Genomic DNA, 144,179 nt, shown 5'->3' with positions numbered 1-144,179 from the left:
TTTTATATAAGTCTTTCGTACCTCATCAATTTGATTTGGTGGGTATTGTCAAATGTAGGGACGCTTTTCTCGGATCACGTTCTAATGAATTTTTAAATTCATTATATGTAACTCTAAGAATTTTAGAGATTTGTTTTTCATTTGTCTTGAATTCTTGGTTCTCATTAAATTTCTTAAGTTTAGTTAAGTTTAGTTAACATAGATGCATTGTTTCTCATCTTTATCACAAATGAATTTTTAAATTCATTATATGTAACTCTAGGAATTTTAGAGTTTTCATTTGTCTTGAATTCTTGGTTCTCATTAAATTTCTTAAGTTTAGTTAACATAGATGCATTGTTTCTCATCTTTATCACAAACTTTTCTCTTTTAAAAAAAAAATCAATTCTTTTACTATTTATCGTAATCTTTCTAATATAAATTTATTATCTCTCACTTATTTAGAAAAAGATAAAATTTATATTCACAAATCACAATTATCACATTTACATTGCAAAACATAACAAAACTCATATCACTTTTCTTAAGTAAGCAACACTGTATAAATTTAAAACTTAAAAAATTTATCATCAGTAGCGGAAAACACAACATTTCTAAATTTCATAATTAAGGGTTATACTAATTTGGGAAAAATTATAATTAGAATTCATACCAATTTCATAGAATCCCTAAAATCATAATTATGATTTATACTAATTTGGGAGAAATATCTTAAGAAGAATCATAAATCTAACCTACATAAATCATAATAAGATACTAACCTTGATATGTGAGAGATCATGTGAGAATGTATATTTAAATCTCAATCTATGTGTTCTCAAATCGCTGTTTCCAATCTATTTCTTTATATTTCTTTTTTCTCACATACTTTCATGATATCTTACATGGTGGAATATGATCTTATAATCATAAAAAAAAAACTCTAATATCTTTTATAAATTAATGTATCCATTAAATTTTTTATTTTATCTTTGTTTTATTTTTTATTATTATTTTCCATAATATAAACTTAATATAAATAATATTAAAATATAATTTTAAAAAATATATAAATATATAAAAAAATAAATTCTATTGCTCCCCTGTCACTTACAAGTTCCGCCCCTGGTTAATGTGTCTTAATAGGCCTTTTAAGTCATCATTTCGGGTTTAAGTCTATTTTACAACAGACTTAGATTCAACATACTTAAATTTTAACTCTTCACCAATTTGCATTGGTTATGATGACTTGTCAAATATATAGCTACACTCTTTGGGCAACTTTGGAGATTAGAACCCCTGCGATCAGAGAAGAAAGCAACGTGGCGAAGAGAGATAGAGTGGTTTCTTTCTGTTAGTGATCATATAGCTGAATTCACACCTAATTGGCAGACATTTCCGGTGGAAGCAAGCTTGAGGTACAACTATACAAATAGCTTTATTTTGTGCACCCATGCAGTTGTTTGGTGTACTTTTTAACTATGAAGATGTACTTATTATCCCAAAGAACCTTATCATAACTCTTATTTGTCTTTTAAGGTCAAGAGACGCAGATAAATGTTGTGCACTGGTAACTTATCATGTGCCTCTTGCTAAATTGTTTTAAAATTGTCATGAATGCTGATAGTATTTTACAAGTTTTTTTTGACTCCCTTTCTATAGTATTATGACCATAACATGAGCACTAAGATGTACACATTTCTTCTTCTTCCCATTTCTAAATTTCTTTTTTCTTCTTGAAGATTCAAGAGGAGCGTGAACAAGACACACCAGAAGCACCCCTCTCACCACTTCCATCCTCTCGTATGCCCATTCCTCTGTGTCGTGCAACAAGTGCAGACCACACATCCACTCCAGTTAACCACAATGCCTCAAACACAAACAATTTTCACAAGTTCATTCTTTTGTTAATGTTTTCACCACTGAAGTAGAACAAGTTGATTTCAAGCTTAGCCTAGCCCACATGTCGCCGTCACGAGCCAACGACAATGCTCTGCACGACTGCACCGAGCAGATCTCAGACCTTGGATTAGCTCCAGCAAAGCCCACACGAGCTGTAACATCTACGCTTCGAGTCCCAACACCGTCGTTGCCAACTACACTGATTTGTATCAGTGAATTTGTGGAAATATTTATTAAAACTTTTGGTTAGGTTTTATGGATTTTTCATGTCATTTTGAAATTTGTAATGGCACTCGTTCTTTTACGTTGTTCTGTCATTTTGGTCGGGTGTTTATGCATTTTTGAAGTGTAATGTTGTTGGTATTTTAGTTTCTATATTTTTAGTATATTTTTATGAATAATGATACAATGCCTCACTTATTTGATCCAATTTTTAGTCGCCTACGTGGCATGCCTTATTTTCATGTTTTTTAATATGAGAAGAGCAGTGGTGCGTGAGAGAAGCGAGAGTGAATGTTGAGGTTTGAAGGTCACGCGCAGCAGAGGAAAAGTAAGAAAAAAGAAGTGAACGTTGCGGTTTAGGGAAAAGCGAGAGTGCGGTTTTGGGAAAGAATAACAGAGGTGGATCGTTGTCGCAGCTTCGTCGACAATTGGAAGCCCTAATTTTAGTGTTCTTCTTCTCCAAATCAAAGGGCAATTTGGTATGTTTTACTACCCCGATTGTAATCCCTTATTTTTGTGATGTTTTTCCCTAAATGAAACCCCATTTTCGTATGTTCTTGTTCGACGATTGAAATGTCATTTTGATGTGTTGTTGTTCCCCAAATCGATGCTATGTGAATCGTAAATGTTGTTGTGGATTGTTAATTCGAAATGTGAACTGTTTTGTGTAACCAAAAATGCGAACTATTTCGGCAGTTAGGGTCGGGTGGGTACAAAATGCAAATTGCAGTTGTGTTGTTGGATGTTCGAAAGTGAGTTTGTTGGTTTCGACATTTAGGATTGAGTGGGTACAAAAAGCAAACTGGATTTGTGTTCTTGGATATCTGTGACATTTAATTTGTTGATTTTTGTCTATGTTGTGTGTAATTTGATTGATTTGTGCCGAATTTGTTAAATTAAATTTGGTTAATGCGTTTTATAATTGCAGGTCAGTTGACAGGAGTGGCATTAGTGAAGATTCTGAAGGTAGTGAAGGTTGTGAGGTTGGAGATTGTAGTGATATAAGTCAGGTATTTTATTTTTTGTTGCTTTGTAACTTAATTTATATTTCAGTAGAATAAGTTTAACCTATGGTTTTTAATATGAATATTTGCAGATTAATTTAAGACATTCTTGTAGAACACAATATATTGGTTTGTTGAACAAGAAGTTAAGTGTGGAGCAAAAACAATGTATTCAACAAACACCATTTTGGTGGTTTGTTTTGTTGCATGAAAGAGTTAAGATTAGTCGAAACCTTCTTTGTGAGTTAAGTAATGTGTGGGTGGAGAGTAGAGGAGGTTTCATGATTAACTCCAAATTTGTAGCGTTTAAGTTATTAGACGTATGTGTAGGCTTGGGGTTGAGGGTTTATGGAGATAGAATTGATTTACAGGAGGTTGACGTTGATAGTGTTTGTAGGAAGAAATTTTCTGAAAAAAAGGTAACAATTAGTATGGTATATAATTATTTCTTGACTGAGTGTGAGTGTCTTGATGTAGAAGATTATTGTCGGTTGTACATTCTTTTAGGCCTTTCTGAGTTTCTTTTGCCTAATAGAAATGGAACAGTCTTTGTTTCACTTTTTAGAATTGTAGATGATTTGACTAGTCTTGTTAAATATAACTAGGGTGGTGTGGTTTATTCGTACTTGGTTGGTAGTTTGTGTTCTGCGTCAATTGTTTTAAAGAAGCAATTACATCAAAAACAATTTCATGTTGTCGGATGCGTATATTTATTGCAGCTAAGTTAGTTTGTTTTTCTTGAATTTTGTGTTTTGTAGCATTTTGTTTATTGTTATGAATGAGTAACTTTGTTTGAAATGAATTGTATTATTGTATGATGTAGCTATGGGCTTTTGATCACTTTCTGTTTGTGAAGAGAAAGAGTGCAGTTATTGAATCCTTTCCAAGGTTGTTGCGTTAGATTGATTACAAAGTTGGAGATGTGTCAATAAGAAGTAGTTTGAAAAATAATGTGGTACTTTGCTATTATTTTTTCGTGCATTGTTTGTGGTTTAAGTTGTTTTAGCAATTTATTAATGTTGTTTGTTTGAAATTAAATTTCAGATTGTGCATGATCTTTGTCTTTCTAAGGAAGAAATAAGTGAGTTAGTTGTGAAAGAAGCTTTATCAAAAGGTGATGGCGAGTGTGACAAAAGTAAGAGGAAAGAGTGTGTCTCTGGTGGAACCAAAAAAAAGGAGCAGCTTATGGGTGTAATTGAGCAACAAGAACATGATATTCGTGAACTTGGTGGAGCGATTGTTAAGTTGAAATCAACTTTGGCTGAGAGGAAAAATAGAAGTAAAGATCAATTTGTTTCTCCTATTAATTTGAATGAAGTGCATGTTCCAAGTGAGGCTGCAGAAGACAAAGATGTAACCAACAACGATATGTACGTGCGTATGAGGAATGATCCACGGATATGGTTCAAAAGCCGTGTAATCCAAACTCTGTTCGCAGTTTATAGTCGAAAGAAGAAAAGGATACCAAAATAGTTGTTGGAGTTGCAGCAATATATATCTATTCTGTTTTGTTTGATGGAAATGAAATATCATTTTCATTTGTTTAATTATAAGAACTTAGAGTTGTAATTCAAACGTATGAAACATGTAGTTGTGAACAATTTTTGTTGTTGTGTTTTTGTTCTGTTATGGTGCAATTAATAAATAATGACTTTTCTAAAGTCTTTTTGGTGATTTGTACTGAATTTATTTAGCAAATAAAATCTGGTAAGTCTATGGTACAGAAACCATATCTCAGAAAAACAATTATTGAATTTTAAGAATTCATGTGTTGTGGGAGTGATTGATAGACAGTTATGGTATTATGAAAAGGCTTTAATTCCTTTAAACTTAAATATCATACCTTATTTAACTAATTTCTAATTGTTTTCTTTAACAGTAAGAATTTTCAAGTAGACTGTCACAAGTCAGATTTGAGCAAGGGTCATGTCTTGATGCATCAGAGCATAATGATGATGCTGATCAAGAAGACGTAATTATGACATGGTGTTGGATTGACATTGTGGGTGGAAAAAATAAAGGAAGACTTTATGGGACTGGAGAACTTGGCGAAATTTACATTGTTGGAAGAGGTATCCACATACAACAACCATCTTCTTCTAGCACAATTGAAGAGGTCGTGAATCGACTCACGCAACAACTAGAGGAGCATGATTAAGCTTATCAAAATTTGAGTCGGGATTTTCAAAACCTTCAAAATCTATTCATGGCCTATCTGCCTCCTGATATCCACACTCATCTTCAACAACAACAATTCGGCCCAATACCACCCTATTAGTAACCCACTCCAATCTAGCCCACTCTAGTCTAGCCCACTATAGTCCAGCCATAGTCCCAACAACAAGAAGATCCTATGGAAGAAGAAAATCATTTGGATGATTACGTGGATTATTAGAACTTCATTCTATATTGACTTAGTTACATATTATGTTTGGTTACTGTTGACATGAGAAGCCAAGGTGGTTTGCTTCTTGAAGATTTGATGAAGATTGAATGAAGCTCTTTTGAACTATCTTGAAACCATTACCATTGAAATGAAGCCTACATTGATGAAGGAAAGGAGATTTGATGATATTCATGGTGATCAAGGCTGAAACGTGTGCTCTCCATGTAGTTACATCATTAAGAAAGTGTACTTGTAGTTTGTAATTCATGTTGTAAATCTTATAGCATTAGTTAGATGTAGTTTGGTCTTTATTGTGTTTTTAATCTGTTGAATGGTTTTTCAACAGGTTAAAATGACTTGTAATATGTTGAATGGCTTTTTAACAGGTTAAAAGGTTGGCTACAGTAGTCTTAAACTGCAACAAATTCAATCAGTTGATTTAGTTTTTAATCGACTGATGTCACTTAAGTCAAGTGAAATCAACCGATTGATTTAAAAATCAACCTGTTGAATTTCATAACAATTTGATTATAAAAGCTGTGATTTTCGAAAGAGAGGTATGTTGATCATTTTAGAGCATAATTTTGTTCTGGAAACTTGTGGAAACTCTCTCCTTCGTGATCATACTTGTTGCAGCTGTTGAAGATTGATCTTGGATCAATTCTTGGAGCTTTTGGCTTGGTTTGAAGCTTGGAGAAAGTGGTTTGTGGTAGGCTAGGTTGTGGTACCACTGAGGTTTGATCTTTCTCAAGCTTTGTGTGTGTGCCTTGTGGTTTTCTAGGTCTGCAAGAGGGTTCTTGTTGTGCTGGAGTGATTCTTGTGTGATTTAAGAGTCTTTTGTGCTGTTTTTGCATATTTTGGAAGTGTAAGGGTCGATACTTTGTAAAACTTTTGAAATAGTGCAAAGTTAAGCTAAGGTTGCCTTGACAAACTGGATGTAGCTTAGGTTTGAGTGAACCAGTATAAAAATCTCGTGGTGTCCTCTCTTCTCTAACCTTTCTCTCTTGCATTTTTATTTTAAAGTTTCAAGAACTTATGCTTTAATCATCTTTTTCATGTTCTTGCATGTTTCCATGGCATCTGCAGTAGTGAGCATGTTTGTATAATCATTTGGAATTGGTCTTGATCATTCTTGAGCATTGTTTCTAGCTTAAAATTCAAATTCGCATTTCTGCATTTTTCCTAGTATTTCAGTTGATTGTTTTTCTGTTTCAATCGATTGATTATACCAGAACAGAATCTGTTTAGTAAAATCAATCTGTTAACTCTGTTTTTGATCGATTGAAAGTGTACAATTCAGTACTGTTTGCATCCTAACTTTATGATCTATTTGATTCAATTAAAGGTGGTTTTTAGCTTGCAAAGATAGCCTAAATTTTTAACTAGCCAATTCAACCCCCCTTCTTCGCTTTTCAACCATTTCAAAACTAACAGTTACATTAGTTAAAGAACATACTGTATATTGTGATTAATAGATGTTTAGATTGATTTTTCATTTATATGCAGACATTTTAGAATATTGATGTTTGTGTGGTGTGTCCAAACATATAATATTGTAAGATATTTGTTTGGATTACATGGCTAGGATTATATATGAGATTGGCATGTCTGATTGTATTTGTGAGATTGCAACTTTAACAATTACTATTTTTTGAGAAGCTAAAATTGCAGAATGTACCACAAAATGTCATTGACAATACCAATAAATTTATCCGTCGCCAAATCCGTCGAAAAATTCAACACTTGACGCATGACATTACCAACAGTTTATGTCAGTCGATAGTTACCGACGACTATATTTGTCGTTAATTCCAACGAGCATAATTCATCGATAATTTTTGACAGACATATCCTTCTGTAATTTCTGACGGATACAGTCGTAAGTTGTTACCAACGGACATAATCCATTAGTAATTATTACCTACACCACATTTACCGACGAATGTCGGCCCATCGACAATCCATTGGAAAAACACGTTTACCGATGGATATTTCTTGGTTATGACGGATTTCGATCGTCGATAATACCTATTTTTTTTTGTAGTGTTAAAAGGGAAAAAATTTTAAAGCACAACTTTTATTAAGAACCAAATTCAGTCTCTCTCTTAAGTTTTGTCTAAACACAAATCATTCCGTTGCGCGATTCTAACAAATTCATTTGTGGTTAATATATGTACAAAGTATATTTACATGGTTAGTCTATTATCCATTTTTATTTTTCTACTATTAATTTGGAGAAAGTCTAACTAAAGGACAAGAAGACAAAATAAGATTTTTCTTAACATTTTTCATTTCAAGTCTTTAGCGTTCCATTATTCATTATGTAGAAATTATTATCTCCTCAACCATGACAGTTGGAACATTATTGTTCATTAGCTTTTGGTACCTTATTAAACATCAACACTTAATATCTTTGTTGATAAAAAAAAAGTTGGTCATCTAATTATTAATTGTTACTAAGCCTTTACGTGTGTGACGAGCGAATCACTTATGACTGAATCTGAAGTTGGTATTAAATGAATGCTTTTATGGTGACATTGAATAATATTTTTTGCAATTGTTACAACATTTTGTGAACAATTTATAATTGTTTTGTCCGGTAATAAACACAAATTTTCTAATTCCTTTATATTTGAAAAATTGTCAAAATTAATCACCATACCTGTGTAGGAGTTTTTCCTAATAATTTGTTTCTTTTAATTGATATTGTTTAGTGTATTTTAATATGCATTTCGTAGTAAGACAAGTTCTTTTACTTTTACTCATTTTTGTGTCTTACCCACTTCTCACAATCTTCATGTACACGTTCTTTTTTTTTATTTGTGTAAGTTATTCAAATGGTTATTTTCAATTTCAGTGAATCATAATTTTTAGGTTTAATTACTCATATGGTACTCACTATAGTAGGAGTGTGTCAATTTGGTACCTCCGGTTACAAAAGTGTCAATTGCGTCCTGACTTTTAAAAACTGTCTCAATTAGGTTCCTTTCAGAAAAAATAATTAACGCTGTTAATAACATACCATGTGTTACTCTTTGGTTTTTTTAATTTTTTTAATTCTTTTTTTGCAAAAAAATTGTTGCCACGTGTCAAGTCCCTGTTGTGACACGTGGCAATGTCAGTGCCACATGGTAGGAGAATGCCACATGTGTCAAATGTCATTGTACTGATTTCAATTTAGTCTCCACCACTTTTGTGTTTTTGATTCAATTTTGTCCAATTTTTTTTAATAATTGAAGTATATTTTTAATTCATTTTTTTATAAAATTAAAACTAATTAAGTATAAATATTTTTATAAAATTAAGTAATGATATTTACATTGAAATTTAGTGGTAAAAAAATGTTATACTAATACAACAATATAGTCACCCACTTTTTTTCTTTAAATAGAGCAATATTATCTCTCTCCAATTCAAGTCCAAATCTATTTTGTATAAATGTTATACTAATATTTTTTTTATTAAAAATTACTTTTTAACATATTACATTATTGTATATTATTAACCCATATTTTGTCAATGTATTCTTTGACCACTAAATTTTAATATAAATATCAATACTTAACTTTCTAAAAATATTTATACTTAATTAGTTTTAATCTTATAAAAAAGGGATTATAAAAATATATTTCAATTATTAAAAAAGTTGGGACAAAATGGAATCAAATACACTAAAGTGGGGTCTAAATTGAAACAATGAGATATATATGTGGACTAAATTGAAATCAAGACAATGACATTTGACACACGTGGCATTGTCCTACCACATGGCACTGACATTGCCACATATCACAACAGGGACATGACATATGGCAACAGAAAATTTTTGCAAAAAAAAAAAAATTAAATATAGAAAAAAACCAAAGAGTGACACGTGGCAAGTCGTTAACGGCGTTAATTATTTCTGTCAAAAGGGGACTTAATGGAAGCACTTTTCAAGAGTAGGGACACAATTGACACTTTTTTAACAACGATACCAAATTGGCACACCCCTACATTTGATTTTTTTTTTCTATCACGTAGAATAAATTTGTAACGATTTTTTCTGTAAATATTTTTATTTTCTAATTCATTTTCATAAGTATAATTTTTCTACTGCAATTGTACGAAGACCTTTCAAGTACTATGATATATGTGGATTCAAATTATTATTAGTTTTTTTTTCTATGTGTCATTTCATGTAAGGAGTGTATTGTATTTTTTATGTATTATGATTTTGAAAAATGAAGTAAATGAACATTTGAAATATTTTTAAACTTAAATATTTATAAAAGAATCTCTTAACTTTATCAACTTTATTTCATTAACATTTTCAAAATTAATGGATGTTTTGGTTGTTATGAACTTTATTTTACGTGTAATTGTGTAATATTTTATATAATTCTTTCAATTTTATTCCATGATTGTTTGGTATTCTGATTTTATACAACTAACATTTATTTATGTAATGTCTCATTTAATTAATAAACCAAATTAAAAGGAAACGTCACGTAGAATAATATGTTAAGCAGTCCTGGAGTACAATCGCAACTCCGTACAGTAACCAAGGCACACCACGATGCCAAAATAAAACATAGAGGAATAACGACAAAGTTTTCAAAAAAAGAAGCCCAAAAGCCAGATAACACATGGGCCATTGCCCTAAAAGAAAAGCCCAATCAGCACAAGAAGTCCAGCCCAGGAAGACTATGTAGCGGATTCATCTCTCCCCTGTTGACCACGATTTCCTCTCGCATCTGCTCCCATCAATAAATTGATGATCATCGCAAAAGTAGAAGAACAACATACAAGCAATCAAACAAGCAAAGAGTAAGCTAGAGCCAAAAAGATTGTCATCATGCAATCAGGTATACTTTCACAGTCCAATATACATATAACACCCAAGCATGTTATGACTTTCAAATCAATACACTAAGACTCGACTCGACTCATCCAGATACATATAACCTGGTTGGATTCAGCAGATACTTGCACTTGTGGTGGATACCTCTGCTCACCCCCGAGCTGCTCACCCCCGAGCTATGTGTTACAAGTGTTACAATGAATCAATTCCCTCACCCACAAGGTTAACCCTTAATGAGTTTCAGGCCTCCTGTTACTCTCATCACAGGAGTCAGTCCACTCTAAGTGAGACTAACTGACTCCTTAGAGTATCAGGATGCAATCCTTAACTTGAATCCTTACCAAGTTATATAGATGGGGCACCACCATGGACACCCACTAACAAGGGCCATGGAATTACGTCCCGATCACTGAAGCACGACCCTGAAATCTCACCTAGAGATTCCAAGGAATTACGCACTGACATAGACCAATTATACTCAATCAATCAAGAAAGATTTATCATGCACATAACTTTCATGCCGACCTTTATAACCAAATCCTCATTCATATTTGATGTTGAATCCATTCCAACTCATCATTCTCAATCCATGAATATAGAATTTCACCTCATACCAATACCATGCCATTTGGATACCAACCATTTTATTGAAATCACATGCCAAGATTTATCCAAGCTCATCATTCACAACTCATACACCCTCTTACTCATGCATATTGACTCATCTCATGCTTTAACATAGCAATCCAACTTAACATCACATTATGCAAACAATTTAGGGATTTTAGAAATAAAACTACAACTTGTGTAAAGCTCAGAAAATTTTTGTATTTATATTCAAATTAAATATGATTGAATCAAGAACCAAATGAAACAAGAACCAACTTAATTGAATAACCATAAAGAAAGTTGTAAACCAAACAAGCAACAAGGTCAATGTTGTCAACAACTAAACTACAGTGATCTTGCGATAAAAATTGCTCTCACTACAGAGCTCCGATTAAATATCCCATCGGTCAAAGTCAAGAATTTTGTGTTAAGAATCAGCTGTTAAAATTTTAGCTCGATCCAACGGTTAACGCAGTAGGAATCTTTATTTTACGAAAAGTGTGCAATGTAGAAAAAAAGTAGCGCCACATCAATCAAACATACTCACACACCATACATTTTTATTCGACCAACAGCCTCATTCAAGCAGCACAACCATACAAACAGACCAAAAATCGGCAAAATAACTTTAAATACATAAACCCTAGCTTCCCTTACCTGGAAATAAGCTAGCAAGGACTTCGACACCCAATAGTCGAGCACGACAGCTCACGAAACAGATTTATGAACAGAATAAGATAGCGGAACAAATTTTAAAATGAGTTTACTACGAAACCCTAACTGAAAAATACGAAAATATGCCTAGAGAGGAGAAGTATGAGCTGGAGAATAACTTACATGGAGCAAGAAATAAGGTTGAGCTACTTGACCAAGATTGGGGCTAAACTCTAGCAGAGCCTCTTAGGGAAAAGGAGAGTGTGAGAGTATTGTGTCTGCAAGAATGACAGAAGTGAGAGGGGTTTGGCTGTCTTAGGGGCCTTGGACACTCTATGGGTCAGCCTTTAGGCCTATTAGATTAGGGCCATCCCTTTAAAAATTAGGGCAGAAAAAGAGGGTTTTACAATTTATGTATATATATTTTACATATTAAATATTTGATAATATTTTTTTTGTGGTTTTTCTATAAAAACTAATTTATTAATATTAAAACAGTAAAAAAGTAGAAACAAACACGGGTAAAAATATATTCGATGGGATGGGCGTGAAAATGAAACAAAAGATTCATACAATTGAGTATAAAAATAACTATGAATATAAATTTTTAATTCGAGGTAGGATAATAAAACTTGTGACGCACAATCCCTTATTATATCCAATTTTATGTTCTTGTTTTCACCTTTAATTTATTTTGAGATCTCTGATCAAGACAAATCCTATAGATGGTGCTTGGTACCCATAAATTCAAAATAAAAGAAAAAAAAATTTGCTTTTAGCGAATAATATAATACCTTTATAAAAGTTTAAATGAATGTAAAAAAGTTAATTCAATGGCTTTAGAGGAAGGGATAAAACTAAAACAAGTTCTATGGCTACAAATATGAGCAGGGCAAAGAAAAAGAAACCGAAAACATAAGCTTTGGATATATTGTTTATTTAGTGTTGGGTAACTAATTACATCCAAAGCACATCGTAGACACATCTCTCACAAGGAGAAAGTGTACGGTTTTTCATGGATAGTGCTTCATTTAGATGCATCAGATTCATATGGCCTAAGAACAAACTCGAATGAATCCCGATCGATGGCCAAAAGCCTGTTCCCTGCATCATCACTTACAAGCCCAACATTACTGCAGGAGCTGCCATCAATTGAACAGAACGAAAACTTATAGCTATTGGCTGAGGAAGCTCTGTGAATAGTGAAGAAACCTGAGACTGGGTACCCAAGTTTAACCACGGTTCCTTCAGGCTGACCCGCAACAGCGATCCACTTATTATTCTCAAAAGAGCCTTCGAGCCTAATGGTGACTCTGCCTTCAGGAAGATAAAGGATTCGGATCATGGATTCAATAATCCATGGCTGCCCTGGATCGGTCTCGAAGGGAGATTGAACAACAGAGAGGGTAAGTTTCGTTTCCAGTTATGGCTCGTTCAATTCCACCGCCGATTCCAAAAATGCTTGGCGTTATAAAGAACTTGCCACCATTTTGAACGATGTTACCATTGACGTCCGTGACAGGTTGAGCAGTGGTTGAAGGAGGGTAGAAGGTTAGGGCAGAGAGAAGGAAGAGAGCAAAGAGCGTTGCACTCCTCATTTCTTTGGCTGGCTATGAAACAGATTAAGTTTTTCTCTACTTTGTTCAGTTCAGTTGCGTGAATATGCGATGATGGGAGAATACATTTATAGAGCTACGTCCTGGTGATAAGGTTGACTCTTTTTATTGATATTAATAAATAAAATATCCTTAAAATATTAAACGTGTGAAAAAGATGAAATAAAGGAGAATAGTAGTTAGATTTAAATATATGTTTCGATTTTCTATAAAAGAAGTTTCTTAAAATTTTGGTTTGTTAAAAACACATATTTTCTCCTTTTATATCTATAAAATTTTAATCATACTCTTCACTTTTTATAAAATGACCAAGTGTTGACTTTATTATTATTTAAAAATAATTTTTTAATTTCATCTTAAAAGGTAAATTATATATTTTAAATGTCTAAAGTTCCTTTTAAAATAAATAAATAACATTTATTTCAAACTTTTATGAAGATTCTATTGGATTAAACCATATAAATTTTGTCTCTAAATATACTTTTAATAAGTTTTTTTTATCAATTACAATTCATTTATTTATAATAAGGATATTAGTCTATTTTATTGTCATTTTTTGTGGTGACAAGATCTTGACAAAATTTATGGCTGAAGGTTTCTTTGGTACTCGGTTATCAACTGCAAAAACATTGTCATGGGTTGTATGCATTCTTATCGAGGAATTTATGTTTATCGTAACTTATCTATAAATTTTCCATGTTACCTCCAAAATGGTATGGGTAAGTTAGTGACAATTCATCCGTGGTTAATATGTACAAAGTGGCTTAGTATATTTACATGGTTAGTCTATTATCATGTTTCTTTTTTTACTATTAATCTAGAGAAAGTCTGATTAATGCACCAAAATACAAATTAAGAATTTGTCTCAACATTTTTCATTCCAAGTTTATAGCGTTCCATTATTCATTTTGTAGAAATTATTATCTCCTCAACCATAACTGTTGGAACATTATTGTTCGTTAGCTTTTGGTACCTCCTTATTAAACATTCACACTTAATAATGTCTTTGTTGATAAAGTTGGTCATCCAATAATTAATTGTTACTAAGCATTTACGTGTGCAACGAGCGAATCAAAGAACACATATGATTGAATATGAAGTTGTTATTAAATGAATATTTTTATGGTAAAAATTGAATAATTTTTTTGTGCACACTACAAAAAATGGTGTAAATTACGACAATTATTTTTGTAAAATGTGGCAGTTTTAACCGCCACAATTTACGTCTGTGACAGTTTTGAAAACTATCGTAATTTATATCGTCACAAAGTATAATATGGCGGTTTCAAGCGAACCGCCGCAACAACCGCCACTTTTACATTGTATAAAGTGGCAGTTTCCTGAAGTAAATTGTGGCAGTTAAAACCGCCGTAAGTTTTTAAATAAAATTAAATATGTTGAAAATAATAACTTTTAAAAACGTCACAATTCACATTATATTACGATATTTATAACCATTACTATTATCACTTCTAATTTGAATATTTTATTGTTTATTATTATTCATGTATATTTATAATTTTATAATTCAATAAAATTTAATTTTACTATTGAAAATTTAAAATTTATGAAAGAATATACTACAAAAAATTAACAAACATAATATTTTATTAAATAAAAAATTTACAGTAGAGTACCATGTTAGAGTATAAAAAAAATCATTACAAATTTATAATGGAATTCTATAACTTAAGTTTTTATCATAATCATAAAATGTTTTTATACTAAAGCTCAAATATAGTTGATGTTCACTTGGTCTAGTATGACCAAGAAAGTCTATCTATCAATCCCTTTTGCTAAAGAATGTACATGACTCTTGGCTTGATCATATGATTTGTCGGTATTGTCTCCATCATCAATTGAACTAGTATTTGAACCAGTCCACAATCCTTTTATGTTCAAAATCTCCAAGATTAGAGTATAGGTGTTTGCCTTTTAGCTCCTTGCGTAGTTGAACCTATTTTGCCTTTTGCACAAATAATCTGCATGAAATCAGAATAAGTGAGCCAGTGTGTACTTAAAGTCTAACCCTTCAACTTCACCCTCAAAAAAGTTAAAACTTTTACACCTCTTATATTCAATTTCAAGTTTTAATTTAATCTTTTTAGTTATACAATTTTTTATTTCATTCTTGCACTTAAACTTCGTTCATTTTAAATATATTAACTATTTCTCTGTATTGGGATCCAAAGTTCAGACGGAAAATTTCTAATTAAATGAAATATTATATTATAATCTTTTCTAAATTTAGGTTGATGATTGAAGGAAAAGACAGGGACACTTTAATAGTAAAAATCAATTTTATGTATAATTAGGATAAAATTTTTCTACGTAGATCTATCATGTATAACAATGGATTTAGTAACTGAAAATTTAAATGTGAATTTTCACCAAAAAATGACAAACCCACTCAACATATGTTACATAAGGCCTGACATATTTAATTAAATTGTACTGAACTTTAGATTATCTGTACTAAATGAAACTAAAATAATTGAACCATATGTAATAAAATCTGAACTGAACTATTATACAGTTTAGTTTTAAAAAATTGAACCCCTAAAAATTAAGTTCAGTTAACTGTTTAGAAATTGCTATCTAATAATAGAAACGCTGCCCAATTCACAATTGACCATTGTCTCGCTGTCCACCATGTTCTTTGTTCTCTGCTATTGCTCTGTGTTCCATTGACGACATAAGATTCAATTCACTTTGCTATCTAATAATTAAATTTTGAATTTTTCTCAAACAACAGGTCATTCAGGGGAGCTCATTGCTAAACATGTTGAGGCTTGTTTGAATAACTGGGAGTTGAAGCGCGTCCTTAGTGTCATGGTGGATAATGCTACAACAAATGATGATATTTTTCTAGTTGATATTTTTAAATTGATTTTAAGTTTTCAAAAATGATGAAATATATTTTTTTTGTAGATATAACTTATCAAGAAGAAGTGGGCCCTTCAAGTGCAATTAATTTAGATGATTGAAGATATTTTAAGATATATGAATATTTTGATGTTGTTTATGGGAGAACCTATGTATTAAGATATATTAATATTTTGATTTTGGTGTATTGAAGTATGATGCATATTTCAAGTATTATTTCCTAAGCACTTTCAAATTATAAACTTTAGATTATTATTGCTTAGTACAATCATATTTAATTAGTGCAATTCAATTCAAAATAGTGTAATTCAGTTCAAAAATAGTGTAATTCAGTTCAAAATCAATGCAATTTGGTTGAAAAATAGTACAATTCAGTTCAAAAATAGTGAAGTTTATTCAAAATCAGTGTAATTCGGTTCAAAAATAGTTCAAAAACAATGTAGTTAAGTTAAAAATTAGTGCAGTTCAGTTCAAAAATAGTGCAATTCAGTTCTGACGTAGTACAGTTCATAAAACAGTTCAGTTCATATTATAGTGCAGTGCAGTTCAGTCCAATTTATTTTTAAGAAAAATAGTTCAGTTCGTCTGAACTGTTTTTCAGTTCAGTGCAGTTCATGCGAACTGTTTTTTAGTTCAGTGCAGTTTTTGGTAGTGCAGTGCAATTTGGTTTATTTTGTCCAGCCCTAGTTATTTGCTTAAACATGTAACCTAAACAGAGAGAAAAAAAATAATATAATTCAAAATTGTGAGAAAGTAGGTAACTAAAATTAAAATGACATACACTTTAAACATAAAAAAGTGTTAGTTTGTAATTTCATTCCAATTTTTAAGAACCAAGAATATTCCATTTTTAACGCTTCTTACTTTAAGTGGAATTTTGTTTCGATTTCAATAGAAATCAACAAATTATAAGAATTGTCACCACAAAGGTGAAAACTAATGTTATAAAACCTAATAATAGTTTTAACAAAGTAGAATCTTTTGAAAAGGAAAATCCACATGCAGTAATTCAAATTCAAATTCTACTATTGGTTTAACATATACAGTAATTCAACATGCTCTGTAATCAATTAAAGTTCACAATATGAATAAATAAACATCAAATAATTTATGCATTGATAACATAACGAGCTTTTACATTATCATGCTGTAAAAGAATTTCATAAGATAAGTTTATGGTCTTGCATAAGCAAATTACTCATAAGACATCTCTACCACCATTTCTAAGAGATTGACAAAGTGAAAACATTTACACTTTCCATACAAAAAAAAAATTAAATATTTTAACTTATAATGAAAGGGGACAAGACAAAAACCAACCTCATTTGGTACCATTAGGTGAAAGATATGGAACATGGCAATAAACTCTAGGACATGCTGTGAAGATATCAGATTCATCATTCAAAAAAGAGAAGTTTCCTGGCTTTACAATGTGCCTTCCAAAGTAAGATGAGTGTTTCCATGATATTTATGAACAAAGTTAGACCATGTCAAAGCAAGTAGAGACCAAAACAATCACGAAACTTAACGAATACAAATGGATAAAAAAATTCAGATTGTTTTAATTAGAAAAGAAAGACCCATTTTCATGAACATTACATCATAGATCAATCAATCACCTAGAAAAAGAAAAACCAAAATGATTGATGATCTTAACCCGCCCTAAGGTTCAACTCTCTCGAAGTTAGTAACTTGACAAACAAATCCAACCACGAAAACTAGTTCATCATACCATATGCCATCTGAATAAGAGGACGTTATCGTGCTCAAAATTTTTCACATATAGAACAAATTACAAATCAACTTACATGGTGAGTTTATTAACTTTTTCACTACTTATAGTCATAAATTTCCCATCTGTTAGAAAGTGCCAAATTAAAGACATGATATAGACAAAAATAATTCAAAACAAATTTAAGGTCTAAATAGTTGAAGAGGAAAGAATGACCAATGTGAAAAATTGAGAATAGTATTGTACCTCCCTCTCCACCATATCAAGTTTTAAGCATCCTTCCTAGTCACACCACAGTCCATTAATACAGCAGCAATAACAACATATGTTAGAACCCAATACCAACATCCTGAAAATCCACACACGTTCCAAAATTTCTGACCTAATTTATAAGTCATTTTTCCTAATTTATAACAAAATGTAGAAAAAAACCCTTACAAGCGAAATGAAGAAAGGTTGAAACACCCAAACCTTTTCTCGACCGATATGTGTTCAGTGCAAATGCCCTACAATGCCAGACCGAGACCAAGATAGTCCAAAGGGTAACCTATTAAGACTCAAAACACTCAAAGAAAATTATGTTAAACTTTCTCTAGCCAAATCAAAATGCTTGATAAAACCCTAAATCAATTTTTTTTCTTAAACTTACTAATCACTAGACAAATGGGTGCAAAAAGTGAAGCGAGAGGGAAGTGACCGAATATTCGAGCTTGAAAGGTTCGAGAACTTGAAACGTCGAGGCACTTTAAACATTAGGACGCTTGAAATGTCGGGGAAGAGAAGTCAAAATGTTGGGAGGAGAAGTCGAAATGTTGAAATAAATGAGAAGCGATAGATAAGATTGGGAAGGAGAAATCAAGATAAAGGATCGTGAAAGTGAAATGCAAAGTTGAGAATAAGGGAAAGAAATCCGAAAAAAAACTGAGAGGGAAAATTTTCAAACTTAAGAGGGAATTTGAACCCGAGAAAATTTTAGTATTTAGATTTATTAAAATATGTCGGTTAAAACCGTTGTATTTTACATGTAAAATATGACAGTTCAAAAAGTGGCGGTTAAAATCGCCATATTTTACATGTAAATTGTGGCAGTTCAAAAATCGTCGTATTATATTGTAAAATGTGACGATTTTTAACAACCGTCATAATAAAATCGTCACAATTTACATGATTTTTTGTAGTGGCAACTGTTACAATTTTTTTGTGGATAATTTTTAGTTTTTTTTTTCATGTAATAAACACAAATATCTAATTATTACTTTTTTTCGGAAAATTCTCAAAATGAATCATCATACTTTTGTAGGATTTTTTCTTGATAATTTGTTTGTTTTGATTGATTTTGTTTAGTGTATTTTAATATAAATTTGATAATGATAGTTCAACCCGACAATTCTTACCCCTTTTTAACCCGCTTAAGTGTCAGGTTAACGTGACATTTTCCTTTTGTTCTTTTAATAATTTTAAGTTGTGTGATGTGGCTCGTGAAGTTGCGTGTTAGGGTGGAGAAAATGATAGGTGCATGTGTGTGGGAAAAATAGAGAAGGCGAGCGAAGTGGTTCCACCACTAAGCGGTTCACTTTAGATTTTGTTCTTAGATAGTGGGTTTTCGGAAGTAGTTTCGTTGCCCCAACAGAAGCAGCGGAGACATTGTTTTTTCGGACTTCTGTTCACCTTTTTCGGCAACCTAAGGGAAAAAGGTTTCCTTTTAGAACTCCAATGTTGGTTTCCATTGTTTTGTCTTCGGTTAGTGTTAACCAATGGTGAAATGTTTCTTTTTTTTCAGAACTTGAAGTGTCTCCATTGAATTGAGAGCGAGCGAAGAGGTTCCCAGCCCTGAAGCGGATGACGTTTGAAACCTGTGTAGCCAAGTTGTTTGCACGAAAAGTTGTGGGTTCATCTTTTGTCGTCTCCGAAGCAATCGTCGTTACGGTGGGCATCGTGGTGTGGCATATAGTTTCGCATTGGTTGTTTAAAGGAGAGCAAAGCGAGTGAAACCCTTTCTGCCTGTGCATTTTTTTGTTGTTGTAGTAGTTTGACCGAGACGTTGGAAGAAGACATAAACGTTCGACATTCATTTTTCGTGGTTTGTTGTCAGTGACTATAGACTAAAATTGTGTTAATTGGAAAATCACAATTACTGCAACCAATAAGTGCCTTTTTCTAGCTTAAATAAATGGCTTTTTTGTTACCATCTTTTGAACACTGGAAACCAGGATTGCTGTTGTCGTTAACATTTTTTGTTTTATATTTGGGCTTTTAAGCTTCTTGGATTGGGTGCAACTAATAGGGAGGTAGTCTTTCCAAGAAGTGCTTGAGCACTATGATCTTTATAGGGCAGCATAATGGTTGTTTTTTAAGAGGTTTATTGTTGTCAATATAATATGATAGTCATGGTCACTTTAGAAATAGTTGTTATTGATGAATTGGTTTAATTGTTGATATTATTTTGTATACAATTATTGTATATGTCCATACAAATGTTCTTCTCTTATGATAAGAAAAGGCACTTGTTGGTTGCGGTAATTGTCATTTCTGAATCAACACAATTTCAGTCTTGCAATTTTCAAACATTGTCAAAGGTTGATTCTATTGAAGTAAATCATTACTTCAACTGATGGAAAGTACAAAATGATATAAAAAATAAACAAAGTCTCAATAAACAATCCTGGTTTCCAATGTTCAAAAAATGGTAACGAAAAAAACCATTTATTTAAGTTGGAAAAGGCACTTATTGGTTGCAGTAATTGTGATTTTCCAATTAACACAATTTCAGTCTACGGTCACCGACAACGAACCACATGAAACGAATGTTGAACGTTTACGTCTTCTTCCAACGTCCCAGTCAGACTATTACAAAAAAAAAAAACAATGCACAGGTAGAAAGGATTTTGCTCGTTTTTTTCTCCTTTCATAAACCAAACCGTGGAACCATGTGCCACACCACGATGCCCACCGCGACAACGATTGCTTCGAAGATGATAGAAAACAAACCCACAGCTTTTCGTGCGAACAACTTGGCTACACAGGTTTCAAACGTCAATCGTTTTAGGGTTGGGAACCTCTTTGCTTGCTCTCACTTCAATGGCGGCACTTCAAGTTCTGAAAAAAAGAAACACTCGTTGCTTAACACTGACCAAAGACAAAACAGAGGCACAACAATGGAAATCAACATTGGGGTTCTAAAAGGAAACCTTTTTCTCTCAGGTGGCCGAAGAAGGTGAACAAGAGTCCGAAAAAACAATGTATCTGTTACTTCCGTTAGGGCAACGACACTGCTTCCGACAACCCACTATCTAAGAACAAAATCTAAAGTGAACCACTTGAGTGGTGGACCCGCTTCGCTCACCTTCTCTATTTTTCTCATGCACACACGCCTATCATTTTCTCCACCCCAACACGCAACTTCACGGGCCACATCACACAACTTAAAATTATTAAAATAACGAAACGGAAATGCCACGTTAAGCTAACACTTAAGTAGGTTTAAAAGGGGTAAGAATTGCCGGGTTGAACTATCATTATCCATATAAATTTTATCGTAAGACTATTTGTTTTAGTTTTACTCATTTTTGTGTCTTTTTCTAACTTAATTTTATTTTTAGTTACATATCTGATATCATGTTTCTTTTTTCGATCTAACTTTATTACTTTAGTTTTCTACTTTTTCTTCAAAATTGTGTTTAAGTTTTGTTTTGTAATTTTGTTCCTTTTGTAGTTCTTGTAATTCCTTTTATTAATTGCTTTTATTTCACTTAAAAAACATAAACACTTTTGAGTGGAAACACGTAGAAAAATAATGGAAAGTTGATTTGAGGTTTCTTGAAGAAGAAGGGAAGTTTGCTCAGGTTTCAAAATATGCTCATGATCGATCATCAAACCTTTGCTTCTTAGAAGATTCCTGGATATTTATAATATTGTTCAAGTTTTAAGCTTTAGGTTGGCTTGGTTAGGCTAGGTAAAGGATTGGCCAAGGAAGCTCGAAAGGGTTCCTGGTAGGTTTAAAAGAATTCTTGAAGAAGTTATTGGAAGAAGTAGACAAGACTAAGCAGAGAAGCTTTATCATGTGTGTGTTTGGACGGACGAGGGATTTCAAAAATTTAAGACATTGAAATATTTAGTATTTGAATTATTTACAATTGAATTTTCTTCATTTATTAAATAATTTGTTTGGATGGAGTAATTGAAATATCTTAGATTTCAATTTTCTTGTTTAGATAAAGTAATTTTAATTTCTATTTTAAGACAAATTCAACTTTATCCTTGAGCCTGAGTTGAGTTAGTTCGACCTTCGAATCGATATTACTCGTCTTGACTTTGAGTTCAGATCGACTCACAAAGATTCAACCTGGGTCGTGTAAGACCCGTAAAATTTAATTAATTAAATAAATAAATAATTAATAAATGCGAGTAGTGGGAGCCTTTATGACATTTATTTCTAACTTCTATGATGTGGAAAAGTACTAGCTCAAGTGGTTGAAAGTACTTTATTGTGTGAAAGGACTTGGGTTCAAGTCTTATGTATGCCTATTGTGTTAGTTAATTTATTATTATTTTTAACAATAAGTTCGACCATGTTAAGTGATAATATAATCATAGAATTATATTAATCATCACGAAATATGAATTGGTTAAATGGCTATGCATTGATTTGACATTGGCATGGTATGAGTTTGAACCTTGGTGAACCTAAACTAAACAATCTTTTTGCCAAAATTCCTTTGGCACGAAGGTGAAAGGGCAAGGAAAAACCCTAGTTGAATGGCAGCCTCCACCAAATTTGCGTTTTGGTAATTAACCTAGCATTAAGGCACCCTTAAAAGGCCAATTTTAGGTTAGAAGAAAGGTTTGCAAGGTTGACATTGTTACATAGTGAGAGGAGAGCGAATTTGAGAGTGTGTTGAGAGAAGTAAGAGTCTGTTTGGAGCTGGATTGCGGGAGCACTAAGGGAAGCCATTTTTTGTCCAAGAAGAACCATCTCACATTCAAACTAAGTAAAGGAAACCAGGTTAGGGGAGTTATACTCGTTAAATTGTATGCCAAGATTTATTGCATGATGAATAATCCTGTTTATGCATGAAAACGTTGTTCTTGCATTAATTTTCTAGGTTTCTAGAATTTTCAAGAAATCGCCTGGCGGGAGATGAATGTTCGCCAGGCGACTCATCCTTACCAAGGTAATTCTGGGTTCCTTGAGAGGAACTGCTTGACGGTAGAGTCTCGGCCGCCATGCGCTGAAATGCTGAAACCCATTTCTGGGTTTTTCTTGATGAACTGGCTGGCAGTGACGAACACCCGCCAAGTGACGCGAGTCTGTTTGATGCATTTTTTGATGTTCTATGGGTTCTGGGCTATCCTAGATCAGTGGAAAGGGTGTTAAAATCATTAATCAAGCAAATGGTAGTAATTAATTGTGAAATTGTGAGGTAATTGGAGAGGATTGATGATTTTGGGTATGTTCTCGAATTAGGGTTTGAATAATTGAGGAATCTTGGTTTTTTGGAATCAACTACAGTAAATTGGATTGGCTGTGAATGGTTTTGTGATAATTTAATATTAGAGCATATCTAATTGTAGTAAGTTTGAGTGAATTGGTCAAAGTGGGGTTAAAGAAGATGTTAAGGTTCGTACGTGCAGGGAGGAATTTTGGTTTTCCAGAATTTGGTTGCACCGCTTGGCCACAGGCTATGGGCCGTCAGACACCATCACAGACCATGGAGAATTGGGTGGCTATTGAGTGTAGTGAGGAATTGGGCTCCGTTCTAGTCTCGATGGATAACAATGAGAGGGATTTTGAGTGATATTTTGAATGGATAATGATAATACCCAAGGCAGGAAGTAAAGTAGTTGGCTAAAACCTAGAGTTGGATGAGTTCAGGGTTAAAGACAATGGGGAAGGCATAGATCAGGTAGGGAATGAGGACTCATAATAAATGTTGTCTAAGCTGATGTGATATTGGTCATTCTAAGACTATGCTACATAAATGTAGTATAGTGCAAATTAAGGGTTTGGTCAAGCTATGTGAAGGAGAATTAGAAATAGGACTTACTCTTTGGTTTAGTTCAACCCAACGAGGGAAGTGTTGGTAGACCTTAGGAACTATGAATGGGAAATCTAGAGACAATGTTAGTACGTGGAAAATGAGTTGATTGTTGCATAGCAAGAATGAGTAAGGTTAACAAAAAGGAAGCCTACTTTAGTAATTTGGGGTGTTGCAATTAAATGGAAGTAGGAGTTGTGATCAGGGGTTAATCATGTGAGGGGTGATACAAATGAGTTGTGATAACTTAACACGTGAGCTTGGACATTTGGAATGAGGAATAGAAATAGTTCTGAATGATTTTAAACCAGTATAGTGTAGGTACTGATACGACGCCTGGCGAAGGTGTTAAAGCGTAAGGCGATAGTGACCTATACAGAGGGGAACTAGACATGTGGTGCCTAGTGGTAGGAATCGTCCCACTAGGTGACCCCTGCAAGGTTAGAGGCATCTAAGGCGCAAGGCGCCTGACGGTACGTGTCCCCCGACAAGCGCTTTGGAGGCCTGTTGCGCCTGGCGCGATGTGAGTAGCGCCAAGCGATTTTGATGCAGCATAATTGGTTTTTGCTGGTATTGTTTGCGTGATCTACAAGTCTTTTAGGATTCCTTAAAGGTCGGCTTGCTGGTGTTCCTTGAGTTGAGCTCAGAACGTATCCCTTGAGTTGAGCTCGAGATAGGGGTAAAGCAAGTGACATTCCTCGAGTTGAGCTCAGAATAGCATCCCTCAAGTTGAGCTCGGGATGACGGATGAACAGGAGGAACCCTTGAGTTGAGCTTAGGTTGGCGAGTGTTGTCGGTGTGAGTGTGCCAGTTGTGGCCTGTACGGATTGGTCTAGATAGATTGCCCTCCTCAGTAGTTAGCTGACGAGTTTGGTAGTCTTGGGACATTACGAACTATGTTCGTATTTGGGAACTCCACCTGGCGTTACGGTGTATGATCCATAACAATGGTTTCCCGCACATGTTCTATTAGTTGTGGCCGATAGGTAGGGCAACAAGACACCTTGGGGTACTCACTAGAAGACGTAGTACATGACTGACATGGTTGTGGCCATGTGGTGTGGAATCAAGGGAAGGGATTCCATTGGTGTGTTTGTGTGGTATATATAAAGGTGTTTATATTTATATGTTTATTCTGTTAGCTCACCCTATCTGCTTGTGTTTAGCGATGATCGTATATGCAGTATACATGAGTAGATGGTGTTGTAGATGGATCTGGTGAGGCGTAGAGTCGGAGCGGGGCTAGCCTTGGGGCGATATTCTCAGAGTTTTTACATTGTCTTTATGATTTCAAATAAGTTGTAATTATCAATATTACTGGACTTGTATTTAGGAATTATATTTAGGAATTTTGGAATTATTATTGAAGTAAATAAAGTTTTGAAATTCCCGCGTTTTTGGGAAATGGATTTACAATTAATGAGATTTTAATTTCGTATTTTATTTTATTATTTAAATCTGTAATATCATGTCAGGATGTTACAGGCCGACTCAGCTCGACCTTTGGTCTGAGCCAACTCAACTCGACCCTCGAGCTAGGCAAACTCAACTCAATCTTCAGTCTTAGCCGGCTCGGCTCCAGCTTCGGCCCAGGTCGACTCGACTAGCCCATCAGCCCGACTTGCCAACTTGGGTCGACTTGATTCGACCTTCGACCCAAGCTGACTCATTTCGACCTTTGGCTCGAGCCGACTCGACTTGACTTTGGCCCAGACGGACTCAACTTGACTTCGGTTTGGCTCGGCTCGACTTCGAAATGGGCCATCTCGACTCGACTTTAACCTCGACCAACTTACCTCAACTTTGGCTCGGACCGACTTGGGTCAACCTTCAACACAAACCGCTCGGCTCAACCTTTGGCATAGGCTGACTTGGTTGTACCTTCAGTCCAAGTCACTTCAACTCGACCATTAGCTCGTGTGAACTTGGTTTGACCTTTGTTCCGAACTGACATGACTCAACCTTCAGCCCAAGTTGACTCGATTTAACCTTCCTCACGTGTCGACTCAACTCAACCTTTGTTAGTGGAGTGAAAATGACTGAAATTTCAATTTTCTTCTTTTTTTGTGTGAATTTCAAATTCTACTATTTTAGTTATTTGAAATACCTTCTTGAAATTCTTCAATTTTAATTTCCTTTTAATTTCCTCATCCAAAGAATTCATTTTACTTTAAAGAATTTCAAACCAAATAAATGAATTATTCCATTAAATTGCCTCATCCAAAAATGAGTTTGTATTATTAGGTTCCATATTAAAGTTCACCAATGGTTACCCTTTTTTAGTGTAATAGATGAAGTAATATTGTTTTGGCATCAGAGCATGATGCATATAATGTCGTCACCTGTGCACGGAGAAATCAACAACAACATTTTACATCGGTTAGAGCATAACTGATGTAAAAAGAAATGCAATGATAGTTTTATAAGTACCAAATTACATATTACATCGGCTATCAATAAAGCCAATGTAATATGGATATTCTACGTTGGTTACGTGGGCCAACAAATGTAATAGGAGTGTGAGCAAAAAAAAAAGTTATTTTTTGAGACATTTTATATTGGTTAAGTGGCCAAAGATGTAATATTATTGTGGTAAAAAAAATATTATTGGATACTACATCGATTGAGTTGTGGAACTGATGTAATATCCCCAAACTAGCACTAATGTGTGCCCCTCACTCTTATTTTCTAGCAACTCAGTTTTGTTTTGTGTGTTTCATCTTCTCCATCCCGCCACTCCATTATCCATCCATGAGCATGTATCATCTTCTCTGTCACTACTTCGTTCAGTCACCACTAGACTCGTTTCATCTTCTCTACTTGTGCCCTTATTGAGCCATTTGGTCATCTGGTGTTATTCTCCTTGGATTTCATTTTATCTTTGCGCCTTAGCCCCTCCTTGCCTCTACCTCTTTGGACACCTCTGTGCCTTGCCTCTGTGTGCCTCAGTTTCACAGCACACCTTGCCTCCACCACATCTCTCCTCCGCACATCTCTGTATCATGTTTTTGCAACATTGGTCACAAAACTCAATGTTGTCCTAACTCGAGTCAATCGTAGTTTTCGCTGTTAGTTTTTCAGAAGCATATTTGATGGTGATAGGGTAACACCCTTTCTTTTTAATACGAGATATCCATGCCTAAACCAAGTTGTTGTATTATGTAGTAACGAATCGAAGCTAGATGAATGCAAGTCGAATCAATGGTGTGTATGAGAATGATGTTGAAGAGTTTATGCAACTTGTTAAACGAAATAAGGAAGGTGTCAATGGATGCTATTATTGTCTTTGTGTAATCTTTTTGAACGAGAGATGGCTAGAAATTTCGTTGATATGAGAACATCTACTTTGTGATGGTTCTTAAAGAGTTATACAATGTAGACTTGACATGGTGAAGTTGTTGACATTTCAACTGTATCTCATTGTGAATACTCTAACATACATTATGAGGATCACATGGAGGACAAGATTTGTTATGATAGAGAACATAATTTTCAACAAGCATATTTTTATTATTCATTGAAAGATAATTCAAAGAAACTTTTGTATCCCGACTGTTCAAGTTTTACATGTTTGTGAGGAATACCAAGGTTAATTAATATTAAAGTACGAAATGGGTGGACGATAAAAGTTTTAATGAATTACTAGAGTTGTTGCTTGAAATGATTCCAAAAATTAATACATTGTTGACTCGTCACTATAAGGCAAAGAAGATATTGTATCCAATGAGTATGGAATATAAGAAAATACATGCATGATCAAATTATTGCATATTATACGAAAAAGAGTTTGAGCCATTGCAAAGTTGTCCACAATGTGTTGTATCACGATACAAAGTGAAGGATGATGGTTGTGAAAAAGATAACATGAAAATGGTCCTCCTACAAAAGTTTTATGATATCTTCGGATCATACTTAAATATTTATTTGCTAATGTCGATGCTAAGAACCTAACTTGGCTTGCAAATGGAAGACAATATGATGGATGAGTTATTTCTTTTATAGAATTAATGTAAAGTAATGAGATTATTTTAAAGAAATGTTCTAATATGATTATTGATTGTCAAATTATTGTTTATTAAGTCACAATGTTTAAAAAACATATCTTGATAATTATATTAAGAAGAAATAATATTTTTAAATCAAACAATCATTTTATATGCATATATAAAAACATTCTACGTGACTCATGATTAATTTGAAACATGATTGCAAGTAGCAGTTATTATAATTTTGATGAGATATTTCAAAATAAGTTACACAAAGTTTCTTTTAATCTAAACGTTGGAGAGAAGAATGGAAAACAAAAGATTCCAAAGCAAGCTCTTTCTAATTCAAGAAAGGAAGAAAAAAAAGTAAGGGTCTCAGCAAAATCAATTCAAAATCTTGAATAAAGAAATTATAAGTCATTCCTTATAAAAAAATAATCATAAATTGTTGTAACCAAAATCACGAGATGACCGATCGAAAAAAAAAAAAAAAATTGGATTCGCTATTGTAGTATATTCTTGAAAAGTATGAAAAAATCATAGAGATAAGTGTGGCATGTGAAAATTGGATTTTGGGTTCAAGAATTAATCATTGTGTAGAAAATGTGTTAACATCCTACAACATCTATTTAAATACGATATATTTAATTAAATATACAAAAATTATGTGATTTAGTTTTTAAATGTTTATATTCAACAAAAAAATAAAATATTGTACAAATAAAATAAAAATATTGTTGACATTTTACGTCTGAAGAGGATTAACCTGACTATTTTCATTCTTAATAAAAAATCAAAATTTACATATAAATGAAAAACTATTTAGGAATGATTTTAAATTTTTATTTTACTTTTTAGTGAACCGATAAACACTTAAAATGACAAATAAATAATTAATTTACTGTACCTTTGGAGTTAAAAGGAGAGCTGCGAGTAGCCCATCCTAATTCCATAAGACTTGGTTGGGCCAACCTATGTGTACCGGTTGTAATGTCATAGGAAAATCCTTCTCTATTTAATTGGATAACCAAATGTGTTAAATACATACTAAAGCGCGTAACCAACACGAATTCAATTGCCGCAAGAATAATAAGACTCAAAACTTTAATATGATTTAAAGAATATGGACCCCACATCTGCAAAAAAGAGTATGGACTAGCTGTTTGTTTTCCCTTCGGAAAGAGCAAAAGAAAATGGCATATCTTAATTAAGTCTTAATTAAGAGGGAATAGGCATAGGTTGCATGCATGCAAGACGTATAAAGCATGGGCCCACACGGGGCACTACGTGCCTATGCAGGGCTATATCTTTTACGCTTTTTAGCTGCTTCTATTTCCATTTGTAGACTAGTATGAGACGCCTCCTATACACGGATTTATTTTACTTTTTAATGGTAAACATCAAAATGAAAATCTAAAATTTGAATATTAATTATTTATATTAAATTATAAAATTGACTAAAAAATTATTAGTAACGTGTAGTAAAATATTTGTAATAAAATTGTCTAAATAATTAATTATTAAAATAATATGATTAAAATTTAGAATTAAACTTACTTATGCAAAAAGACTTGAGCCGGTGAGATATAAAGACTTAAATATATATCACAAAAAAAAAATTGAATAATAATTAATTTTAGTGACCAAAAATATGTTTAGAGAACAATTTTTTAATTACAAACCAAACTAATTTAGAGACCAATTTCTCTAATAGTCAAAACTCTGGTAATTAACATTAGTGACTAATTTAGAAACTAATTCATAATAAAAATTATTTTAGTTACTAATATAGAGACCAATGATAATATTTTTGAAAGTATTTTAACTACCAATAATTTTTAGTTTATAAATTAGTATCCAAATTGGACACTATATGACTAATTAACTTTTGTCACTAAAATTGATCATTGTTTAAGGACTTTCTTGTAGTGTTATTATGATAGGTGTAGGTGGACCTGCCATAAGAATTTGACCGGTGGCATATTCATAATAAAGGTTTAAACCTATTATGATTGGTGTAGATGGACCTATCATCATAATTTGATCGATGACATTTTTTTAATAATGGTTACACTTATTCTATTTTTTTATCAGCAAATAAATATATTTATTAATGATAAAGCACTTTGGTTGCTTTAACCCTTTTACACAGAAAAAACTTAGTTCATCAACTACAAATTTAGAATATAGCTTTATCTGTCAAGATCATGCTGATCTTCCTGTACATTTTCACAAAGCTTTGTATATGAACAAAGGTAGAGTGAATACATGAGGGTATTCTTTTTCTCATTCATGTTCTATTCAACCCTTAAGCACAATATATCAACGTGTCACAAGCTACATACAATCCTCTTGCATATTGAACATGCATGTAAAGAAAGTGGTTTTGAGGAATTCCCAGATAAAACTGTCTCTACAACTACTCTACAAAGAACTTAACAAAGCATAGTATAAAGTGATTATTCCATAGATAGTAAGCTGAAGACCACACTTGCAAGGAAAAAAGAAAAAACTCTAAACCATAAAGTCTAGATTATAAGTTAGAAACCCTCTACAAGTAGCCTATTATTGCCCCTAGCACAGTAATGCAAAAAAATATAATGGGTTTTTAAGTTATGGACCTTAAACAAAGTATGGGATATAGGCAACAATCAGAAAATGAAAAATATACATTTTTAATTTTATTTTTTAGCTATACCTATACCCACACTTGGGCCAAATTAACAATCTCTTCTAGGTCTAGTACATTATTCCTAAAGACAATATTGTTGACATAAGTAGCCTGGATGATTTGCTACTTGAAGATTTGATGAAGCTTTGATGAAGGTACTTGAAGCCATTGCCTTGGAACCATGCTACATTGATGAAGATATGGAGATTTGATGTTACTTGTGTTGATCAAGCCTTGTATGCATGTCCTCTATCTAGATCAATCATGGAGAAAACAAGCTTGAAGATTGTAATTAATGTTGTAGACCATTTTGCATAAATTAGATGTATAAGGTCTTAGGTGTCTTTTAATCTGTTCAAATGTTTTTCAACAAGTTAAATGGTGTCTTTTAATCTGTTGAATGGATTTTTAACAAATTAAAAGGTTAGTTGCAGTAGTCTTAACTGAGACTTATTCAATTAGTTGATTTATTCTGTAATCGACTGATTTCACTTAAGTTAAGTGAAATCAACCAATTGATTTAAAAATCAACCTGTCTTTTAATCTGTTGAATGGATTTTTAACAAATTAAAAGGTTAGTTGCAGTAGTCTTAACTGAGACTTATTCAATTAGTTGATTTATTCTGTAATCAACTGATTTCACTTAAGTTAAGTGAAATCAACCAATTGATTTAAAAATCAACTTGTTGAATTTCGTAACAGTTTGACTATTAAAGTTGTATTTTTTGAAAGAGAGTTAGCAAGACCATCTTTTAGCGCGAAATCATTCTGGAAGCTGGGGAATTCTCTCTCTTTTGTGATCATATAGATTGCAGCTGGTGAAGATTGATCTTGGATCATTCTTGGAGCATTTTGCTTGGTGTTTGAAGCTTGGGGAATGTGGTTGTGGTAGGCAGGGTTGTGCTACCATTGAGGTTTGATCTTTCTCAAGCTTTTTGGTTGTGCCTGGTGGTTTTCCAAGTCTGCAAGAGGTTGTGTGACAAGAGTCTTTGTGTGTGTTTTTGCATATTTTGAAAGTGTAAGGGTGTAAACTTTGTAAATCTATTGAAATAGTACTTAGGTTTGAGTGAACTAGTATAATAATCTTGTGCATTGCTATTTTCTCTAACCTTTCTCTCTTGTTTTACACTTTGAAGTTTAAAGAATCTTTAGTTGAACCATTTTTTGACATTCTTGTGTGATCTAGCATTATCTGTAGCATTGTTCATGTTGGTATAACTCATTTGAATCTATCTTGGCTGATCTTTCATACTGTTCTTGCTTTAAATCACAAATTCGCATTTATGCATTTTTCTTAGTATTTTAGTTGACTATTTTTGTGATTCAATCAATTGATTATATCAGTACTTCATCTGTTTAGTGAAATCAATCGGCTAACTCCATTTTTTATCGATTAAAAGTGTTCAGTCTAGGAGTGTTTGCATCCATACTTGATGATTGAATTGATTCAATTAAAAATTGTTTTATGCTGTGTTTGGATAAAGTATTTTAATGAAGTAATTCATTTTTTTGAATAACTTAGATTTCTTTGTAATGAAATGCTTTATTTGGATAGAGAAATTAAAAAGCATTTAAAATGCATGCATTTTTTTGAAATATTTCGATAATCTATATTAGAAGAAATTCAAATATCCTAAAAAGAGGTGGAATTTAAAATTCGTGTCACTCAACCTCATACTCTAGGCTCAACCCCAAAAGGACCAAGCAAGCCCGACAACCATGAGGGGTTGGGATGTAAACAATCCAAACGGACCAGACTAACCTAACAACACAAGTGGGTCAGGAAGGCACGACGACCAAGATGGGTCGGGCAAGCTCGACGACCCAGACGAACTAGGGTGACCCGATGACACATACAGGTCAGGCGAGTCGATAACCCAAACAGGTTGGTCAATCCTGACAACCCATAGTGCCCTGACAAGCCCAACGACCAAGATGTGTCAGGTTGGCCCAACAAACCAAATAGACTAGGTTGGCTTGACAACCAAGACAAGCCTAACGGGCCGGGTGGGCTCAAAGACAAAGATAGGCTGAATCGACTTGAAGACCAAGATGAGTCAATGAGTCTAATGGCCTAAATAAGACAAGCGAGCCCAACGGTCCCGTCATGAGCCCAGCAGGCCAGACAACCTAGAGGTGTCGGACGGGTCTAACAACCAAACATGTGGGGTAGGCCTGATGACCCGACAAGCCTAACTGACCCAATGACATGATGGGCCCGACTAGTCCAACGACCCAGGCAATACCAACCGACACGACGACCTTGACGGGTCAGGCCGACCCAACGACACAGACTTACCAAGTGTGCCTGATGACATAAACGGGCTCGACAACCCAGATGGGTTGAGCATGCACGATAACCTAGTGGGCGAAGTCGAGCCAACGACCTAGACGAGTTGGGTTGGGTTGGGTTGGGTCGATGAACTTGACAAGCATGATCGACGCGTAGGGGTCGTCAGGCTGATCAGGCCTGTCTAGATCGTCGTTCGACCCATCCTAACTTGTATAGGTTTCCTAGTCAACCTGGCCAGGTTGGGTCGTCAGGTCAGCCGACCTATTTGGATCGTCCGGTCTGTTTCCAAATTTATCATGAACTCAAAACTTAGTTAAGTCTAAAATAGATATTGTTAAAATTAAGTTTTATCTCACAAGAAATTCAATTATTTTATCCAAACAAGAAATTGAAATGTAAGGTATGGTAATTTCTTTAGCCAAACAAGTTATTTAGAAAATGAAGGGAATTTAATTTCAATCAATTCAAATACAATGCATTTCAATTTCTTAGCATTGTTGAAATGCTTCATCCAAACACAAAGTTAGGCTTTTAAAAGTAACCCTATTATTTAACTAGCCAATTCAACCCCTCCCCATTCTTGACATTTCAACCATTTCAAAACTTTCAAATAGTGTTCCTATGATTTCATAGAGTCCATAGCATATTACCTTTGTGGTTTAACTCTAATTGATGAAAACGCTCAAAATGTGTTTGAATTTGGTTATGGCTTACCATAAAGTTCCCAATCCATTTGTTGAACATATTTCATATTTTAGTAGCCACTTTATAGGTAAACAGAAGATGACCCTCTAAGCTTTAAGTTAACCATTGTCAACACTCCATTTAGAATAACTCGCCACACAAAATTCATTTTGCAAAAAGGATAACCTTTATCTCAAAAGGTCCTTAAATAATTGTTTTTTATTTATAGGGCATGCGCCTTGCAACTTTTATATGTTTACTTAACAATGTATATCATATCTTCCCTATTATTCCACATCCAAATATAGCTTCTTCCTCTAACAAAAGCTTTGCTATCAATTTCTTCCAAGAAAGTTTCAATTGAGGTCTCTCCCATTCAAACCAATGCCTTCTCTAAGACAAATTTCATTACCATCTATCATTGTCCCACTTCGTGCATTCACTTATTATTTGGTCTTTGTTATATGTGTTCGCATATAACTTATGGTAAGCCTCCTTAAGTGATCTATACCTTGTCCATTTGTCTTCCCAAAACAAAATTCTACTTCCCGAACCTACTTTCCACATCACATTCTCTTCAAACCACTTTTTGTCCTCACTAGATCCACAATTTCTTAAATCTTTCCACCATTTAGATTATCTTGGGACAGTCTTTCTATCATCCAAACTTCTCCAAGATACACATATAAACTCCAAAGCATCCTTCCATAGCCCCTTTTCATCAATACCTAATCTTCACTTCCATTTAGCCAACAGTGCTTTGTTGAATATATAATTTTATATTTTTGATACCTAAACCACCCTCCCCTTTGGTTTACATAATGTTGTCCACTTCACCCATGCTATTTTCCTTCCTTCTACACCCCAACCATACAAGAATTTTCTATGTATTCTCATTATGTCCTCGATAACTAAGACCAATATTTCGAATAAAGACATATAATACAATGGTACAAATGTCAAAACTAATTTAAGTAAGCACACTTTCCCTACAAAAGAGAAGAACCTTCCTTTCTACCAAGTTAATGTTTTCTTTATTTGATTCACTATAGGCTCCCAAAATTGCTTCCATCTAGCCACAACAACTCTATCCAATAACCCCTACCTCAATGAAAGCAAATGGATTTCTGCCAATTATACTAAGTAGAACAAGCTTAAGTCTATTAGATAATATTTTAGCTATTATTTTATATAAGCAACCCACTAAGGTAATAGGTCTATATTCATGCAAGCAAATAGGATTATTTGTTTAGGCTATTAAGGATATGAAAGAAGGATTGCACCTTTTTGGTATGAAGTTATTCAACTGAAATTTAGTTATAACTTCTCAACATCCCTTTTTACAATTTTTGAATGCTTTTTAATGAATCCAAGATTAAATCCATCTAGTTTAAGGCTCCTAGTGCCATCACACTATCGTACAATTTCTCGAATTTCATCCTCTATAATCATCCAAATTAGCTTTCCATTATCCTTCTCAATTATAGTATGAAACTCCATTTTCCCAACCTAATTTGTAGTGATGTTGAGTTTGTAAGCCTTTCTTTAAAGTAATCCTTTATAATAGTGATGTTAAACTTATAATGACTGGTGTGGGTGGACCTATCATAATAAGTGGAGCACAATGTTAGTTATTATGTCAATTTAGAATACCTAACATAATATGTTTGAATCCTTTATTCCTCTAAGTCATTTCACTTTTCCTCTTCGCATTCCACTCAATCTTCCTCTCTGAAGCAATTATCATCTCTTCTTCCACTTAATCTTCCTCTTTGAACCACTTTGCATTTTCACATCTTCATTCAAGCAATTCACTCCATTGTATCGTTTTCCATTTTTTGTTGTCTTCCATTATGGCTTCACAAACCCTAAAATGTATGACGTCATTGATGTCCTTCTTCCTTTTCTTCTTCCAAAATTCGGAGGGGTTTCCCCCTCTTATGCAAGCTTCAACAAGTGCCACTCCTTGTTGTTGTGTTCAATCAGGGTTATCATCATCACCACTAGTGTCCTCTTTTTCTTCTTCTGCACAAGGGGTTTTGTTCTTCCTCTTCTTCGACGTCTCTCAACCTCTACTAGAACTAACTGCCGCTGCGGAACCTCGTGATGATGAAGGGTGAAATGAATAGGTGATGAATGACGGAAAATGAGGTCAAGGTGAATGTGTATGGGTGGAATGGAGATTGTTTTTAAGAATTGTACCGTCCTGGTCGTTCGAGGCCCGACCTGATTCCTAAATATGGATAAGACGTCCCAAAGCTGACATAAAGTCTATGGGCCCAAGAATTGGGCCTAAGTTTCTCTATTACTAGTTGATACTTTTTATATAGGAGAGATATTTTAGTGAGCCGATTATTATTATTTTTGTAACCACTTTGCCTATAAATTAAAGGTTAAATCCTCATGGTAGGGGAAACTATTTTATATTTATTATATTGGGAGTTTATGTAGTTAAATGATGGTACACAGGAACTGTTTGAACATATAATTTTTTTTATGTAAATATTATTTGTTTTATCTTGTAGATGTATAATTTATTAAAGTTGTTATTTGTTTATAAATTATAGTTTGTAATTATATTAGAATATATTTGAAAGCTCTTTTTGGGAATGACTATCAATAGTAATTGTGAAATTACTTTTAGCAACGAGGAATTGAAATTAACCTATATCTAAGTTTATTTTGTTAATCGTAGTACATAAAATTTTTGTTTGAATAAAAAATTTGAAGTACAAAAGAAGTTTAGATATTGGCAGCATCATGAAGTTTAAGGTAAGATTTCAGTGCCCACAATGTCTTTAAGGTTGTGTAATTGTTCTGAAAGGGGTACAATATAGGTAATTATTATGTTTATTGAAAAGAATTTGATATGTTTAATATTATTGCTATTTTTCCCTTTTGATTTTGGTCATATATGGACAATAGTGAAAATAATCAATGTACTGAATTACAATTATTATTTACTAAAATTAAAATCAAAGGTAAAATTAATAATTAACATCCCATTTAATAGAGTAAATTTACTAAAATAAAATATCACATGTTTAATACTTGTAGTAGATAACCATATCCTAGGAGTTCCTATTACAGTTATCTAAGGTATAAACACAAAATTGGTATATTGTCACAATCTAAAACATTAGCCAAAAAAAAAAGGCAAAAAAATGAACCTTACAAGAGTTTTTCAAAAAATACAACTTAACAATGAAAGAAAAACTAAAACTAAACAACTGCACTATCATCACCATCGCCAAGAAAGCCAACACCTAAGTTCTCATATGCTCACACCAAATATTGGTGATCATTGAGGGTAAGCTAATATAAGAACAAATGTTCTATTAATCATAAATCAAATCATTTTAGGGAGCTAAGCATTGAGGTAGAACTACTTGGATGTTTTGGCACTTGTGATGGATAACCTCCATCCACAAGGTTAATTCTATACAGGTTCCTAGAACCACAAATGATTCTTCCAACTAGGGCCTCCTACTACTCTCAACTCCTAATTCATTCTCCTCTATATGAGTTTGAATGATTAGTAGAGTGTCAGGATAAACTTCCAAATTCTGAGTCCATGCATCAATGCGCACCAAAGTACACAAAGTTTTACTTCGGCCAATTCAACCTAAATTTGGCCAAATTGGATTAATTTTACGCTGGCCAAAATTTAGCCAAATTTGGTCGAGTCAGTTCGATCGAAATTTGACCAAATTTAAATATTTTAAATTCAAAATTATATTTGTTAAATTTAATTTCAAAATTTATATATTAAAATAAATATCATTAAAATGAAATTTTATCTCATAAGACAAATTCAATTATTTTATCCAAACAAGAAATTGAAATGTAAGGTATTTCAATTACTCTATCCATACAGGTTATTTAGAAAATGGAAAATGGAGGGAATTCAATAGCAAGATTTTCAAATGCAATGCATTTCAATTACTTAGAATTGTTGAAATGCTTCATCCAAACACAAGGTAAAGGACTTTCCCATGAAAATCCATTCATCATTCCCAATTCACAATTTAATACATCATGTATTACACAATAACTTAACAACACATATATGCAAATTGGTTGGCGGTCTTTTAAAAAATAAACCACAACTTATAAAAAGCTCCAAAAATTATGTTGTAACATTCAAATGAAAGATAATTTAATCAAGAACTCAATGCAAAAAGAATCAATGCAATTGGGTACCTATAGAAAAAGTTATGCATTAAACAAACGACAAAAGTCAAAGTTGTCAACAACCTAATCTATGGGAACCTTACAATAAAAAATGCTCTCACTATACACTTTCAAAAAAAGATCAAACCAATCAAAACAAAGCATCATGTGTCTAGGATCTACTATAAAAATTTCAGCTCGATCCAACGGTTAATGACGCGAGAATTCAAAATTTTTCACCATGACATAGAGTTAGAAAGCCCAGCTCGGCCAGTGATATATTGGGCTCGCCTAAATAGTCTGCATAACACAGAAATTTGAATTCTGATACCATTATGGTGGAGCTCCAAAGGTGCATGAAGAGCTCCATGGGCAGCGGAATTGGATGAAGGAATGGAGGCAAGTTGGAAGGCACTTGCAAGCAATGGAAGATGAAAGAGGTGATAGGATTTCCTAATCTATGCTAGCCTAAGGAAGGTGGCTAGAGGTAGAGAGAGGAAATCTCTAGAAAATGGTGACTCTCAAAGGCAATAGAGGGAGGAGTGCTCTCAACTCAAGTTGCATCTATTGCATAAAATTTCAAGAGTGTCTACAAATGAGTGAAATTTTGGCTTTTATATGAAGCCATTTACACATGAGAAAGGAGAGCCATTGGATGGAGTGGGCCTTGATCTTGGCCCTTAGATCAAGCTAGGAGAAGGAGACAAGATCATGCCCCTTGGATCTTGGCTTGAAGAACAAGAAGGATTCTTAGCCTTTAGATGTGATGACCAACCTTAGTCAAACTATGAAGCAAAGGAGCCTCCTTGTCTTGAAAATCTTGGCCATGTATGAAGAGAATTGGGCCGAGCCCAATTTGAACCCATCCTATGTTCCTTTCATGTCTTATGTATTATTGGAAAGCAAAGCCCAAACAATGGCCCAATTTAAATCTACACTACTAGATTTACATGCACTTCTTCAAGTCTTTGTGATCTCTTTGGCCCATGTGAAGAATGTGAGAAGCCCATTGATTTTGTGATCATCTATGGAAGGCCCTTTTGAATCTTTTTCATCATTGATCTTGTAATTGGGCCTTTTAATGGGCTTGGGCTTGGGCTTGGGCTTGAAGGTGCAATTGGGCTTGGTGGGGTCACATCACGTTACAACCTCAATTTCCATTAAATTTATCTTAAATCAATTGCATTCAACAAAAACCCTAAAATTTTCTAGACTGTACATACCTAAACATGAAATTGGGAATGTTTGATCTCAGACCCACAAAGAACAACATCAACAAATCAATTTAAGTTACCAAACACAACATCAACCCGCAACTAGGCATTAAACCAAAATCATTATGCAAAAAGGAAAGTTTAGCTTCCCTCACCTTCGAAGGTAGACTCAAACTCTAAGAACCCCCAACGCAAATTCAAAATCACGAAAGTTCAACCTCGACCCCAAACAACAAACTAATGGGCAGGAATCAAAGGTCTTATTGCGAGGAATGACCCTACGGTGTCAGTTGTATAAACGAACAAATAAAGAGTGAGGAATGAAGGTTCAAAGATGGAGATGGAGGGGATGGAGTTGAGAGAAAGGAAGGGTTTATGCTTCTCTTTTTGAAAACAAAAGGCTAGAAAATTTGGGGTTATTTAGGAAAAAGAAAAAAATATTACAAGGTTTTATAGTTGTTAATCATAAGATCTGTACCACACCTAGCCAAACTAGACCAAACAAGTAAACAATATGCATATCAAGGCAGCCAAGTATCCAGCCTAGTCCGGCTTAGCCTAACCTACACCAACGTAAGCCATCAAGACAAATAGCCGGCCTAGACCGACCACTCCAGCATATCCGCTAAGTTTAGAACCTAGGCCGACCATTCTAACGAACTCAACATAATGGAGACGTCCACTTCCAATAAACCTTAAGGGCCTGGGTTTGGGCCCTGGCCCACTCGCAAGCCCCACCTAGAGCCCAAGTCAAGGCCCAACCCATGAAATGGTCAAACGTCATTAATGCTCTATAAATACGCGTGGACCCCATCATTTAAAGGTACGCATTCATTAATCACTGATTTGACTTTAGGAGAACTTTGACTTACTTGAGCTTCGAAGACTCTTCTGCAGGTAACCCCTCCTGGGTCCAAGTTAACATGTATCAACCGAGAAGAGGCTAACTGAGGAGATAGCGGACTACATGGTAAGGTGATGCTTGTGCCTAACCTATCTTATTTGTTCTCTACAGGAACAATTGGCGCCCACCGTGGGGCACAAGATGAACACCTTTAGTACCCGTTTTTTCTCTAAAGATGGTTTCTACCCGCAACAGAGCTGGAGCGAACAAGCAAGCGGATGCTGGTCCCTCTGGACCTCCCAGCATCACCCCTGACTTGGCTGCCATCCTAGATGGCCAAGCAAAGATGCAACAAGAACTCGCAGACCTGAAGAAGCGCAGTGCTGAAGAAATGGAGGCGCTGAGACAAGAGAACTCTCGCCTCAGGCGAAGGATTGAGACGGATCCCAATCTGAAGGGAAAAGCCAAAGAAACTTTTGAAGCTGCGAAGTCTCCGACCTTCCAGCCCACAGAGGAAGAAAGTGAGTACAACCCCACCCCTCACACCTTCACCACCACTCAACAGACACCCGTTACCTACCACCCACATCCCCTACAACATACCCACCGCCCTCCATACCACACATATCCCACCCTGCAACCCACAATATCTTCCCACAACCCACATTCCTCCTCATAACATCACCTCCACCTTTCCTGCTCTGATCAACCACCCACCCCCACCTCACATGCCCCCCCTCACCAGCCCAGACGCCGCCACCCATTCACTGATTTCATCGCCAACACCCCTCTCCCGGCCTAGTGGGAACCATTCAACCTGGATCGCTATACCGGTGAAACCGACCCTGACGAACAGCTGAAAGTCTACATCACCCATGTCGCCCTGTACACAGCCCAAGACGCAGTCTTTTGCAAAGCTTTCCCCACCACCCTTAAAGGCCCTGCCCTAGAATGGTTCACCACTCTCCCGCCCTACTCAATCGATAGTTTTGACATTCTCTCTCACATGTTTTCCACCCATTTCGCTGGAAGCCGCCCACATCAAACCACCATCATATCCCTACTGGGTGTCAGACAGGAACCCAATGAACCACTCAGAGCGTTCATCGATCGCTTTAGTAAAGCCGCCCTTCGTACACCGCACCTCAACCAGGAGATGATTCTCCAATGTATGACTCTTGCCCTACAACCCGACCCCTTCGCCAACAACGTCTACCTCCACCCACCTGCCTCCATGCACGAACTCAAACTACGTGCAGCCGACTACGTCCGCATGGAGGAAATGCAAACCCTTCACACCAAATTCTGCAACGACTACGCCGCCAACACCTCCAACCCCACCCCACAACCTCACCCACGCCCTGATTCCCGCCCACGTGAACCCCGCCAACCTCGCTTCACCAGATACGCCCCCCTCACAGTAGCCCGCTCTCGCATTCTAGACGAAGCCTTCCAAGCTGATCTCCTCCCCCCACCACGCAAGACAACCACACCTCCCAACGCCGACATGACCAAATATTGCCGGTACCATCGCAACCATGGTCACACTACGGAAGAATGCAACGCACTCCAGGATAAAATAGAAGAACTAGTCTGTGCTGGCCACTTTCGCCGCTTCATCCGTAGGGATGACCATTCCTCCTCCTCTCGATCCCGCCACCCCCCGCGACCTGACCACAGACGCCAACCAAACGACGCCCATCACAATAGCCACCCACCCAACCCAACAATCAACAGCCAAAGCCCGCCCGCACCGACATCACCCCTGCTGACCCCCCTTACGAGGCACCATTAACACCGTCTCTGGTGGCTTCGCAAGTGGAGGCTCCACCTCGTCTGCCAGAAAGAGACACCTCCGCCATATACAATCCATCAACCATATCACCCATTTCCACCACAGACGCCGTATGCCCCCCATCGTATTCACAAATGACGACTTCCACGGCCTCGACCACCAACAGGATGACCCCATGGTCATCACCGTTGAAATCGAAAATTATACTATTAAGAAAGTCCTTGTGGATCAAGGCAGCTCAGTTGACATCCTCTACTGGGCCACCTACCAAAAATTACAACTTCCTGACACCGCCATGCTCCCATATGGTGAGCCCATATACGACTTTTCCGGCGAACAAGTATCCACACGGGGCTACATAGACCTCCACACCATCTTTCGGGAAGGAACCCAAACCAAAACCATCCCAATCCGCTTCCTTATAGTCGATGCGCCAACATCTTACAACATACTCCTGGGCCATCCTTCCCTCAATACACTTGGCGCAGTTGTCTCTACCTCTCACTTGGCCATGAAGTTCCCTGCCCCATTCGACGACATCCTGACCATACACTACGACCAACGCTTGGAACGCGAGTGCTACATGGCAAGCTTACGGCCACAACTCCCAATCCAATAAACCAACCATATCGAACGACCCCCTGGTTCCCGCATAGCCCTATCCGGCGAGGACCTTGACCCCAGAAAAGGCCGGGATGTCCGCCTCGAACCAGTCGAGGACACCACTCCTCTAGAGCTCCTCAATGGCCACTCCATTAACTTAGGCACCGATTTAAATTCTGATGAGCGTGCCACAATCACACCCATCCTCATCAACAACACAGATCTTTTCGCCTGGTCGGCTGCCGACCTCCCTGGAGTAGACCCCCAGGTGGCATCCCACAAGCTGTCTATATATAAAGAAGCCCGCTACGTATCCCAGAAAAAGCGCAAGCTTGGAGAAGAATGCCGACAAGCGGCCAAGGTGGAGGCCGACAAGTTACTGAGCGCATGATTTATAGAAGAAGCTCAATAAACCACTTGGCTTTCTAACGTTGTCTTGGTAAAGAAAGCCAATGGCAAATGGGGGATGTGCGTAGACTACACAGACTTGAATAAGGCTTGCCCTCGCGACGCCTACCCCTTACCCAACATCGATCGACTCGTAGACGGCGCGGCAGGAAACAAGGTACTTAGCTTTTTAGATGCATATTCAGGTTATAACCAAATCCCCATGGCCACAGCAGATATGCACAAGACCGCCTTCATCACAGACGATGCCAACTACTTCTATAGGGTCATGCCCTTTGGCCTCAAAAACGTCGGGGCAACTTACCAGCGACTAATGGACAAAGTCTTTAGCCATCTAACAGGGCACTGTGTCGAAGTCTACGTCGATGACATGGTTGTTAAGTCCCCAAGCCATCATCAACACACTGAAGACCTGGCGGCAGTGTTCTTCGCGCTGCGCCAATATAACCTCCGCCTAAATCCCGACAAATGCGTATTTGGCGTCGATCGGGGTAAATTCCTTGGTTTCATGCTAACCCAACGCAGCATAGAGGCTAACTCTGAAAAATGCAAGGCTATCATCGGAATGCGCAGCCCTACTATCGTCAAAGAAGTCCAACGCCTCATCGGCTGCCTCACAGCCTTATCTCACTTCCTACCCAAACTAGCTGAACAAACTCAACCCATAATCCAGCTCCTAAAGAAATCCGCCCGGTTCACGTGGACTGATGATTGTGAACAGATCTTCCAAAAACTCAAAACAACCCTAACCTCACCCCCTATCCTCCACAAACCAAACACCAGCCAATCCCTGCTGGTATATATCACGGCCACCGACTATACCGTCAGCGCAACGCTCGTTCAAGAAGTAGAAGGCACACAACATCCTGTGTATTTTGTCAGCAGAACACTTCAAGATCCTGAAACCAGGTATCAGATGGTAGAAAAACTAGCCCTATCCTTGGTCCACGCAGCACGCCGCCTCCGCCCATATTTCTAAAACCACACCATAACCGTTAAGACCGACTACCCAATCCAAAAAATATTACAAAAGCCAGATCTAGCCGGACGCATGTCATCATAGGTCGTGGAACTGTTAGAATTCAACATCCGCTATGAACCCCATGGCCCCATCATAGCCAGTGTCTCTTAGACTTCGTCAACGACCTACAACAAACAACCGTTGAGGACCAATGGACGCTTCATGTAGATGGCTCCTCAAACCCAAGGGGTTCCGGCGCTGGTATCGTCTTAGAAGGCCCCAACGACATCCTCATCGAGAAATCCCTTCACTTTGCTTTCAAAACATCAAATAACCAAGCCGAGTACGAAGCCATCCTCGCCGACCTTTCCCTAGGCCGTGAAGTTGGCATCAAGAAGTTAACAAGCAAAACCGACTCCAAACTCACCGTAGGTCATCTAAATGATGAATTCCAAATCAAAGACCCCATCCTCCTACAGTATTACCATCTGGTCCGTTCGATTATTCAATCCGCTTTCGAACAAGTCCGTGTCGAACAGATCCCGAGAACCGACAACGTCAGGGCCGACATCCTTTCCAAATTGACCAGTACCAAACTCAGAAACCGTAATCGATCCCTACTACAGCAAACACTCTCCACACCTTCCATCACACACACTTGCCAAACATTAACCCACACCCCAGCAAGCAACGTCACCCCCTCCCAAACCCAAAACTGGACCACCCCCTACATTCAATACCTCAAAACCGGCAACCCCCCCCCCCTCGATGCAGACAAAACTTGGCTGGCTAAAGCCGCCAGGTACACTATGGTAGGTGATGACCTCTATAAACGCGGATACGGCCAACCCCTACTTAAATGTGTCACGGCAGAGCAAGCCCAATATATCATCAAAGAATTACACGAAGGAATTTGTGGTTATCATTCAGGCGCACGCACCATGGCTACAACAGTTCTCAGAGCCGGATACTTCTGACCCACTATAGAAGCAGACTGCCAGGATCATGTCAGGAAGTGCAAGCCATGCCAGAAGCACGGCAACCTTATTCATCAGAAACAGGAACAACTACACCACATACTGTCCCCATGGCCATTCGCTAAGTGGGGAATGGACATCCTCGGCCCCTTCTCACCCGGTAAGGGGCAAGTAAAATTCCTAATCGTAGCCGTTGATTATTTTACCAAATGGACCGAGGCCAAGCCGCTAACCACCATCACGGCCCAGCAAGTTCAGCAGTTCGTGTGGAAGGACATTATATGCTGATATGGTGTACCACATACCATTATAACAGACAATGGCCGACAATTTATTGACAAGGAGTTAGCCAAATTCTACACCGGCCTAGGCATCAAACATATCACAAGCTCTGTAGAACATCCACAAACCAATGGGCAAGCAAAGGCAGCAAACAAAGTTATTCTCGTAGAGCTGCGCAAGAGGTTGGATATCGCTAAAGGCCGATGGCCTGAAGAGTTAATAGAAGTACTATGGGCTTACAGATGCACCCCTCAATCATCAACAAACGAATCCCCATTCAGCTTAGTTTACGGCGCAGACGCCATGATACCAGTAGAAATTGACGAACCATCCTTGCGCCGAGAACTATACCGCCCAACCCACAACCACCAAAACATGGCCTTACATCTCGACCTCCTACCCGAACTCAGAGAAAAAGCCCAAATACGCAATCTAGCTGCCAAACAACGAGCTGCTAGGAAATATAATGCAAATCTACACCCACGATCATTTGTCGTCGGGGACCTAGTATGGAGAATGGCCAGCAGTGCTAGAAAGAAGGATGGCAAGTTCTCCGCCAATTGGGACGGCCCGTACCGCATACGAGAAGATGCAGGAGGAGGAGCTTATCGCCTAGAGCAGTTATATGGGGAAGAGATTCCCAACACATGGAATGTATCCCACCTCAAGTTCTACTTCAGCTAAATGTATATTGTAAACGAACCAATACTTGTAACCCCGGGTGTACTCTTTTTCCTCACTTGGTCTTTTTTCCCTAAGGAGGGTTTTGGCCAAGGAGGTTTTAACGAGGCACCCCTATTCAATAAATAAAAAGAAGGGTTCCCCACTTTATGACTCTATGTTTTTACTCATGGTCAATTCGTTTAAGTTCCCCACCCTTACCCCAAGTAAGCGGCCTGGGTCGAACACCCTTTACTTTTGGTTAATTCGTTTAAGTTCCCCACCCTTACCCCAAGTAAGCGGCCTGGGTCGAACACCCTTAAAACATACAATCGCTTATGCCGTACATAACATACACCACAAATCATCAAAATTTGATATACACAATAACATACAGAAACTAATCGCATTAAGCATGAACGCAAATAAATGTACCAACGCAACGAACATATTGTACCAGATAATACAGACATAGGCTCAATAATACTTTTACAAATTTAAAAAATCAATGTCCTACTCTGCTAAATCATGGGCCACCTCTGCAGCCTCATCCGCTTTCCTCTCCTCCTCTACCGCCTTCTCCTCCACCTCCTCAGCATCCCCCTCATCCTCCTTCACCAACTTTCCATCAACTATGTCCTTATCTACATCGAACCTTGAATCCGAGACGTCTACATCTGGATGGAAGAAGGCCGCCTGCCGCAACCCCTTCTCAAAACCATTGATATGCTCTTGGATGACGCTGTTCTTCAGATCATCAAGTTGCCCAACAGCCCCATCATACTTATCCTTCAAGTCCTCATAGTCTTCCTCCAACTCCCCTATACGCTTATTCAGTTTATCCTCAGAATCCAAGCAACGCACCTTCCATGTTGCCAGCCTTTTCCTCTCCACTTCCCAGCCTTCTTTCTCCTTTTCTAAGGCCGCCTTCTCCTCCTCCAGCTTATCCACCTTACCCTGCAACTCCCCAACCTCCTTTACTTCCCTTCTGTAAAGAGACCCTACACGCCAACTCAGGACTAAGGCCTTGCTCCCAAACTCTACCATGGTTCTCACAATATGATCCACGTTCATATTATTGATAGAGTTAACAACGGTATCCGGGAGGTCGATCGAGATATCCTTCCTAACGGATATCTCTGGCAACTCGATAAACCCGGCTTCAGGCCCCTTCTCCCCACTAGCCGACCCCGCCCCGCTAGCCGTTCCAAGAAGAGCTGCCCTTATCTTCTTCACATCTTTGCCCTTCCCGGGTCGAGGCGGAAGCTCAGCCTTCCTTTTCGTCCCGCCATGTACATGCACCTCCACCACCGATTCCTGCAGGTTGGGAACATCAGCTTTCCCAGCCGCCTTGGCCTTAGCGGCCATTTCTTTCCTCAATGATTGAAAGAGCGCCAGATTCTTCTTGCCAGATTGCGCCATATGCCCTGCAATAACATATCACAACTCGGATCAAAACAACTTAGCATTATTAACATAGCTTAAGTAATAAATAGATACCTTCAATATCTATTATCGGATGCACCGAATTATAAACCCTAACTAGGTCCTTAGTGGGCAACTTATCCACAAACTTCAACAACATCCCCACCACCTCCTTATCACCAGCCGACAACTCCTCCACTCCCATGTCTTTATATCGAGAAGGATTGTTGGTCCAGCTAAAGGGAAACTTGGTACTCCCATCCGCATTCAAAAAATGAGATTTACCGCCTTCCTTGACGACGACTTTGAAGTACCTGTCCTTGAAATGCTTGAAAGACTGGGAGAAGGCATCCAGTCTGCTGATGCTAGGGCGACTTATCAAGGATAGCCAAGTAACTGGCCGCCGAGGTCTAGTATCGTAGAAATACAAAAAAGCGTAAGGAGTGGGCTCCAAGTATAAAGACTAGCACAGGATGCGGAAAGCCTGCAAATAAGCCCAACTGTTCGGATGCAGCTGTGTGGGTGCCATATTCAACGCCCGCAACACGCCCGTGGTAAAATCGTCTAGCGGCAATCGTACATGAAGTTGAGAGAAGTGGCACATGTACATGTAGAAGAACTTTTTGGTAGCCCCTTCCTGCCCGTGGCATACCCGGTCGATAGCGCTGACCTTCTCCAAAGAAACAATACCCCTACTGACACCCTTGGAGATAACAGGTGCGCAATTCAACCAGGAGTTCAGTAAGCGGGACCACCTGAACAGAGACGACTGATCATGAACATCACCAGCCACCCACCCGTAGGCGACTTTCGCCGGCCAGTTGCTCTCCTCTAACTCTTCGGGGGGATCCTCCCGAACCTCCCTTACAACCTCCACTGGCATCCCACTGGTACCAGCCATAGAACTCGTACCCTCATCACCAAGCAACCTATCTTTACTCCTCTCAGACTCAGTACTCTCGCTACTACTAAACGTAGACATGCTATCACTACTAGATATACCTGGTTTTGTTTTTTTACGAGAAGATGTCGGTCGAAAGTGGGAACTAGTCAGACAGTATTACGAGCACAAGATCTCTAGATTCAGAATTCTCGCAAATGAAACAAGTAACCTCCCATCTGTTTTCAAATCCATATTTATGGTCCACGATCTCAAACGACGAAAATCGTCCCGCCAAAATGATACCCCAGACCAATCGACACCATCATTACGAAGGATATGACACTTCAAAACGACGGCGCCAAAACTTTTTCGATTTGACCAACTGGCACCCCTTCACCTACCTTCTGACAGTTACAAATTCTTAGCCTTAACACTGTTCACCACACTTAAAGGTTGGGGGACTGGTGTATCACACCTAGCCGATTTCACTAGCACATTAAAACATATCACCCTTGGTCGACAACTCATATCGGACAAGGCTGGGGGACTAGTGTACCACACCTAGCCAAACTAGACCAAACAAGTAAACAATATGCATATCAAGGCAGCCAAGTATCCAGCCTAGTCCGGCTTAGCCTAACCTACACCAACGTAAGCCATCATGACAAATAGCCGGCCTAGACCGACCACTCCAGCATATCCGCTAAGTTTAGAACCTAGGCCGACCACTCTAACGAACTCAACATAATGGAGACGTCCACTTCCAATAAACCTTAAGGGCCTGAGTTTGGGCCCTGGCCCACTCGCAAGCCCCACCTAGAGCCCAAGTCAAGGCCCAGCCCATGAAATGGTCAAACGTCATTAATGCTCTATAAATACGCGTGGACCCCATCATTTAAAGGTACGCATTCATTAATCACTGATTTGACTTTAGGAGAACTTTGACTTACTTGAGCTTCGAAGACTCTTCTGCAGGTAACCCTTCCTGGTCCAAGCTAACATGTATCAACCGAGAAGAGGCCAACTGAGGAGATAGCGGACTACATGGTAAGGTGACGCTTGTGCCTAACCTATCTTATTTGTTCTCTGCAGGAACAAGATCATTACAAGAAAACTCTTAAATAATAACCAATTTTAGTGACAAAATATTGTTAGGTGCTATAGTGACCTATTTAAATACCAATTTACAAAATAACAAATTATTGGTTACTAAAATAGTCACTATTATAAATAAAAAATTCTAATTCGTTGCAAAATTGATACTAATTAATTAGAGACTAATTTAGAAACTAATTCTTCTGGTAGTCAAAAACCTTGGTATAGCTAATGTTTAGTGTTGAATTTGTAAACTAATTCTTTTGGTAGTTGTTTCTGCGGAGAACATAAAAAGATAAGTCAGACACAAACATCACCTTACCTCAATCTACAATCTCTCTAGTTAGCTTCTCCTCGGCTCGCGTATGCCATTCGCTGGTATCACGGCTTGGATTGGCTTGGACCCAAGAGGGGTTACCTGCAGAGAAGACTCTAACGCTCAAGTCAGCCAAAGGATTCTCAGAAAGTCAAATCTCGTGATTAAGGGAGTAATGAATGCGTACCTTTACTTTTTGGGTTCCACACGTATTTATAGTTTATTAATTTTGTTTGATCTTGTCATGGGTTGGGTTATTGATTGGGTTGTAGGTGGGCCTGGGCCTGACCCAAGCCCCTTTAATTCAATGATTTGTTGGTCTTAGGGGGTTTGTCTCAATATTCTAAGTGTGGAATGGTCGGCAGATGTCATCTTGTCCGTTGATTCATTTGATAACTGTTTGCATACTTGTAGGCTATGTTGGCGAATTTTACCGTATAGTCGTGTTAGGCCGCCTAGGTGCAATACACCAGACCCCCAGCCTATGTCAGTATAGCTATAGCAGCAAACGATGAGAACTATGAGCAGTTTTGTTGGGTCGCCTAGATGTAGTACACCAGTCCCCCAGCCTTTAAGTGTGATGAACAATGTTAAGGCTATAGTCATAATAGGTGGTGCTAGGTGAAAATGTGGCAGATGTCAGAGGTCTAATCATAAGGGTTTTGTGCCGTTATTTTAAGTATTGTGACGTTTTGTGTGCATTTGTGACTATTCGTGTGTCTTGTAACTTTGGCGGGAAGGAGTTGTAGCGGTTCGGATCACTATTTATAAATGTGGTTGTTGTTTAAAGTTTGTTTATGTTGGTTCATTTGTAAGAGATCTGAGAGCAGTGATTTATGTGTGTTAGAGTTGTCCGATAAGTTCTGTGTTCTTGCTGGCATCTTATTATTAAAAGAGGTATGTCTAATACTGGTGATAATGTGTCATTATCTTCATCGAGTAGTGGGAGTGGACGGTCTAGGGAAGATGGGAGTAGACAGTCTGATGATGGGAGTGGTGGTCCTGCGGTTGGGATGGGAAGGATTCCGATGGAGACGTTGACTGAGGTGAGGGAAGACCTTCTAGAGGAGATAGCGGAGAGTAGCTGGCCGGCTAAGGCCGATTATGAATGGGTCGCTACAGATGTCCATAATCAATCTTCATTATTTAGATGGTCGAGATTGCTTAAGTCATGGTTGAACTATACTTTTATTGTGGGGAGAGATCTAAGCCGTGATATAGTGTCTTTGGAGCGGGTGAATGTCGCTGAATGCCTTTGTCACAGCCAAGAGGGAGCGGTTCAAAAGTTTTTCTACATGTATATGTGTCATTTTTCACAATTGCACGTGAGGCTACCATTTGATGACTTTACATGGGGGTACTTCGTCTACTAAACGTTGCCCCTACCCAGCTGCATCCGAATAGCTGGGCGTACTTGCAAGCCTTTCAGGTTCTCTATTGCTCGTTATACATGCAACCTTTTTCGCAGGTGTTTTTGTATTTCTATGACACAAGGCCACGACATCCGACAACATGGTTATCATTGGTGAATAGGCCTAGTATAAGTAGACTAGACGCGTTCACCCAGTCATTCAAACATTTCAAGGATGGATTCTTCAAAGTAGTAGTGAAGGAGGCCGGGAGGTCGTATTTGGTACAATAATCAGTCTAACTGAAGTAGAATTTAAGATGAGATATATTCCATGTCTTCGGTATTTCTTCTCCTGATAGTGGTTCAAGTTTGTAGGCGTCGCCTCCTGCATCATCACGTATTCGGTACGGGCCATCCCAATTGGCGGAAAATTTTCCATCCTTCTTTCTTGCGTTGCTGACCATTTTCCAAACTAGGTCTCCTCTTACAAACGACTGTGGGCATAAGTTCGCGTTATATCTCCTGGCAACTCTCTACTTAACTGCCATGTTGCAGATTTGTGCCTTGGCTCTTAATTCGGGTAGTAGGTCGAGGTGGGTGCACATATTTTGGAGGTTCTGGTCTAAGTCGTATAATTCTCGACATAGAGATGGTTTGCCAATTTCTACTAGAATCATGGCCTTTGCGCAGTATACTAGGCTGAAAGGGGATTCGTTTGTTGTGGATTGGGGGGTACATCTGTAGGCCCATAATACTTCCAATAAATCTTCCGGCCACCGGCCCTTTGCGATATCCAATCTTTTTCGCAATTCCACTAGTATAACCTTGTTCGTAGCTTCAGCTTGGCCATTGTTATGCGGATGTTCTACAGAGCTGGTTACGTGTTCGATATCGAGGCTGGTGTAGAACTTAGCGAGCTCTTTGTCTATGAATTGTGTGCCATTGTCGGTTATGATCGTATGTGGCACGCCATAGCGACATATGATATCTTTCCAGACAAACTATTGGACTTGTTGAGCATGATGGTGGCTAATGGTTTGGCTTCTATCCATTTGGTGAAGTAATCGATGGCGACTATTAGAAATTTCACTTGGCCTTTACCTGGGGTAAAGGAGCCAAAGATGTCCATTCCCCACTTTGCAAAGGGCCATGGGGAAAGTATGGAGTGGAGTTGTTCTTGCTTCTGATGGATGAGATTGTCGTGCTTCTGGCATGGTATGCATTTTTTGACAAAGGTGTGGTAATCTGATTCCATGGTTGGCTAGAACTAGCTGGCTCTGAGTATTTTGGTGGTCATGGTTCGCACGCCGGAGTGATATCCGCATATGCCTTCATGCAGTTCTCTAATTTCGTAATGGGCTTGCTTGGTTGTGACGCATTTGAGGAGTGGTTGACCATATTCGCGCTTGTATAAGTCGTCCCCTATCATCGTATACCTTGCGGCTTTAGCCAGCCAGCTCTTGTTAGCATTAGGTGGGGGTTACCGCTTTTGAGATACTGGATGTAAGGAGTTGTCCAGTTTTCAGTGTGGTTTGGGTCAAGGTTTAGGCAAATGTTTGTTGTAGATGGTGCAGATAATGTTTGTTGTAAAAAGGATCTGTGTCGGTTTTTTATCTTAGTGCTGGCTAGCTTAGATAGGATGTCGGCCTTGACATTTTGACTTCTGGGGATGTGTTGGACGCATATACGATCAAAAGCGGATTAGATCACGTTGCAAACCAGATGATAGTATTGCAAGAGGGTAGGGTCTTTGATTTGGAATTCTTCGTTTAGATGGCCTACGGTGAGTTTGGAATCGATCTTGCACGTGAGTGTTTTGACGCCAACTTCGCGTGCGAGGGATAAGCCGACTAGGATGGCGTCGTATTCAGCTTGATTGTTGGTGGTTTTAAAGGCGTAGTGGAGAGATTTTTCGATGAGGATGTCGTTGGGGCCTTCAAGGACGATGTCGGCATCTGCATCCTCTGGGTTTGAAGAACCATCTACATAAAGTGTCCACTGGTCTTCTTCTTAAGTGTGTTGGAGGTCGTTGACGAAGTCGAGAAGGCATTAAGCTTTGATGAGGCCGTGTGGTTCGTAAAAAATGTTAAACTCGTATAGCTCCACGGCCTAAGATGACATGTGGCTAGCAAGGTTCGGCTTTTGGAGTATCTTGTGAATGAGATAATTGGTTTTGACGATGATGTTATGATTTTGGAAGTAGGGGTGCAGGCGTCGTGCTGCATGCACGAGGGATAGCGCCAGCTTTTCCACCATTTGGTATCTGGTTTCTGGATCTTTCAAGGTTCGGCTAACGAAGTATACGAGATGTTGAGTAGCAGTGATATCCTGAACTAGCGCGGTGCTTACAGTATGATCTGTTGCGGTAATGTAGACGAGGAGGGGTTGGCGGGTATCCAGCTTATGGAGGATGGGTGGAGATGTAAGGGAGGTTTTGAGGTGTTGGAAGACTTGCTCACATTAGTCGTTCCAGGAGAACTTTGCGGATTTCTTGAGCAGTTGAATGATGGGCTCGGTTTGCTTGGCTAATTTGTGTAAGAAGCGGGAGATGACGGTTAAGTGACTTGGGGATTTGACAACCATGTCGTCGACGTATACTTTGACACACTTGCCCATTATATGGCTGAAGACTTTATCCATCAATCGTTGATAAGTTGCTCCTGTGTTTTTCAGGCCGAAAGGCATGACCTTGTAAAAGTAGTTAGCATCGTCACTGATGAAGGCGTCTTGTTCATGTCGGTTGTGGACATTAAGATTTGGTTGTATCTGGAGTATGTGTCTAAAAAACTGAGGACTTTGTTGTCGGCTGCACCGCCCACTAGTCGGTCAATGTTGGGTAGGGAATAAGCATCTCTAGGACAAGCTTTGTTGAGGTTCGTATAATTGATACACATTCGCCATTTACCATTTGCTTTTTTTACTAGGATCATGTTAGAAAGCCAGGTAGTGTAGTGGGCTTCTTCGATGAAGCCTACGTTAAGTAATTTGTCGACTTCGACTTTTGCTGCCAGTCGATGTTCTTCTTCGAGCTTTTGTTTTCTTTGGGAGAAATATCAAGCTTCCTTATAAATGGAGAGCTTGTGGACCGCGACTTGAGGGACAATGCCGAATAAGTCGATGGTTGACCAAGCAAAGAGGTACATGTTGTTGATGAAGGTGGGTGTCAGGATATCACGTTGTTCTGGTTAGAGGTTGGTGCCCAGCTTGAGGGTGCGACCATTAGGGAGTTCCAAGGGTACAATGTCATCGACTGGTTTGAGACGTGCATCACGTCCTACTCTGGAGTCTAAATCTTAACCAGATAAGGCTATGTCAAAGCCGGGTGGGCGTTCAATGTTGTTTGTTTGTAGGATGGGTAGTTGTGGATGTAGGCTAGCCATGTAGCATTCTCGTGCGAGTCATTGGTCGCCATGAATGGTAAGGATGTCACCAGATGGAGAAGGGAATTTCATGGCTAAATGTGTCGTAGAGACGACAGCGCCTAGAGTGTTGAGGGATGGTTGGCTGAGGAGAACATTGTATGATGTAGCACGTCGACGACAAGGAAATGAATGGCGATTATTTTGGTTTGAGTTCCATTGCGAAAAATAGTGTGGAGGTCTATGTACCCACGAGTGGAGACCTTCTCCCTGGAGATGCCGTAGATAGGTTCATCATAGGGGATCATGGCATTGGTGGGAAGTTGGAGTTTCTTGTATGTTGTCCAGTATAGAATGTCAATCAAGCTGCCTTGGTCAATGTGGACCTTTTTGACCGCGTAGTTCTCGAGTTCGACTGTCATGACCATGAGGTCGTCTTACTGGTGGTCGACGCCATGGAAATCATCGTCTGTAAAGATAATGGGAGGCATGTGACGTCTGTGGTGAGAGTGGGTTATGTGGTTAATGGACTAGAGTTGGCAGAGATGTTTCTTTTTAGCTGAAGAGGTGGATCTGCCGCTAGCAAAGCTTCCAAAGATGGTGTTAATCGTGCCACGTAGTGGGGGATCAGATGGGGTGACGTCAGTGCTGGCAGGTTGTAGGTCATGGCTAGTTGGTTGAGTGGGGCGTTGGTCATGACGAGAACTGTGGAGGGGATATCTATGATTGGATCGTGATGGATGTTGGCATTCGTCGCTGCGGATGAAGTGGCAGAAATGGTCGGCACGAATGAATTCTTCTATTTTATCTTAGAGTGCCTTGCATTCGTCTGTGGTGTGGCCATTGTTTCTGTGGTAGCGGTAGTACTTGGTCATGTCTGCGTTGGTAGGGTTGGATGTTTTACGAGGTGGTGGGATGAGGTCGGCATGGAGGGCTTCGTCAAGAAGGCGGGATCTGGGGACACTTAGCGGTGCGTATCTGGTGAAGCGTGGTTATCTAGGTCCTCTGGATCTGGAGTTAGGTCGTGAGGGTGGTTTATCGGGGGCAGTAGTGGAGAGAGTGTAATCATTGCAGAACTTTGTGTGAAGCGTTTGCATCTCTTCCATGCAGATGTAATCTGCAGCATGGAGCTTAAGTTCATGCATGGATGCGAGTGGATGGAGGTAGACGTTATTAGCGAACGGTCTGGGCTTAAGAGTGAGGGCCATACATTAGAGTATCATTTCTTGGTTGAGATAGGGTGTGTGGAGGGAGGCCTTGCTGAAGTTGTGTATGAAAGCTTGCAGCGTCTCGTCTTTTTCCTGTCTGACGCCAAGGAGGGAGAGATTTGTGGTTTGATATGGGCGGCTGCCAGTGAAATGAGTAGTAAACATGTGGGAAAGGGTGTCAAAACAGTCAATGAAGTATGGCAGGAGAGTAGTGGGACAAGCTTTGCAGAACACGACATCATGGGATGTATAGAGGGTGACATGAGTTATGTATATTTTGAGGTGCTCGTTAGGGTCGGTTTCTCCCGTATAACGGTCTAGTGTGAAGGGTTCCCACTGGGCAGGGAGAGAGGTGTTAGTGATGGAATCAGTGAAAGGGTGGCGACGTGTGGGTGGTTGGGGTGGTAACGAGTGTGGTGGAATGGGGTGGTGGACGAGGGTGGGAAAAGTAGAGGTGAAGTTATAGGGTGGGATATGGGTAGTGGGAAGGGTGGCAGCGGTGGTACATGCTACGATGTGTTCTGGAAGGGTGGGATGGAAGTGTGTGTGATGGGTAGAGATGATGGGTGTCTACTGAGTGGTGGTGAAGGTGTGCAGGGTAAGATTGTACTCGCTTTCTTCCTCACTAGGCTGGTAAGCTAGAGACTTGGGGGCTTCTGACGCTTCCCTGGCTTTCCCCTTCTGAGTGGGGTCAGCCTCGATCTTTTTCCTCAACCGGGAGTTTTCTTACCTGAGTACCTCCATCTCATCAGCACTGCACTTCTTCATATCAGCGAGCTCTTGTTGCATTTGACTTGGCCTTTAAGGATGGCGGTCAAGTCCGAGGTGGTGCTAGCAGGCGCTACGGGACTTGCTTTAGTTTGCTTCGTGACTCCAACTCTGCTGCGAGTAGAAACCATTGTCGATAGTGTGCGGGTTGATACGTAAGGTGTTACTTCATGCCCCACGGTGGGCGCCAATTGTTCATGCGAAGAATAGATAAGAGAAGTCAGACACAAACATCACCTTACCTCAATCCGCAATCTCTCTAGTTGGCTTCTCCTTGGCTCGCGTATGCCATCTACTGGTATCACGGCTTGGACTAGCTTGGACCCAAGAGGGGTTACCTACAGAGAAGAATCTATCCGATGCTCAAGTCAGCCAAAGGATTCTCAGAAAGTCAAATCTCGTGACTAAAGGATTAATGAATGCGTACCTTTACTTTTTTGGGTCCACGCGTATTTATAGTTTATTAATTATGTTTGACCTTGTCATGGGCTGGGTTATTGATTGGGTTGTAAGTGGGCTTAGGCCTGACCTAGGTCCCTTAATTCAATGATTTGTTGGTCTTAGGGGGTTTGTCTCAATATTCTAAGTGTGGAATGGTTGGCAGATGTCGTCTTGTCCTCTAAAGTAGGCGGCCTAGTCTGCTTATGCTTGTTCGTTGATTCGTTTGATAATTGTCTGCATGCTTGCGGGCTATGTAGGCGGATTTTACCGTATAGTCGTGTTAGGCCACCTAGGTGTAGTACAATAGTTAAAATCTTGTTAGCTAAGTTTTAGATATCAATTGTAATTTTTTATTCATAATAGTGACTATTTTAGTAACCAATAATTTTTTATTTTATAAATTAGTATCTAAAATGGTCACTATAGTGAATAACAATTTTTTTATTACTAAAATTGGTTGTTAATGAATGATTTTATTTGAGTGGATGGATACATCTCTAGGAAGGCTTTCCTGGTTAGGTGATGCCTTGTATGGAAATAATGTTTGCTAACCACCCTCATTTTAGGTGTTGCCTTGTATGGAATTAGTGTGTACCGACTATCTCATTTTAGGTGGTGCCATATTTTAATCTATTGATGCCTTATAAGGATATTGTTTGGATTTTAATACCATCACTTTCAACTTAGAATGCCAAATTCATACTATTTGTGTTCACATCCACTACAAGAAAATAAATGTTTAGTGTTAACCAGAGATGACAAATAAACCCACCCCATGGGTATTACCCGAACTCATCCCCGCATTGATGAGTGCATATTTTTGCCCTCATTTAATGTTTAATTCTAGGTATTTAATTTAATTTGTGTGCTTAAAGAGTGATTTAATTGATAATTCTGATAATTAAGTCGTTTGAGCTTGTGTGATAAAAATGTCTTAAAAAGTGATTTTTAGTTGCATAAATTATTTTTGGATATTTTAACGTTTGTTAATGCAGCTGAAGTTAAGATTAAGCTCATTTAAGGTGGGAAAATAAATTGATTGAAGTTATGAACCATCTTTAAATAAGGCTAAAATCAGCAAGTTCTGTAAAAATCACTTTTGGACCCCATACATTACTTATACACTTCCCTCTTTTCAAATGGGCCACAGAAAACCTACTTCCACACCCATGCCTTTGTTTATTTTCACCCCTCTTTCCACTCATAAACTAAGATGCACTCAGATCATGCCATGTGGCAATCCTCCACTTATTAAACAAACCAATCAGAGAATGACACATGTCATAATCCAGCAATTCAAAATTCACCTAATGAAGTAGTGCCACGTCATCATCATCTTCTTCCCTCAAACCCTAGGCGCCTTCATCCAATAGCAGCCTACCATCATTAGCCATGGATCTTGTCGGCAGCCGCCATGCTCGACATCGTTCTCCACCACTTTCTTAACGCTGCCACCACGGCAAATGCAGCACCTGCGAATCCTTCACGCTGCCGCCACCACAAACCTGCACCCTACATTCTCGCGCCTGAAGTTGAACACCAATGATGAGCATTCTCGTTCGCATGCTTGCATCCGAATGCAAAGCAATACGCATCATATTGGTCCAAAAACATCTTCCCATTTTTTGTTGGAACAATACCGTCCATAGCCACCATGAACACACACGAGACATCAACTTTGTAGAAGATCGTGAGCCAACTGAAATGCCTTACTAACCACGCAGCACCTACACTAGTCACGACCACCACAATAGCATTCACGACATACCATGACGCTGGAGAAGAGAGGACCACCAGAAAACTATGCCGCACACCGTTGGCCACCACCAGATCTGCACCTTCAGCCACAATCCATGATGGAGGCAGCAAACCCTAATTATGGAGAGAGAAAATGCACTTACACGTGGTAGTCTCTCAATGGACAATCAAATGGTCAACTAGTCAAACTCTTGTCAAATGTTCAAAGACTGGTCAAATGATAGGGGTTTAAGTGCAAATATTCATCTTTTTGGATTATCCAGCAAATTTGGACTATAGGATTGAAAAGGGCTTATTGAGAAAATTAATGCAAATATTATTTTGTGATAATTTATTAGATATTTTTAAATAATTAATTAATTTAATTATATAATAAATTATTAACCAACTATATTTGTCAAATATTTTTAAAACTAACTATCTCTCCAAATATTTTTAAAAATCACTATAAAGATAAATAATATTTATCTTTATTTTACAAGATATTTGAGAGGTTTTAGCAACTGAAAAGCCCAGTCCAAGTGCTATAAAAAGAGACCAAGGGAGAAGTAGAAAACAAGTTCGGGACTTCGGAGTTTTGGAACCCTTAGGGGGGCCTAATTTCGTTTCCTTTTTCTCTCTACTCTTCTTTCTATTTTTATTTTACTTTTGCATTCTATGGATTACTAAACTTCTTGGGTTGGTTCCATTGTAATTTCATTATGGATTCTGAGGTTAAAATGACATAATTTCTTTGTTCCTTTTATTATTGTTGAGGTTTTAATTCATCTCTGTCTTTTATCTTTGAATCACATAAAAAGTAATGATTTTAAATTTATATGCAAGCTAATCATATGAGTCCAAGGATTTTTAAATTTAATTGAGACTTTACTTTGATTTTATTTAGAAACTTTCATGTGATTAAATGAGTTTTAACCAATAATTGATACTTTACTTTGGTTAAAGGTATTTATTCTAACGAAAATTAATCGAGACTTTACTTTGATTAATTAAACTTTTTATTTGGTGAGGAGATAAAAGAATAGACATGATTAGGCATAGTAAAATTTGATTGAGACTGTACTTTGGTTGAATTTACTATGGATAATCTAAAAGTTCTCACTTTTAATTGAGACTATACTTTGGTTAAAAGTGAGAACGCCAACAAATTAATTGAGACTTTACATGTATTAATTTGCAAATCTACAACAATAATTAATTGAGCAATAATCTTTAGATAACCGATGATGAATCTATTTTGAAAAAGCAATGGAATCAATCTATTTTCTTTACTATTCTTTTTATCTCTTTTTATCTTTTCTATTTCTTTCTTATTTATCTTAATCCTCATATATTTTTATTATTTGACTAACCATTTTGTATAGATTTTATAAGAACTAACTTGATAAAAATCAATTCAGTGTTCGTTGGGAGACGACTTAGAATTAACTTTACCCTTTCTATTTCCTTAACTACTATCTTAGCAATACTGAAGTTGCTATAGTTTAGTAGTATTAATTTGATCGCGTCAACGACAACGTTATCAGCTAACCACCCTCATTTTTAGGTGTTGCCTTGTATAAAATTGGTGTGTACCGACTATCTCATTTTAGGTGGTGCCATATTTTAATTTATTGATGCCTTATAAGAATATTGTTTGGATTTTAATACCATCACTTTCAACTTAGAATGCCAAATTCATACTATTTGTGTGCACATCCACTACAAGAAAATAAATGTTTAGTATTAACTAGAGATGGCAAATAAACCCGTCCTCGTCGGGATTGCTCAAACGCGTCCCTATTTTAACGGGAAATCCCCACATTGACTAGGTATGGGTGTGGGGAATCCCCGACTTTTTCAATTGGGTATGGGGATGTACATATCCCCGCCATAATACTTGTTGTAACATCCTGTCAGAATATTACGAGTTTATAAATAAAATAAAGAAAAAATAAAATACTCAGCGCATTTAACAATACATCATTTTCCCAAAGCGCGGGAAAATTAAAATTTTATTAAACGATCGGATAAAGTTTATAAATATCCACTACAATACCAAAATCACAATGTTATAAAATTACCCATCAGGGTTTACAATTGTTTTCAAAAGCAATAAATAACATAAGAGTTTCCCCAGTCGAACCCCTCTCCGCGACTAAGTTGCACCAGAGCCACCTGCATCATCAACATCTGCTCTCGTGTACCGCGTACACGATCATCGCCAAACACACGCAAATAGGGTGAGCTTAGCAGATAAAACATATATACAATACTACAAACATATATATCAACATGCATACATATCACAACACTTAACTTAACATCCCACATTGCCCTATACTCTTATTCCTACAATCCGACCCCCAAATCGAATTATTCGTGTTCTACATCGTCTAAGGATTACTTCAAGGTGACTTGCTGCCATACCTATCGACCACAACCGATAGAGCACGTGCGGGAAAACATGCTACGGATCATACACCGCAACGCCAGGTAGAGTTCCCATATACGAACATAGTCTGTATCGTCTCAAGAGCACCAAACTCGTCAGCCAACAACTGAGGAGAGCAATCTATCTGGACCCATCCGTACTGGCCACAACCAGCACACTCACACCGACAACACTCACCAACTCGAGCCACAACTCAAGGGTTCCTTGTGTTCATCCGTCATCCCGAGTCACAACTTAAGAGATGCTATTCCAAGCTACAACTCAAGGAATACCACATGCTTAACCCCTATCCTGAGCCACAACTCAAGGGATACGTTCCGAGCCACCACTCAAGGAACACCAGCAATCCCACCCTTAAAGCATCACTAGACGCACTGTAGATCACAGATACACAATCAAAACTCAAAGCTGCAGCAGTATAAATAGCCTGGCGGGGGACACGTGCCGCCAGACGCTGCCAGCTCCCAGACCGCCTGGCGGGTGTCGCGTACCGCCAAGCGCACAGCTCCACAAAACTCTCCTCGCTGCGGTTACCGCCTGGCAGTATTATTCTCACCGCCAGGCGCCTACGTAACATGGCTCACTATTTGCACAGTTATCGCCTGGCACCACAGACCTGACCCCCAGGCGCTTCACTATCAAACTCTCTCTGATTTATCCTCTACCGCCTGGCGGAGTCGTTCCCTCCCGCCAGGCGCTGTATCAGTACAGTAATCACTTTTGGTTTATGTTCTCTGTCTCAGACTTATCTCAATACCAATGAGGTTCTGGAACTAAATGTAAAGCTTACCATTTTATCATACCATATTATTTCTCAATAATTCAGCCAACAACAATGTATTCTAACCATCTATGCCCTCAATCCCAACAATCCCTATTCTAAACGTTATTATAGGCCGTGCCTGAAACCTTGAGCCTAAAAGAGTTGCTAATACCGATTTAAGTATTCTGTTCATCACTCCAAGCACTAACGATTCACTACTTAATAGCTTGCTCACAGGTTCTCTTTTCAAGGCTTGCATATATGCTAAACCAACGCTTCCTCCCATGCCCCTAACATAATAAATTCTTATACTCACTAAACCATCAACTCACCCATCAAAATCATACCATCTGACTAAACCAGACTTAAGCTTTCTTCTGGTTATTGACAATTCTTGTGTTCAAATATTCATATGACCTATCCCAGCATACTTGACCGCAATATAAATAGAACGACTCATGACCTCTTAGTTTCACGACCCCAATTTCCTCCTAATGAACTAATTCTTTCCAGACCAACTGTCCAACCCCTCAGCTTTAATCTCGTCAACATAGTGTGGTAACTTCCGCGTCGGCGCCTGGCGACAAGGTGCGTGTCGCCAGGCGATACACTCCATCTGCTAACTCCAGGTTCTTTTCCAAAGCCCGTGCTCCTACCACTTATCCTACTTTGCTAATTCCCTTCATTCTCCATTCAGGTTCCAACCACATTCAAAGTAATCCAGAACCTAGTCACATTAACTATCAGTTTCCACTGTAATCCATAACACTTCGCGTTCAATCTTACCACAAGATACCACAGTGTTCAATCAAACAGAGATTTCATAGCACTTTATCATATTGGCACTCTACCCTATGGCTTTCTGCAACATAATGACTCAATTCATCAATCATTCAGTGGAACTACATTTTCCCCCCGATCAGAATCACTCTAGAACACACAGAACACCAAAACCGAGCCAAATCCACTTGCGTCACCTGGCGGGTATTCATCACCGCCAGGCAGTTCATAAAAAAAAAACCCAGAAATAGTTATCAGTTTGCGTCACCTGCCGGTATAGGGCTTCACTGCTAGGCGCTCCCTCGTGCCAACCCAGAAACACCCAATGTTAACATGAGCCGCCTGGCGGCTATCTGTAGTCCGCCAAGCGGTTTCTGGAAAATTCCCAGAAATCAAAAAACTCTGAATTTAAATAGAAAACACATATCCAATTATCATGCTACTCATGCAATTATAATTACGAACAAGAAAATCGGAGACGAGCTCCCCTAACCTGATCTCCTTTGCTATACTTGAAATCCCCAAGCTCTTTCCTTTGATCACCAATGGCCACTCTTAAATTTCCTCAACCCGCCTCCAAATTCACTCACACCAGACCCCTCTCACTCACTTTCTGTGTCTGTTTTCTAGGTCTATGTTCAGCCTTGCAAAAACCTTGCCTAAACTCTCACTTTTGTCTTTTAAACTAGCATTTTAGGTTATCATAATAATTAAAAACGACACTTATTACTTTTAATAACCATTCATATCTCTTCATGAATGGTGATTACAGCCCCCCCTTGGCCATGTTGATTCCAGTAGGTTTCTATTTAACCTTTCCAATTCCATCCAAAATTAGCATTAGCAAAATAAAAATAAGTTTCATTTAGAATTACCAAGGTTCATTTATTGACAATTCTTGTGTTCAAATATTCATATGACCTATCCCAGCATACTTGACCGCAATATAAATAGAACGACTCATGACCTCTTAGTTTCACGACCCCAATTTCCTCCTAATGAACTAATTCTTTCCAGACCAACTGTCCAACCCCTTAGCTTTCATCTCGTCAACGTAGTGTGGTAACTTCCGTGTCGGCGCCTGATGGCAAGGTGCATTTCGCCAGGCGGTACACTCCATCTGCCAACTCCAGGTTCTTTTCCAGAGCCCGTGCCCCTACCACTTATCCTACTTTGCTAATTCCCTTCATTCTCCATTCAGGTTCCAACCACATTCAAAGTAATCCAGAACCTAGTCACATTAACCATCAGTTTCCACTGTAATCCATAACACTTCGCGTTCAATCTTACCACAAGATACCACAGTGTTTAATCAAACAGAGATTTCATAGCACTTTATCATATTGGCACTCTACCCTATGGCTTTCTGCAACATAATGACTCAATTCATCAATCATTCAGTGGAACTACATTTTCCCCCCGATCAGAATCACTCTAGAACACACAGAACACCAAAACCGAGCCAAATCCACTCGCGTCGCTTGGCGGGTATTCATCACCGCCAGGCAGTTCATAAAAAAAAAACCCAGAAATAGTTATCAGTTTGCATCGCCTGGCGGTATAAGGCTTCACTGCCAGGCGGTCCCTCGTGGCAACCCAGAAACACCCAATGTTAACATGAGCCGCCTGGCGGCTTTGTGTAGTCCGCCAAGCGGTTTCTGGAAAATTCCCAGAAATCAGAAAACTTAGAATTTAAACAGAAAACACATATCCAATTATCATGCTACTCATGCAATTATAATTACGAATAAGAAAATCGGAGACGAGCTCCCCTAACCTGATCTCCTTTGCTATACTTGAAATCCTCAAGCTCATTCCTTTGATCACCAATGGCCACTCTTGAATTTCCTCAACCCGCCTCCAAATTCACTCACACCAGACCCCTCTCACTCACTTTCTGTCTCTGTTTTCTAGGTCTATGTTCAGCCTTGCAAAAACCTTGCCTAAACTCTCACTTTTGTCTTTTAAACTAGCGTTTTAGGTTATCACAAGAATTAAAAACGAAAATTCACTTATTACTTTTAATAACCATTCATATCTCTTCATGAATGGTGATTGCAGCCCCCCCTTGGCCATGTGGATTCCAGTAGGTTTCTGTTTAACCTTTCCAATTCCATCCAAAATTAGCATTAGCAAAATAAAAATAAGTTTCATTTAGAATTACCAAGGTTTGAACCCATGACCACTTAGTCACCATTCAAGTGCATAACCAATTCAACTAATCATGTTTCATGCTAATAATCATAATTCAAACATCATATCATACCAGAACATGATTTCACAGATTTAAATAATAAAACAATAACACAAAAGTTAACATACATAGGACTCGAACCCAAGTCCTCACATAGAATAAAGTACTCCCAACCACTTGAGCCAATACTTTTCCATGTCACACTAACCATAACTTAATTTCATAATTACTTCCCCCCCCCCCCCCCCCCCCCGCATTTATTAATTAGTTATTTATTTAATTAATTAAATTTTATGGGTCTTACACCCGTCCCCGTTTAAATTATTAAAATATTCACAATTAATTAAGTAACCATATATATATATATATATATATATATATTATTTTTTATTTCTTCTAATTATTTGGTTTGTCATGAAACTCATTCGCATCTCAATTGTATTTTTTATCTTATCATAACCTTTATGTAATTATGTTAAAAAGATGTATGTCAATTTAATTTTTTTTATGTCTCACATTTGAATATTTCTATTATTTTTTAATATTTTTATTTATTGTATCTTTTTTCTTTCACATGAGAATGTTTAAAACTCACAATTTAAATATTTAATAACAGAAATCTTTCGTTTACTAGGTAATATAAAAAAAAATCCTTTACTTATTATTGTTAGTTTTTGTTTCATTTGAAGAACTCTTTTGTTTTGCTAAAATAATTTTTGTTATTTCTCAACCATTGGGTATATATGTTGATATTTAAAAAGTTTTCTTAGATCTCTAAGATATTTTCAACTTATCATACCCTTAATTATACATTTGTTTTCCTTTGTGCGATTTCTTTCAATAGTCTCTCAAATTGTTTGTAAACATTTGTTATTTTTTAATATTTTTATTTGTTGTTTATTTTCATTATGTAGAATACTATTTCGATATATTTTATCTAATTATTTTTTATTTTCTAACTAATTATCAATCATACTGTAATTTTTTCAGTATAATTGTATAAATAAATTTTATTTACTACAATATAAAAATTTAATGTAACTGTCATGAATATTTTTTTATCACCATACAACATAATTGAAGTTCAAAAGATACAAAATCTATGTTAAAATTTTATTATTATTATTATTATTTGTTCTTTGTATCATTTTGATCAAGTAATGAATTATAACTTTTATTAGTGTATAAAAAAGAGATTCATTAGAATTTAAAAGATTGAAGCAAACAAACATTTAAAATATATTTTAATTTGAATATTTGTTTTCCTTTTATATTTTTTAAAAATTAATTTTAAATTTTATCAATTAGGTTTCATTAATGTTTGTAAATTTAATAAATAAGTTGGTTCTCATGAAATTTTATTTGGTATTATATTCGAAAATATAAAGAATTATAATTTATTTTAAACTTTTATTATGATTATTATTTGATCTTTATATCAGTTTGATCAGATGATGTATTATAACTTTTATTAGTGTATAAAAAAAAAGATTCATTCAAATTTAAAAGATTGAAGTAAACAAACATTTAAAATATATTTTAATTTGAATATTTATTTTTCTTTTTATATTTTTTAAAAAATATTTTTAAATTTTATCAACTTTGTTTCATTAATAAATGTTTCATTAATGAACTTTGTAAATTTAATAAATGAGTTGGTTCTCATGATATTTTATTTGGTATTATATTCTAAAATGTAAAGAATTATAATTTATTTTAAACTTTTATTATGATTATTATTTGTTCTTTATATCAGTTTGATTAAATGATGTATTATAACTTCTATTAGTGCATAAAAAAAAAGATTCATTCAAATTTAAAAGATTGAAGTAAACAAACATTTAAAATATATTTTAATTTGAATATTTGTTTTTTTTTTATATTTTTTAAAAAATATTTTTAAATTTTATCAACTTTGTTTCATTAATAAATGTTTCATTAATCAACTTTGCAAATTTAATAAATCTTTTGGTTCTCATGAAATTTTATTTGGTCTTATAATGTAAAATATAAACAATTAGAATTTATTTTAAAGTATTTAATATCGAAGAAACAACCATCCTTCTAATATTGAATTTTTGATAGTATGTTTTCTTTACCATAATTTTTTATTATTTTATAAAAATTAATTAAAATTAATATTGAAATAGTAAGAAAATGGGTATGGGTACGAGATTATATTTGTTACTCGGTGAGGATGGGGATGAGACAAAAGTTTGATACCTGTTAGATTTGAATATGGGGACGGGGATGAATTTCTTTTACGAAAATGAATATGAGATAGCGAAACTCGTACCCGCCCTGTCCGTTACCATCCCTAGTGTTAACCAAGAGTCAACACAAGTAAAAATTATTGCTAATTAGTTATTAGCAACATTTTTCGGAGGTCCACACAAATTTATAACTAATGTTTAAATTGTTTTTCAATTAAAGGAATTTAGCATTCGCAAGGCGATGCTGTAACATCCCATTTAATTAATAAACCAAATTAAAAGGACACGTCACATAGAATAACATATTAACGCAGTCATGGAGTACAAATACGAATTCGTACAGTAACTAAGGTACATCACGATGCCAAAAGAAAACATAAAGGAATAATGACAAAGTTTTCTAAATGAAGCCCAAAGGCCAGATAGTACATGGGCCATTGTCCTAAAAGAAAAGCCCAATTAACATAAGAAGTCCAGCCCAGGTAGACTATGCATCGGAATCATCTCTCCCCTGTTGACCACGAGTACCACTCGCATCTGCTCCCATCAATAAATTGATGATCATCGCAAAAGTAGAGGAACAACATACAAAGCAATCAAATAAGCAAAGGTTAAATTAGAGCCAAAAGTGGTTTTATCATGTAATCAGATATACTTTCATAATCCAATATACATACATCATTCAAGCATGTTATGACCTTCCAATCAATACACTAAGACTCGACTCGACTCATCCGGATACATATAATCTAGTCGGATTCAGCGGATGCTTGCACTTGTGTTGGATATGTCTGCTCACCCCCGAGCTAACTGTTACAAGTGTTACAATATTTCAATCCCCCCACACAAGTTTAGCCCTTAGTGAGTTTCAGGCCCCCTACTACTCTCACCACAAGAGTCAATCCGCTCTAAGTAAGACTAACCCATTAACAGGGGCCATGGAATTACGTCCCGACCACTGAAGCACGACCCTGAAATCTCACCTAGAGATTTCAAGGAATTTTATACTGACCACATACCAAACATATTCGAACAACCAAGTAACATATATACACATATATCATGCATAGAAATTTCATGCCAACGTTCGTAACCAATCCTCATTCATATCACATGTTGAATCAATACCAACTCGTTATTCCAAAACCTTGAGTATAGAGCTTCCTCTCATACCACTATCATGCCTCTTGATTACCAACTATCTCATTTATTTCTCAAGCCAAGATCACACAATCACATCAATCCAAATTCATAACCATAACTTATACCATGCATTTCACAAGCCTCGTGCATTAAATAGAGTACATCATAAATCAAGCAACCCATAATAACCAAGTGAAGAAGAAAACAACGTGGGCTGCAGCACGTCTCGCTCAAGCCAAAGACCCTCGCTCAGGCGAGGGGAGTGCCCTCGCTCAAGCTACAAGCTCTCGCTTAGGTGAGACAGCGACAGAAGGCGTGGGAAGTTTCGCGAAGGCTCGCTTAGGCCAGGCCATCTCGTTTAAGCGAGATGGTCTTTCGCTCAAAACACAACTTACTCGCCTGAGCGAGTATTCGAACAAAATTCTTGGGCGAGATACTGCTACTCGTGCTTAGACGAGATGAGCTCGCCTAGGCAAAAATAACAGTTTCCTCCCACTGTTTTACGCCTACAGACCAGCAAAATACAATAAACTCCCACACAAATCATTCATACACAATTACATACACTTTCCATATTATTTTACACACGAAATAGATGGAAACAAACCACACACTTTAAACACGAAAAAAAATGGTCTAGCTTCCCTTACTTGGAAAGGGGTTATACGAGACTTCGACATTGAACCACGGAGCACAACAGCTCTAGAACCAGACTTGCAAACTAGAAACAGCGAACAAAAATGGGGTTATTTCGGAAACCCCAATAGTGACCATGAAACTAGACTAGAGAGGAAGATAGGAGTTAAAGAACACTTACGTGAACAGAATCAAGGTCAAGCTAAACGTGAATCTGAGTAAACTTCGGAACCCTAGTAGAGGAAGACGGCAACAACTCTAAGAACAAAGGGGGCAGATTTCTGAAAGTGAGTAAGAGAGTTAGGGTTAGAGTAGACTTAGGGTCTGGTTTCCTTTTGAGCCAGCCCTAGGCCCAACTGACTTTGGGGTAGCCTTTTAAAATTAATGCAGCAGAAAAAAAAGCTAGGCCTTACATTCTCCCCAACAACAAAAATTTTCTACCTCGAAAATGAAAACTTACCAGGTAAACAGATGTGGGTGTGATTTCCTTATATCTTCCTCCAACTCCCAAGTAGAGTCACCAGTCCTCCGATTCCAGATGACTTTGACAAGGCTGACCATTTTTCCTTGGCGTTCCTCAACTTTGCGGTCCTCTAAAGCAATGGGTGGCACTTCCACGGTGAGGTCCTCTTTGATTTATATATCCTCAGCTTCCAACACATGTGCCAGATCAAACACATACTTCCTCAGCTACGACACATGAAACACCGGACACATGAAACACCGGATGAAGATTTGCCAACTGAGGAGGCAAGGCTATCTCATAAGCCACTGGCCCAATCCTCCTCGAGATCTGATAAGGGCCAAGGAACTTAGGAGAGAGCTTACTCGAGCGGAGAGCCCTTCCCACACCAGAGGTTCGAGTCACCCTCAAGAACACATGATCTTCGGCCGTGAATTCTAAAGGTCTCCTCCTGTGGTCTGTATAGGCCTTCTGCCTACTCTGTGAGGCCTACATTTTGTCTCTCACCATTCTCACCTTCTCGGTGGTCTGTTCTAACAACTCTGATCCAACCAACGCTACTTCCCCATCCTGATACCAACACAGAGGGGTTCTACATTTTCTACCATAAAGAGCCTCAAACGGTGCCATGCCAATGCTCGCATAAAAACTGTTGTTGTAAGTGAACTCTATCAGAGGCAACACTTCATCCCAAGCCCAGAGATGATCCAATACACACGTCCACAACTAATCCTCAAGCGACTGAATCGTCCTCTCAAACTAACCATCGGTCTGGGGGTGGTAGGCTGAGCTCATATACAACTTGCTTCCCAAAGCATCCTGTAAGGTTTGCCAAAACCGTGATGTAAACCGTGGATCTCTGTCTGAAACTATGCTCGAAGGTACTCCATGCAGCCTTACTATCTCCTTAATGTACAATTGGGCCAACTTGGCCATGGACATCCTCAAGTTCATTGCCAAGAAATGAGCACTCTTTGTCAATCTATCCACAATAACCCAGATGGTGTCATGCTCCCTAAAAGTTTGTGGCAAATGGGTCACAAAATCCATGGAGATGCTATCCCATTTCCATACTGGTATCTCAAGAGGCTGTAGTATCCCACTGGGTCTCTGATACTCGACTTACGCCTTTTGACAAGTCAAACAGGTTGATACGAATTGTGCAACATCCTTCTTCATGCCCCTGCCACCAGAAGGTTTCCTTGAGATCTTGGTACATCTTAGTCATGCTAGGATGCAAGCTAAGACGACTCTTGTGCTCTTCCTCAAGGATTAACCATTTTACCTCAACATCATCAGGCACACACACTCTGTTCTGGAACCGTAGTATGTCATCATTACCTAAAGCAAAATCCTTTGCTTCATTTGGCCCAAGCTGTTCTCGCACTCGGTTCAAGCTAACATCCACCAACTGCCTCTCCCTAACTAAATCCAAGAAATCACTAGATATAGTTAAGGTACTACACCTAATGGACTCGGATCCCAACTCTACTTGCAGCTTCATATCCATGAACTGCTCTAGTAGCTCCACCTCCTTTATCATAAGATGTGCGGCGTGCACTATTTTCCTACTCAAGACATCTACTACCACATTTCCCTTCCCCAGATGATACAAAAGTTGAAATTCGTAGTCCTTCAGAAATTCCATCCACCTTCTCTGCCTCATGTTTAGCTCCTTCTGATCAAACAAATATTTAAGACTTTTGTGGTCGCTGAACACACAAAATTGTGCACCATAAAGATAGTGCCGCCATATCTTCAAGGCAAATACCATAGCTTCCAATTCCAAGTCATGAGTGGGGTAGTTTCTCTCATGAACCTTAAGTTGCCTTAAAGCGTAGGCCACCGCCTTCTTTTCCTGCATCAACACACAACCCAGTCCCAAGTGAGAGGCATCACAGTATATCTCAAAAGGTTTCCAAACATCAGGAATCACCAGGATTGGAGCACTCGTTAATCTTCTCTTTAGTTCCTGAAAGCTCTCCTCACACTTGTTCATCCAAGTGAAAGGTTGATCCTTCCGGGTAAGTTGTGTCAGAGGCGGCACTATCTTGGAGAATCCCTCTATGAACCTCCTATAGTAACCAGCTAAACCCACAAAGCTCCTGATTTTTGTGGCCGACTTGGGACTCTCCCACTTTACCACCACTTCAACCTTTGCTACATCTACTGCAATCCCCTGAACGAATATCACATGTCCCAAAAACTGAACCTCATCCATCCAGAATTCACACTTGGACAACTTGACATACAACTGCTTCTCCCTTAGAACACCAAGCACCAACCTCAGGTGTTCTGCATGTTCCTCCTAAGTCCTAGAATAGATTAGTATATCGTCTATAAAGACTACGACGAACTTATCTAAGAATGGCCGGAAAATTATGTTCATGTAGTCCATAAACACCACCGGAGCATTGGTCACACCAAAAGGCATAACCACATACTCATAGTGGCCACATCTGGACCTGAAGGCCGTCTTCTGCACATCATCATCATCCTTCACCAAAATCTGATGATAATCTGACCGCAGATCTATCTTCGAGAACACCGACGATTCGTGCAACTGATCCATCAAGTCATCGATTCTCGAAAGGGGATACTTGTTCTTGATGGTCATCTTATTTAACTGTTTGTAGTCCACACACAGACGTGAACTTCCATCCTTTTTCTTCACCAATAACATTGGTGCTCCCTAAGGTGAAGTACTGGGTCAGATGAACTGCTTCCCTATTAATTCTTCTATTTGATTCTTAAGCTCCACCAACTCTGCCGGAGCCATCCAGTATAGAGCCATCGACACCGGACATGTTCCTGGTAGCAGGTTAATAGAGAACTCCACCTCCTCCAGGAATACATCCTCAAACTCATGCACCCCCGGTATAACTGACGCCCCCGCCTTTTTCTCCACCTCAAGATGTGTGAAGATTATGTAACACTGTGCGCCCTTTTGTAGTTCCTTCACAACCCCTTTTGATGTTAACAACTCAGGCTCCTCTAAGTCGGGATAAAGCAGCCTCTTCTCTCGGCAATTTATAAGAATGCTATTGGCAGAGAGCCAATCCATTTCCAAGATCATCTCCAGCTCCTTTAGAGGTAGGCAGATCAGATTCACTTTGTACTTGCGTCCCTCTACCTCCACTGGACACCTAGCACACAAGGACGATGTCCTAACCAAACCCGACGTCGGAGTAGATACTACCAGTTCACACTACAAATCACATACCGACAAACCTAGACGTTTTACACAAACATCTGACACAAAGGAATGTGTCGCTCCAGAATCATATAACACACAACAAGATTTTCCAGCTATCATACAATGACCTATAACTAGGTTACCTGAGCTTGCAGCCTCTGCTCCGATCATGGCGTACACTTTGCCTGTCGCCTGAGGCCTGTTGCCTCTATCCCTCCACTGATGCTGGTGGGGGGGTCTGAACTGGAGGGTGTGTCGCTGCCCTAGCAAGGGTGGGACAGTCCTTCCCAAAGTGGCCCTCCTTGCCACAGTTGTTGCACTTGCGGTAACCCTCCATTTGTGGGCAGGTGCTCCTCAGATGAGAGCCTCCACATATATAACACTGCACCCGACCCTTTTGAGGAGAAAAACTCCTAGACCCTTGAGACTGATGGTGAGGTCTGTCATCAGGCTTCCTCCCCTCCTTGTGTCTCAGCTTGGACCTAGATGGTCCACCTATCCTCTGAGGTTGTTGTGGGCGCTAACCTTCCACCTCGTTCTTCATCTTCTCCATCACTCTGGCCTTCTTCACCAAAGCAGCAAAATCCTTGATGGATAATGGGGCTACCATCAAGCGAATATCGCCGCGAAGACCATTCTCGAACTTGCGGCATCTCCACTCTTCATCTAGTGGCAGTGTATAGAAGCGGTTGAGGTGCTTGAACTTTTTAGCATAGTCCGCCACTGATTTGTTCCTCTGTGTCAGTTGGAGGAACTCCACCTCCTTAGCATATCTGACGCTGTTGGGAAAGTACTCAGAGAGAAACTTCTCCTGAATGCCTCCCAAGTCACTGGTTCGCCCCTCTCCTCCATGATGGATTTTGTACTGATCCACCAGTGCTCAGCCTCTTCGGTGAGCATGTATACTGTGAAAGCTATCCTGATCTTCGTTGGGCATACTTTAGCATCAAAGATCCTCTCCATATCCTTTAGCCATTGGTACGCGGCATCAGGGCTCGTCTTGCCTCTAAACTTCATCGGGTGCTGCTTCAAGAAGTCTTGCAGGCTCCACTCCCTGACTACAGGTCGTGGCTCAAGACCAGAGGTTGGAGCAATCGCCCTATTCTTCTCCAGCTGGCGGAGGGCTTCCATATGTTGCCTATGGGCATCTTCAGCAGCTACCCTAGCAGCCTCCATCTGCTGCATCACTAGCTGCTACTGCTCAAGCGACGCTGTCTGTCGCAGCCACCATCGCTTCTATAGCCCTGGCGATATCAGGTACATCGCCTTCAGAGGATTGAGAGTTCCTACGAGGAGGTGCCATAGTTCACTGGCACACAGGAAATCACTTGGTTAGACTCGATAAGACAAGAATTTAACTAAGAACACACAAAAAGACAAAGAGAAAGCTAAGCGGACATCCAAGTCCACAAACCTAAGGAATGACCGCTCTGATACCATAAATGTAACGTCCCATTTAATAAATAAACCAAATTAAAAAGACACATCACATAGAATAATATATTAACGCAGTCTTGGAGTACAAACAACTTCGTACAGTAACCAAGGCACACCACGATGCCAAAAGAAAACATAAAGGAATAACGACAAAGTTTTCTAAATGAAGCCCAAAGGCCAGACAGTACATGGGCCATTTCCCTAAAAGAAAAGCCCAATTAACACAAGAAGTCCAGCCCAGGTAGAGTATGCAGCGGAATCATCTCTCCATTGTTGGCCACGAGTACCTCTCACATCTGCTCCCATCAATAAATTGATGATCATCACAAAAGTAAAGGAAAAATATACAAAGCAATCAAACAAGCAAAGGGTAAGCTAGAGCCAAAAGTGGTTTTATCATGCAATCAGATATACTTTCACAGTCCAATATACATACATCATTCAAGCATGTTATCACCTTCCAATCAATACACTAAGACTCGACTCGACTCATCTGGATACATGTAATCTAGTCGAATTCAGCGGATGCTTGCACTCGTGGTGGATATCTCTGCTCACGTCCCGACCACTGAAGCACGACCCTGAAATCTCACCTAGAGATTTCAAGGAATTATATACTGACCACATACCAAACATATTCGAGCAACCAAGTAACATATATACACATATATCATGCATAGAAACTTCATGCCAACGTCCATAACCAATCCTCATTCATATCACATGTTGAATCAATAACAACTCGCTATTCCCAAACCTTGAGTATAAAGCTTCCTCTCATACCAATATCATGCCTTTTGATTACCAACTATCTCATTTGTTTCTTAATCCAAGATCACACAATCACATCAATCCAAATTCATAACCACAACTTATACCATGCATTTCACAAGCCTCATGCATTAAATAGAGTACATCATAAATCAAGCAACCCATAATAACCAAGTGAAGAAGAAAACAATGTGGGCTGCAGCAGATCTCGCTCAAGCCAGAGACCCTCGCTCAGGCGAGGGGAGTGCCCTCGCTCAAGTTGCAGGCTCTCGCTTAGGCGAGACAGCGACAGAAGGCGTGGGAAGTTTCGCGAAGGTTCGCTTAGGCGAGGCCATCTCGCCTAAGCGAGATGGTCTTTCGCTCAAAACACAACTTGCTCGCCGGAGCGAGTATTCAAACAAAATTCCTGGGTGAGATACTACAACTCTCGCTTAGGCGAGATGAGCTCGCCTGGGCAAAAATAATAGTTTCCTCCCACTGTTCTATGCCTGCAAACTAGAAAAATACAACACACTCCGATACAAATCATTCATACACGATTACATACACTTTCTTTATTATTTTACACACGAAACAGATGGAAACAAACCACACACTTCAAACACGAAAAAAAATGGTCTAGCTTCCCTTACCTAGAAAGGGGTTATGATGTGACCCCAACAAGCCCAAGCTCAAGTGCATCAACAAGCCCAAGCCCACATCAAGGCCCAATCACTAGAAGCATGATGAGAAAGATTCACGTGGGCCTCTCACAAGATGATCAAGTCAATCATGGGCTTTTTACATTATTCACATGGGCTAAAGAAATCTCTAAAATATGAGATTATGCATGAAGGAAATAGTATAGATTTAAATTGGGCCATTGTTTAGGCCTTGTTTTTCTAGAATAATAAGTCAAACATTGTGTAGTTAAATTGATAAAATTGGGCTTAACTAAGCCCAATAGGAGATTTGGCCATGAGCTACCAAAGGTCAAAGGTGGACTAAGTGGAAGTCAACATTCCTTCCTACACCTCATGGATCATGCATACCATGGAGCCAAGTCCACACTCCACCCATGTGCCTCCTTCATGCAAGGGCTAAGAGAGTGTCTTCTTTTCCAAGTCTTCATCCAAAGGCAGGGAAGATGCCTCCTTCTCCAAGCCACCATCCAAGGGTGATGATTAAAGCTTCTCCTCCAAGTTTGATCTAAGGGCCAAGAATTAGTCTAGCTTTTAGGCTCACATATAAAAGCCAAAAGTAGACCATTTGTACATTTCAACTCTTGAAATTTCTAATAGAATGTTTGTGTTGAGATCATTCCACTCTTCTATTATTTTGAGAGCACACATGGCTAACCTTCTCCTTCATCTCCTCTAGCCACCTTCCATACCATAGCTTCACTTCTACTCTTCATCTTCACCAAAAACCTCCATTGCCTAGAGTTTTTCTTGCTCTTATCTTCATTTCCGCTGCATTTCATCTTCTTTTTGGTGTCTTCCATGGATCTCCTTCCTCTCCTACACCAAGGACGTCCATCAATTGGTATCTAGAGCCATCCAAGCCTTTGGTGCATCCATCCTCTTGGTTTGGGTAAGGTTCTTGGTCCATACTTGTCTCTTGTTTCAATCTCCGTTTTGTCTCTCTTCTCCACTGTTTTCTTCACTTTTGCTGCTGTTTTTTTCATGTTTTTTATGCTCTCCACCGTTTGACATTGAGGCTACATGAATCTCCATTGATTCATCTTGTAGTACTCCTTGCTTCATTGGTGCAAATCTGTTTTTAGGTTCCATTTTCGTTTTCCAGCACTTGTTCTCTTCTTCCTTGCTGTTTTTCTTCATTTTAATCGGTGCATCTTTCAATTTTAAGTTCCTTATATTGTGTTTTGTCTTAAGTCATGTTTTAGCACTTTAATTCATCTTAATTTTCGTTCATATGGCTGAATTCTGCACTTGCTTGATGAGAACCAAGTCCTACATCACACAAAATGAGCTATGAACTTCAAGTGATGCTTGTGGATGTGTAAGGCAATGGTCTCATTGTTTTTCGTCCATTTCACCGATTGGATTGTGCTTTTGAGAGTTTAAGATGTTCTTCTATGATTCATACTTGATTTTAGATCATAATCAAGTTCATTCATCTTGAATTTTCAGAACATCTTACAATTTCCGTGAGCAATTCTGCTCCAGTCTGTTTTTCCAGATTTCACTGCACACACACCTACTGTTTGAGATTTGTCATGACTCACTTCCTTGTCCAAATTTTAATCTGAATTTTTCCTCATTTATCTAACATCCAGACGAAACATACAAAAAAAGAATCATTCAAAAATGTTGAGTACAAAAAAAATGAAAAATCGGCGAAGTTGAGGAAAATTTTCACGTTTTCTGGTGTAGTGATCTCGGGAATTTTATGTTTTACTGCTGTTTTGTGCGATTTGTGGTGCTTTTAAGTGCTCTTTGTTATTCTAATTGATTCCTTGATTGTGTACTCTATATTGGCTTGAGTTTGCCTTCAATAGAAGTGGAATTTATTCCCTCAATTTGGCACAAAATTGCAATGAGTACTGTGGCTGTTTTTGAGCACTTTTTCTTCACTATTTTCAATTTTTTTTCATCTATTCTAGTGCATTTCTAGGTTCCTTTTTGTGGTGCTTGCCTTTCTTTTCAGCCTTTAATTTCTTGCTTGTCACTTCTTGAATCTCCTTCTAGTCATGTTTCATTTCAATGCTCTTTTGGTTTAACATTTCTAATTAGCTTTTCTTGCTTTCTCCTTTGTTTGGGTTCATATACTTGACTCTTGGTTATTGGTTGTGATTGATGATGCTATGAAGTTTAGAATGGTTTCTATGATTTGGTAGCATCTTAGGTGGTGGATATTGAAGTAGAATTTTAGCTTGTGTGCTTATCCTTTTCCTCACCTATTGAGAGTTTTGGACCTATTCATTTGAGAGAGTGTGTGCTAACTCCATTACTTGGTATAGTTTTCTTGCTGTTTTGTTTTTTGGTGCAGGTTTGGTGGCTGTTTTGGCCTTAAAACCAAGGTTATAATTGCTGTTTTGCACTTCATTTTGGTGGCTTAAGGTGCTTACAAGTGCCTTGGTGGTGGTCTTTGTTCAAATCAAAAGGAGGCTACAAGCCAAGCTCTTGGCTCTTGATTTTGTGCAAATTGGCAGCACTTTGGCAGCACATTTGGAGTTGCATTGTTTCTTATTTTTGGCTTTATTTCTTTGTACTTTATACTTCTTTTTGGCACATATATTTGGTACCATTTTGAAGCCTCCTTGATTGTGAAATTGCATCTTTTGAGCATCAAAATTTGAGATATTAAGTGGCTTGAGGTTGCTTCATTTTGAGTACCAAATTAGTGAACCAAATTTGCTTTCAAGTTCTCAATTGTATCCATGGCCTACTTAGGTGTCTTGGGGAACCAAAGGTGTTCAATCCCATCTCCTAAGTAGAACCTTTTTTTTCATATTATAGTGCAACGTTTTAGTAAGTGAGTGTGTTGAAAGTTCTAAGTGCTTTCTCACCTTACTTTTAGGCCGCATAGTTAGACGCTTAGTGGTTTAAATTTGTGAGACCAAAGTTTCTAAAATTTTTGCCATTTAGGGGTCCGTTTTTAGTGTTAGTCTTTTCTTTTCTTTGAGTCTTGTTTGTGTTTGTTTGTGCTTAGTGTCTCAAGTGATTCTATTTACTTAGCCTTAAACAATTGTGTGATCTTTGAAACCTTTTGCAAGTACGTCTTGGCAAGGATTGGCCTTGGTACTTAAGAAGTCTTTTAGACTCACCTCGCCTAACCTGGAGGTCTACTTGTGCTTGGTTTCTTCTTTCACCATTTTGTTAAAGTTCTAAGTTCTTTTAATCACCATGAGCACTAGAAGGGCTACTCGTGCTAGTACCCAACATCAACAACATGATGAAAACAACCTCCACACAAGTGGTGATGAGGAGGTTGAGGTTGATCCTAGAGTCCTAAATAATCTCTCTCAAGAGGTTAGGGACCTTAAAATTAAAATGGCTTCCATGCAAGCCAATCTTCAATTAATTGCCAATCAACTTACCCCTCCCAACCATAATACCCGTGCCTCTCCTAGGCCTTCTCGTGCCCCTTCAAGGCATGAGTATGATTTTGAAGAGGAGGAAGATGAGCGCATTAACCTTAGACAATCGCCTCGTGTACGAAGGCAAAGGCGCATACCTCCTCACCCAAAGGAAGTCAAAATTGATTTGCCTCATTTCTATGGAAAGGATAATGTTGAGGTTTTTCTTGATTGGGTTGCCAAAGTAGAACAATTGTTTGAGAGTCATGTTGTGGAGGAAGAGAGGCGTGTGTCTCTAGCTACTCTTAGCTTTCAAGGGCATGCTCTTAATTGGTGGACTTCCTTAGTCCTCCAAAGAAGGAGAAAAGGGCTACATGATATTGAGTATTGGAATGATCTTAAGGAAGCCCTTCATGCCCGCCATGTTCCCTCCTACTACAAAAGGGAGCTCTTGGACAAGCTCCAAAGGCTCCAACAAAGATCTATGTCTATAGAAGAGTATAGACAAAAGATGGAGCTCTACATCATGAGAGCCGAAATTGAAGAAGAAGAGGAACTTACCATTGTTAGGTTCTTAAGTGGACTCAATTACAACATAAGAGATAAAGTTGAGTTGCTCCCCTACCGCAATTTTAATGATCTTGTTCAAATGAGCATCAAGGTGGAGCAACAACTTTTGAGACGTCCTTCTCGCAAGGATTCTCCCTCTTTTTCTAAAAGTGATTTTCAAAAGAAAGATTTTTCAAAAGAAAAAGAGTCCACTCATAAGAGCCTTACAAAGGTAAGTGACAAGGGTGAATCCTCCACCAACAAAAGAGGTAGTGACATTAAATGTTTCAAGTGTCTAGGTAGAGGTCATGTGGTCGCTCAATGCCCTACCAAACGCACCATTGTGCTTAAGGGCAAAGACCTCTACACTAGCCAAGAGGAGTCATCTTCAAGTGACTCCGACACTTCTCATTCTAGTGATTCTCAAGAACATTCATATCCAAATGAAGCGAAACTTTTGATGATTAGGAGGCTTCTCAATAACCAACCTAGCATTCCTCTCAATGATCAAAGAGAAAATATTTTCCACACAAGATGTGAGGTTTTGAAAAACACTTGTTCTTTGATCATTGATAGTGGGTCTTGTTGCAATTGTTGTAGCATAAGATTGGTTGAGAAGTTGAATTTGACTTTGTTACCCCATCCCAAACCTTACAAACTTCATTGGCTTAATGAAGATGGGGATCTCAAAGTTGAACATCAAGTAAAAGTCAAGTTCTCCATTGGGAAATTTAAAGATAAAGTTTTATGTGATGTAATCCTAATGGAAGCTTGCCATATTCTCTTGGGGAGGCCTTGGCAATTTGATCATAAAACCTTACACAATGGCCACACCAATGAGATCACCCTCAAACATCATTCAAAAACTTTTGTGTTGCATCCCCTCACTCCTAGCCAAGTTGCTAGTGATCAAGTTCAAATGCGAGCTAGGAGAGAGGAAGAGAGTTCCAAGAACTCTAATGCTTCTAAAGATTCTAAGGACAAGACAAAGGTAGAGGAAGTTTCTTCTTCTAAGGATGTTGCTCATGAAGTTCTTTTAACTCATAAAACTCTTTTGCACACTCTTCATAATGAGCAACCTCCCTTCCTCTTACTTTGTCAAGCAATCCTTACTTGTCTTGAACATCCTTCTCTTAAGGATCTACCTCCTTCCATTCGTGCTCTCCTTCATGAATTTAAAGATATTTTTCTAAAGGATGGCCCTCATGGTCTCCCACCTTTTAGAGGGATTGAGCACCAAATTGATTTTGTCCCAGGGGCAAGTCTTCCTAATAGACCCGCCTATAGGACAAATCCAATTGAGACCAAGGAGATAGAAACTCAAGTGAATGAGTTGCTAGACAAGGGATGGGTTCAAAAAAGTTTAAGTCCTTGTGTTGTGCCTGTGTTGTTGGTGCCCAAGAAAGATGGAAAGTGGCGTATGTGTTGTGATTGTAGGGCTATCAACAACATCACCATAAAATATAGGCACCCAATCCCAAGACTAGATGATATGTTGGATGAATTACATGGAGCACAAATATTTTCAAAAATAGACCTCAAAAGTGGTTATCACCAAATTCGTATTCAAAAAGGTGATGAGTGGAAAACTGCTTTCAAAACAAAATTTGGTCTATATGAATGGTTAGTCATGCACTTTGGCCTAACTAATGCTCCTAGTACATTCATGCGCCTAATGAATCATGTCTTGCGAGATTGTATGGGCAAGTTTGTTGTTGTCTATTTTGATGACATATTGGTGTATAGTACAAGCTCTAAGCTTCATGTGGGTCATCTTAGAGTTATGTTATCTCTTCTCCGAGACCACCAACTCTATGCTAACATTGACAAGTGCACTTTCTGTGTAGAGAGTGTCATCTTTTTGGGATTTGTGGTCAATAAGAGTGGGGTGCATGTTGACCCTGCAAAAATCAAGGCCATCCAAGAATGGCCTGTGCCAAAGAATGTTGGGGACATTAGAAGTTTTCATGGATTAGCAAGTTTTTATAGAAGATTTGTCCCCAACTTCTCCACCATTGCTTCACCCCTCAATGAACTTATTAAGAAAGACATATCTTTTGAGTGGGGTGAAAGACAACAAAAGGCTTTTGATGATATCAAGACTAGGCTCACCCAAGCTCCCATTCTTGCTCTTCCAAACTTTGAGAAAACTTTTGAGCTAGAATGTGATGCTTCTGGGGTGGGAATAGGTGCGGTTTTGTTACAAGAAGGCCATCCAATTGCCTATTTTAGTGAAAAACTAAATGGTCCTTCTCGTAACTATCCCACCTATGACAAAGAGCTATATGCTCTTGTGCGAGCTCTTCATACTTGGGAACATTATCTTGTGACAAAAGAGTTTATTATCCATAGTGATTATGAAACTCTCAAGTATTTGAAGAGCCAACACAAATTGAATAAAAGGCACGCAAAGTGGGTTGAGTACTTGGAACAATTCCCTTATGTTATCAAGTACAAGAAAGGGAAAGCTAATGTGGTGGCTGATGCACTATCAAGGAGATATACTCTCTTAGCCAAGCTTGGGTCCCAAATTCTTGGATTTGACAACATATGTGAATTGTATATTCATGATCCCTTCTTTGCTACCATTTATCTTGATTGTCTCACTAAGTCCCAAGGCGGCTTTTATCTCTCAAATGGATATCTTTTCAAAGAAGGCCGCCTATGTATTCCTCTAGGTTCTTATAGAAAACTTTTGATCAAAGAAATGCATGAGGGGGGACTTATGGGTCACTTTGGGGTCGCCAAAACTTTGGCCATGCTTAAAGAGAAATTCTTTTGGCCCCATATGAAAAGGGAAATACAAAACCATTGCGCTAGTTGTTTGAATTGTTTGCATGCTAAGTCTAGCGCAATGCCTGCAGGGATGTATACTCCTTTGCCTGTTGCTTCCACCCCTTGGGAGGATATAAGTATGGATTTTGTCCTAGGGCTTCCAAGGACTTCTAGGGGTGTTGACTCTATATTTGTGGTAGTGGACCGTTTTTCTAAAATGGCACATTTTATACCATGCCATAGAGTAGATGATGCTAGCAACATAGCAAGGTTGTTCTTTAGAGAAGTGGTTCGCCTCCATGGTTTACCCAAAACAATTGTGTCTGATAGGGATGCTAAATTCCTAAGCCATTTTTAGAGGACCTTGTGGTCTAGGCTAGGAACAAAACTTTCTTTCTCTACCTCTTGTCACCCACAAACTGATGGGCAAACCGAGGTAGTCAATAGATCCCTTTCCACATTGCTTAGGGTTTTGCTTAAGGGGAATCATAAATCTTGGGATGAGTATCTTCCCCACATTGAATTTGCTTACAATAGAGTGGTCCATAGCACCACCAAACTCTCACCCTTTGAGGTAGTTTATGGTTTTAACCCTCTCACACCATTGGACTTATTACCTCTTCCAACTTCTTTTGATTTTGTTCATAAAGAAGGGGTTTCTAAGTCCAAGTTCATAAAAGATTTTCATGAGAAGGTTAAACACCAAATTCAAGCCAAGTTGAAAAGATTACTCATTCTAAAAACAAGGGAAAGAGAGTTCGGTCTTTTAATGAAGGAGATTTAGTTTGGTTGCACTTAAGGAAGGAAAGATTTCCTAATATAAGAAAATCCAAACTTAGTCCCCGAGGTGATGGTCCATTCCAAATCATCAAGAAGATCAATAATAATGCTTATCAATTGGATCTTCCTCCGGAATATGGTGTGCATCCTACTTTCAACATTACTGATTTGGTTCCTTTTGTAGGTATTTTTATGAAGAGTGTGGCCACCAAGATTTGAGGGCAAATCCTCTTCAAGGGGAGGGGATGATGTGACCCCAACAAGCCCAAGCTCAAGTGCATCAACAAGCCCAAGCCCACATCAAGGCCCAATCACTAGAAGCATGATGAGAAAGATTCACATGGGCCTCTCACAAGATGATCAAGTCAATCATGGGCTTTTTACATTATTCACATGGGCTAAAGAAATCTCTAAAATATGAGATTATGCATGAAGGAAATAGTATAGATTTAAATTGGGCCATTGTTTAGGCCTTATTTTTCTAGAATAATAAGTTAAACATTGTGTAGTTAAATTGATAAAATTGGGCTTGACTAAGCCCAATAGGAGATTTGGCCATGAGCTACCAAAGGTCAAAGGTGGACTAAGTGGAAGTCAACATTCCTTCCTACACCTCATGGATCATGCATACCATGGAGCCAAGTCCACACTCCACCCATGTGCCTCCTTCATCCAAGGGCTAAGAGAGTGTCTTCTTTTCCAAGTCTTCATCCAAAGGCTAGGAAGATGCCTCCTTCTCCAAGCCACCATCCAAGGGTGATGATTAAAGCTTCTCCTCCAAGTTTGATCTAAGGGCCAAGAATTAGTCTAGCTTTTAGGCTCACATATAAAAGCCAAAAGTAGACCATTTGTACATTTCAACTCTTGAAATTTCTAATAGAATGTTTGTGTTGAGATCACTCCACTCTTCTATTATTTTGAGAGCACACATGGCTAACCTTCTCCTTCATCTCCTCTAGCCACCTTCCATACCATAGCTTCACTTCTACTCTTCATCTTCACCAAAAACCTCCATTGCCTAGAGTTCTTCTTGCTCTTATCTTCATTTCCGCTGCATTTCATCTTCTTTTTGGTGTCTTCCATGGATCTCCTTCCTCTCCTACACCAAGGACGTCCATCAGGTTAAACGAGACTTCGACACTGAACCACGGAGCACAGCAGCTCTAGAACTAGACTTGCAAACTGGAAACAGTGAACAAAAATGGGGTTATTTCGGAAACCCCAACAGTGACCACGAAACTATACTAGAGAGGAAGATAGGAGTTAAAGAACACTTACGTGAGAAGAATTAATGTCAAGCTAAACGTGAATCTGAGTAAACTTCGGAACCCTAGCAGAGGAAGAGGACAACAGCTCTAACAACAAGGGGACAGATTTCTGAAAGTGAGTAAGAGAGTAAGGGTTGGAGCAGACTTAGGATTTAGTTTCCTTTTGGACCAGCCCTAGGCCCAACTGACTTTGGGGTAACCCTTTCAAATTAAGGCAGCAGGAAAAAAAAACTTGGCCTTACAGATGCTATAATATGTTTTATTCTAAAATTTATTTAATTTAGTATTTATTTACCCAAGAAAAATGAAATTTATTTATAATATTAATTTAATTTTTGTAACTTTAATCGATGCTAATGCTAGGAAATTTATATATAAAGTGAGAAAGGAAATTATTGTCACATTTAATATTCCTATTATTGTCACAAAGGCGCAGAAATATAAACGGCAACATAAAAGAAATACTAAAAAACTTTACATTTTTGTGTTGAATCGACTAAGCGGATTCCATTAACATCTGCTAAACCAATGCAAATCTCAATACTACCGCATGTGTTTATTTATTAAAATAATTTTACACATTTTAATTTTTTAGGAAAAAAAAAATCCTTTTATGTAGTGTTATTTGAGTCGATAAAGCCAACTTTTCACATCAATCTTTTTAGCGGAATTTATTAATATAAGTTAAACTGAATTTAATTCAACTAAGACAAATATTTATTCATAAAATAATTTAAAAATAATTTTACACTGTACTTTTTCGAAAGAAAAATAACATTTTGTGTTGCATTAGCCAACTAATAATATCATAATTTGTCTGACATAGACATTAAATTTATATCTTTTAAGTAATAATATATGATATACGAAATTAGATACGATACATATTCGATATGACAATTCATCTTATCTTAAAAAATATAAAATATGACACGGTTTTAACATGATAATTAATTTTATAATAAAAATATATATAATATTATAATTTCTTTTAAATTATGCTACAATTAAAAATTATTAATAAATATTAACTAAATTAAATATGCTAAATATATTGAACTCCATATATAATTTTAAAATTTAATTTGTATCTTATTTGAATATATTTATGATCATTATTCAGAGAGTTAATTTGAAGAAAAACCGAATGATAATTAACAAATTAAAAAGATATTTAGTTCTTTTTTATAGAAATGATAAAAAAGATAAAAAAAGACATTTTTAATAAATGGAAGAAAACCTGATTAATAAATTAAAATATAATAATATTTAAATTTATTTTTATTGAATTGTTAATATTTGGTTGTAAACATTAAAAATAATAATGTAAGAAATGATAAAGTAAAAATCTATTAATAAATAAAAAATGGCCTGAACGGTTACATTAATAAAATACGTTATATTAATAAAATAATAAAATATTATTCAAATTCTATAAACACACGCTAATTCTATTGTTGAAATAGGACCAAATGAATTATTAACGAATGAAGGTACCTGCGTATCAGATACGTTCAGGATACGGGTGCGCAAACGGGTTAAAATACGCACGTCCTCATTGTTAAAACAACATCAGGATAAACGATATTCTTAACGCAATAATAAACTCCTTTAAAAATTATAAACAACTAGGGTCTATAGAAAATAAACCGAAAAAGATGCTAACAAAATAAATTAATTAGTATAAAATTTTTATTAAAATATATTAGCATATACCAAACGAATGGTACATTAAATTAATATTCTATTGCATTAACCTAACCTCACCTAACTGCCTCTAAATATAACCAATATTTTAATTACCCTATTGAATAGATCTATTAATTTCACAGTACGTAAAGTCAGCTAAGCGGACACTACATATAATTAATATATATAAATCTTTTTTGGTACCACACTTAGCGTACGCTTAGATACTACTACACGCGTGTACTTAGAACCACTAACATTTGATTGTCATAATTTTAGATTGCAAAATATATTGTGAGAACGAGTTTTTTTACAACTCTTACAACCTGACGACTGCCCGACTCGGTATTTCATTTTTAAGTTTTTGGAATTTCCATGTTGACAAGGAAGACGGACACTTAAACGTAAAGAAAATGATTTTTTGACTACTAAATTTTGACAACTTTCTCTTACAATCTTAGATGACATTTTTTAAGTGGTTCACTAGTTTTCCATTTTCTCATTCTCAATATTCCAAAACCACTTAAAAGATGACACTTCATGTTGTAAGAGAAAGTTGTTAAAATTTAGTAGTTAAAATATCATTGTTCTAAACGTAATGTAATTGAAATTGTATAACATGTCTGAATATATCTTCGGTTGAAGACATCTATGTGTCTTGTAGGTTGTGTAATGAAGTCAATAGTGATATAAAGCCCATGCATTGAAGTTGTGAAACCATGTTGGCTATGTTATATGTTCCAATAGGCAGAAGATCACTATGTCCTGCAATACTCAATTTGAGGACTACAAGAATGAAGTTAATGTCACTAGCACCATTTTAGGGGCAACAAGAACAAAAAAAATAACAGAGTTACTTAACCCTAACCTTGTAACGTCCCATTTAATAAATAAACTTAATTAAATGAAACATCACATAGAATAATGTAAAGGGCATTGTCATGGAGTAGAAATGTTACTCCTTACAGTTATCCAAAATACTTGGAGAGAAAAACTAAGGCATACCATGATGCCATTAACAAAACGAGATAAAAGTTTAACAGAATCCAAAATACATGCTCATGGAGCAAGATAGTACATAGGCTAGTGCCTTAAAAGAAAACTCGGAGCAAGGGGACCCAACCCAAGATAAGCTACGCAACGGAGTTTCCATCACCCTGATGACCACGAGGGGTTCCCACATCTGCTCACATCAATAAATTGATGATCATCGCAAAAGGAGAAAACCACACACAAAACACACAAGCAAACAAAAAGGGTAAGCTAGAGTAAAAAGATTTTATCATACAATTGAGCATACAAGTTAAGAGCCAAAGATACATAAATCAGCCAAACATGTTATAGCAGACAATGCAAGACTCTAAGACTCAATTATCCGGATACATATAATCAGTCAGATTCACTGCATGCTTGCACTTGTGGTGGCCTCTATTGCTTCGCAGAGCCATTACCAATGGGTTTCACCCTACCATGCACAAGGTTGACCTTCAAACATCTAAGGCCATTATCCTGCCAAAGACTAGGGCGTCCTGCTACTCTCACCACTTGAGTTAGTACGCTCTACATGAGACTAACTGACTCTTTAAAGTTTCAGGATGCAATCCTTACTTGAATCCTTACTTAATTATATACTGAGGCACCACCACGAAACCTTACCAAGAAGGTCATGAAATTACGTCCTAAACCATGAGGCACCACCACAAGATCTTACCAAGAGATTCATGGAATTACGTCCTAAACCATGAGGCACCACCATGAGATCTCTCACCAAGAGATTCATGGAATTACGTCCTAACCATACCATAGTCATGTCTCACCAACCAAGCATAGGATTATCATGCATACCAATCTTATGCTAATATACAACCAACCACCAAATCATATTTCTTATGCATATTCATACCAAGCTCATCAATTCCAACCTATAAACCATTTAACACACGCATATTCACCCAATTCATGCTTTAATAGAGTAACTCAATCCAACATATGACCATCAACCAAAAACAAAGGAAAGAACAAGCACACAACAAATTCCTGCACCATTCTCGCTCAAGCTATGGACCCTCGCTCAGGCGAAAGTGGTCTTTCGCTCAAGCTACATGCCCTTGCTTAGGCGAGACTGCCAACAAAGAGCCTTGTAGGATTTCGTGAGTTCTCGCTTAGGCGAGCCCTCCTCGCTTGAGCGAGACCGCTCTTCGCTTGAGCTATAATTGCAGCGAAATGCATCAAGCTCCCACGAGTTCTTGCTTAGGCGAGCCCCTCTCGCCTGAGCGAGATAGTTACTCGCTCAAAATGAAAGCTCTCCGCCTAAGCGAGAGCTCGAGCAGGAACCAGGGTAAGGTTCTACTATTCTCGCCTAGGCGAGACATGCTTGCTTGGGCGAAAATATCAGATCTCGTCACTGTTGACATGAGAAGCCAAGGTGGTTTGCTTCTTGAAGATTTGATGAAGATTGAATGAAGCTCTTTTGAACTATCTTGAAGTCATAAACATTGGAATGAAGCCTACATTGATGAAGGAAAGGAGATTTGATGATATCCATGGTGATCAAGGCTGAAACATGTGCTCTCCATGTAGTTACATCATTAAGAAAGTGTACTTGTAGTTTGTAATTCATGTTGTAGACCTTAAAGCATTAATTAGATGTAGTTTGGTCTTTGGTGTGTTTTTAATCTGTTGAATGGTTTTTCAACAGGTTAAAATGTCTCTTTTAATTTGTTGAATGGTTTTTTAACAGGTTAAAAGGTTGGCTGCAGTAGTCTTAAACTGCAACAAATTCAATCAGTTGATTTAGTTTTTAATCGACTGATTTCACTTAAGTCAAGTGAAATCAACCGATTAATTTGAAAATCAACTTGTTGAATTTCATAACAGTTTGACTATAAAAGCTATGATTTTCGAAAGAGAGGTCAGTTGATCATTTTAGAGCACGAATTGGTTCTGGAAACTTGTGGAAACTCTCTCCTTCGTGATCATAGGTGTTGCAGTTGTTGAGGATTGATCTTGGATCAATTCTTGAAGCTTTTGGCTTGATTTGAAGCTTGGAGAAAGTGGTTTGTGGTAGGCAAGGTTGTGCTACCACTGAGGTTTGATATTTCTCAAGCTTTGGGTGTGTGCCTGGTGGTTTTCCAGGTTTGCAAGAGGGTTCTTGCTGTGCTAGTGTGATTCAAGAATCTTGTGTGGTGTTTTTGCATATTTTGGAAGTGTAAGGGTGGATTCTTTGTAAAACTTTTGAAATAGTGCAAAGTCAAGCTCAGGTTGCCTTGACAAACTGGATGTAGCTTAGGTTTGAGTGAACCAGTATAAAAATTCGTGGTGTCCTCTCTTCTCTAACCTTTCTCTCTTGCATTTTCATTTTAAAGTTTCAAGAACTTGTGCTTTAATCATCTTTTTCATGTTCTTACATGTTTTCATAGCATCTGAAGCATTGAGCATGTTTGTATAATCATTTGGAACTGATCTTGATCATTCTTGAGCATTGTTTCTGGTTTAAAATTCAAATTCACATTTCAGCATTTTTCCCAGTATTTCAGTCGACTGTTTTTCAGTTTCAATCGATTGATTATACCAGAACAGAATCTATTTAGTAAAATCAATCTGTAAACTCTGTTTTTGATCGATTGAAAGTGTATAGTTCAGTACTGTTTGCATCCTAACTTGGTGATCTATTTGATTCAATTAAAGGTGATTTTTAGCTTGCAAAAATAGCCTAAAATTTTAACTAGCCAATTCAACCCCCCCCCCCCCCGCCCTATTCTTGGCTTTTCAACCATTTCAAAACTAACAATTGGTATCAGAGCAAGGTACTTGAAATTTGATCAAGTAAGGTCCTAAATCTGTTTTGAACTACTTGAAATGGCTGAAAACAAGTTACCCTTTGGTGAATGTGCCTCCATTCATAGACTCCCTATGTTTAGTGACATTAATTACCAATTTTGGAAAATTAGGATGAAATTTTTTATTGAATCAATAGATCAAGGGATATGGGATACAATCATAAATGGACCATACACTCGTAAACATATTGTTGATGATGTGCAGGTTAATAAGCCATGGACTCAATGGAATGAGGAAGAAAGGAGGAGAGCCCAATATGATTGCAATGCAAAGAATATCCTCACTTCATCTCTCAACATGGATGAGTTTTTTTGTGTTTCATAATGCAAGAGTGCCAAGGAAATGTGGGAGGTTCTTGAAGTGACTCATGAAGGAACCAATGATGTTAAGAGAGCTAGAAAGCATGTCTTGATTCAAGAATATGAGCTATTCAAGATGAAACAAGGAGAATCCATAGCGGATGTGCAAAAGAGATTCACTCACATAGTCAACCATCTCATAGGCTTGGGTAAGGAATTTGACAAGGAAGAGTTTAACATCAAGGTGCTAAAGTGTCTTGATAGATCTTGGCAACCAAAGGTCACAGCTATCTCAGAAATAAGAGATCTATCCAATTTGACTACAGCCGCATTGTTTGGTAAGCTTAGGGAGCATGCGATTGAGATGCAAAGGCTTAATGAGCTTGAGTCAAGTGAGAAAAAGGACAAGAACATAGCCTTGAAGACTAGCACCAAGAAAAATGAGGAAATTGAGGATGAGGTGGCTGAATCAAGTGAAAGTGAGAACTTGAATCTCCTTGTCAAGAGGTTTGGTAAGTATCTCAAAAGGAAAGGTATCAAAGGTAATCCCAAGAGGTATACTTCCAAACACAATGAATCAAACTCTTCTAATTTTATATGTTATAACTGTGGAAAACAAGGACATATCAAGATTGAATGTCCAAATGCTAACAAAGAAAAGGAGAAGAGTGTTGATAGGAAAAAGGAGAAGAAGCCAAAGGAGAAACGTGCATACATTGCATGGGAGGACAATGATGATTCAACAACAAGTAGCTCCTAACAAGATGAGAGTGAAAAAGCCAACTTGTGTCTCATGGCTGGTTATGAGTCATCTTCCTCAAGCCAAGTAAGTTCTATAGACTTGAATGACTATAATCAATTGTTGCATGATTTTGAAGAGTTGCATAATGAAGCAAACAAGATTTCTGCATTAAATAATCGGTTGAAAGGCTTAAACAATTGGCTGGAAAACAAAGTTAGTCAACTGGAAAAAGAAACAGCTGATTTAAAAACTGATTTTGAACATTTGGAAATTATGTACAGTAATTCAACCGACTGTTTTAGAAATCAGTCAGCTGAAAGATCCTGTGAAAACTGCACAGTTTTGAAAAATCAAGTGAAATACCTTATAAAAACCTGTGCAGATGCAAACTTAGAGGTTGTTCTTGGTTCACAAAATTGTGTGTTCGCCAAAGCTGGACTTGGTTTCAATCCTTCTTTTCAAAAGAAAACCAAGAAGTTTTCTAGTTTCTTTTCTAAAAGCATGCCAAGTGACATGTCATTCATTTCATGCAACTATTGTATGCAAAAAGGTCATGTTATTAAGAACTGTCATGCTAGAAAATATGATGTTCCTAAAGGGATTATGAAATGGATCCCAAAAGGATCAAGAAAGGCTTAACCATGTTGGACCCAACCTATCAAAGGGTACCATGTAACGTATATTTGTTTTGCAGGTTATCAAAAGTGAAAAGAAGACTTGTGGTACCTTGACCAACGTAGTGACAAAGGTTTTAAAGTTGTGTTTGAACCAAATAATTGTCTTATCTATGATTCATGTAGTAGTATTGTATTGATAGGAAAAAAAGTCAACAATATATACTTGATTGATTTGCATCATGCATCATATAGCATACATTGCTTTCTTATAAAAGAAATGCTTTTCTAGGCTATGCTATACAAATTCATGTATATACACTATACCAAAATTAGTAATAGATAGCACTATTTAAATAGCGCTTATTTAATTAAGCGCTATATATCAAAATACAAATCAAAAGACAGCGCTTAATCAAATAAATGCTATAAAATTGTTACCCATAGACAGCGCTTTATTCAAATAAAAGCTATATTAGTTTTATACTTAAAAAATTTATTTTAATGTAAATCGATAGAAAGCATTTGCATAATTAAACGTTGTTTACGTTATTTAAATATACAGCTTTTTAAGTAAAAAAAAACGCTATTTATTTTAGCATTCCCACTAAAAAATGTTTCGACCTCCACCCTCACTCTTAACATTCATTCCTACTACTTGCACAACTTTCACTCTTCTTCTTTGCCTGATTGTTTTTTTCTTTCATATTCACTGTTCTTCTCTCAACCCTAACGCTTGATGAGAGCAACTTTTTTGGATGACCACGACACGAAGATTTCTAGGTCTCCTCTTCCAGGAGACACGAACTGCACGAACAGAGGGATCACTCACATTTTCTCTATCTTTGCTCTGGTCATTTTGTTCTCTTTACTAAGCGTGAAGCAGAGGTGATATTCCTTCTCTTGCTCGGCCAACATCCACTGTTGAATCTCGTAGAGCTGGACCTGCATTTTTGCCACTGCAATCCCCTCCGTTCCGGCTTGCTGTTTGTTCTTGGGGTTCACGTTCCCTTGTTGCGGCATCAACAAGGTCTGTTTCCTCGCCTTCACAGTATTAGCGCCAACGACAGGTTCATATTCCCCTTCTTTATTTCTCCTTCCCTCTTTTGATTACTCTGCAATTTTGTTTTGCTGATTGGAAATTGATTGGAGATTATTTGGCTGTGATGTTGAGTAATCACAGAGTTTTGAGTACTTAATTTGGTTTTATCGGGGTTTAGGGGTTTATAGGACCCATGTTAAATAACGATTGGTTTAAGATTTAATTTGTTATATTTAATAATTTGGAATATGCAGGAAATCAGCCTTAGTGACATACTCACTAAGCTTTGGTTTTACAATTATTAGTAATAAGGTTGAGTGAGTTTCACATGAAGTGGGTCAAATCTAAAAGCAAGAGAGAGCAAAATAAGGAATAGTTTAAGATGTACAAAAGGAGTGAGAAATATATTTCAAAATATCTGGAGAAATCAACCCTTAAGTTATATGCGTAGTCAATAACTGGATGGAAGGGTGAATAACCTATCCATAAGATGTACAAAAGGAGTGAGAAATATATTTCAAACTACCTGTATGGAAGGGTGAATAACCTATCCTATTTGCTATCAATAACCTAGCCTGTGTCCAAATCTGTTATATGCATTGTAATGAAGGTGGCATTTTCTGTATTGTATTAAATAGCTAAAACTGTGGTTATTGCTTCACATGCTATTAATGTAATTGTTCTTGGTCATGGCTAGGGATCTATTGAAGCTGTAAGAAAAGCTCTGCAGGTGCTGCCACAAGACAATGTTACATTGAAGTTTTTGTTGCAACAGTGGTACCTTCCATATTGTTTTATTTTTTTTAGTTCACTATCCATTGAATAGAAACATCACTACAATTTCTCCAATTCACTATAAGTACTGCATTAAAATTAGGGGACTGATCAATTCAAGTTACATTCGTATCATCAAATTTGGATAACAAACTTTGATGGTTTTTATAAAATGTTAATCCATGTGTCTATTGACTACTAACACTATGGTTGTAACCAAATACACTAATGGGGTCTTTTCTAGGTGTCATTCCAATCACAAAATTCAATTTTTCTGCAAATTAATGGACTCATTTATCTTCCTTTTCATATCAATCCATTCAGAAAATACAAACTATGCATCTTGGTTGACATGCAATATCACTTTCAATGACTAGAAAGAGAATGCATAATCCTATCTGTTTGCTTAATCATAAATAAAAATTATGTTTAATCCTCATAGTCTTGTTTGCTTAATCATGTTAAAATAAAAACTGAATATAATGTTTTGTTTCAGGTTGGTTCATCGAACAACATTAACTCAAACATTTGATGCTTACATTTCCTCAAGTTTAACATTGAGTTAAATCTTCAATCATCGTTCTTTCTTCAATCATCAAGTTGTTGTTGCTTTGTTCAAGTTCATCCACTACATGGTTTTGGCTACCATTTATGGTTTGGGCAACCTTTAATTGGGTAGGGTGGGCTTGTTAGTTTCATAAGCTAGTTGTTCTATTAGTTTGGTTAATTAATGTGTTAGTTCAAGCTTATATTAATGTTGTTACTCCTTTGTAGCTTGATATTGGTTGGCTACTTGGCCACTTTGAGTTAGATGCTTGATTTGACGTTGGTTGCTAGGCTTTTTTTGTATAAGTGTTCATTTGTAGAAGTTTGTTAAATATCTTTAATTTTTATTGTATAAGTGTTTACTATCTTTAAAAGAAAACACTTGTCTAGCTAATGTATGCATATTTCGTTGAATCACATTTGGTTAGGTTTTTATTTATCGTTATAGTTGTTATCGATGTTTTCTGAGAGATAACACTAAAATACGAAGGAATAAACGAAAAATTAAATAAATTATAAAAAAAATAATCGAACCAATACACAACGCTTGTTTGAGAAAACGTTATTTATTGATGAACAATACATAAAGAGCGCTTGTGTTTCCAAGTGCAATCTATAAGAGCACTAATAGGCAACACTTTTTGTAGAAAGTGCTGTCTTTTTAAAAATCAATAGATAGCACGTGTTTCGCCAATTGCTGTCTATAAGGTATCATTAGATAGCGCTTTTTTACAAACGCTATCTATTAATAGATACCGCTCCAATAGACAGCGCCTAAAAAGCGCTATCTATTAGCAAAAAAAGCGCTGTCTATTGAACATTTTAGCCTAGTGATAGAGTCTATAATAAGAGATTGATGACTGTTAAAGAGTCTATGCATGTTGTATTTGATGAAACTAACCCAAAATTGCAAGATCAAGTATCAAAGAATGCATATGAGGAAGATATACTGCAGGAGCAGATTTCTGCTGCAGAAAAGTCCAATGCTGCAGGAAATTAGTTGGCTGAAAAGGAAAAACAGTCGACTGAAAAAGCTGCAGACAGCAAATTGCCCAAGGATTGGATCTAGCCTAGAGGTTTATCAAAGGACAACATCATAGGTGATATCAAACAGGGAGTATCTACTAGACGTAGGATTGTATTTTGTGAACATGTTGCATTTGTATCTCAAATTGAACCTAAGAATGTGAATGATGCCTTGAATGATAGTAATTGGATTGTGGCTATGCAAGATGAACTCAATCAATTCACAAGAAATGATGTGTGGTCTCTAGTGCCTAAAACTAATGACATGAATATAATTGGAACCAAATGGGTTTTTAGAAACAAAATGGATGAAGATGGTAATATAGTAAGAAACAAAGCTAGACTAGTTGCTAAAGGTTATAATCAAGAAGAAGGCATTGATTTTGACGAAACTTATGCACCTGTAGCTAGGCTAGAAGCTGTGAGATTACTCTTAGCATATGCTTGCATGTGTAACTTTAAATTGCATCAAATGGATGTGAAAAGTGCATTCTTGAATGATTTCCTAAATGAAGAAGTGTATGTATCACAACCTCCTGGATTTGAGGATCATCTCTATCCTAACCATGTTTTCAAATTGAAAAAGGCCTTATATGGTTTGAAACAAGCACCAAGGCAATGGTATGAAAGGCTAAGAAATTTTCTCTTATCAAAAGGTTATGCTAGAGGTGCAGTGGATAAAACATTCTTCATTAGAAAACATGATAATGATGTTGTACTTGTTCAAGTGTATGTTGATGATATCATCTTTGGTTCAAATAATAACACATTGTGTGAAGAGTTTGTTGCAGCAATGCAGGGAGAATTTGAGATGTCCATGATGGGTGAGCTTGCCTACTTTCTAGGGCTGCAAGTCAAGTAACTCAAGCATGGAACATTTTTAAATCAATCAAAATACTGTTTTGACTTGTTGAAAAAGTTCAAAATGGAGGATTGCAAGGAAGCTGCCATTCCAATTGCAACAAATTGCCTTATGGATGCAAATGAGGCTGGCCAACCAGTAGATTCAACCAAATATAGAGGGTTGATTGGGTCTTTGCTCTATCTTACAACAAGTAGACCAGACATTCAGTTTGGAGTATGCTTATGTGCTAGATTTCAAGCAAATCCTAAGGAATCACACTTTAAGGCTGCAAAAAGGATTCTAAAGTACCTCAAAGGAACAACCAATGTTGGTTTATGGTATCCATGTGATTCTAACATATCTCTTAGTGGTTTTTCAGATTCAGACTATGCATGGTGCAAATTGGATAGGAAAAGCACAAATGGTACTTGCCATTTGCTTGGATCAAGTCTAATCTCATGGAATAGCAAGAAGCAAGCTTGTGTGGCATTTTCCACAGCTAAAGCTGAATATATTGCTGCTGGACATGGCTGTGCACAAATCATATGGTTGAAACATCAACTTTTGGACTATGGTGTAAGGCTAAGCAAGGTACCTTTGTATTGTGATAACACTAGTGCAATCAACTTAACCAAGAATCTAATACAACATTCTAAAACCAAGCATATAGAGATTAGGCATCATTTCATTCGTGATCATGTTCAAAAGGGAGATTGTGAAATCAAATTTGTTAAAACTGAAAATCAATTGGCGGATTTGTTTACAAAACCATTAGCAAGAGATAGGTTTAACAAGCTAAGAACTGAACTAGGCATTTTAGGCATCAACAATGTGGTCTGATGTGTTTGTGGCATGTTAATCTTATGTACTCATGCATTGGTTTCATAAAAATCTGCCGCTGTATGCAAAAGTTAAAAATTGTCATAGTCAACTTGTTGATTTTGCATTTCAATGTGTTGATTTCACTTAAATCTGCTCTATTTGCAAAATTCATGATCTGTCAATTTGCTGTTTTTGTATTTCAACATGTTTATTTCACTTAAACTACCGCTAGATGATGAAAAATTGATCTGCTATGATTTTTAATCTGTTGTTTTCATAATTCAGTATGTTGATTTCATTAAAATTGAATCTGGAAAAATGAAGTTCAATTTCACGATTTTCAATCGATTAATTTTCAAAATCAGTCAACTGATTTCACTTAACCAGATTCTGTTTTTTAATCTCTGATGCTCTGATGTTGCTTTAGTCGACTGATTCTATTTTCAATGTGTTGATTTCACTTAAACTGTGCTTTTACTCACGAATTGAATTGTTAAGTTGACTCAGTCAAAGCAAACATATTTTTGTCAGGTACTATCTGCTCTTAACTACCCATTTCATCAGCCATGTGTTACTTTTACTGAATTGTTTGACCAAAAAGCATTCTAGTGTACAATTCCAATGTGCATGCAGCTCACATGATCTGAACTGATTGATTCTCTCATAAAAACACATTGAAAACATCATGAATGCATGAGATACTGTTTTGGACTGCATTAAATTGATTTGGGTAACATAAAATGAATTAATTAGAAAAATCTGCATCATTTAATCAACTGTTTCTGAAAATCAGTTTGTTGAATTATAAACACTGCACTTGTATTGCTGCATTTGCATCATACATCTCTTAGAAACAACCATACCAACACTCATCATGCCTCGTCGTTCCCAAAGAGCTACCCAATATGATGATGAGCACTCCACTCCTCCTACTCCAAGGTCTCCAAATCATGAAAGCCATGGGAGAATTGAAGCATGGTTTGAGGATCAAGAGGACAACATTCAAGTGTTCCTCATTGAGATGAATAGGAAGCAAATCAGTATTCCTAAGGTGCTGAGGTTCTCATGGCTAAGGGCTGAAGGCTTTGAGAGCCTATTCCAACAATTAAAGCATCAAAAGTTGAAGTCCTTCCTTGAACTTTCAGGGAAAATCTATCCAGACTTGGTGAAGGTATTTTTCACTAACTTGGAGTTCAAAAATGATGTCCTACTGTCCAGCATCAAGGGTGTTCAAATGGAGATCAACAAGAGAGCTTGGAAAGATGTGGTTGGACTCAAACCAAAGGGTGTGCAAGTGAGAAAAGGTGAAACTGGGGTTGTTCCAGAATTCAACAAGATGCAATACTATGGCCAATGCTTGAGAAATCCTATTACTGAAATCAAACACTTCCATGTTGGTGGTCTCAAGGTGGATCAAAGGTTACTTGGTATGATTGTCACAAAAATCCTTGTTCCACGTGGTAGCAACCATTCAACATTGAATGAGGGAGATTTGATACTCATGTACTGCATTCAACACAACATTCAAGTGGATTGGATCTATGTGTTTCGTGATCACATGCTCAAGGCCAAGAGACTCGCGGATTTTAGGCTTCCATATGTGGTTTTGGTGTTTAAATTCATTGAATACTTTGGTATTGATGTAGAGGTTGAGCTAGAGGAGTCAACTGGACTATTGAACCATACCTCCAACCAAAATCTGCACAAAATGGGCTTTATCAAGGTGGGAAATGGATGGACAGCTGCTGGAGCTGTTGTTGGTGGTGCACATGACCATGAAGCGGTCCAAGTGGTGCAAATCAAGAGGAAGAACCAACTGCTGGACCCATGGACTTGATTCCCTACAATCCTCCAGAGGATAGAGGCCCTATGTACTCACATTTTGAGAGGATGGTGCTGAACCAGCTGCATAAGCTTAATGTGTCTCAACATGAACATCACAACTATTGCAATGAGAGGTTCAATGCATTGGATGGCCAAATTCATGATATCCATGATATGCTCCACTCATTCCAGACCAAAAATGACCCTCAAGATGACTGAGTGTGGTGGTTGTTTAGGATCATGCATTGCATCCTTGTGTTTGTGATTTTTCTGTTTGAGTTCTGTCAGTTTCAGTCGGTTGTTTTTCATTTCAGTCGGCTGATTGTATCAACTTTATGCATCTGTTTTCTGTTTTCAGTTTCTTTTGGCTGTATTTCCTTCCAGTATTAATGAAATGAAATGCAATGCTTGTTATCTTTATGCATTTGTTCTGTTTGATGAATCCAAAGGGAAAGAAAAATTGGAAAATTGGAAAATGGATAATTGATCACATTAAACTAAGCATTAAAAATTGGAATCAATAATCAAATCTGAATTTGAACCCATATTATTGATAGGGGGAGCATGATCACAGTTGTATACTTGCTAGCTTGTGTGTATTGCTGCTGTAAAATGTGTTTCAGGTTCACAAGCTTCAAGCTAAAGTGTTACTTCATCAATTGGTTTCCAACAAATGGAAGACGCATTTTGCAATGGAAGATAGAAGAAGATAGATGGAATAAAGGTTGGCTGCATCAAATCAGGGGGAGATTGTTGACATGAGAAGCCAAGGTGGTTTGCTTCTTGAAGATTTGATGAAGATTGAATGAAGCTCTTTTGAACTATCTTGAAGCCATAAACATTGGAATGAAGCCTACATTGATGAAGGAAAGGAGATTTGATGATATCCATGGTGATCAAGGCTGAAACATGTGCTCTCCATGTAGTTACATCATTAAGAAAGTGTACTTGTAGTTTGTAATTCATGTTGTAGACCTTAAAGCATTAATTATATGTAGTTTGGTCTTTGGTGTGTTTTTAATCTGTTGAATGGTTTTTCAATAGGTTAAAATGTCTCTTTTAATCTGTTGAATGGTTTTTTAACAGGTTAAAAGGTTGGCTACAGTAGTCTTAAACTGCAACAAATTCAATCAGTTGATTTAGTTTTTAATCGACTGATTTCACTTAAGTCAAGTGAAATCAACCGATTGATTTGAAAATCAACTTGTTGAATTTCGTAACAGTTTGACTATAAAAGCTATGATTTTCGAAAGAGAGGCCAGTTGATCATTTTAGAGCACGAATTGGTTCTGGAAACTTGTGGAAACTCTCTCCTTCGTGATCATAGGTGTTGCAGCTATTGAAGATTGATCTTGGATCAATTCTTGAAGCTTTTGGCTTGATTTGAAGCTTGGAGAAAGTGGTTTGTGGTAGGCAAGGCTGTGCTATCACTAAGGTTTGATCTTTCTCAAGCTTTGGGTGTGTGCCTGGTGGTTTTCCAGGTCTGCAAGAGGGTTCTTGGTGTGATTCTTGTGTGGTGGATTCTTTGTAAAACTTTTGAAATAGTGCAAAGTGAAGCTCAGGTTGCCTTGACAAACTGGATCTAGCTCAGGTTTGAGTGAACCAGTATAACATGATTTTATTTTCTCCTGAATAATACTCTTGCTCCCCAAACTGCAAAATGCTCCCCTCGTTGACCAAACATGAGAGCTTTACTGAGCATTGATACCTTCATTGCAAATCGTCAGAAGAGTCATCGGTAGAACGTAGCAGTGTTGATAATGTTAATTTTTACCATTATCTAAGTTCTATTTTATTAACAAAATCAACTCTTCCATAACTTTTAACCTATTTAATCCATAATTTTACCTTGCTTTTGTGAATAAATACATTTTGGGTTACATTGATCTAATTTTGCCACTAATCCCTGTTTTTTGTGACTAATTCAATGATAGGAAGCTTTTGCCTCAAACCAAAGAAATTGTCCACTAGAGAAGAAAGAAGAAAAACAAAATTTGAAGATCTAAATCATGCATTTAGCGTTGAGCGCCATAAAGACAGAGCTCAGCGTCATTCACGTTGCAAATCCCAACGTTGAGTGTTAGATTCATTGTTGAGCACTAATTTGCTCGTATTTCTGGGCGCCGAGCACCAGTTGGTTCGTATATCTAGGCGTTGAGCGCCAATTAGCCAGCATTGAGCGTTGATTGGCTCGTAAAGTTAGACGTTGAACGGTGCGTTTGAGCGACACCTGTGTTGATGTGGCAAGGTTAACCTATTTCTTCTAGTTTGCTCGAACGGAAGCCATCTTGGACGTTTTGGTGCTTGAAATACACGATTAGAGAAGCTTGAAGGTCTGCTAGGGCTTGGCAAGAACACACTCTTCTTCCTCTTTGTATCTCCTCCTTCTTTCACCTTCATTTCGTATACTTGTGCTCTCCATGACAATAGAGAGCTAAACCCATTTTGTTGGGGCTAGATGTAGCCACTAAACTCTTGTATTTTGTAAATGTTTTGAATACATACATGTTTCTTCCATTAATTTCTAGTATATTTGTTTCTTTACTTAATGCTTGCTTTATTTTGGCCATTCATTGCATGATATTTGGGTCATCGGGTATTGGAAAAATCTTTTGAACCTAGAATTGGAACAAGATGCCTAATGGAACTTGTATCTAGGAATGAAGCTCGACCCATTAGTTATCTTAAACCCTAGTTTGTAAAGCGGATTCACTTATTTAGGGATTCAAGGAATTAACTCTTAATAAGGAAATCTAAGCTCATTCAACTAAGGGATTAGGGTTTGAGTAGACTTATGGGTTGAAATTAGTAATTTAATGGAGAAGAGTTGAGTGTTTTATATGCCTTAGAGTGAAGTCACTGAAATCTAACCCCCAACAATATCAATCCATTGCATTTCTAGTCTTTTCCATTCTCTAAGAGTTTCAAATATCCTAGTTCACCTTTTACTTGTTTATGCACAAATTTACTTTCTTGCATATAATATCAAATTATGGATTCATTATTTAGTTTCAATTAATTATTAATTGCACGATCGATTAGTATTACACAAGTCAATTGGAAAACGATATCCCAATTTTACTGGTTACTACTTACGCAACTTGGTACACTTGCCATAGTACTAACATGCTCTAGTCATTGTCAGCAACGCCGACCACTACAAACATAGTGACGTCTTGATGTTGTATTTTTCTCGTCTCTGTCTTGACGCTGACACGAGAAAAGAGAGCCTCCCAATATGATTGTGTTCCAGCTCAAAAGGGTCAAGGTCCTTCGACGACGCAAAGCCTAATCTAGGGAAGGAAGCGTAAATCTTCGTGAATTGGGTCTTTTGGTCAAGCAAGTTATGGGTGTAGGGTTTTACATTCTGGATTTTATTTGGATGATTTTATTGACATATTTGAAGCAAGTGAGAGATTCATATATCAAACTTGTTTTATAAGACCACACAAACAAATATCAAGGAAGAGAAAAATGAGCGAGAAATTAGTGAGAACTCATACACGTTTGGGAAAGTATAAGCTCGAAAAAACCATTGGCGAGGGAAGCTTTGCTAAAGTAAAGTTCTCAAAGAACATTGAGAACAGAAACCATGTAGCCATTAAAATCCTCGACTATAACCACATACTCTTCCATTTATCACCGTCTCTTTTTTTTCGTGGTAGATTGTGGAAATGTCAAGATCTCTTTTTTTAGGAAAATCATATTTTGACTCCTATAACTTGACTCCCATTTTGTACTTTCTTATGTGGCTTAGTGTGGAACATTGATTAATGTACCACTATCTTTTCTTTTGAATGAATCAATGCCCAATACTAAGCCACGTAAGGGAGTACAAAATGGGAGTCAATTTCTGGGAGTCAAAATATCATTGTCCCTATTTTTATTGGATATGATTTTTCATGTACAAAAATGAAATTCTTTTTATTTCTTATAAATAAAAGCATTGAACGAAACTAAAGTATCATATGTGGTGGAGCACATGATAATGTAGGAAACTTGAAGGTCTATCATTCTCTACCACAATCCTCTCCAATAATTTAATTAATAGAGTCATAAATCATATAAGTGTCAACAAGAATCAATTATTTTCTTTTTTTAGTTGAATTAGGGATCATACTCATATTTAATACATGTATTTTGCAACAACAGAATCTTCTTATGGACTCAAATAGTGTTCTGAAAATTACATATTTTGTATTAAGTACCTACGCACAAAAGGTAAGACATGTATATACATGTGTGCCTAGCCATATAATTACTTTATGTACATGTTATGCATTTCTGGTTTGGCCATAAGAAATAGAAGTGCTTAAATTTGATAGGATACCCTATTAGTTGTTACTTTCAAAATGCAATTAATGTGTCTCAATTTAACTTTCATTTCAGGCACTACAAAAAAACATGTAAATACTGACATTTATTTTTGTAATTTACGTCATTTTTAACTGTCGTTATTTACTTGAGCGACGGTTTGCTGAAATGTCGTAATTCTTGCCGTCACAAAGTATAATACGGTGGCTATAGATGAACCGCCGCAACAACCGTCATTTTATATAACGTATTAAGTGGCGGTTTAAAGACGCAAAAAGCGTCAGTTAAAGCTGACGTAATATTTTTACTGGATGACAAATATAATGTGAAAAACGACGCTTTAAACTGACACTATTATCATTATATTATGACATTTTTAAATGTCACCAGTTTAATTAATTACAATTTATTCTGAGATTAATTACGTCATTATCAAATGTATCAAATGACGTAATTTTAATATTTAATTATTTTTTTTAATATTTCTTATACTTTCATAATTCGATAAAATTATTTTTTCATGATAATTTAAAATATATAAAAAATTATAACACTATCAATTAGAAATTGATAAACTAAATTGATTCATTGTCAATATAACATAACTACATCAAAGTACCAATTCAAGCATTTGGAAAAATAAAAAGACAACATTAAGAGTACCAAAATATTCAAGCATCTAAGAAAAAAAGACTACATTATTTGGTGCCTGCAATGAAGAAATAATATAGTATATATGAGTAAGGGAAACTGAAATAAATTATGAGATCCACACAATAAGTTTAAGTAATTTACTAATGTAAATTATAACTCATTAATAGATGGACATACCAAACCAGCAACCATTGCAGCAACATGTTCTGGAACATCTTCTTTAGAAGCAATATAGGCAAGCAGTGCTTGCACTTGGTTCTTGACAGTTGCAAGTTCATTTTCAATCTTCACAAACTTATCTTTGTCATGTGGTGAAGCTGCATCAGGTGAAGCAAAGTTGATTCCTCTTATTCTTGTAGTTGATTGCTGAAAAGCAAGAGTAGGACACACACCATACGAAAGTCCTCTAACCCGACCTGGATGCTCTTTTCCAAATATGACACCAATAGGATCATTTGGAGATATTTCAGATGCAGTTTCCGGATTTTTCAACATCAATTCATCAATTTTTTCCTGCATAAAAATAGGAATAATAATTCAACTTTAATTCATCAATTTTCAGTTTCCAATTTATTCTATCTCCAACACAACATTAACTCAAAATGGGATAAAACATGAACTACAGATCCTAGTATTTCATGAAGATTGAAGAAAATGATGAAGTGAGATATAAATACTTAATTTGTCGAGATGTTTGATGTTTGATTAAGAAAAAGATAAAAGTGTGTAACAAATTTATTAAAGGAATAATGTCTTCAATTAAGTATGCTTTGTAGTGGGTTTACAGTAACAAATCAGACACGTTGCTTACTTCTCAATTAGAGTATCAATCTACACTAATTACTATTCTCAATGCAATATGAATATTAGAGACCATGAGCATGCTAAACTACAACTAAATCATATAACACTCCAAATCAAGACCCTCTAATTGTGTCTCATTGCTCCTAAATGGCCTAGTTCTAACGCAGTTCCCACCCTGTTTCCACAACCCATTCTCAAAATGTGATTGGGCAAATGTCCTGAGAGACACTGTGCCTTTGAACTTCTCTAATGAGTTGTCCAAGAGACAGTAATGAGCATGCTAAAACTAAATGCAAAATGAGTTTAAAAGCAGAACTTGCATGAAACCTAAATGGTGCCAATAAAACCAATCTGTGATAGTAGAAAAACAATGCAATTCAGTAACATCAAACATAATTCAATTCATGACTTTTAACATATTTATGTACTGATTTTGCTTTTGCAGATCCAAAAGATGGCCTGAGGAAACTTGAAAATTCGTTTTTGCTTGGTCTAGACTTAGTTTTTGCTTTTATTTGTTCATTTCTTTGAATTTAAGTTCATTCCTCTTCCCACCAAAGCAGAGATATTTTAGATGTAATGTAAATGCATCATGCAATGAGGATAGGAAAAGAATATGCTGAAAGAACTCAGGCAGATGCGGTTACTGTAGACAAAAACTGATGCAGAGTTTTACAGCAGAAAAATGCAGAGTTTTACAACAGAAAAATCACAATGCAAAGATGGTCCTGAATGCTGCAGATGTGCCATTATGAAATCAATTCATGGATTAATCCAGCACAACACAAAATCAAATCTTGAACATTTGTAGAATATTTCAGATGTATCCACAGCACAACCCAAAATCAGAAATATTTCAGATGTATCCAGCACAACCCAAAATTAATTGATGGATTCAAGAAAAGCATGCTGTCATAACTTAATTAACAGAAAAGCATCCAAATTCAGTCATCTAATAATCCATATTTTAACAACTTAATGATATGAGTAAAGTTACCCCAATCTCCATAGCCTCGTCATTCACATAGGTGCCATTTTTTCTCTTATGAGTCACCTTCCACATTTCAGCTCTCCCAATATTCTTACCAAGCTCCAATTTCTAATATTCAAAGGAAATAATTTAAGTCAAACATTAGAATATTACTAAATTGAGAACAAAATATCAAAAAAAAAATACCAAATTTTCCCTTCTTCTTGACAAAGACATAGCACCACCCGTGTGAGGAATAGTTTGTCTTTTCCTGATATCTCTATTTCTATTACCCATTTTCTACCAAATGAAAAGGAAATCAGTTTTGTGGAAATTTAAATTGAGAATGTATGTAAATATACTAATTACAATTTGTTTACCATTGTTGAAGGCTTGAGACGATAATCAACAAAAAGAGCCCATTGATCCATGGTAATCTCATCGGGAACATTCTTGATGAGATCATTTCTACTAAGAAGGGGGTCATAAAACTCATTCCACAGCTTCCATCTGTACTCCCTCCATAGTTTTCCAATTCTAGACATAACATCTCTTTTTGCCAAGTCCTCATTTATCTTGAAACAAAATCGAGGCTTCAAAGAATTCAAATGTTAGTCAATATTTATAATTTATATTTAATAGAAGAAATAACAATAGAGAGTTTAATTACCTTTAGACTTTCCCACACTTTGTCCTTGTAAGTATCTGGCACAGATGACCACCTTTCAAAACTTATAGGGAACAATATACAATTTGTTGCTAGCTGCCCACACACTCCAGCAAGAAGACCAGATGCTTCTCCAATTGGTTGATATTTATCATCATAATTCACAACCACACGTAATCCATTTGGCAAGTTGTGAGCATCCTTAACCTTGACCTTAAGATTTTTACTAACTCCATCTTCATCTGTAAAAATCAAATACATTAATTGGAACTTATTAATTGAAAACATTAACACAATATTAAATTTACCTATAGCATCCACAAACCAATAATGGTTTGATTGTCTTCCTTTTTTGGGGATTACTACTACAGGTTCAGCTTCAGAATTGGGTTGACTATATTGAGATGTTGGCTGTGAAAATTCTGAAGATGGCTGTGAAGATTCAGAAGCTGGTTGTGAAGGTTCAAGTGGTTGTGCAGGTTCAGAAGTTGCATCTGCAGATTCAATTCCTTGCTCTCCAGGTTGAGTTGTTGGTTGTCCTAGTTGAATGCTTGCTTGTCCTTGTTGAGTAGATGGTTGTCTAGAGGTATCTTGCACATAATTTCCCATAGAATGTTCTAAACTGGATGAAATGTGTTCAATTTCAGGGGTACTTGGAACTGACTTCAGCAAGTTCCTAATCCTCTTGGGTCTAGGCATATCTGCACAAAAAACAAAAAATAAACCAATAAAAAATTAATTAATAAGGTAAACATGTATTACTAAGTTTTCTACACTTTAACTTAGAAATAAGGTAAAAGTAAATAATTTATAACTAATACATGTTCCACCAAGTTCTATGACCTAGACTCATACCGAGTAATTATTATTACTCTGACATTGAATCATTTTCATCGTTACGGTTGTCCTCATTTAATAAGTCATCATCTTCATCGTCCCTAAAAAGTGCTAGTTGTTCAGAGTCACTAAAAAATTGATTTAAGTCTTGCTGTGGACATGTTTCAACTTCACAAACATCAATATCACCTTCTCCCATATCATAAAAGTCTCTTGGTTTGACATGGAGAGCAATGGCCCAATCCTTGTTGACCTCATCATTGACATAATAGACCATTTCAGTTTGTGAAGCTTCAATGTATGGGTCATGATCCTCACGATCTCCAATGTGAATTAATCGTGAGAAATTTATACAAGTGAACCCCCATGCATCCTTTTTAAACCCCCTTTCTTATGTGGTGTCAGCCCATTTACATTTGAACAATGTAACTTTAAATTTCCCATAGTAATTGAGCTCAATTATGTCTTCTAATTTTCCATAATATGCCAAATCTGCTTCTCTAATGTTATTGTCTGCACTACTTGCAACACATGATGTTGAAGAAGTTAAGAACACTCTACTATTTTGGGTTTTCATCCCATGTTCTCGACTTTGAGTTCTAAATTTGTATCCATTAACATTAGAGGCAGTAAATCTTCTAGCATGTGGTGTTGGACCTCGAGCTAAATACTTTAGATCATCTGGCACTGAACTCGAAATGTCTGGGTTATCAATCTAAAAAAATAATGAATTTAGACGTCAATTTAAAGTGAAACTTTAATTTAAGATCTAATAACACATATTATTATACATACCCTACGAGGAAACCAATTCATGAAATCCTTATTAACAATCTTTTCTATCTCTGTATTGGAAATTCTTCGCCTTCTAGATTGCCTTCGCAAATGATCTTTAAATTCTCTAATATAATATGTCAACATATTACTAATAATAAAATAAAAACACATTGTAAATATAACTACATTATTGTTTATGGTAATACTCACTCAATATAAGGTTTAACCTGAGGGCAATTAAATAACACATATCGATGTGCTTGGGTTTTCTCCATGGTTGACATTTGAAAAGTTGAAGAGGCACTTACTACTCTACCAATTGGTGGAAATAGGGTACTCAATTCAGATAATTCTGTATCACCATAATCATCCACACGTGAAGGTCTATTAATTCTTGTTTCCACCCCTTCCATATACTGAGAGCAAAAGGTTAGAACCTCTTCAGCTATGTATCCTTCAGCAATAGAACCTTCGGGTTGTGATTTGTTTCGAACATAGGACTTTAAGTGTCCCAAATACCTATATAATTTTAAAACAATTAGGCAAAACAAATGTTACACTTAAAACAAAAATAGAAAGGTGTGTTGTCGACAAACCTTTCAATGGGATACATCCAACGATAATGTACCGGACCTCCAAGTTTTGCTTCCCCGGCTAGGTGACCAGTTAAATGAACCATGATTGTAAAGAAGGTAGGAGGGAATAACATTTCTAAGTGGCATAGTGTTTCAATCATGCGACACTCAAGTTTTTCAAGATCCAATTGACTTAAACTTTTGCCACATAATTGTCGAAAAAAGGAACATAGTTCTACTATCACTGCAGTGACATTGTTTGAAAAAAGATTGCGTATGGCAATAGGTAGTAAGTGTTCCATAAGAATATGACAATCATGACTTTTGAGTCCAAATATCTTTCCATTTTTCAAGTCAATACATCGTGAAATGTTACTTGAGTATCCATCTAGCATTTTAACATTTTTCAATGTTTGCAAAAATGTTTTCTTCTTTGCTTTTGACAATGAAAACAAAGCTGGCTGATATCTTCCTTTATCATCTGGCCAAAGTTCCTTCCTTATACCCATTTCTTTAAGAACCTTTCGGGCTTTAACATTATCTTTTGATTTTGTAGGCTCATTAAGCAAAGTATACAAAACATTGTCACAAACGTTCTTCTCAATATGCATGACATCTAGACAATGTCTCAACAAGTTCGTCTTCCAATAAGGAAGATCAAAAAATATACTTCTTTTTTTCCATTGTTCTGCTCCAACAAATTCAACATTGGTTCCTCGACCTCTCTTACTTGTATTTGGAATTTCTATTGGCTTCCCAAATGTAACATTCAAACCCTCAACTTGTTTAAATATGTCTAACCCAGTCAAAGGTAGTGGTGCATCCCTTAGCTTAATTTTTCCATTAAAAAGAGACCGATTGAATCTAAATCTATGATCTTTTTCTAAAAATTGACGATGTCCCATAAAACAAAATTTTCCCCTGTACAGCCAACAAGAATCTGTATCAAAGTTACAAGTAGGGCAAGCATTTCCAGTGTGCGTGTTCCATCCAGATAAATTTCCTAGCCCAGGAAAATCACTAATTGTCCACATCAAAGCCGCTCGCAATGTAAACATTTCTTTTTTCGAATAGTCAAATGTTTGCACTCCATCAAACCATAACTCCTTCAATTCTTTGATCAATGGTTGTAAGTAGACATCAATATCATTCCCTGCCATTTGTTTACCAGGAATTATCATAGAGAGGATAAAGGAGGTTTGCTTCATACACTCCCAAGGAGGACGATTGTAAGGAATGAGCACCACTGGCCATATACTATGATTAGTACTCATGTTTCCAAAAGGGTTGAAACCATCACTAGCTAAGCCTAGTCGTATATTTCGCGGATCACTTGCAAATTCAGGATGCAATACATCAAATGTTTTCCAAGCCTCAGAATCTCTAGGGTGCCTCATCAATTCGTCGTGGTTTTTTTCTGATGCATGCCATGTCATAGAATTAATTGTCTTAGAACACATAAATAATCTTTGCAATCTCGGCTTTAAGGGAAAGTAACGCAATATCTTTGCATATTGTTTCTTATTTTTATCTTTCCATTTCGACATCTTACACCGTTTACATTCTTCTAAGTCTTCATTCTCTTCACCCCAATATAGCATGCAGTCTTTTGGGCAAGCCGGTATTTTGACATAGTTAAGACCAAGCTTGCTAATTGAATTCTTGGCCTCGTAGAATGAGCTAGGAAACTTAGCATGTTCAAATGCGTCCTTTAGCAACTCTAGAATCAATGTCATTGCTTTGTCACTCATTCTACACATGCACTTTATATGATATAACTTCAACATGAATGATAACTTTGAATACTTTGTACAACCATCATATAATGGTTGGTTATTTTCCTTCAACAAAGCATCAAAATCTATATTTCCTTCATCACGCATCATGTTAGCTTGCACACCATCTTCTTCGGTAGCCTTGTCAAAATCATTAACATCATTCCCCACAAACCCGAATGCATCATTCAACATGTCTTCCATTGGATTTTGAGATTCTAAAAAATCTTGAACCACATTTGCACTTCTACCAGCCATGGAATCACTTACACTTGGTCCTTCACCATGCATATACCATGTTTTGTAGTTTTCAGGAAAAGGTCTACATGTTAAGTGTTCTAGAACTGCATCCCTAGTTTGCCATTTATTGAAACCACATTTTGAACATGGACACTTAATAACACGACCATTACCATGTTCAAAAGCAAAATCCAAAAAAATATTCAGCCCATTTGAATATTCAATGGTGTTTCGTGGTTTAGAAGTCCACGATTTATCTATTGGCATGACTACAAAATAAACACCAAAGAAAAAAAATTCATTACTTAGGAATGAAATCATATAAACAAGAGGAAGGTGTTCTATCCTCAAAACAACTAAATGAAAGAGTTAACTAAAATAATTAGTTAACTAAAGTATTCACTCAAAGCAATTATAAAATAAAGGACAAAACATATATATTTTATCTGCAAAACAATTAAATGAAAGAGTTAACTAAAATAATTGAATTGCAAAGAACATGACTTAAGCTCAAACCTTGATATTATATGAAATAAGCTGGACAAAGTTTGCAGCAGCTTTAACTTGCAAGTTGTCCAAATTTTATCCTATACAAATAGAGAAAGTATATATCAAATTGGAGTTCATGCAATGTAATATCCGATTAGAGAGAAAAAATTGTTGTAGATCCTTACAAATATCAACACCAATAATGTACATGAATAACTAGTATGCAGAACCACAAAAAAAATGTATTTGTTAATACATTTCAGTAAAAAATACAGATTATGATCACAAAAAATCACCATGTTTCAGAACATGACAAAATACAGAAATCACAACTAATCACAAGCACCAAACAACCAAATTGATGGCAGAACCACACCAAGGCAGACACAAAAAATTGATAGTGTGCTTAAGATCACATATGTTCATATACTCCAAAATCACAGAAAGGAAAAAACAAAATAACCAACACCAAACAAGCTATAACTAATATCAATATCATCAGTAACTTTAAGAGCTAGAAATTGCATTGTGGAGCTTATGTTTATCTGCAAAATGAAGTTGTACAGGAACTACAGTATAACCGCAACAAAACATCATAACTTTATTATTGAGGATGTTTAAGATGATAATAAAACATGAACAGATGCCTTTAATGGAAGCCTCCATTACCACTTGTTGCAGGATTTTAAACCGCAGCAACATGCAGTAATGGAAGCCTTTGGGGTCACCAAAACTCATTCTGTGTTCAAAGCTCCATGCATAGATCTAAGAAACTTGTTATTTTATTTCTCAGTCAAGCACACACACCCTTATTGACAGCATGATTGTGTTTGAAATGGTTTAGAATAAAGTTGAAAGTGATTGAGATTTGGCAATGATCCCATCCACCAAAACTTGCTTCACAATGTCATAGGAGAGGTTAGTCATCACTTAGCCTATAAAAAGAAGTTTGCGCAAGTGGCCAAACATAAGTAATTGGAATGACAATCTTCACTTGATTAGGTCAAATTCAACTCAATTTAACCAAAAAACGATTAACATTTGAAACAGATGAAAAAAGATGATTTTGGTATAGCCATCTAAATACCATATACCAGAAGCAGAATAGAGAGTGAAAAAGGTTGAAAAAGATGATGCAGCAGGTTTTCCGATATAGGAATGGCTTTAAATACCATATACCATATACCACAAACAGAATGGCTTTAAAGATAAAAGGAATAATATAGTAATAGAAGCCACACAAGTCAAAACTGATTGATGATAATTACAGAATGCCACCAATTAACATTGCAGATAAACCCTTTCATGCAATGATTAAATTTAGAAATGGAACATTTGGTAAGCCATGTGTCAACATTGATTTAAGACAAAATCAAACAAACGAGTATCAGTATAGCTGCAATAACATATTAATTTATTCCCAAAAAACCAAGCACAAAACGTTAGCTGCAATACCACAAATCAAGCAGAAAACCAGCACCCAACAAAAAAAAAGAAAAAAAATACTAGAAGTGAAATTCAGAGGCCAAACCGGAACTGAAATTCGAGCTTCAGTGTGGTGGAGACAACTGGTGCGAGTTCCTCGCCCTTCGATGTCGAACTGCCGTTGTCCACCGCGCGAACCCTAATCCTACAATTGGCCACTCAAATCAAAAATTGGCAAGATTCAATTCAAAAAGGTAACACAAATTTGATGAATATCATACCAGAAACAGAAAACGACTGGACTGAGGCGCAAATGCGAGCAATCAAACCTTTCTCCTTCAGAACGAGGTTGAAGAACCCAATGAGCAAATAAGAACGGAGGCAATCGTGGACTGATTGAGAAGGAAGGAGAAAAGAGAACGAGTTGAAACGAAGACGTGAAATGAAGGAGAAAGGAGAAAGGAGAAAGAGGCGAAATGGAGAGGTGAGTGAACGGAGAGGTGAGTGATGGAGAGGTGAGTGACGGAGACGTGAGTGACGGAGAGGTGAGTGATTTAGGGCGACCTGAAGGAGAAAGGAGAAAGGAGATACGCGAATGAGACGCAGAGAAGGATGCGAGTTTGGTTTGACGCAGAGAGACGAGAGCTTAGTGATGAACGCAGAGAGAGTGAGAGTGAAGTGATTTGTTGGGTGTCAGCGAGAGAACAAAATTTTACCCAAAAAAAAGAAGAAAATATTTGTTGAGTGGGAAAATGAAATAAAAAAGAGAGGGAACAAAATTTTACCAAAAAAAAGGAGGCATCGAGAAAAAAGTGAGATAGAAAATAATTTCATAAAATTATAAAAATAATATTTTATATAAAGTGACATTTCAAAATGACACAATTTGAAATAATAATATGACAATGTAAAAGATGGTGGTTAGAAACGCCACATTATACATTTACATTACGGCTGTTACCAAACTGACGTATTATACTGCGAAAAGCGACTGTTTTAATTAACCGTCATATTAAAACCATCATTATATACATGATTTTTTGTAGTGAGGTATATTACTTTTTCTTAACTTTTAACTGAATGTATTTAATATAGGAGGATGAACTTCTCCGCATTACTTGTGGAATGATAATTGACATTATCATGTTTTTATTTTATTTATTTTTATATTTTACTTTTACTTTATTTTGTATTTTATTTATTATTTCAAGTATTACTAAATAAATTCAAAAAGAAAAATGTGTGGTTATATTATGCAAATACTGGAAAATATCAGAGATTTGGGAAGATTATCCACAAAATAAGTTGAATGTTGATCAGTCAAAGATTATCAACAATATTATATATCTAAATAGTTGGTTAGTCAAATTACAAGTTACAATGATTGAAGAATAAATCAAAGATATGGAATTTCCAAAGATTAAAAGATATATATCAAGAATTATCTCTTATAATTTATTCAGGTCCCAAATCAAATCTAAGTTTTAGACCCAATCAAAGTATGAAAGTCTATAAATTGAGGGTTTGACATGTGTGGATTATATTATGCAAATAAAGAAAAATCTAAGAGATTTAAGAAAATTATCAACAAAATAATTGGAATATTGATTAGTCAAAGATTATCAATAATATTAGATATCCACAAAGTTGGTTACTCGAATTACAAGTAAGAACAATTAAAGAATATTTCAAACATATGAATATCCAAAGATTAAAAGATATATATAGAGAACTATATCTTAGAATTTATTCAAGTACAAAACCAAATCTAAATTTTAGACCCAATCCAATTATGAAAGTCTATAAATTCAGGGCATGACATGTGTGGATTATATTATCCAAATAAAGGAAAATTTCAAAGATTTGGGACGATTATCAACAAAATTAGTGGAATATTGATTAGTCAAAGGTTATCAATAGTATTAGATATCCACAAAATTGGTTACTCAAATTACAAGTCAAAATAATTGAAGAATCATTCGAATCTCTAAATATAAAAAGACATATATCAACAATTATCTCTTACAATTTATTCAAGTACCAAATCAAATCTAAATTTTAGACGCAGTCCAATTACGAAAGTCTATAAATTGAAGTTTTGACATGTGTGGATTATATTATTCAAATAAAGGAAAATCTCGGAGATTTTGGAAGATTATCAACAAAATAAGTGAAATATTGATTAGTCAAAGTTTATCAGCAGTATTAGATATCCACAAAGTTAGTTACTCAAATTACAAGTTAGAATAATTGATCAATAATTTAAATATATTGAATCTCCAAAGATTAAAAGATATATATATAAGGAAATATCTCATACAATTTATTCAAGTACCACATAAAATCTAAATTTTACACCAAGTTGAATTATGAAAGTCTATAAATTGAGTGTTTGACATGTGTTGATTATATTATGCAAATAAAAGAAAATCACAAAGATTTGGGAAGACTAACAACAACAAAAAATGGAATATTTATTAGTCAAAGATTATAAACAATATTATATACCCACAAAGTTGTTTTCTCAAATTACAAGTCAATATATTTTAAGAATAATTCAATGATATGGATTCTCCAAAGATTAAAAGCAATATATGGAGAATTATCTCTTACAATTTATTTAAATACCAAATCAAATCTAAATTTTAGGCCCAATCCAATTATGAAAATCTATATATTGAGGGTCTGACATTTGTTGATTATCTTATGTAAATAAAGGAAATCTCATAGATTTGGGAAGATTAACATCAATAAAAGTTAAATATTGATTATTCAACGATTGTGAAGAAGATTAGATATTCACAAAGTTGGATACTCAAATTACAAGTCTGAATAATTGAAGAATAATTCAAAGATATGGATTATCCAAAGATTCAAAGATATATATCAAGAATTATCTTATACAATTTATTCAAGTACAAAATCAAATCTAAAGTTTAGGCCTAGTCCAATTATGAAAGTCTATAAACTGAGGGACTGACATGTATTGATTATATTATGCAAATAAAGGAAAATCTTAGAGATTTAGGAAGATTAACAACAAAATAAGTGGAATATTGATTAGTCAAAGATTATCAACATTTAGATACTGACAAAGGTGTTTACTCAAAGTACAAGTGAGAATAATTGAAGAATAATTCAAAGATATGGATTCTCTAAAGATTAAAAGATATACATCAAGAATTATCTCTTACAATGTATTCACGTACCAAATCAAATCTAGGTTTTAGGCCCACTCTAATTATGAAATTCTAGAAATTGAGGGTCTGGTATGTGTTTATTATGTTATGCAAATAAAGGAAAATCTCAGAGATTTGGGAAAATTATCAATAGAATAAGTGGAATATTTATGAGTCTAAGATTATTAGCAATATTAAATACCCACAAAGTTGTTTACTCAAAGTACAAGTCACAATCATTGAAGAATAAATCAAAGATATGTATTCTCCAAAGATTAAAAGATATATATCAAGTATTATCTCTTACAAATTATTGAAGTACCAAATCAAATCTAAATTTTAGGCTAGTCCAATTATGAAAGTCTAGAAATTAAGGGTTTGATATGTGTTGATTATGTTATGCAAATAATGGAAAATCTCAGAGATTTGGGAAAATTATCAATAGAATTAGTGGAATATTTATTAGTCATAGATTATCAACAATATTAAATACCCTTAATGATGTTTACTCAAAGTACAAGTCAGGATAATTGAAGAATAATTCAAAGATATGGATTCTCCAAAGAATAAATGATATATATCAAGAATTATCTCTTACAATTTCTTCAAGTACCAAATCAAATCTACATTTTAGGCCTAGTTCAATTACGAAAGTCTACAAATTGAGGGTCTAATATGTGTTATGTAAATAAAGGAAAATCTCAGAGATTTGGGAAGATTAACAACAATAAAAGTCGAATATTGATCAGTCAAAGATTATCAAAAGTATTAGATATCGACAAAGTTGGTTACTCAAATTACAAGTTAAGATCATAGGAGAATAATTCAAAGATATAAAATGTCCAAATATTAAAAGATATATATCAAGAATCATCTCTTACAATTTATTCGAGTACAAAATCAAATTTAAATTTTAGGCCCCGTCCAATTATGAAAGTTTATAAATTGAGGGTCTGACATTTGTTGATTATTTTATGTAAATCAAGGAAAATCTCAGAGATTTGGGAAAATTAACAACAATAAAAGTTGAATATTGATTAGTCAAAGATTATCAACAATATTAGATATCCAAAAAGTTGGTTACTAAAATTCAAGTCAAAATAATTGAAAATAATTCAAAGATATAGAATCTCAAAATATTAAAAGATATATATCAAGAATTATCTCATACAATTTATTCAAGTAAAAATCAAATCTAAAGTTTTGGCCCAGTTTAATTATGAATGTCTATAAATTGAGGGTCTGACATGTGTTATTTATATTATGCAAATAAAAGAAAATCTTAAAGATTTGGGAAGATTCAAGGCAAAATAAGTGGAATATTGATTAGTCAAAGATTATCAACAATATTAGATACCCACAAAGTTGTTTACTCATAGTACTAGTCAGAATAATTGAAAAACAATTCAAAGATATAGATTCACCAAACATTAATACATATAAATATATATATATATTTATATGTATATATATATAAATAAGGAATTATCTCTTATAATTTTTTCAAGTACCAAATCAAATCTAAATTTTAGGCTCAGTCCAATTATGAAATTCTAGAAATTGAGGGTCTGATATGTGTTGATTATATTATGCAAATAAAAGAAAATCTCAGAGATTTGAGAAAATTATTAATAGAATAAATGGAATATTTACTAGTAAAAGATTATCAGCAATATTAAATACCAAAAAAGTTTTTTACTCAAAGTAAATGTTAGAATAATTGAAGAATAATTCAAAGAAAAGGATTCTCTAAAGAGTAAAAGATATATATAAAGAATTATCTCTTACAATTTATTCAAGTACCAAATGAAATCTATAATTTTGGCCCAGTCCAATTATGAAAATCTAGAAATTGAGGGTCTGATATGTGTTGATTATGTTATGCAAATAAAGGAAAATCTCAAAGATTTAGGAAGATTAACAAAAAAGTAAGAGGAATATTGATTAGTCAAAGATTATCAATAGTAATAGATATCCACAAAGTTGTTTACTCAAATTACAAGTCAAAATAATTGAAAAATAATTCAAAGATATAAAGTCTCCAAAGATTAAAAGATATATATCAAGAATCATCTTATACAATTTCTTCAAGTACAAAATCAAATCTAAAGTTTAGGCCCAGTCCAATTATGAAAGTCCTGAAATTGAGGGTCTGACATGTGTTGATTATTTAATGCAAATCAAGGAAAATCTCAGAGATTTGGGAAAATTATCAATAGATTAAATGGAATATTTATTAGTCAAAGATTATCAGCAATATTAAATACCCTCAAAGATGTTTACTCAAAGTACAACTCAGAATAATTGAAGAATAATTCAAAGATATGGATTCTCCAAAGGTTAAAAGATATATATCAAGAATTATCTCATACAATTTATTCAAGTACCAAATCAAACCTAAATTTTAGGCCCAATCCATTTATGAAAGTTTAGAAATTTAGGTTCTGATATGTGTTGATTATTTTATATAAATAAAGGAAAATCTTAGAGATTTGGGAAGATCAACAACAATAAAAGTTGAATATTGATTAGTCAAAGATTATCAACAGTATTAGATATCCACAAAGTTGGTTACTCAAACTTCAAGTTAAAATAATTGTAGAATAATTCAAAGATATGGATTCTCCAAAGGTTAAAAGATATATATCAAGAATTATCTCATACCACTTATTCAAGTACCAAATCAAACCTAAATTTTAGGCCCAATCCATTTATGAAAGTCTAGAAATTTAGGGTCTGATATGATATGTGTTGATTATGTTATGCAAATAAAAGAAAATCTCAAAGATTTGGGAAAATTATCAATATAATAAATCGAATATTTATTAGTCAAAAGTTATGATCAATATTAAATACCGTCAAAGATGTTTACTCAAAGTACAAGTTAGAATAATTGAAGAATAATTCAAATATATGGATTCTCCAAAGATTAATAGATATATATCAAGAATTATCTCTTACAATTTATTCAAGTACCAAATCAAATCTAAATTTTAGGCCCAGTCCAATTCTGAAAGCCTACAAATTGAGGGTCTAACATATGTTGATTATTTTATATAAATAAAGGAAAATCTTAGAGATTTGGAAAGTTGAATATTGATTAGTCAAAGATTATCAACAGTATTAGATATCCACAAAGTTGGTTACTTAAATTACAAGTTAAAATAATTGTAGAATAATTCAAAGATATAAAATCTCCAAAGATTAAAAGATATATATATGAAGAATTATCTCTTACAATTTATTGGAGTACAAAATCAAATCTAAATTTTAGGCCCAGCCCAATTACGAAAGTCTATAAATTGAGGGTTTGACAAGTGTTGATTATTTTATGTAAATCAGGTAAAATCTCAGAGATTTAGGAAGATTAACAACAATAAAAGTTGAATATTGATTAGTCAAAGATTATCAACAGTATTAGATATCCACAAAGTTGGTTACTCAAATTACAAGTTAAAATAATTGTAGAATAATTCAAAGATATAAAATCTCCAAAGATTGAAAAATATATATATCAAGAATTATCTCTTACAATTTATTCGTGTACAAAAACGAATCTAAATTTTAGGCCCAACCCAATTACCAAAATCTATAAATTGAGGATTTGACATGTGTTGATTATTTTACGTAAATCAAGAAAAATCTCAGAGATTTGGGAAGATTAACAACAATAAAAGTGGAGTATTGATTAGTCAAAGATTATCAACAGCTTTAGATATCACAAAGTTGGTTGCTCGAATTACATGTCAAAATAATTGAAGTATAATTCAAAGATATAGAATCTCCAAAGATTAATAGATATATATCAAGAATTATCTCTTACAATTTATTCAAGTACCAAATCAAATCTAAATTTTAGGCCCAGTCCAATTATGAAAGTCTACAAATTGAGGGTCTAACATGTATTATGTAAATAAAGGAAAATCTCAGAAATTTGAGAAGATTAACAACAACAAAAGTTGAATATTAATAGTCAAAAATTATAAACAGTATTAGATATCCACAAAATTGGTTACTCAAATTACAAGTCAAAATAATTGGAGAATAATTTAAAGATATAAAATCAACAAAGATTAAAAGATATATATATATATATATATATATATATATATATATATATATATATATATATATATATATATATATATATATATATATATATCAAGAATTATCTCTGACAATTTATTGGAGTACAAAACGAAATCTAAATTTTAGGCCCAGCCCAATTACGAAAGTCTATAAATTGAGGGTCTGACATGTGTTGATTATTTTATGTAAATCAAGTAAAATCTCAGAGATTTGGGAAGATTAACAACAATAAAAGTTGAATATTGATTAGTCAAAGATTATCAACAGCTTTAGATATCCACAAAGTTGGTTGCTCAAATTACAAGTCAAAATAATTGAAGTATAATTCAAAGATATAGAATCTCCAAAGATTAATAAATATATATCAAGAATTATCTCTCACAATTTATTCAAGTACCAAATCAAATCTAAATTTTAGGCCCAGTCCAATTATGAAAGTCTACAAATTGAGGGTCTAACATGTGTTATTTAAATAAAGGAAAATCTCAAAAATTTGAGAAGATTAACAACAACAAAAGTTGAATATTAATTAGTGAAAGATTATAAACAATATTAGATATCCACAAAGTTGGTTACTCAAACTACAAGTCAAAATAATTGGAGAATAATTCAAATATATAAAATCTCCAAAGATTAAAAGATATATCTAACAAGAATTATCTCTTACAATTTATTCGAGTATAAAATCAAATCTAAATTTTACGGCCAGTCCAATTATGAAAGTCTATTAATTGAGGGTCTAACATGTGTTGATTATTTTATGTAAATCAAGGAAAATCTCAGAGATTTGGGAAGATTAACAACAATAAAAGTGGAATATTGAATACCCAAAGATTATCAACGGTATTAGATATCCACAAAGTTGGTTACTCAAATTACTAGTCAAAATAATTGAAGAATAATTCAAAGATATAGAATCTTCAAAGATTAAAAGATATATATCAAGAATTATCTCATACAATTTATTCAAGTAAAAATCAAATCTAAAGTTTAGGCCCATTCCAATTATGAAAGTCCTGAAATTGAGGGTCTGACATGTGTTGATTATTTTATGCAAATCAAGGAAAATCTCAGAGATTTGGGAAAATTATCAATAGATTAAATGGAATATTTATTAGTCAAAGATTATCAGCAATATTAAATACCCTTAAAGATGTTTACTCAAAGTACAACTCAGAATAATTAAAGAATAATTCAAAGATATGAATTCTCCAAAGGTTAAAAGATATATATCAAGAATTATCTCATACAATTTATTCAAGTACCAAATCAAACCTAAATTTTAGGCCCAATCCATTTATGAAAGTTTAGAAATTTAGGGTCTGATATGATATGTGTTGATTATGTTATGCAAATAAAGGAAAATCTCAAAGATTTGGGAAAATTATCAATATAATAAATGGAATATTTATTAGTCAAAAATTATGATCAATATTAAATACCGTCAAAGATGTTTACTCAAAGTACAAGTTAGGATAATTGAAGAATAATTCAAATATATGGATTCTCCAAAGATTAATAGATATATATCAAGAATTATCTCTTACAATTTATTCAAGTACCAAATCAAATCTAAATTTTAGGCCCAGTCCAATTATGAAAGCCTACAAATTGAGAGTCTAACATATGTTGATTATTTTATATAAATAAAGGAAAATCTTAGAGATTTGGGAAGATTAACAACAATAAAAGTTGAATATTGATTAGTCAAAGCTTATCAACAGTATTAGATATCCACAAAGTTGGTTACTCAAATAACAAGTTAAAATAATTGTAGAATAATTCAAAGATATAAAATCTCCAAAGATTAAAAGATATATATATCAAGAATTATCTCTTACAATTTATTGGAGTACAAAATCAAATCTATATTTTAGGCCCAGTCCAATTATGAAAGTCTACAAATTGAGGGTCTAACATGTGTTATGTAAATAAAGGAAAATCTCAGAAATTTGAGAAGATTAACAACAACAAAAGTTGAATATTGATTAGTCAAAGATTATAAACAGTATTAGATATCCACAAAGTTGGTTACTCAAATTACAAGTCAAAATAATTGGAGAATAATTCAAAGATATAAAATCTCCAAAGATTAAAAGATATATATATGAAGAATTATCTCTTACAATTTATTGGAGTACAAAATGAAATCTAAATTTTAGGCCCAGCCCAATTACGAAAGTCTATAAATTGAGGATTTGACATGTGTTGATTATTTTATGTAAATCAAGTAAAATCTCAGAGATTTGGGAAGATTAACAACAATAAAAGTTGAATATTGATTAGTCAAAGATTATCAACAGTATTAGATATCCACAAAGTTGGTTACTCAAATTAGAAGTTAAAATAATTGTAGAATAATTCAAGATATAAAATCTCCAAAGATTACAAGATATATATATCAAGAATTATCTCTTACAATTTATTGGAGTACAAAATCAAATCTATATTTTAGGCCCAGTCCAATTATGAAAGTCTACAAATTGAGGGTCTAACATGTGTTATGTAAATAAAGGAAAATCTCAGAAATTTGAGAAGATTAACAACAACAAAAGTTGAATATTGATTAGTCAAAGATTATAAACAGTATTAGATATCCACAAAGTTGGTTACTCAAATTACAAGTCAAAATAATTGGAGAATAATTCAAAGATATAAAATCTCCAAAGATTAAAAGATATATATATGAAGAATTATCTCTTACAATTTATTGGAGTACAAAATGAAATCTAAATTTTAGGCCCAGCCCAATTACGAAAGTCTATAAATTGAGGATTTGACATGTGTTGATTATTTTATGTAAATCAAGTAAAATCTCAGAGATTTGGGAAGATTAACAACAATAAAAGTTGAACATTGATTAGTCAAAGATTATCAAGAGTATTAGATATCCACAAAGTTGGTTACTCAAATTACAAGTTAAAATAATTGTAGAATAATTCAAGATATAAAATCTCCAAAGATTAAAAGATATATATATCAAGAATTATCTCTTACAATTTATTCAAGTACAAAATCAAATCTAAATTTTAGGCCCAGCCCAATTACCAAAATCTATAAATTGAGGGTCTGACATGTGTTGATTATTTTATGTAAATCAAGTAAAATCTCAGAGATTTGGGAAGATTAACAACAATAAAAGTTGAATATTGATTAGTCAAAGATTATCAACAGCTTTAGATATCCACAAAGTTGGTTGCTCAAATTACAAGTCAAAATAATTGAAGTATAATTCAAAGATATAGAATCTCCAAAGATTAATAGATATATATCAAGAATTATCTCTTACAATTTATTCAAGTACCAAATCAAATCTAAATTTTAGGCCCAGTCCAATTATGAAAGTTTACAAATTGAGGGTCTAACATGTGTTATGTAAATAAAGGAAAATCTCAAAAATTTGAGAAGATTAACAACAACAAAAGTTGAATATTGATTAGTCAAAGATTATAAACAGTATTAGATATCCACAAAGTTGGTTACTCAAATTACAAGTCAAAATAATTGGAGAATAATTCAAAGATATAAAATCTCCAAAGATTAAAAGATATATCTAACAAGAATTATCTCTTACAATTTATTCGAGTACAAAATCATATCTAAATTTTACGGCCAGTCCAATTATGAAAGTCTACTAATTGAGGGTCTGACATGTGTTGATTATTTTATGTAAATCAAGGAAAATCTCAAAGATTTGGGAAGATTAACAACAATAAAAGTGGAATATTGAGTAGTCAAAGATTATCAACGGTATTAGATATCCACAAAGTTGGGTACTCAAATTACTAGTCAAAATAATGGAAGAATAATTCAAAGATATAGAATCTTCAAAGATTAAAAGATATATATCAAGAATTATCTCATACAATTTATTCAAGTAAAAATCAAATCTAAAGTTTAGGCCCAGTCCAATTATGAAAGTCTATAAATTGCGGGTATGACATGTGTTATTTATATTATGCAAATAAAATAAAATCTCAGAGATTTTTGGGAAGATTAACAATAAAATAACTGCAATATTGATTAGTCAAAGATTATCAACACTATTAGATATCCACAAAGGTTTTTACACAAATTACAGGTCAAAATAATTAAAGAATAATCCAAAGATATAGAATCTGTAAAGATTAAAAGATATATATCCAGAATTATCTCATACAATTTATTCAAGTACAAAATCAAGTCTAATGTTTAGGCCCAGTCCAATTATGAAAGTCTATATATTGAGGGTCTGACATGTGTTGATTATATTTCGAAAATAAAGGAAAATCTCAGAGATTTTGGAAGAGTAACAACAAAATAAATGGAATATTATTTAGTCAAAGATTATCAACAATATTAGATACCCAAAAAGTTTTTTACTCATAGTACAAGTCAGAATAATTGAAGAATAATTCAAAGATAAGGATTCTCCAAAGATTAATATATATATATATATATATATATATATATATATAAATATATCAAGAATTATCTCTTACAATTTTTTCAAGTACCAAATCAAATTTAAATTTTAGGCTCAGTTCCATTACGAAATTCTAGAAATTGAGGGTCTGATATGTGTTGATTATATTATTCAAATAAAGGAAAATCTAAGAGATTTGGGAAAATTATCAATAGAATAAGTGGAATATTTACTAGTAAAAGATTATCAGCAATATTAAATACCAACAAAGTTTTTTCCTCAAAGTAAAAGTCAGAATAATTGAAGAATAATTCAAAGATATGGATTCTCCAAAGAGTAAAAGATATATATCAAGAATTATCTCTTACAATTTATTCACGTACCAAATCAAATCTATATTTTAGGCCTAGTCCAATTATGAAAGTCAATAAATTGAGAGTCTGATATGTGTTCATTATATTATGCAAATAAAGGAAAATCTCAGAGATTTGGGAAAATTATCAATAGAACAAGTTGAATATTTACTAGTAAAGGATTATCAGCATTATTAAATACCCTCAAAGATGTTTACTCAAAGTACAAGTCAGAATAATTGAAGAATAATTCAAAGATATGGATTCTCCAAACATTAAAAGATTTATATCAAGAATTATCTCTTACAATTTATTCATTTACCAAATCAAATCTAAATTTTAGGCCTAGTCCAATTATGAAAGTCAATAAATTAATAGTCTGATATGTGTTGTGTTCCTATAGAGAACAAATAAGATAAGTTATGCACAAGTAACACCTTACCCATAGTCCGCTATCTCCTCAGTAGGCCTCTTCCCGGTTGACATATGTCTGCTTGGACCCTGGAGGGGTTACCTGCAGAAGGGACTCTAAAGCTCAAGTCAGCAAAATCTCTCAGAAAGTCAAATCAGATGATTAGGGAAGTAATGAATGCGTACCTTTAATTCGTGGGGTCGAAGTATATTTATAGATTATTAATTGTGTTTGACCATTCCACGGGCTGGGTCCTGGTTTGGACCATAGGTGGGCCTAGGCTGTAGCCCAGGCCCTTAGTCCTGATTATTGTGGGCTTATTGATTTTTAGCAGTGTTTTGATTTCGTCAAGTCTCTTAGAGTGGTCGGTGTAGACCGATTTCCTCTTTAGCGGCTTGGGTTATCGGTTTAGGCCGGTTAGGCTTAGGTCAGCCTAGGCCAGCTACCTGAATTATTTTCCGTATAGATGTGGTGATCGTTTATTATTATTATTTGGTTGAGTTGGCTAGGTGTGGAACACCAGTCCCCCAGCCTTTGTCGATATAAGTATGTCGGTGAAGGATGATATGTGCTGATGTGCTAGCGAGACCGGCTAGGTGTGGTACACCAGTCCCCTAGACTTTAAGTGTGATGAATAGTGTGAAGGCTGAAAGCGTGAAGGGATTTGTGGCAGGTGAAGGTGTTCATGGCCGGTGAAGGGGTTTGTGGCAGGTGAAGGGGTGTCAAAAGTCTAATCCAGAGAGGTTTTGCGTCGTCATTTTGATGCTTCATGACTTTTAGTGTACCTTGTGACGATTGGAATAAGTTGTGACTTTTGGCGGGAAGGAGTTGTGACGTTTGAGATTCGTGTCTATAAATGAAGATATTGTTGGTAGTGCACCCATTTTGTTTCATTTGCAAAAATATGGGATTAGTTACTTCGTGTGCGTTAGAGTTGTGCGATATCTTCCTTACTTACTTCGTCATCCTAAAAAGAATCAGGTATGTCTAGTAGTAGTGATAGGGTTTCGTTGTCGAGTTCGAGTAGTGAGAGGTCTGGAGGTAGCGGGAGTAGTCGAGCCGATAATAGTGATAGGGAGGAAATAGGAAATGTAGGGAGGATCCCAATGGAGAGGGTAGTTGAGGTTAGGGAAGACCCACCCGAGGAGTTGGCGGAAAGTAGTTGGCCGGCAAAGGCCAGGTACGAATGGGTAGCGGCAGACGTGCGAACACAACAGTCGTTGTTTCGGTGGTCGCGGTTACTGAAATCGTGGTTGAACTGCATGCCACTTTTTGAGAAAGGTGCTCGGAGGGACATAGTGGTGCCATAGAGGGTAACTGCTGTGGAATGTGTTTGCCATGGTCGAGAAGGAGCTGCCAAAGAGTTTTTTTATATGTACATGTGTCATTTCTCACAACTACACATCTGGCTGCCATTTGATGAGTTCACCATGGGAGTGTTCCGGTTGTTGAATGTCGCTCCTAGTCAGATGCATCCGAATAGTTGGGCATACTTTCAAGCGTTCCGGTTGCTGTGCATGGCATTATATTTGGAGCCATCTCCGTGAGCATTTTTGTACTTTTTTGTTACGAGGCCGAAAAGTCCAACAACGTGGCTGTCACTCATAAGTCGGCCTGGTTTCAACAGACTATATGCTTTCACCCAGTCATTTAAGCACTTCAAAGATGGGTTCTACAAGGTGGTGGTGAAGCAAGCTGGCCGGTCACATTTTTATACAGCTGATGGTAATACTAAGTTTTCGTTTTTCTGGACCGGCAACCCTTGGAGGTATAAAGTGATTTCGAGGGAGGATTTGTCGGTGGTCGAGAAGAAGGTGATGGATACCTTGATGTAGTTTAGCGATAAGATGCCCACTAAGGGCTTAGTTAGGGTGTATAATTCGGTTCTCCCGGTTATAGATATTGAAGGTATCTTTCTATAATTTTGAGCATTATTTTATGTTCGAGCATTCTGATGGTTTGTGTGTTGTGTGTTGCAGGACATATGGCACAAATGGGCAAGAAGAACTTGACGCTTTTCCAAACCTTGCGAAAGGAGAAGCAACAAAGGCTAAAGCCGCTGGGAGCATTGAGGTTCCCAACCTGCAGAACTCGTTGGTAGACGTGCATGTGCATGGAGGAACCGAAAGAAAGGCAGAGTTGCCGGCAAGACCTAGCAAAGGAAAAGACGTGAAGATGGTGTAGGCCGTCTTGATGGGGCCGGGTTCATCAAGTGGAGTGAAGGGGCCGGAAGCTAGATTGATTGAGCTTCCAAAGACTACCTTGCGGAAGGACATCGAGATCAACATGCCAGAATTGCTGATAGATTCAATTGATAATATGGAGCCGAACGCCTTGGTGAAGGCTATGGTTGAATTCAGCAGCAAGACATTGATATTGAGTCGGCGTGTGGGATCTTTGTATCAGAGGCAGCTGAAGGATGGGAGTCGGACGAAGGTTGATGAACTTCAAGAGAAGGTGGACAAGTATGCAGAGGAAAGAGAAGGCTGGAAGAAGGAAAAGGAGGAATGGGAAGAGGAAAGGAAGAGGCTGGCTATATGGAAGGTGCGTTGCCTTGATTCTGAAGAAAAGTTGAAGGGCCGGATTGCAGATCTTGAGGCCGACTATGATGAGATAAAGGAGAAACATGACGAGTTGGAGGTGGAAATGGAGGATCTAAAGAGCTGCATTATACAAGAACATATCAACGGTTTTCAGAAGGGTGTGCGGCAAGCGGCCTTTTTTTATGAGAATGTTGATGTTAACGACGCAAGGTTTGATGTATATAAGGACGTGCTTGATGGGGTACTTGTGGACGAGGCTAAATCTAGTCCCGAGGGGGATGGGGAAAAGGGGGCGGAGAATGCCGATATTGATGGTGATGGAGTGGTGGCGAAGGATGTCGAGCAGGAGACAACTTAGAAACGTTATTTTAATATTTCCAATTTGCTTAATTATTCTAAGTTTGTAATAATCCGTACAGTACTTACTTTTGTGCTACTATGAATGCCTTGTGTATGTTATGATTTTGGAAGTATGAGCGTAGGCGGCAGGCTGCGTGTACCAAGGATAGGGCCAACTTTTCCATCATCTGGTATCTGGTTTCGGGGTCTTGCAGGGTTCTACTAACGAAGTAAATAGGATGTTGCGTGCCGCCTACATCTTGAACCAGCGCGGCGTTGACGATTTGATCCGTAGCTGTGATATAGACCAGTAGAGGTTGATGAGTATCCGGTTTGTGGAGGATAGCTGGTGAGGTGAGGGTGGTTTTCAGCTTTTGGAAAATTTGTTCACAATCGTCATTCCACATGAACTTGGTAGATTTTTTGAGTAGTTGTATGATGGGTTGGGTTTGTTCAGCTAATTTGGGAAGGAAACTGGACATGGCCGTGAGGCGGCCTATGAGGCGTTGTACTTCTTTGATGCTAGTTGGGCTTCACATCTCAATGATCGCATTGCACTTTTCAGGGTTAGCCTCTATGCCGCGCTAGGTCAGCATGAATCCAAGGAACTTGCCACGGTCGACACCAAAAATGCATTTATCGAGGTTGAGGCAGAGATTGTATTGCCTCAATGTAGAGAAAATTGCCGATAAGTCCTGAGCGTGCTGGTGATGGCTGGGGGATTTGACAACCATGTCGTCAACATACACTTCGACACATTTACACATTAAGTGGTTGAAGACTTTATCCATCAGTCGTAGGTAGGTTGTTCCTGCGTTTTTAAGACCAACGGCATGACCTTGTAGAAGTAATTGGCGTCGTCCGTGATGAAAGTGGTTTTGTTCATATCAGATGCGGCCATGGGAATTTGGTTGTAACCGGAATATGCGTCAAGGAAATTGAGGACCTTGTTAGGCGGCACCGTCGACAAGTCGATCAATATTGGGTAATGGGTAGGCATCTCTCGGACAGGCTTTGTTGAGATTGGTGTAATCAACACACATTCGCCACTTGCCATTGGCTTTCTTGACCAGGACTACGTTAGAGAGCCAAGTGGTATAGTGGGCTTCTTCAATAAACCCCGCGCTTAGTAATTTATCGGCCTCGGCCTTGGCCGCTAGGCGTCGCTCCTCGCCAAGTTTACGTTTTATCTGGGAGACATATCGGGCCTCCTTGTAAATAGATAACTTATGGGATGCCACTTGAGGGTCAACTCCAGGTAAGTCAGCAGCTAACCAAGTGAAGACGTCCGAGTTGTCGAAAATGGTGGGTGTTATGATTTCACGTTGTTCGGATTCGAGCCCAGTACCGAGCTTGATGGTGCGGTCATTAGGGAGCTCTAAGGGGGTGATTTCTTCAACAGGTTCAAGGCGGACATCTCGGCCCACTCTAGGGTCTAGATCATCGCTAGACAAAACGATCCCAGAGCCGGATGGTCGCTCTATGTGATTAGTTTGCAGGATGGAGAGCTGTGGGTGTAGGCTGGCCATGTATCATTCGCGTGCAAGACGTTGATCGCCATGGATGGTGAGGATGTCACCTGATGGGGAGGGAAATTTCATGGCGAGGTGTGGTGTGGAGACAACAGCGCCAAGGGTGTTGAGTGAAGGGCGACCTAGGAGGACATTATAGGATGTAGGCGCATCGACGATGACGAAGCGGATAGGAATGGTCTTTGTTTGGGCTCCGTCACGGAAGACGATATGGAGGTCAATGTAGCCGTGGGTTGAAACTCTTTCCCTAGAAAAGCCATAAATTGGTTCATCATATGGGACCATAGCGGTGTCTGGGAGTTGAAGTTTCTGGTATGTTACCCAATAAAGGATGTCAATGGAGCTGCCTTGGTCGACGAGGAATTTTTTGACTGCATAATTTTCTATTTCGACAGTGCTGACCATAGGGTCGTCTTGTTGGTGATCGAGGTCGTGGAAGTCGTCGTCCGTGAAGGTTATGGGAGGCATGTGACGTTTGTGATGGGAATGGTTAATATGGTTGATGGATTAGATATGGCAGAGGTGTCGCTTTCTGGCGGAAGTGGTAGAGCCTCCACTAGCGAAACCACCGAAGATGGTATTGATAGTGCCGCGTAGGGGAGGGTCGGTAAGGGTGACCTCGGTGCAAGCCAGTTGGGGGTCATGCTTTGTAGGTTAGTGTGGGCGTTTATCGTGGCGAGAGTCACGGGGAGGGCGTCGGTGGTCAGGACGAGGAGGATGATGGGATCGAGAAGAGTGATCGTCTTTGCGGACAAAGCGTGAAAGTGGCCAACACACACTAGTTCTTCAATTTTATCCTGGAGTGCTTTACAGTTCTCTGTAGTATGGCCATGGTTGTGGTGATAACGACAGTATTTAGTCATGTCTGCGTTGGGGGGAGTGGTCGTCTTGTGTGGTGGTGGGATGAGGTCGGCCTGTAAAGCCTCCTCAAAGAGGCGGGATCTGGGTACATTTAGGGGAGCATATCTGGTGAAGCGGGGTTGTCTGGGTTCTCGTGGTCTCGGATCAGGACGGGGGGGTTGTGGGGTGGGGTTAGCGGTAGAGGGTGCGTAATCATTGCAAAATTTTGTATGGAAGGTTTGCATTTCCTCCATACGGACGTAATCGACGGCCCGCAGCTTCAACTCATGCATAGAGGCAGGTGGGTGGAGGTAAACATTATTGGCGAAGGGGCCGGGTTGGAGGGTGAGGGCCATGCACTGGAGTATCATCTCTTGATTGAGGTGTGAGGTGCGAAGGGCAGCCTTGCTGAAGCGATCGATAAATGCCCGGAGCGTCTCTCCTTGTTCTTGCCTGACGCCGAGGAGTGATATTGTAGTAGTTTGATGTGGGCGGCTGCGAGCGAAGTGAGTGGTGAACATGTGTGAGAGGGTGTCGAAGCTGTCGATAGAGTATGGTGGGAGGGTGGTGAACCATTCTAGGGCGGGGCCTTTGAGGGTGGTAGGGAAAGCTTTTCAAAAGACTCCGTCATGAGAAGTGTAGAGGGCTACGTGTGTTATGTAGACTTTGAGGCGTTCGTCGGGGTCGGTTTCACCTGTGTAGCGTTCTAGTGTGAAGGGTTCCCACTGGGTGGGGAGGGGGTGTTGGGGATGAAGTCGGTGAAAGGGTGACGACGTCTGGGTTGGTGGGATGGAAGCGGGTGAGGAGGTTTGGGATGGTGGACGAGAGTGGGAAAAGTGGAGGTGAAGTTGTGAGGAGGGATGTGGGTAGTAGGGAGGTTGTGAAGGTTGTAGGGTGGGACATGAGTGGTATGTAGGGTGGTGGGCATGTTGTAGGGGACATGAGTGGTGGGGAGAGTGGTGGCGAGAGTGGGAGCCGCAATATGAGTGGCGGGGAGGGTGGAGTGGAAGTGAGTAAGGTGGGCTGAGAGGATGGGAGTTTGTTGGGTGGTGGTGAAGGTGTGCGGGGTAGGATTGTACTCGCTTTCCTCTTCAGTAGGCTGGAAAGCCAAGGACCCTGCAGCTTCAGATGTTTCCTTGGCCTTTCCCTTTTGAGTGGGATCGACTTCGATCTTTTGCCTTAGGCGAGAATTTTCCTGTCGCAGTGTTTCCATCTCATCAGCGCTGCGCTTCTTCAAGTCAGCCAGCTCCTGTTGCATTTTGGCTTGACCGTCTAGGATGGCGGCCAGATCTGGGGTGATGTTAGCGGGTCTTGAGGGTCCAGCTTCAACCTGCTTGTTAACTTCTGCTCTGCTGCGGGTAGAAACCATTTTCAGAGAAGGCGGGTAGTAAAGTACTATCTCGTGCCCCACGGTGGGTGCCGATTGTTCTTGTAGAGAACAAACAAGATAAGTTAGGCACAAGTAACACCTTACCCATAGTCTGTCATCTCCTTAGTAGGCCTCTTCCCGGTTGACATATGTCTGCTTGGACCTGGGAGGGGTTACCTGCAGAAGGGACTCCGAAGCTCAAGTCAGCGAAATCTCTCAAAAAGTCAAATCAAATGATTAGGGAAGTAATGAATGCGTACCTTTAATTTGTAGGGTCGAAGCATATTTATAGATTATTAATTGTGTTTAACCATTCCACGGGCTGGCCCTGGTTTGGGCCATAGGTGGGCCTGGACCCTAGCCTAGGCCCTTAGTCCTGATTATTGTGGGCTTACTGATTTTTAGGAGTGTTTTGATTTCGTCAAGTTTCTTAGAGTGGTCGTTGTAGACCGATTACCTATTTAGCGGCTTATGCCGCTATTGTTCGCATGTCGTCTTAGGCTGGCTGTTCCTTTATAGCGGCTTGGGTTATCGGTTTAGGTCGGTTAGGCTTAGGTCAGCCTAGGCCAGCTACCTGAATTAGATGTGGTGATGGTTTATTATTATTATTTGGTTGAGTTGGCTAGGAGTGGTACATGTTGATTATGTTATGCAAATAAAGGAAAATCTCAAAGATTTGGGAATATTATCAATAGAATAAGCAGAATATTTATTAGTCTAAGATTATGAAGAATATTAGATGCCAACAAAGTTGTTTACTCAAAGTACATGTCAGAATAATTGAAGGATAATTCAAAGATATGGATTCTCCATAGATTAAAAGATATACATCAAGAATTATGTTTTATAATTTATTCAAGTACCAAATCAAATCTAAACTTAAGCCCACTCTAATTATGAAAGTCTATAAATTGAGGGTCTAAGATGTGTTGATTATTTTATGGAAGTAAAGGAAAATATGAGATTTGGGAAGATTAACAACAATAAAAGTTGAATATTGATTAGTCAGAGATTATCAACAATATTAGATATCCACAAAGTTGGTTACTCAAATTACAAGTCAGAATAATTGAAGAATAAGTCAAAGATATGGATTCTCCAAAGATTCAAAGATATATATCAAGAATTATATCATACAATTTATTCAAGTACCAAATCAAATCTAAATTTTAGGCCTTGTTCAATGATGAAAGTCTATAAATTGAGGATTTGACATGTGTGGATTATATTTTTCAAATAAAGTATGATCCAGAGATTTTGGAAGATTATCAACATAATAATTGGAATATTTATTCGTGAAAGATTATCAACAAAGTTGGTTACTCATATTACAAGTCAAAATAGTTAAAGAATAATTCAAAGATATGGATTCTCGAAAGATTTAAAGATATATATAAAGAATTATCTCATACAATTTATTCAAGTACAAAATCAAATCTAAATTTTAGGCCCAATCCAATTATGAATGTCTATAATATCTAATAAAATGAACAAAACCAGAGCAGCTCCACTTACCTGGTAATCCATGCTTCAATTGAAAATCCCAAGATTGCTTTCCTATTGCCACATGAAAATTGATCCCTTTCCTTCTCCACTAACCATTCCTTTTCCACTTTTCTGCTATTAATTTAATTAAATAAAAAATAAACGAAAATGTGGCTTAAAGGGACGTTAATGGCCATTAATTTCCATTAATTGGTAGTTTGCTCAACCCTTCCAGCTACTCCTATGTGACGACTAGGGCTTTTTGTCCCTTCTCCTTCATGTCAAGAAGAATTTTGGCAAAAATGAACCTATTTTGCATTAACCAATGTTCGAACACACAACCATGCAATTGTTAAGCCAATGCATCACCAATTCATCCAATTCATGTTCTATAGTAATTCATACACATCTAGGAATATAATCTCATGAACCATTATCAAGCATACTATTAGCATTCTCAGGACTCAAACCCAAGTCCTCTTAACAAGACCAAGTACTCTTAACCACTTAAACTAGTAATATTCCTTATCATATCTTTTCGCATTAAATGTCATAAATATTCATTATCCACATTTATATTAAATAATTATTCATTTAATTATTCAATTTTCTCGGTTGTTACAGTGAAAATGCTAGACACATTGTGCTCTAGTTTGACACATTTTACAGCTCGAGAGGTTTGAGCTTTAATGTTGATTCATGTGTGATTCACTTGTATTACTGCACTCTAGAAGAACTTGTGGATACTTGTGAAAACAGTAAGCTAAAGTGAGAAAGTGTGTGTGACTCAAATGTGGAGGTGCTAAGGTGTTTTAAAGTGGAAATATGATGTGTAAAAGCTGTAACAGCAAACAAAAGCAAAAGAAAAAGAAACACGTGCTGGAAATTATGAAAAAGAGAAAAGAATCATAAAAAGAATACATGTTAAGAAAAAGTGAAAATCTGGAAAAGGAAACGAGTAAAGCTAGTGATGATGGTGTGATGTTAAAAGGTCAAAATAGACTTGAGGCACGCACATACCTAGATCACCACTGTTTCACTGTTCTTAAACTCAAAACTCTGCGACCATTTTTATCCCACCCTTAGCCAGACCACGTTACAAGTTTAATTTCAAGACCTATTGATTCTAAGAATGTTCAAGGCAAATTGGTGGATGTTAGAGGATTTACACGCCTATAGGAAGTGCAATTTTATAACTAGTGCAAAGTGTAAACACTAGACCTTGAGAATTTAAGAGTGAATGAGTGTATACACTTTCTGGTAAGGTCAAGACCGTTCTGCTCGAAAGTTATGTTTTTGAAGCTGTGTAGAGTATCTCCTCGAAAGTTACTGGTGGTATGCATCTACTTTAAGCACCATTTTACTGCTTTTATTCATATGAAGTGTTGCTTAACAAGATATAGAATGACATTCCTACTAGTACATTCACTAAATCTGGAGAATGAAGTAATCAACAATATACAAGTTAAAAAGTTGATATGCAGTTAAAAAGTTAAAAACATGGATTAAAAAGTGTACGGTAATATTTTTGGGTCAAGAATAAAACTATTTTTTGCTTAGGCCTTGTATGAGTCATTGATATTATAGTTCTGAGTGATGTATTTATATTTATTACACTTTTCCCTCTTTCCTTTTAAGGTATCAGATAGACTTGTATATCAATCTTCATTGCTGTTGGTGATAATTGAATAGGGGGAATGTGTCTGTTGGGAAAGAATTTTTTGATTAATTTTATTTTTTAATTTTTTTTTCTAAAAGGAGTTATGAAAGAAATTAGTTTGGTATATAAAAGAATATTATATTTTCTCAAAGTTAAGAATATTATACTCAAGAGTGTAAAGTGTAGAAAATAGGAGGAAGACGTTAATTTAATTTTTTTTAATGAGTTATGATAAAGCATACACTTAAGAATGAATGTGAAGGGAGTAAACAAAGCTTGTAAATACTAGCGGAAACATAAGCTATTTTTACTGTGTTTGATCTGCGATTTTATTTATTATATGAAAGATAACTAAATATATTATCCATTTTACTTTGACATTTATCCCGTTGAAACCATTCTTAAATTTTAGTTTTAAGTAACTTTTTTACTTGATTTTTTCCTGATAGCCACTCTTCACATTGGAGATTTTTAAATATGAGAAATTGCATGGTTCTTATTTAAAAAATTGATGAGCATTTTAGTATAGAAATTGATAAGCTTTATCTTTTACTTCAATGTTTTCAAACTCTTTCAACCGTTGACTCATAATCTGTATACTACAACAACCATTGTATTTCTCTGGAGTACTATATTCCACTACAAAATATACCAAAATAATTCCTGTTTGAATGGCTTCCAAGTGTTTGATTACTTACACTTCATTAGCAAAATGACACTACTAGAAAAATGTAATTTAGCACCGATATTAACCACCGAAATAATTTAGTCGCAAATTGTGTTTGAAATAGCCACTGATCTAGCGATTGGATACTTGTACAGTAATATTTATTACTATAGCAACTGAAATAGACACCGAAAACTTTTAGTCTCTAAATATTATGTTTTAGTTATCGATTTAGTAACCAAAATAAATCTTATTTTGCAAAATATATTTAATATGGTAATTAGTTACTGAATATTTTTGGCCTCCAAACATTATTTAATATGCAATGTTTTAGCCACCGATCTAGCGACCAAAATACATTTTATTTTTGTAAAATATAATTAATATGCTAATTAGCCACCAAATATATTTGGTCGCTAAAACAATATTTAATATGTAATGTTTTAGTCACCGATTTAACGACCGAAAGAAATATTATTTTATAAAATATATTTAATATGGTAATTAGCCACCGAATATTTTCGGTCGCTAAAACTGTAAGGCTTGTTTATTTTCCTGCCTTATTTTAAGGGCTTATCCTAAGAAGATGAGCCTAAAGGCTGGCCCATAGGGTGCCAAGGCCCCTAAAGCAGCTAGGGTCCCCCATTCTGCACTCACTTGCAAACATCATCTTGCTCAAACACTCTATTTTCCTTACAGAAGGCTCTGCTAGGGTTTAGCCCCTGGTTCTCGTCAAGTTAGCTTAATCCCGTCCTCTTGCTCCATGTAAGTCGTTTTCAACTTGTACTCTTCCATTCAGTCAACTCTTCGTGATTCCAACTAAGATTTTGTTTGGGTGACCTCGTTTTAAGGGAAGCTAGGGCTTGCTTATTTACTTCGATTTTTGCTTGCTTTGCCGCTATTTCACGATTTATGGCTTGTGTACTATTGTTGAAATGTGGAATGCCTTGTATTGCTGTTTGGGTATGAAAATGTGGCTGTTGGATGGAGAATAGTGGCGAGATATGATACTCTCGCCCAAGCGAGTCTGTCTCGCCTAGGCGAGACTTGTAGAAACAGGCTAGGTTCGTACTCGAGCTCTCACTCAAGTGTAGAGCTCTCGTTTGAGCGAGGTGACATCTCGCTCAAGCGAGAGGGGCTCGCCTAAGCGAGAATGCGTGAGAGCTTTAACATGTCACTACACTTTTAGCCCACAACCTCACCTTTGGGCGAGGGGTGGCCTCACTCAGGCGAGATAGCCTCACCTAAGCGAGCGTTCGCAAAGCCTCCCAGGACCTCTATCATGATCTCGCCTAAGCGAGAGTCTGTAGCTTGACCGAGAGCACTCCTCTCGCCTTAGAGAGGGCTTTTGGCTTGAGCGAGATCTGTTGCAGGCCACACTATTTTCCTCACATGGTTGTCTTTGATTGTTTGATTGGTTGGTTTGCTCTATTTAAAGTGTGAGGCATGTGAATATACATGAAAAATCTAAGGTTATGAATTTTATTGATGTGTTGGTATGATCTTGGCATGTAAAACAAATGAGATGGTTGGTAATGAAAGTGGCATGGTGTTGGTATGAGATATGATTCTATATTAATGGATGAGACATGATGTTGGTATGTTTAGGGTGTAATTCCATGATAGTTTCGTGGAGGTGCCTCATTTGGTTAGGGCGTAATTCCATGACCCTCTAGGTGAGACCTCATGGTGGTGCCTCAGTTGGTCGGGATGTAATTCCATGGCCCTGTTAGTGGGAGTTCATGGTGGTGCCCCATCTATATAATTTAGTAAGGATTCAAGGTAAGGATTGCATCCTGACACTCTAAAGAGTTAGTTAGTCTCACGTAGAGCGTACTGACTCGAGTGGTGAGAGTAGCAGAAGGCTTGGAACCAAATAAGGTATTATATTATAAAATATATTTAATATAGTAAGTGGTCACTTAATATTTTTGATAACTAAAATATTATTTATTTAATATAAATTATAATTAATTAAATTATGTATTTTTACATTTTGCCGACACTTAAAAGAAAAATAATATCCTACTTTAAAAAATACTCCACTACCATTAGAACTACTACCACCACCAACATCAGCACCACCACCACCATCACCACTACTATCATTACCACCACCACCACCACCACCACTGCCATCACCACCATCACAACCTCCACGTCCATCATAACCACCACAAACACCACATCCACCACCACCATTACCACCACCAACATCAACACCACCACCATTACCACCACAACCATCACCACCACTATCACCACCACCACCACCACTACCACCACCACCACCACCATTACCACCATCACCATTATCACTGTCATCACCACCACCACAACCTCCACCTCCACCATAACCACCACAAACATTTGACAGATGAATTTAGAGAAGGAGTGTATGAGTTCCTACCATATGTTATTGGTCAAGAAAAGTTTTTAGAACAAGGTGAAATGTTAAGGTGTCCTTGTGTTAAATGTAGATGTAAAGTTTTCAAGTATGTGGATCAAGTCGGGTTGGATCTTTATGAAGAGGGATTCATGCCTAATTATTATTGGTGGACAATTCATGGTGAAGAATTGCCATAATTCGCCCAAGTGGATGTTCAAAGTACCAATTATCGAACTTGTGAGCAACGAGATGAATTAGATCATTTCCATCAAATGATCATGGATCATGTTGGACCCTCAAATGCCTATTGTATGCAACAAGATGGTGTAATTGGATCAGAGTACATGAACGAAGACCCTGATCTTGAAACTCAAAAGTTCTTTGACATGCTTGGTGCTGCACAAGCACCTTGTGGGAAGGATGTGACAATCACTCAGAATTGTTGGCATGTTTAGAAGCTTTAAGCTTGAAATCTGATTACAATATATCTGAAGGATGTTTCAATAGAATGGTCCAACTTATGGGGGAGACTATGCCAAAAGATCATCGAATGATTAATAATTTTTTTGAAGCTAAGAAGTCAGTCGAAAAATTAGGTTTCGGTTGTACAAAAATTGATATTGTTGCCCAAAAGGATGCATGTTGTATTATAAGGAAAATTCTCATAAAAGTCTAACTAATTGCTCTATCTGTGGAATGGATCGATATAAGACAATAACTAGGAAATGAATTGAAAAAAGATTGTTGTTAAAAAAATGTGGTATTTTCCTATTATCCCAAGACTAAAAAGGCTATATTCTTCAATGGCCACTGCACCTCACATGAGATGGCATAATGAGAATCAAAGGGACCGTCTATTTTGTGTCATCCATATGATGAGGAAGCTTGGAAACATTTTGATAGAATGCACCTAGAGTGTAGTTAGGACCTAAGAAATGTCAGATTAGGTTTATGTGCAGATGGGTTTAATCCTTTTGGTGAATATGGAAAAAGTTATTCTTGTTGGCCGGTTATACTAACTCCATACAATCTTCCACCTTCAATGTGCATGAAAATAGAATTTATGTTATTGACTATCTTAATTCCAAGCCCTTCAAATCCAAAGCATAAGATTGATTTGTTTTTGCAACAACTAGATTGAAGGGATATTAACTTATAATGTGTCATTGAGGCAAAATTTCACAATGAAAGCTGCTTTGATGTGGACAATTAATGACTTTCCAACTTATGGTACGTTTTCAGGTTGGATGACTTCGGGTAGACTCATTTGCCCTATATGTATGGAAAGAACAAAGACATTCCCTCTTAATCATAGCCACAAGATCTCCTATTTTGATTGTCATCGTCTATTCCTTTCACTTGATCATCCATTTAGAAAGGATAAAAAGGCATTCAAGAAGAAGTTTGTTGAGAATTTCGCACTCCTCTGCGTTTGTCCAGCCTTGATATTTGGAATACTTTTGCTCGATTACCACTATGCATTAAATTACAAGAAGAGAATATTTCTGAATATGGTATAAAACATAATTGGAAGAAACAAAGTATATTCTGGAGGTTGTCATATTGGAAAACTCAACTTTTATGTTATAATATTGATGTTATGCACACAAAAAGAAATGTGTTCATGAATGTGTTTGACACTGTGATGGATATCAAAGGAAAAACTAAGGATACAAACAAGGCTCGATTGGATGTAGCAGAAATATGCAATCGAAAAGAGCTAGAATTGAAAGACATTGGTCGTGGAAAACTTATCAAACCAAAGGCAGCAAATGGATTCACCAAATCTCAAAGAGTATCTATTTGTAAATGGGTTAAAGAACATACTCTTCCAGATGGATATGCTTCCAATTTAGGTAGATGTGTTGACCTTAGTCAAGGAAAGTTACATGGGATGAAAAGTCACGACTGTCATGTTTTCATACAACGATTGCTTCCAATTGCATTTGACTCATTACCAAAACCAATTTGGAAAGTTGTTGTTGAGCTAAGTCTTTTCTTTAGAGAATTAACTTCCACAACACTAAATGTTGAACACCTAAGAATTCTGGAAGAAAATATACTTGTGTTATTGTGTAAAATGGAACAAATATTTCCACCAAGCTTCTTTGATTTCATGGAACATCTTCCAATTCATCTTCCTTATGAGGCAAAAGTTGGTGGTCCAGTCCAATATCATTGGATGTATCCATTTGAGAAGTATAAAATTACTAATCACTTTTTACAACATTTGTTGCTTTTGCCTTCATTTTTTAAGCAATGCAGTTTATATTCTTTATTAGGTTCTTACACTCTCTAATAAAGAAAGTAAAAAACAAAGCTAGGGTGAAGGGCTTTATTTGTGAAGCTTACTTGGTGGAGGAAACATCTACATTTGCCTCATTTTATTATCTTCATCATGTTGAAACAAGAAGGACTAGGATCCCTCGTAACCTTGAAGTAGGTGAAAGTTTTTCATGTACTCCTCCAATTTCAATTTTCAATTATCCAGGAAGAGAAATTGGAAAATGCTTGACATATTATCTAAACCAAAAAGACTTTGATGCTGCCCAATTGTATGTTCTTCAAAATTGTGAAGAGGTTCAACCATACATTGAGTAAGATGATGTTCACACCCATGTTAATTATGTTAATTTGTGGGGTTTGAGTAATTTGATTTCTTCTTTGCAGTATTTATGTTGAATATTTACGAGAGATTAATCCTACAACTTCTGAAGCTAAAATTGGTCAGGACATTTCATCCTATTTTGCTACATGGTTCAAACAATATGTAGGTATTTACATACATTTCATCCTATACTTGCCAGTTATACAAATTTTCTATTTAGATTGACATAGTATAATGTATAATCTTTTATATATTTAGGTTCTCAATCCAGAAAATAATATTCAAGAACCATTATTGGTTAATTTGGCATGGGGTCTTAAGAAAAAAGTTGAATCATGGCCTATATATGTTATCAATGGATACAAATTTCACACTGTTCTTTGGAGGGAAGGAATGAATTCCTCCAACTATGGTGTTTATGTACGGGGAAGCGACGGTCAATTAGAATCGGATTTTTATGGGATATTGTCTAATATTATTCAACTGGAGTATAATGGCTTGCCAATCATGAATTTAATTCTCTTTCAATGTGAATGGTTTGATAATACTCCTAATATAGGAACCAAAGTAGATAATAAGTATGGAATTGTTCAAGTAAAGCAATTGTAACATCCCTAGGAAATATTACTTAAAAATAAATATTAAAATAAACATTTGCATTAATAGCCAACTCGATAAAAATCCCAACGCGGGAAAATTTTATTTCATTAAGTTAGCGCGCCAAAACTCATAACCAATTCATAAAATGTTACAAGTTCCCAAAAATTTCATTTAAAACATAAATTACAATCTAGTAAGAATCCTAGCACTACTCCCATGCTAGCCCTCACTCCGCCATCTGAGCATCCTCAGCACCACCTGTATCAACATCTGCTCCCGTGTAACGAATTACACGATCATCGCCACACACAAACAGAAAGGGTGAGCTGAGAAAATAAAATAATAAGCATGTAATCACAGGATAGATCATATACCCATCTTAATCATTATCTATAAATCTTGGCCAAGACCCTAACCCCAAGACTTAACAGTCTTCAATTCATATAACTGGTTAGCCTTGGACTCGGGAATCTGATGCTCACACGAACCTGCCCGCTCGTGGTCCTGCCTCTACGAACCTCCCAACCCCACTGTTTTCTCGTCACCGCCTGGCGGAGCACACCTTGCCGCCAGGCGCCACTCAGTGCAGCGCACTCCCCTGTTAAGTCCATCGCCTGGCGGTTATCAGCGTACCGCCAGGCACCATACCAGAACAACATTTTCTGGTTTATGACACTCCAGTTAATCCAGTTTACTGTTTTAAATCCCTTCCATAGATCGCATAAGAACCCCAATCTCAACCCTCACATAAGCAAGCCTACAAATATCATATGTAAACAAATACATGTGCTTTTACCTCTATCAATCCACTCCCTTAAGTTCTCTTTCATCTCACAAAATCGCAGACATAGAATAACCACTCCATCCATCCTAGGGGCTGCTATCATTTCAAATATTCTGTCATCACACCCCTAAATATACTGCATGCTCTTGTCAACTCCCAGTTCCTTACTTCTCTCATACCCAAACCATATACTCCTTCCCTCTTTTGCTTTCTTCCATCTTCCATTCATCCTTGACCAACATTCCAATACCTAACATTTCCTATTCCCCACCCTTGCTCACATTTTCCTTTATTTGATCATCAATCTACACTACATTTCCTTTATACTCCTCTCATGTTTTACTTCCCCCCCAACACACTCCAGATTTCTCACACCACCCTGATAGGACACTGTCGCCTGGCGGCCAATCGTCCACCGCCAGGCGGTGCATCAGTTCATGGGTATCATACCCAGATTTTCTGCACACGCGCTCAACACCCAAAATTCCAGAATCTGATTTCCGCTTTTGCCTCTAACAATAATCATCAATTTCACATAATTTTATTGCACACGCTCTCCTTCATATCACTCATCCCATTCCATTAGGTTTCAAAACATCGCATTACATACCCCATTTCAATAATCAACGAATTCCCTCTTTTATCCCACGATTCCTACACCAATGTCAATTTAACGCGTGCCAATACCAGAAACATCAGGGTCTTTTACGACCTCGCAACTATAGCCATTAATTACAATCAACACAAAACAACATACACACAGTGCAATCAAACAGTGTCAATACAGCGTACATCGCCTGGCGGCTCAATCCCACCGCCAGGCAGTTCATAGCAGAAACAACACAATTAGGTCAAACTGATGTGCCGCCTGGCGGCACCTTCATGCCCGCCAGGCAGTTTCTAGGCAGATTCCCAGAATTTTACGCGAAACAGCGTCAAAGTGAAAGGGAAACTCATGCATTCTTACACAACAACACATACTAATCAAACACGAAATAAAACACAACAGACAACTCCCCTAACCTGAATTCCTTGCTAAATTCGAGTAGATGTGCTTATCCTCTCACCAAACCTCCCTAGCCCTTGCTTTCCACTTCAACCTTTGCGTTTTTCAGCCCCAATACCTTACTTTATCAATCCCAATTCTCAGAAAAAGCTCTGCTTATGTGTACCACGAACCCTAAATGCTATTTCCTCTCTTTTAACCTTTGCTCCCACTATCTCTCTCCCTTAATTGCTCATTTAGTGGTTTATACGAATTTTTAATTAAAAATGATACAAAGATTAACCAGTTTGCTTAATTAACCCTCTGTTTCCCAGCCCTTAAGTTGCCTCCCTCTTGGCTGCTAGGTTTCTAACCCTTCCACATTCATGCACAAGAAAATTTGGCAAAAAGAAAAGTAAGTTAGTTCTCAACAAGGTTTGAACCCGCACTCATGCACATACCTAACCAAGGCCAAACCACTCAACCAACACATGTTTCATGCTAAATCCTACAATTTTAAGAGTTTAACATGATCCATACGAGTTCAATATATAATCACACAAAAACACATAATTTAAATAACATCCAAGTGGCACACATAGGACTCGAACCCAAGTCCTCACACACAATAAAGTACTCTCAACCACTTGAGCTAGTACTTTTCCACGTCATAGCTCCTCGCATTTATTGCTTTAAATATTCTCATTATCCGTCCTAACTAAATAATTAATTAAATAACTATTTAATTTTCCCGGATCTTACATTACACCCCCCTTTTTAAGATTTTCGTCCTCGAAAATAAAACTTACCAGGGAATAAGTACGGATAGGATTGCTTCATGCGATCCTCCATCTCCCAGGTCATCTCTTGGGTAGTCTCATCCCACAACACCTTCACAGTTTTAATCTCCTTCCCCCGCAGCTGTTTCACCTGTGAGTCCAGAATTCGCACTGGCCCAGTGCTCACCATCAAATCCTCCCGAATCTGAATATCATCGGACTCCAGTACGTGTGACGGATCTGCAACATATTTCCTCAGCTGGGAGACATGGAACACGTTATGCAGATTCGTCAAGTGTGGTGGTAGGGCTATCTCATAAGCTGCAACCCCAATTCTCCTCAGAATCTGATAAGGCCCAACAAACCTCGGGGTTAACTTCCTCGATTTGATGGCCCTCCCAATACCAGCCGTTGGTGTCACTCTGAGGAATACATGATCCCTAGCCTCGAACTCTAGAGGTCGCCTCCTCTTGTCTGCATAGGACTTTTGTCTGCTCTGTGTAGCCCTCATTCTCTCCTGGATTGCCCTAACCTTCTCAGAGGTTTGCTGTAAAAACTCAGGACCCAACACCAAGGATTCCCCATCCTGGTTCCAACACAGTGGCGTCCTACACCGCCGCCCATACAATGCCTCATACGGAGCCATACCGATGCTGGTGTGATAACTGTTGTTGTATGTGAACTCCACTAAGGGAAGCATCTCACTCCAACTACCCATATGGTCTAATACGCAAGCCCTCAACAGATCCTCCAAAGACTGAATGGTACGCTCCGACTGACCATCAGTTTGAGGATGGTAGGCAGAACTCATCCTCAACTGAGTCCCCAACGCTGCCTGTAATGACTGCCAGAAACGAGATGTGAATCTCGGGTCTCTATCTGACACTATGCTTGCCGGCACACCATGCAATCTGACCACTTCTCTCACATACAACTTCGCCAATCTGTCCATTGACCACTTCTGATTAATAGCAAGGAAATGAGCACACTTTGTCAACCTGTCCACTATTACCCAGATTGAGTCGTGCCCCTTCACGGACTTCGGCAAGTGAGTGACGAAATCCATAGCTACACTGTCTCATTTCCATTGAGGAATATCCAATGACTCCAGTGTACCCCCTGGTCGCTGGTGTTCAATCTTGGCCTTCTGGCATACCAAACATGATGCCACGAAGTCAGCAATGTCAGTCTTCATCCCGTTCCACCAGAAGGACTGTTTCAAGTCGTGATACATCTTAGTCATACCTGGATGTATGCTAAGACGGCTTTTATGGCCCTCCTCTAGAATCTGCTTCCTCAACCTCCAATCTCCAGGCACACAGACTCGATCTCTGAACCTCAGAATACCATCTGTCCCAATCCGGTAGTCTTTCCCCTTCTCAGTCCCGATCCAACTCACAAATTGCTGTAACTCAATATCATCCTTCTGTCGATCTCGGATAACTCCCAGTACATCACTAGTCAGTGTAAGCACTCCACATTTGATGCAATCCTCACTCAGCTGCATACCCAGATTCATATCCCGGAGCTTCTCAATTAACTCCAACTCCTTCACCATCATAGCTGAGATGTGCATCCGTTTCCGACTCAAGGCATCCGCAACCACATTAGCTTTACTAGGGTGGTAAAGCAACTCGAAATCGTAATCCTTGAGATATTCCATCCAGCGTCGTTGTCTCATATTTAGCTCCTTCTGATCGAATAGGTATTTCAGGCTTTTATGATCACTAAATACCTGAAATTGGGAGCCATACAAATAGTGTCTCCATGTCTTAAGAGCGAACACTACAGCAGCCAACTCTAGATCGTGCGTAGGGTAGTTTTTCTCGTGCACCTTCAACATGGCACTACACTTTTAGCCCACAACCTCACCTTTGGGCGAGGGGTGGCCTCACTCAAGCGAGATGGCCTCACCTAAGCGAGCGTTCGCAAAGCCTCCAGGACCTCTATCGTGATCTCGCCTAAGCGAGAGTCTGTAGCTTGAGCGAGAGCACTCCTCTCGCCTTAGAGAGGGCTTTTGGCTTGAGCGAGATCTGTTGCAGGCCACACTGTTTTCCTCACATGGTTGTCTTTGATTGTTTGATTGGTTGGTTTGCTCTATTTAAAGTATGAGGCATGTGAATATA

General features: G+C 36.9%; 5 protein-coding genes and 3 pseudogenes across 5 annotated transcripts in view; 1 reads left to right on the top strand and 7 right to left on the bottom strand.

Annotated features, from left to right (window-relative positions):
* The window catches only part of LOC146886209 (uncharacterized), a 15,255-nt gene extending 13,428 nt beyond the window's left edge, over positions 1–1,827 (bottom strand). Inside the window, exon 1 of the mRNA XM_085673339.1 lies at positions 1,750–1,827. Within this exon, the coding sequence (XP_085529465.1) occupies positions 1,750–1,827 (78 nt within the window). The remainder of the gene's footprint in view (positions 1–1,749) is intronic.
* A 10,610-nt stretch (positions 1,828–12,437) lies between these two features.
* LOC114182989 (chymotrypsin inhibitor 3-like) lies at positions 12,438–13,240 on the bottom strand (annotated as a pseudogene).
* A 58,119-nt stretch (positions 13,241–71,359) lies between these two features.
* On the bottom strand, positions 71,360–72,182 carry LOC114184460 (uncharacterized). Its single transcript, XM_028071771.2, has 2 exons — positions 72,090–72,182; positions 71,360–71,857 (listed from the first exon to the last, which is right to left on the bottom strand). Exons 1-2 carry the CDS (start codon positions 72,180–72,182, stop codon positions 71,360–71,362), a joined length of 591 nt encoding a protein of 196 aa, XP_027927572.2.
* Positions 72,183–72,365: 183 nt separating this feature from the next.
* On the bottom strand, positions 72,366–73,030 carry LOC114184459 (uncharacterized). Its single transcript, XM_028071769.2, has 2 exons — positions 72,785–73,030; positions 72,366–72,710 (listed from the first exon to the last, which is right to left on the bottom strand). The coding sequence occupies exons 1-2, from the start codon at positions 73,028–73,030 to the stop codon at positions 72,366–72,368; spliced, it is 591 nt and encodes a 196-aa protein (XP_027927570.1).
* Positions 73,031–102,533: 29,503 nt separating this feature from the next.
* On the bottom strand, positions 102,534–105,616 carry LOC114184458 (uncharacterized). Its single transcript, XM_028071768.2, has 6 exons — positions 105,226–105,616; positions 104,921–105,159; positions 104,631–104,843; positions 104,458–104,550; positions 104,278–104,379; positions 102,534–102,989 (listed from the first exon to the last, which is right to left on the bottom strand). The coding sequence occupies exons 1-6, from the start codon at positions 105,614–105,616 to the stop codon at positions 102,627–102,629; spliced, it is 1,401 nt and encodes a 466-aa protein (XP_027927569.2). The 3' UTR covers positions 102,534–102,626.
* Positions 105,617–105,785: 169 nt separating this feature from the next.
* Positions 105,786–111,766, bottom strand: LOC114186232 (uncharacterized; annotated as a pseudogene).
* Positions 111,767–127,887: 16,121 nt separating this feature from the next.
* On the bottom strand, positions 127,888–128,292 carry LOC146886208 (uncharacterized). The gene has a single exon (XM_085673337.1). It carries the CDS (start codon positions 128,290–128,292, stop codon positions 127,888–127,890), a length of 405 nt encoding a protein of 134 aa, XP_085529463.1.
* Positions 128,293–131,036: 2,744 nt separating this feature from the next.
* On the top strand, positions 131,037–139,514 carry LOC146886207 (uncharacterized; annotated as a pseudogene).
* Positions 139,515–144,179: the final 4,665 nt, after the last annotated feature.

This window comes from Vigna unguiculata, chromosome 5, assembly GCF_037176805.1.
Source record: "Vigna unguiculata cultivar grain cowpea cultivar isolate G323 ecotype 2 chromosome 5, ASM3717680v1, whole genome shotgun sequence".
Classification (NCBI taxonomy): Eukaryota; Viridiplantae; Streptophyta; class Magnoliopsida; order Fabales; family Fabaceae; genus Vigna; species Vigna unguiculata.
This window is presented reverse-complemented; position numbering and strand designations above follow the sequence as displayed.

What these genes read in the sequence shown, in the direction of transcription:
- LOC114184460 (XM_028071771.2), bottom strand. Translation starts at nt 72,182, where the DNA reads ATGGAGGGTTACCGCAAGTGCAACAACTGTGGCAAGGAGGGCCACTTT. An exon ending in GGGCAGCGACACACCCTCCA is followed by an intron (nt 71,858 to 72,089) that starts GTTCAGACCCCC and finishes TGTGATTTGTAG; the next exon opens with TGTGAACTGGTAGTATCTAC.
- LOC146886208 (XM_085673337.1), bottom strand. Translation starts at nt 128,292, where the DNA reads ATGGTCAGCACTGTCGAAATAGAAAATTATGCAGTCAAAAAATTCCTC.
- LOC114184459 (XM_028071769.2), bottom strand. Translation starts at nt 73,030, where the DNA reads ATGCAGCAGATGGAGGCTGCTAGGGTAGCTGCTGAAGATGCCCATAGG. An exon ending in AGAGGATCTTTGATGCTAAA is followed by an intron (nt 72,711 to 72,784) that starts GTATGCCCAACG and finishes CTGGTGGATCAG; the next exon opens with TACAAAATCCATCATGGAGG.
- LOC114184458 (XM_028071768.2), bottom strand. Translation starts at nt 105,616, where the DNA reads ATGCCTAGACCCAAGAGGATTAGGAACTTGCTGAAGTCAGTTCCAAGT. An exon ending in TTGGTTTGTGGATGCTATAG is followed by an intron (nt 105,160 to 105,225) that starts GTAAATTTAATA and finishes TGATTTTTACAG; the next exon opens with ATGAAGATGGAGTTAGTAAA. An exon ending in ACGAGGCTATGGAGATTGGG is followed by an intron (nt 102,990 to 104,277) that starts GTAACTTTACTC and finishes ATTTTTATGCAG; the next exon opens with GAAAAAATTGATGAATTGAT.